Here is a 119083-nt window from a genome sequence, read left to right on the forward strand (position 1 = left end):
TTAGAGCTGAAGCCCCTGGACTACAAGTTTAGAACTCCCAACCTGAGACGTTGTTCTGCACCAGACAGTTTTGGATGGCTTACTTCCTCCAGGATGGATGCCGGGCAGAGACCTGGCAATCCTTGCTGATGACTTATGAAGGGATTCAGAACAGGTGTCCCCAAAATGTGCCACTTTGTCATGTGGACTGTTTTGAACTGAAAGCAATCCAGACCCTGAGGAACTCAAGAGAAACTTTGCCCCTCCTTTAACTGCCTAGAAGTATCTAAATTGGGTGTCTTTTCTAGAATGAGAGTTATTACCAATGATAAATTTTATCTAACATCTGTATAGCAGGGCAAACATCTAATTACCAAACATCTCATTGCCCTGTGAATTGCCCTTCTCCCCTTTGAACTCCACAGCACTTATCCCATTCCTTAGCTTAGGCCGGCATATATACATATCTCATTTGTCTTGATATATGCCAAGAATTTCTCTGTGAAGCCTTGAGCAGCATCAGTCAGATTTACCAGGTACCCAGCCCCAAAGAAGGAATGGATTTGTGTCTCATTTCAAGAAGGAGGCAAGAAAGAAAGAAAATAACCTGTTCTGCCACCTTGGTATATAAATGAGTTATCCAGAGAAGGCAGAAGGGCCCTTTCTAAGACTGACCGCACCTTTAGCTAGGGACCCTCACACAGTTGGCACCCTCACCTCATTCTGGTCTCTGCCTGCTCAGTGGTCTTCCCCACATGCTTAATAAAGTACCCCTGTCCCAATCCTCAGCCTCCCAGTCCCCACCTCATGCCCATCATATCTTATTCTGCTCTAACATCATCTTGTTAAATAACCTGTTTCTTTGTTTATTGCCTGTATTTCCCACTTCAAGAATAGAAACAGAAAACTTGTGTTTCTTGTTCTCTACTGGATGCCTGAATTTACGGAATGAATGAATATAGGGCATCAGCCCTTGGCTCCTCCTTCCCCTCATCCACCAACTCTCCACCCTCACCCCCACTCCACCTCAGGCATGGCACAGAATAATTTCCCGCTTTGATTAGCTTACAAGCAGTTTTAAGAGTTTAAGAACTAGTTTTACTAAGAAACAATGATAAAACAACAGACCCAAATAACTGCATCTCAAATGTTTTTCCTGTCTCTTCAGGAGCTGTTGGCTATGTATGAAGCACAGTGCAGGCATTCCTGATTCTTTTACAGCAACTGTTTCCTTGCCGATTTCCCTGACTCAAGGCCCAGCCACAGCTTAAAGGAAAGGGACTTCAGGTAGAGGCCCCTGGGCCTGGTGGTACCACACCTGGGTAGGGTGCAAGCAGGAGAGGAACAGACCTGAGGTCAGCTGCTTGTGCCCCACCCCCACCCCATTGGAAAAGCAGGATACATCCTGAGTACCATTTAAGTGGCCTGACATAAAGTTCTATTGGTGGGAAAAGAAGCTGTAGGAAATGAGCACTTTTTTTTTTTTAAGTTTATTTATTTTGAGATAGCACGTGTGGAGAAAGAATCCGGGGCTCGAACGCACAAACCATGAAATCATGACTTGAGCCAAAACCAAGTGTCAGATGCTTAACCAACTGAGCCACCCAAGCACACCCATCAGCATGTTTTTCTTAAGTTGGTTAACTCCAGGCTCTCCGAGGCTTCAATTTTTTTCTAAATTATAATCTAAATATTTATTGGGTTTATGGCTCAGATGTTTTGATTATAATATTTTAATAGACTTTGCTTTTTATTTATTTATTTTGAGAGAGAAAACGCGCAGGAGAGGCAGAGAGAGAGAGAGAGAGAGAATCCTGAGCAGCCTCTTCACTGTCAGCGCAGGAGCCAATTCAGGGCTTGAACTCTCGAACCATGAGATCATGACCTGAGCCGAAACCAGTAGTCAGACGCTTAACTGACTGAGCCACCCAGGCACCCCTAGACTCTACTTTTGAAAGCAGTTTTACATTCATAGCAAAATTGAGCAGAAGGTACAGAGATTCCATATATACTGTCTGCCCCCACCTATGCATAGCTTTCCACCGCTATCGACATCCCCCACCAGAGCAATATATTTATTACAGTTGATGAACCTACATTGACCTATCACCCGGAGTCCACAGCGTGCATTATGGGTCACCGTTGGCGTTGGACATTCTCTGGATTTGGACAAATGTATAATAACATGTATCCACCACTGAAGTATCATACAGAGTAGTTTCACTGCCCTAAAAATCCTCTGTGCTCTGTCTGTTCATCTCTCCCTCCCCTTTAATCCCTGGAAACCACTGATCTTTTACTGTCTCCATAGTTTTGCCTTTTTCAGAATGTCACATACTTGGAATCATATACTATGTAGCCTTTTCAGATTGGCTTCTTTCACTTAAAAGTACGCATTTAACTTTCCTCCACATCTTTTCGTGGTTTGATAGCTCACTTCTTTTTAAAACCGAATAATATTCCATTGTCTGAACGTACCACAGTTCATGTATCCATTCGCCTACTGAAGGACATCTTAGTTGCTTCCAGGTTTCGACAATTATGAGTAAAGCTGCCATAAGCAGTGTGCAGATCTAGGTGTGGACATAAGTTTTCAGCTCCTTCGGGTATAGCAAGGAGCACAATTGCTTGATCATATGGTAAGAGGAGGTTTAGTTTTGTAACAAACTGCCCAACTGCCTTCCAAAGTGGCTGTACCATTTTGCATGTTAACTAGGTTAACATAGCACGTTAACCAAGTAAAATTTAAATTCAAAATAACTAAATAAACAAACAAAGTGGGCTATACCATTTTGCATTCCCATCAACAATGAATGATTATTTCTGCTACCCCTCACCCTCACCAGCATTTGGCATTGTCAATATTCTGGATTTAGACCAGTCTAATTGGTGCGTAATGGTATCTCATGGTTATTTTAATTCGCATTTCCTGGTTGATATGTGATGTGGAATATCTTTTCATATGCTTATTTGTCATCTGTGTATCTTCTTTGGTGAGGTGTGTGTTGAGGCATTTGGCCCATTTTTAAATCAGATTATTTGTGTTCTTATTGTTAGGTTTTAAAAGTTCTGTGTATGTTTATACAGCATTCCTTTCTCTGATATGTCTTTTGCAAATATTTTTTCCCAGACTGTGGCTTGTCTCCTAATTCTCTTGAAAGTGCCTTTCACAGAGCAGAACATTTTAATTTTAATGAAATCCAGTTTATCAATTCTTTCTTCCATGGCTCATGCTCTTGGTGTTGCATTTAAAGAATCATTGCCAAACCCACGGTCCTCTGGATTTTCTCCTATGTTATCTCCTAGTTTCATAGTTTTGTATTTTATATTTAGGTCTGTGGTCCATTTTGAGTTAACTTTTGTGACGATTATAAGGTCTGTGTCTAGATTAATTTTTGCATGTTCCAGAACTAACTGTAACAAATTCCCTTAGAGCTCAGGTCCCAAGAAATCTCTGTGTACTCCTCCTGGTTAACAGCAAAAGTTCCTGCTATTAGACAACAAAAGCTATGATCAGACTTTTCAGAAGCTCAAACTTTCTACTTTTCAGTAATGGAACACAGCTGGTGGAATTAAAGAAGTTTTTCCTACTTTTTGCACATTTCCTATTAGTCAAGCATGTTTAAGTTTACCTTGTATTGTCCCCTTATATATTCAGCAGGACCAAAATATAGGCAGTGCTGCACCTTATCTTACATCACCTTATCAGTGCTGCACCTTATCACTTACCCCAGAAGTCTTTGAAAGAAATACATTTATCCCAAAGCCACACTATCCACTAAGGAGAGAAGTCACCACCTATTCTTTCAAATTATGCTCAACTACCTAGACTGGATCATGCAATATGTACCAAATAAGACAGCCACCAGCGACAGAAGGGGCCCCCAATTTGCTAACACCCTACAAAATTTAACACAAATTATCAATTTTTCCCTCTCCTTCAAGAAATCTCCCCTTCTTTGTTTCCATAGACAACATGTCTTCCCTTACCCTTTTTCTTCTCAGCCTACTCAGCCCAAGCAGAAAGTGTCCACTCAGTTGTCTCATATATTCATTCAGCAAATATTTATGGAGCATTTACTCCATGCTAGGCACCAGGACTACAGCAATGGGCCACACAGACAAACACCTGTTGTCCTGAAGCTCACATGGATGTCCAGGTTCCCGCTTCCACTCCGGAGACCAGAGCATCTTCCCATGGAAGTGACCCCATTCCCTTGGCACCTCAAAGGCAGATGATGCTATTAAAAGAGAAGTCTACAAAAAAAAAAAAAAAAAAAAGAGAAGTCTACAAAAATAGGCAAAGCATGACTCTTACACAGGTTAAAAATGAATACATTGTTTACTGTTTCAGGTCGCTTGTGAATGAGGGAAACTAGGAAGGTGTTACAACTAGTTTAAAGTAAAAAAAAATCATATATTTATATGGAGTTGGGATATTGAAATGAACATGCCAGTGGGGGAAAAACAAACTTATTCCACAGTGGGACTGGGATGTCAATTGAACCTCTGCTAGACAGACTTTCCATGACCCTAGAGAAGAATGAATATAGACGAGCAGACTACCATCAAGAACAATTTTGTATTGTTGTTGGTTATCTATAGCTAACAGACCTTTGAAATAGCTTTCATAGAATCAGATAACCCAGAGGAGTGTCCTCTGCCATCTAGACAATGCAGAATTTTCAACCGAAGCACAAAATTTTCCCTACAATGATAATGTTAAGGCTCCCGTGGATGCTATCTCTCTAAAGCTACGGGGAACTGGCACAGGATTTCTCAGACTCAGCACTGTGGACATTTTGAACCACACAATTATTTGTTTTAAGGAACAGCAGCATCCCTGGTCTTTGTTCACTAGAGGTCAGTAGCACTCCCACACTCTGCAGTTGTGACCAATGGTGTCTCCAGACATTCCTACCCTTTGAGCAAAAGCCCTCAGCTTGACTTTAATTAGACCAATTTAGGGAATATGCCCACTCAGAACCAATGGGGGTAGAGGTGGGAGGTGGGGTGGATTTTATTTAGTTCGAACCTCAAATTCCTTAGAAGCTAGAGTCGCCTTGGCCCAAGGACTATGGAAAGGAGGGGTAGAATAAAAATTAGGTACTGTTACTGGGTGGGAGGAAGAAATGGATGCTGGGAAGCTGAAAACAGCACAGGGACACTTGTGCATTGGAGGGCCAAGACTGTCCATCTTCTGCTATCGCGTTCACCCTTACTGTATTTGTGGTTCAAAGTAGACTGTTCTGAGCTCCTCCTGGAAACAGGTGGAGTTATAAATACATTAAACAATCAATACAATATTAAAATGAGTCGGCAGCTACTGTTTACACAACTACCCTCTGCTACTGTCAGGGACACGGTCTGTGAGTGAGTAATGTGGTAAAGGAAAAAAAATAGCTGGAATTAAAATATTTTTGTGGGCAATTTTCATTCTAGATATTTGACACAAAGCAAGGGAAAGTTGACTTACAATGCTATTCTAGTTAAGTACTATCATAACCAACACCAGATCATTGGAAATGTCTCTATTTCCCTGCAGATGATGTATTTAGGCAACTAACAAACAAGAACAATTGTAATGAATGAATGAACAAATTCCAAGCCAGGGTTTTAGGAACAGTCCCCTCTTGCACTATGTCCAATTAACCACTTTCTACCTATGTGTCCTGCCTGCCTTGTAACTGTCGGCCCAGACCTTGTCTTTATGTTCAACAGCCACCCCCCCTCCCCCCACCCAGTTCAGGCTCTTGTCAATTCTAGATCACCACAGAAGCTTCATAACTTCTGTCCTTTTCCCCAGTTTCAACTTCCTTCCGTGACCATCAGAGCAATTTCAAAAAAACAAATCTGATCGCATTATCCCTGCTTAAATCTTACAATGGCCCCTCACTGTGCTCACGTTAAGTTCCAAACTTCCTGACAAGGTGTGCAGGGGCTTTCCATGAGCTGACCTTTGCCTTTTCCTTCAGCACTGTCCTTCCTCACTAGCATCCTCAGTGACCAAGCGCCCATCATAGCCAGCCAACAAAGTTTCCCCAGGGCACCACGTTGTGTCATGCCACGATGCCTCTACAAGACTGGTGTTTCCACCTAGAGTGTCCTCTCCACAGCCCTGTCATCCCCCCAGCCTGCACTGTCATCTGACTAACTCCTACTCATCCCATAAGACCCAGCTCAGGCCTTGCGTCCTGGATAAACTTACCACATCACTACTTTTCACACTGAAACACAGTATATGCCTAGGCCTATTTTTGCCCACTAAGAGGGCAAGCTTCTTGATTCAGAGCCTGGAGACTGCCCTTCTTATGTCCATATCCTCAGGGCTTTATGCTGGCACAAGGTAGACACTCAGTGTATGGTTATTGGATGAGTGAATGGATGAATGGATGGATGTTAACAAAATTAACATGTTAAAATTTTGTACAACCCAGAAATTCTATAATTGCTTACAGTTTATTAAAATATGATTTAACATATATAACATGATTAACATATAACATCATATAGAACTATATGATGTAATGGAAAGAAAAAGGAATTGAGTTAGAAGAACTAATTTTTAGTCCTGTCTTTGTACTCACTGGTAAAGACTGCCTGCATTTCTTGGCTTATGGCTGCTTCCTACATCTTTCCGTCATCTTTTTTTTTTAATGTTTATTTATTTTTGAGAGAGAGAGACAGAGAGTGTAAGCAGGGTAGGGGCAGCGAGAGAGGGGGACAGAGGATCCAAGGTGGGCTCTAGGATCTGTGCTGACAGCAGACAGCCCAATGCAGGACTCAAACTCATGAACCATGAGATCATGACCCAAGCTGAAATCGGACACTTAACCAACTGAGCCACCCAGGTGCCCCTCCAACATCTTGGTCCACAGTCACATCTCCTACTGCTCACTCTAATCTCCTGCTTCCCTTTTGTAGAAGCCTTGTGGATACACCTGGCCCACGTGGATAATCCATGATAATCACCCCCTCTCAAGAACCTTAACTTAATCACATCTACAAAATCCCTGTTGCCATATAAGGTAACATTCACAAGTTCCAGATACTAGGATTTGGACATCTTGGAGGGGCCGCTATTCAGCCTACCACAAATAACCTAAGCAAAACAAACAAACAACAACAACAACAAAAAGACAAAAAAAAAAAGACCCTCAATCTAACCCTCACACATCATACAAAAAATTAATTCACAATGGTTCATAGATTTAAGTGTAAATTATACAACTACAATTGTTTAAAAGATCACTAAAAGGAAAACTCCTTTCACCCCCTCCCCTGCCACCCACCCCATGCAGTCTCGTGTCCCAGGTCAAAACCAGAGCATTCACACCTGCCATCAGGTCTGAGGGGTCAGTATGTGGCCAAGAGAGTGATGCCAGGTGGTTAAGAGTGGGAGGTGAGTGGGGCACCTGGGGGGCTCAGTTGGTTAAGCGTCCGACTTCAGCTCAGGTCACGTTCTCGTGGTTCGTGAGTTCAAACCTCACATCCGGCTCTGTGCTGACAGCTCAGAGCTGGAGCCTGGAGCCTGCTTTGGATTCTGTGTCTCCCTCTCTCTCTGTCCCTCTCCAACTTGCGTTTTCTGTCTCTCTCTCTCTCTCTCTCTCTCTCTCAAAAATAAAGATAAAAAGGAAAACTCCTTTCTCCTCTCTGCTCTACTGCCACTCTCAATACTTTACTTTTGACACCAGATATGTGGGTGTTTTCCTACCCCAACCAGTTCTTTGACTCTATGCAGATACCAACTGGGCATCCCATAATTCAATTCAGTTCTGACACAATCTATCTGGAGTAAGCGCAGACCCTCCAGGTGAACGGCTCGGTCCCAAGAGACAGGCCCCACTTCAGGGGCACTGGGTGGCTCAGCTGGTTAAGCATTTGACTCTTGATTTCGGCTCAGGTCATGATCTCACAGTTTGCGGGATCGAGCCCCACGTTAGGCTCTTGTGCTGACAGTACCTCAGAGCCTGCTTGAGAGTCTTTCTCTCCCTCTCTTTCTGCCCCCTCCCCCCTCATGCCCTCACCCCTCTCAATAAATAAATAATAAACAAACAAATTTAACTAAAAAAAATTACTTAAAAAAAAAGACAGCCCCCACTTCAGTGCCAATCACAAATCCCAGGTTATCACCTAAGCTTCTTACTAATTGGCTATAAATTGGAGGTTCCCACAACCCCCTCTTTGGGTTCAATAATATGCTAGAATAGCTCACAGAACTCACGAAAACAATTTACAAACTAGGTTATTAGGTTTTTTTTATTTTTTTATAATTTTTTTTTTAACATCTATTTATTTTTGAGACAGAGAGAAACAGAGCATGAACGGGAGAGGGTCAGAGAGGGACAGAGACAGAATCTGAAACAGGCTCCAGGCTCTGAGCTGTCAGCACAGAGCCCGACGCGGGGCTCGAACTCACTGACCGCAAGATCATGACCTGAGCCAAAGTCGGACACTTAACCGACTGAGCCACCCAGGCCCTATCAGGCGCCCCTATCAGTTTCTTATAAAGGGATACAATTTAGGAACAGATGGATAGAGGAGATGCAAGGTATGCAGGAAAGGGCTCTGAACTTTCATGCCATCTCCAGGGCACCACCCTCCCAGGATCTGCATTTGTTCACCAACCTGAATGCTCTCCAAACCCCTTATTTTATGGGATTTTTATGGAGGCTTCATTACATAGGCATGATTCATTAAATCACTGGCCATCGGTGATTAAACAGTCTCCAGCTCCTCTCCCCTCCCCTAAGGTGGGAGTGAGGCTGAAAGTTACAACTCTCTAATCACTAGATTGGTTCCCCCCAGCAACCAGCTTCTCCCCAACCCTGCTCCCCCAACCCCATCTTTAAGGGCTTTCTAAAAGTCACCTCATTAACCTGACCTCAGGTGTTGATGAAAGGGGATTGTAATGAATAACACAAGACATTGCTTTCACCTTTATGATCTCAAGCTATTTCAGGAGCTGGGAACAAAAGTTAAATACTATGACAAAGGCTGCTCTTACAGCTCGTATCACTTGGGAAATCACAAGGGTTTTAGGAGTTGCGTGCCAATGGATAAAGACCAAAATATATTTCCTATTGTATTACAATACCACAGTTGCATAGGAGAACACTTTCAGGACCTAGGACTTGGTGAAGAGTTCTTAAACATGATACCAAAGTACGACCCATAAAAGAAAAATCGAAACATTGATTTCCATCAAAATTAAAAACTTTTGCTCTGTGAAGGATGCTGTCAATGATGAAAAGGATGAAAAGACAAGCTACAGACTAGGAGAAAATATTTGCAAGCCACCAGTCTGAAAAAGGACACATATCTAGGATAAAAAAGAATGCCCAAAACTTAACAATAAAAAAGGGGGGGCACCTGGGTGGCTCATTTTGGTTAAGTGTCCAACTTCGGCTCAGGTCATGATCTCACGGTTCATGAGTTCAAGCCCTGCATTGGGCTCTGTGCTGACAGCTCAGAGCCTGGAGCCTGCTTTGGATTGTGTGTCTCATTCTCTCTCTCTCTCTGCCCTTCCCCGGCTGGCACTCTCTCTCTCTCTCTCTCTCTCTCTCTCTCTCTCTCAAAAATAATAAATATTTTTAAAAATTATAAAAAGAGAGAGAGAGAAGAAAAAAACAAACAATCCAATTAGAAAATGAGCAGAAAACATGAAAAGTCATTTAATTGAAGAGGACATACTGAAGACAAATGAGCACACAAAAAGATTTTCAACATCACTAGCCATTAGGGAGATGCAAATTAAGACCCTCCCTAGAGTTATCACTTTACATCTATTAAAACAGCCAAAATAAAAATGGGTGACAATACCCAACGTTGACAAGGATGTGGAGAAAGTGGATCTCTGTTACACTGCTAATAGAAAGATAAAATAGTACATCACTCCGGAAAGGAGTTTGGCAAACTACTTTAGTTAAAAAACTAACCATGTGGGGAGCCTGGGTGGCTCAGTCAGCTAAGTGTCCAACTCTTGATTTTGGCTTGGGTCATGATCTCATGGTTCTTGAGATTGAGCCCTGCATTAGTTTCCACACTGACAGCTCAGAGCCTGCTTGGGATTCTCTAGCTCCCTCTCTCTGTCCCTTCCCCACTCGTGTGTGCTCTCTCTCTCTCTCTCTCTCTCTCAAAATAAATAAATAAACATTAAAAAAAAACTTTAAAAAACCCTAAACATGCAACTATAATATAACCTGGCAATTGCACTCCTAGACTTTTAGTCCAGAAAAATGGAAACGTGTCCACACACAAAAACCTATGCATGAACGTTCACAAAAGCATTCTCTTTTTTTTAATGTTTATTTGTATGTGTAGGGGGTAGGGGGCGGAAGGGGAGAGAGAATGAGCAGGATACGAGCAGAGAGAAAGGGAGACAGAGGATCCAAAGCAGGCTCTATGCTGACAACAGAGATCCCAATGCAGGGCTCTAACTCATGAACCATGAGATCATGACCTGAGCCAAAGTCAGACGCTTAACCTACTGAGCCACCCAGGCACCCAACAAAAGTTTTACGTCTAATAAGAAAAACTGGAAGCAACTAAAATGTCCTTCAGTGGGTGGGTGGTGAAACAAAGTGTGGTACATCCATTCCATGGCACTAGACCCATCAATACAAAAGAACAAACTATTGACACACACAACAACATGGATGGACCTCAGAGCTTTATACTGAGTGAAGAAAAGCCAATCTCAAAAGGTCACATACTGCCTGGTTCCAGTTAAATAACATTGTCAAATGACATTATAGAACAGGTTAATGGTGACAGGCTTTAGGAATGGTGGGCAAGAGAGGTGTGAGGATGTGTGGTGTCGATGCCTAACACCTTTTTTTATTGTAATGTAAGTGCCTGCCATTAAGCTTTTCCACTTCAGAGACGTCCATCTCCAATAAACACATTGCCAACTACACCACTAGATAAAGAGCCAAACTGCCCCACCCATGAAGTTCCCCTTTTAGAAAGCCCTGGTTGACCCAGATAACTGACCATCTGAGTGACCCTGCTTTCCCCTTCTGCGTCTTCATTCTCCCAAAGGGTGATCCTGAGACCCCAGGCACCCCACCCTTGACCTCAATAGAGGCAGAGCCCCAAGTCCATGCTGTTTCTCTCTACCCACAACCTCACTGTGTGGCCCCGGACAAGCAGGGTACCCTCCAGGACTTGGGAGTAACAAACCTTGTTTTTTCAAAGTTCCCTAGTGATTGTTGATGAGGTGTGTCCAATGATCATAATAAAAACCACAAGGGCCAGTCCAGCCACATCATCGGCTCCAAAAGGGGAAATGTCTGTGGGGGCTCACAGTACGGGCGATATGGGCATTTCTAGCCAATAGCATCGCTGTCGACAGGCTGAGACTAGCACAAAACAGTGTGACTATAAAGGGGGTCTTTGTGGTGCTGGAACAGTCGGTCTCTTGAGTGCAGTAGTGGTTACATGAATTTACACATATGCCAAAATAGCACACACAAAGACCGTACCAATATCAATTTTCCAGTTTTGGAATTTTCCTGTAGTTGTAGATGTAAAATGTTTGCAACGTCCTGTTCCTATATTATATGTGTAAATGTTTCAACATAAAATGTTAAAACATACAATTAGATTATATGTAAACTACACAGCAATGAAGTTAATTTTTTAGCAGGTGATCTGTTAAATGTGTGGGAAGATGCAATGTTAAAGCCTGAATTCATCTTTGGAGCCATAAAGAATTGTGCTGTGCCCTTTATTTTCTTGTTTAATCTCAGAGAAATGTCTTCAAGTCCCTGAGTATCCATTTCATGATCTGTAAAACAGATATAAGACTATACCACGAGGTTGTGGTGAAGAGAAGTAATCTATGTGGAATTTCTAGTTAACATATATATTCCATAGACTTTTGTTTCCTTTCTTTCCTTACCCTGTTATGAGATACCTCATATAAAAGAATTCACAAATCATTTAAAGATATTTTGGGGGGTAAAGAGATGGGCAAATGGGTGAAGGGGAGTGGGTGACACAGGCTTCTAATTATGGAATGAATCAGTCACGAGGCTAAAAGGCACAGCATAGGGAATATAGTCAATGATATTGTCATAACGTTGTACAATAGCTACACTCAGGGTGAGCATAGCAATGTATAGAGAAATTGAGTCAGTATGTTGTGCACCTGAAACTCATGTAACATTGTGTGTCAACTATACCGAAATTAAAACTTTTTAAATTCTTTGTCAGGTTTTTCTATTTCAGTGGTTAGAAGTATAGTCGTAACATAGGGACTCTCTCTGCTCTTAACCTTCTATGATACATTGAGCTAACGCAGGAGTTCATGGTGGTTTACGGGGGAGCGATGCTAAAAGGGACCACCAGGTGGCAGACCATCCTCTCTCTTGAAGGGTCAATTTAGTCACTGGAGGCGATGGTAACCAGCTATATTTAGATTATGAAGTCTTTCTCTGTTTCCTGCTGTGAAGAATTTCTGGAGCAGCCCAACTTCCCCAGATTTTCTGGCCCTGGGGTTTTGAATGTTGTCCAATAATGTATTCAATTAAACTTGATTTAACAATATAGCAAATATTTATCCAGGCTCATATGACAGATACCAGTGCAGGGCTGGGGACCAGAACCATGTTAAATGATCACGCTATACAGCACATTTGCTTTTAGGTTGTGTGTGCATGCTTACTGCAAGGTGTTTTTCTTTTTTTTTTTTTTTTTTCAACGTTTTTAATTTATTTTTGGGACAGAGAGAGACAGAGCATGAATGGGGGAGGGGCAGAGAGAGAAGGAGACACAGAATCGGAAACAGGCTCCAGGCTCTGAGCCATCAGCCCAGAGCCTGACGCGGGGCTCGAACTCACGGACCGCGAGATCGTGACCTGGCTGAAGTCGGACGCTTAACCGACTGCGCCACCCAGGCGCCCCTGCAAGGTGTTTTTCTATTAAATCCCCCTGTATAAAGTCCTACAAGGTGGCCTGCCAACCACGGCACCACATCTAGCTCGTCGGTAGACCTAAGCTACACTTTGAATCCTGGGGCAGCGTCCACAAGAAAATCTGAGACAGCAAAGCCCAGGAGAATGCAGTAGGGCCAGAAGAAGGTCACTCTGAGGATGTGGCATTTGAGCTGAGCCCCAAATGAAGCCAAGGAGGCAGCTATCGAAAGTTCTGGGGGAAAGCGTTACAGACAATGTGCTGAGACCCCGACACACGTGTTGGTGAAAGCAAACTCCTCTCAGTGCGGCTGGAGCAGAGTGAAAAGGGAAGTGGAAAAAGAGGTGAGTTTGTCAGGGCAGGCAGGGGCCAGTGCAGGCATGGACTCATGGGTCTTGGGAAGGAGTTTGGATTTTGTCGTTGATAAAGTGAAACCATGGGAGAGTCTTAATGCGGGGGGAGGACATGACCCAGTTTGCATTGTAAAAAGATCTCCCTGGCTGCTGTGGGAAGACTGGACGGTGAGGGAGCTGGAGCACAAGTGGAGAAACCATTCAGTTTGGATTAAACTCACCGTGTTGGACAGGGAAGAACCCCCCCCCCACACACACACACACACACATACACTGCCATGTGAGGCACAGAGCATGGTCCAAGGAAAGAGGACCGCCACCAAGGACATCTCCTCCACCAGAATCTCACCCTGGTTTCCCACTCCCTACTTTGTAGCTAAGAAGCAGCTGAGTCGCCCAGCCTGCGACCTCACCAAGAGTCTGCGGTGCGGCCCCAGGATGGTGCCCCCAGAGATAGATGCCAAGCATGTGGAACATGTCCACACTACTTCACCCTGATGAGAGAGACGAGACAGTGAGGAGCTGTGGCGGAAAAACGAGAGAAACACGAAAGCAATGAACACTTGTAGCGTTCTCAGTCCTGACATGCACAATTGCTGCCCGATCCCACCAGTTTTCCCCTTCTGCCCCATGTGATGCAGGAGCTGAGCAGAAAACCATTGGAAGTTTCTTGTAGAATCTCAGGATGCAACCGCCATAGCCCTTGAAATGAACGGGGGTGGGCACACAGGACCAGCCTTCCCCATCACGGCAGATACTCAGCCCCAATGTGCCATTGGAGGGGTCAGGTTCCAGAGAGCAGCGGAGCCTACGGGGCACCCCCCAGCCGCAGGGCAGCGCTGAGAATCTGGGGAGCAAAGGTGAGAGCTGTAAGAGAGCGAATGAACCGTAGCAGGTTCCCCAAGTGGTCATGCTGCCTATAGGTTTCTGGAAACCCCATTTCACCTTTGGACTGGGCCGAGGCAGACGGACTGTGATTCGGGAATGAAACTCGGGGCAGACCGAGGCGGGTCAGGGGGTGCTAATGAAAACACTCAACTACACGCGGTCAGTCTTCAGCAATGCCCCACCTCCCTCCCCTCCGGGGCCAAGGAGCACGGGAGGCACACAGCTCTGCATTCTGTTGTGAAGAGCATTTGGTCCAGCGTGGTTAAAGCAGCCACGAAAATGAGGGCTTAAAACAAGCGAGGAGGATCGCGCAAAGGCAGACTGCCTGGGCCGGAAAGGCTGTCACCTGGGTGGGCGATACTGGAAACAAAGAGGGACAGTGGGGCAGAGGAACCCAGGCGCCAGCGTGGAGTCCGGCTTGTGGCCTGGGACACGGCCCGTAAATCAATCATGGATACGGGGCGGCGGGTGTGACAAGTGGTCAAGGCAAACAGGGCTCAGGGCTCCGCGGCTAATTGCCTCCGTGGCCAGTGTGTTTGATCTGGCAGGACCAGGGTGGGAGCAGAGACAGACGTCCCGTGGTAATGACTCAGAGCTGTGCTAGTGACCGTGCCTGAGAACGGGGCCACCTGAGAAGGGCAGCAGTGAGGGAGGGCAGGTGAGCATGGGGGTGGGGGTGGGGGGCCCAAACCTCGTCTGAGCCAATCACAAGGCATGGTCAGCCAGTGTTGTTCTGTCCTCCAGCCTTAGGGGGGTAGGCTCTGAGGGGACAGACAGATATCTACAAAGATGAGCTTCCCCTTGCTGACTCTTTGGTAAAGTCTGAGGTGAAGTCTGTATAAAATGAAGGATAGATGACTGACTCTCTGTATTGATAGGCCACCATCACTTTCAGCATGGTCCTGACTGAAAACACCCCATCTTGCCACTTTTACCATTGCATTTGGTCACCCACATATTTGCACGTCTCCCTCACTCAGCTGTGAGCTTCCTGAGGACGGGGCTGGTAGCAAACACCCTCAGAGTCGAATATTTTTCCTGGCACATAATTGAGAGTCAAGACCGTTGAATGAGTGAATAATTGTACGACGGTCCGGAATTTTCTGGCTTTTTTCACGCTGCTACCACAGGCTGCTTCCAAGTGGGACTTCTCTCCCACTGTGACCTTGAATCAGAGAGAGAATGGAGGCTTCTTAATAAAAACAAAACCCAGAGCCCCCAAACTGAACAGCAGACCCAGAATCTCCACGCGAAGTGAGGGCAGAGGGGCTGTGAGGTTTCCCTTTGTTCAGACCCTCTGGGCTTTGTCCTCTGCTTGCCCAGCTATGAACAAACTCTTCTTATGATACCTGTATCACAGCGGGAACATCCAACCTCTACTTCAAGAAGGACCGGGCAGGGATACCCAATCTCTGAGTATGAGCGCCCTTTTTGTTTTGTTTTGTTTAACTTATGTGAGAAAACATCTTGTAGACCTCTACTAGCTAGCAGCTGTTTTTCTAGTATTTGTTGACTGAACAAAACTCATAATTAAAAATCTACTGTAGGGGTGCCTGGGTGGCTCAGTGGGTTAAGCATCTGACTCTTGATTTCAGCTCCGGTCATGATCTCACGGTTCGTGAGTTGGAGCCCTGCATTGGGCCCTGCGAACTGACTGTGCAGAGCCTGCTTAGGACTCTCTCCCTCTCCCTCTCTTTCTGCCCCCCCCCCAAATAAATAAATAAAAGGCCTTTGTGGGTTGTCAGACACCTTACAGTGATTCCTTGGTCCCTAAGGTTGGGATGCAACATGCTACAAAAGAGAAGGCAGCTTGGCCCCCAGGTACAACCTCACCCCAGACTCAGGAAACTCCCATTCAGTGGGGATCCTGGGAAAATAAGGGAGTCTCCCTCTCTTAACCCCTCAACTCTTCCTTCAGTGTCAGCTCTGAGTCCCCCCACCCTTCCAGAAAGGCATTCTTTCAAAGTCCTCCAAATAAGCATTTAATAATTCTAGTAGTTCTTGGAGGTTGGATGCCAGTTCAAAGGTCTTTGGCTTTGGCTAGTAAAAAACAAACCTAAATAAAACAGAACATGGGTTGTTGTTTTTTTTTTCACGTATAACAGAGTTCCGTGTCCTTAAACTTACGGCATCGTGGGAAGGCTTGAAGACACAGAATCTAGAAGGCTGAGCATTCAGGAACAATCCCCAAGCCCATACTGAGGACATAGTCTACCAGGAGCTCTGCTGCACTGGGAGGTGCCGCCCCAATCCATCCAGCTCTAGAACTTTCGCTACAATCCACACAGAAAAATGGGGACCTCGTATTCTGCCACCACCCTCACTTAGTCCTGAATTCAAATATCACCTGAGTGTTTACAACTCGTGGGATGGGAATCAGATTCAGAGCCCTAGATGCAATGGGAAATGAAGTTTTTTAGTTTCTTGCGTCTATAGTGCAGGAAGGCACATTAGAAGAGGCTGGAACAGACACGGAGGGACACAATCCACAGCATCCACTGTACCTGGTCGCACTTCATCTTGACTCTACCCCCAGTGGAAGTCTTGGTATCCTACTCAGAGTTTCTGGTACCTCGTTAATCCAGTGAGTTATGGACCAATAGCATCCGCACCACCTGAGAGCTTTGAGAAATGCAGAATCTCAAGCCTTATTCGTACTTAATTAGAAGCTGCACTTTAACAAAATCCCCGAGTAATTTGTATGAATATTAAAGTTTGAGCAGTACTGGCCAGACACTGGTTCTCAAACTTGGCCATACATTGGAATCACTGGGGGAGATTTTTAAATTACTGATGCCTCCTTCCCACTCCCAGAGATTCAGATTGTGTTGATCTAGGGTATAGTCTGAGCGTTAGGATTTTAAAAATCAAATATACAGTAAAGTTAGAAAACTACCAACCCCCCAAAAGAGAAACATTCGTTTTGTGCTTTGTGCTTTGGCCAGTGCTGAGCATTTGCACTGGCCTCACTGAGATTACATGCTAATTCCCACTCTCTTACCCTGCTAAGGGTCTCAAGCGATCACAGACCTATGATACTATTTCAAGGACTTGCTCTTTAGTTGGAGAGACCATGAAAATCAGGATGGTGCTAAATACTAACGTTTCCAAATTACCATGAGGATTATATTCCAAGACAAGGGAGTTGCAGGTTGGACTACACCCTTTTATTTTTAATTTAATTAAATTAATTAATTAATTTATTTATTTATTTATTTTGAGAGAGAGAGAGAGAGAGAGAGAGAGAGAGAGAGAATGCAAGCAGTGGAGGGGCAAAGAGAAAGGGAGAGAGAGAATCCCTCGATCTCTCGAACCGTGCTGGGCTCGATCTGTCGAACTGTGAGATCACGACCTGAGTGGAAATTATGAGTCAGATGCTTAACTGACTGAGCCACCCAGGTTCCTCTACACCCTTTTCTTAAAGTCTCCTTCTTACATACTTGACACAATAGCCACCATGTTACACATGTTCATTAAGTGGTCACAGAAATGAATTGGATATAGATGACATCCTGTTTCATCATGGATGCGAATGCTTTCAGACCAGTCATATTCCTAAGAATATGCATTGTACACGCAATTGTACTTTTGGATTAGAGCAATGTTCATTACGATGATACTCTCGGGCTCCACATCTTGGGGCCTAGTGTGGTCCACTGTATTCTATAGCAGATAAATCCTTGGTTTAGTTCCGAGATGGACCCATATTATAACAAAGAAATTTAAACATAATGGCATTCAAGGATATGTGGTGTTATATGTTATAGGATATGTATATGAATAGAGGGTCTTATCTAGGCTATATGCCAAAAATATTTTCTAGCTTTAGGTACATATGCTTTTTCATTCAGAGCTGGATATATCCCACCTACAAAGACTGAAAAATTAGCTACAGGCATGAACAGCAGCGTTGTTCATTTCCCAAAGTGTATATGCATTCTCCTTCCACCTTCTGGCATTCGCATTGCCATGGCTTCCACAGTCCATAATGAGGCCATCTTGGATTAGATACAGTTTCTCATTTTTGACAAGACTTAAGTGGCCCCACCCACCCAGACCCCTCTTCTACACTGTTAGTATTAGAAAAGTTGACGTTTCTCAATGCTATGACCCTAGAGCTAGTTTATTGTGTAAAATGAACACAAAGTTTCAAAGTCTATTTGCATGGCTAGTCACCAGGTACCGTCTGGGCACAGAAGCCTAGCTTCCAAAAGAGTCCCAGTATTGACATCTCTAAAAAGGAAAGATGAAAACAAAAAAAAAGGCAAGGGTAAGATTTCAGAATGGGAAGAGAGGAGAAGAGTGAAATTTAGAAGCTATTTAGTAGACGAAACCATAAAATCGCAAAAACAAAGACAAGTCTTAATGAATCTGAGGCTGGGTCTAGGTAGGCCTAACCAAATCACTATGGCTGCAAATATTCTCTGCCTTCATCTGGACCCATAGAGCATGACACAAGTTCCCTGACTGTGTGCAACCCATCTTTCCCCACCACACATCAACATCCGCAAATCTCTTCCCTGGCTCCATTCTAGTCCTTTGACCATCAAAGTATTGAATGGCATGGTCGCCTTCCCTCTGTTGTCTGGTAGCTAGCAACTCTCCATTTCCATGCTGTCATTCTGTTCGGTGTTTAAATAATTGTACTTAAGGGGCGTCTGGGTGGCTCAGTCGGTTAAGCGTCTGACTTCGGCTCAGGTCATGATCTCGCGGTCCGTGAGTTCGAGCCCCGCGTCGGGCTCTGTGCTGACAGCTCAGAGCCTAGAGCCTGCTTCGGATTGTGTCTCCCTCTCTCTCTGACCCTCCCCCGTTCATGCTCTGTCTCTGTCTCAAAAATAAATAAACGTTAAAAAAAAATTTTAAATAATTGTACTTAAAGCTTTTAGTATTTGAAGGATGGAGAAACTCTTTGGCAAGGGGACTTTAAAGACAAAACTATAGAATGCCATGTAAACTAAAGCTGATTTGATACGTTTAAGAGAAGGGCTCTGTCCACATTACACACTAATGTGACTGTACGTGAGTTAAGTGTTTAGTTAGGGCCCGGCCCCAGGGACCCAGACTGCACAGAGAGACAAGCAGCTTGAGAGGAAAGGCATTGCAAGTGACCCCGGAGCCTGACAGAGTAAGCCTAACTCCACAGCACACCTGGGTGTAATGGTTAATTTCATGTGTCAACTTGGCTACACCATTGTACTCAGTTTTTCGTCAAACGCCAGCTAAGATGTCATGGTGAGGTATATTTTAGATGAGATTAATATCTAAAGCAATAGACTTTGAGTAAAGTAGATTATCCTTCATAACGTGGGTGGGCCTCATCCAATCAGTTGAAGGCCTTAAGAGAAAAGGCCGAGGTCTCCCGAGGAAGAAGGAATTCTGCCTGTCTTGCGACCAGAACATCAACTCTTCCCTGAGTCTCCAGCCTGCCAGCCTGCCTTAAAATTTTCAGACTGGCCAGTCCCTGCCATCACATGAGCCAGTTCCTTAAAATAAGTCTCTTTCTTACTCTCTGTCTCTACACACACACACACACACACACACACACACACACACGCATACGCTCACTTCCTATTGGTTCTGTTTCTCTGGAGAACCCTGGCTAATCCAGGAGGTGACTTACCCACCGGGTCCAGTTTTCCCCATGACACACATCCAGCGAGCTAGCGGGTTTTGGGCTTTGAGAAAAGGAGAAGTGTAACATCAAAGGGAAAACCACGGCACAGAGGCCCCGCAGCTCTTTGAGGAGCAACCCTTCTGAAATGAGTTTCCTTGCTGGCCAGAGAGGAGACAAACCTGATGAAGAGACGTGTAGAAGGCCTCCATGAATGCTGGCAGGCAGTGAGTGAGCAGCTGGGAGCAGCAGCAGCCCACAAAACAGGACCACGTGAGCAGGGTGTGGGTCTGAGCAAGGCAGCCCCTTCGTTCTTCAAACTATAGAGGAAAGAAACTTAACCAGAACTGCAGACTGGCCAAGCCTAGGGAGCATGGGGACTATACCTGTGAGCATCCCAGGAATTTTTGTGCAAGACTGTGTTAGAAGCACTGACTGTTGAGCGTTGTAACATTACCATCAGTGGGGCTTTACTTTGAGGTCACTTGCTAGTGGGGTTTGCCTGGTACTAAATTTGGTACTATATTTGTCTGGTACTAAATTGATGGATAGTATTCTGGTACAAAGAAGCTACTTACAAATTCATTGTCGTGAGATTGGCTAGAAAAATGGAATCAGGTTCTCAGCAATACAATCTCCTCCCGGGTTAAGCAGAGTCAAGTCAGTTTCTTGTGACTTCTCAGAGACTTTAAAACAAATGTGCTTGGGGTGCCTGGTTGGCTCAGTGGGTTAAGCATCCAACTTTGGCTCAGGTCATGGTGGCTCGTGGGTTCCAGCCCCACGTCTGCTCCGTGTTGACATCTCAGACCCTGGAGCCTGCTTCAGATTTTGTGTCTCCCTCTCCCTCTGCCCCTTCCCTACTCACGTGCATGCTCTCTCTCTCTCTTCCTCTCTCTCTCTCTCTCTCTCTCTCAAAAATAAATAAGCATTAGCACAAGCAGAGCAGAGAGAGAGGGAGACACAGAATCCGAAGCAGGCTCCAGGCTCTGAGCTGTCAGCACAGAGCCCGTCATGGGGCTGGAACTCACGAACTTCAAGATCATGACCTGAGCCAAAGTCCATCCCTTAACTGACTGAGCCACCCAGGCACTTCCCACCCCACAAAAATTTAAACATGCTTTTCCTGGGGCGCCTGGGTGGCTCAGTCGGTTAAGCGGCCGACTTCGGCTCAGGTCATGATCTCGCGGTCCATGGTCATGATCTCGCAGTCCATGAGTCCGAGCCCTGCGTCGGGCTCTGTGCTGACAGCTCAGAGCCTGGAGCCTGCTTCCCATTCTGTGTCTCCCTCTCGCTGACCCTCCCCTGTTCATGCTCTGTCTCTCTCTGTCTCAAAAATAAATAAAATGTTAAAAAAAAATTTTTTTTAAACATGCTTTTCCTATTACTCCCCACCTTTCTGCTTCTTTTGTTTGCAGAACAAATCCCTTAGTCTGATGTGGAAGGCTCTTTTCTTTGCAGTCTGGCCCCCTCCTCTCTAGGCATGTCCCTCACACTTTCTGTACAGTAATGGGCTTCTTCAGCCAAACTCCCCCTTCCTGAACCCATCAAGTCCCAGCCCATCTTTCATTCACTGAAAAGGCTTTGTTGTGTTGTTATGACAATAAAGGCCTATGTCCACAGGTCTCTTCCTAGCATGTGCACAAAGGGCCTTCTGGATTTAAATAAGAAAAGTGAGGAGCTACTAAGTTCTTTGAGGCCCTTACACCTCTGAGAAACTGAATCCAAACTAAGAACCAGTCATAACAGCCAGGGTTTATATTGAAAGGGCTTTTCTGAAAGTTTCCTTTCTGTATGATTTTGGTTATTTATAGGCTTTGGTTATGCAGAGGACCAATTAGAGTTTCCTCCTTTAGCCACACAGCAAAGCAAAGCAAAGCAAAACAAAACAAAACAAAACAAAACAAACCAAAACAAAACAACAAAACGAGTCTCTGGTATTTCCATAAGCTGAGAAATAGACTCAAATGCCTGTGCAGAATGGTGGTACCATGTGGTTAGGCTGGCTGGGAGTTAAGTAGATACATTGGTGACCTGTTACAGTACTACAGTTCAAGAGTTTCCTTTCAGAGAGAACATTCTCTCTCTGCCATCCTCCAAGAACCCTTAGCTGGGGGTTGTCTCTTCTCCTCCCTGCTGAGCTCAGCAGTTTATGGCTACCTATTGCACATTCAAGTCCATGGTGTACTTGGCCTTTAAAGTTAAAAAAAAAAATTCTGAGGAATGTGGGAGACCAGAGCTATATATAAAAACTGCCTTGGAGCTCCTGGGTGGCTCAGTCCGTTAAGCCTCCGACTTCAGCTCAGGTCATGATCTCACGGTTTGAGAGTTCGGACCCCACGTCAGGCTCTGTGCTGACAGCTTGGAGCCCGGAGCCTGCTTTGGATTCTATGTCTCCCTCTCTCTCTGCTCCTCCCCTGCTCACCTTCTGTCTGTCTGTCTGTCTCTCTCTCTCTCAAAAATAAACATTAAAAAAATGTTTTTAAACGCCTCTCTGCCTACCTTCTTTTCAGAACCAAGATCAAGATTCTTCTATTAAACAACACTTTTGGGGCGTCTGGGTGGCTCAGTTGGTTAAGGGTCCAGCTTCAGCTCAGGTCACGATCTCACGGTTTGTGAGTTCAAGCCCTGTGTCAGGCTCTGTGCTGACAGCCCAGAGCCCGATTTCTGCTTTGGATTCTGTGTCTCCCTCTCTCTCTGCCCTTCCCCCCGTTCACGCTCTCTCTCAAAACTGAATAAACGTTAAAAAAAAATAAATTTAAACAGCACTTTTGCCCCCTAATTTAGCAATGAGGGGGAGGGTCATCAGTGAGGTGGCCGAAGGGCCACTCCTCCACCTCACAGTCTGGCTTTTCCAGGTCCTGCCCGTTCTCCCAGAACAAACTGGTAAATAAAGGCACGGCTCCTCCAGGCCCCACCCACTAGCAGCCAGGCCACAGCCGCTTCTGCCTTTGGGGTTTCAGAAAAGCAGATACAGATCAGAGCCACTCTTGGCCTCTCTGAGTGAAACTGGGGGGCTGGGCTCCAAGGTCAGGTGATTGTCACCCCACTGGAAACACAATTACCAAGCCAACAGGAAGAGCTTATCATCAGCACACACTAACTGCTTCTCGAATTCAGGCCCTGCCAGGAAGCTGCTTTCAAAGAGAAATAAGGGAGCTGTGGAGTGCCGGCAAGGGGAAAGTATGGAAACATCTCACCTCCAAGTGCAGCCTCGGGAGAGGAAGCCTGTGTCCCAAGGACAGAGCAGAGGGGCAGACTTAGTGGGCAGACAGCGGAACGCGGCTGGTGGAGGAAGGGTGAGGCATGGGCTGGCACTGGCCTTTACCCAGCAGCTCCCTTCCCTCCAAGTCGTCCAGACTCGGCACTCAGAGGAGGGCGGAGAGCCCTACGGTCCCAGCCAGAGAACAAGTCCAGGCAAACACTGCTCGTTCAACCATTCACTTATTCACTTGTCATTTAGCTGATATTTACTGAGATCCTATCATGTGCCTGCTCGGGCACAGGTGCTGTGGGATGGCAGTCAGCCAGAGGGCCCCCACGCCGGTGGGGGCAGCAGGAGACCGGACAGCACCACCCAGTCACCAGCCTGTCAGGATTACCTCTTGCCTTCTTCATTTTCCAGCGACCGGTGCTATTTCTATTCCACCCAGGAAAATGGCACTGACTGACTCATGATCAAGAGTGTGAACGCTGAATTATTTTTCTGGTCCTGGATCAGCACTGATTCAAACTCTTTTCACCAGCCAACTGCACTCGCTTCAATTTTTTTTTTATGTTTATTTATTTTTGAGGGGGGGAGGGGCAGAGAGAGAGGGAGACAGAGAATCCCAAGCAGGCTCTGTGCTGTCAGCGCAAAGCCTGATGCGGGGCTCGAACCCATTAACCACGAGATCATGACCTGAGCCAAAGTCGGACGCTCAACCGACTGAGCCCCCAGGTGCCCCCCGACTGCATTCATTTGAGAGAAAATTAGTGGGAATTATTCTATAACCAATAGAATAGAGGCAGGGAGGGTAAGTGGTTATTTTCCCTGCGGTGCACATTCAAAAGATAACCAAGAATTAAATAATGTCCCTAATACCATCAGTGCCTTGGCTTGATCAAAATAAATGTACAAGTGATAGGAAGCAAAAAGGCAGGGAGGAAGAGGGGACAGTAGTGGAGCTTACTAAGAAAGAAGTCAGGAACCTGCCAGAGAGACTCAGTGCCACTGTGAGTGAAGCAAGATTAGAATTTAATAATGCTACCTCCTGGGCCTCTCGTAACCACTGTGCCAAAGGTTATATAGATCTTTCTGAAAACTGGTGAGTAGAGATAACAGCCGCTCGTTCTCCAAATCTCAGCTACCAAGCTTCAGAACGTGGAAGCCAGCAATTATGCAATGTGCCCAAAGAGGCATCAGAATGATAATAGAAAGACACACCGTATTTTCTTTTTTTCCTAATTTTTGTTTTTAATCTTTATTTTTGAGAGAGAGAGAGAGACAGAGTGTGAGCAGGGGAGGAACAGAGAGAGGAGGAGACACAGAATCCGAAGCAGGCTCCAGGCTCCGAGCTGTCAGCACAGAGCCCGACGCGGGGCTCGAACCCACGAACTGCGAGATCATGCCCTGACCTGAGCCGAAGTCGGACGCTCAACCGACTGAGCCACCCAGGCGCCCCAAGACACATTATATTTTTTATTTTTACATTTTGGCTCTCGAGAGAATAAAACTTTAGAACCGGAAGCACCCAGAAAAGCCATCTTTAAATTGGTATTTAGCTACAAATGTATTTTATTGTGTATTTAAAGACATCTCAGGAAGGGAATTCCACAGCTTCCTGGATAAATCACTCCACTGTTTAATAACTTCTTTAACTTTCCCTAAATCCACTCTCCTGGGTTTATTTATATGCTCTGGTTTTGTGATCAGGAGTGTTACTATTCTCTGCTTTCACAATTCAGCATCCCCAGTGAGACAACCCTCAGTGGGCAATACAAGACTCTCAAGCAGTGGGATCTGTGGGAGATGGTGGTACAGGTGAATTGGGAAGGAACTAAACACAAGGCTGGCTGACTGGACCGACAAATGGAAACTTCTCTGTCAACAGCACATAGCAGAACTCTTGCCTTGAGATACAGCGAGTCCTCCTGCTCAGGAATCTTTTGTGTTGTTTCTTCTCTTTGGTTCATTTGAACTATATATTTTTTACATTTATTTATTTATTTTGAGAGAGAGAGAGAGAGAGAGAGAGAGAGAGAGAGAGAGACTGCAAGTGGGGAAGGGGCAGAGAGAGGAAGAGAGCAGGAGCCCAAGCAGGCTCCGCACAGTCAGCGTGGAGCCTGAGGCAGGGTTCAAACTCTCAAACTGCAAGATTATGACCTGAGCCGGAATCCGACGCTCAACCCAGTGAGCCACCCAGGCGCCCCTGAACTATATTTTTTAATGTCCAGGGTGTTTAAAACCTGTTTATTTTTTTATTTTTTTTTTTTTAAATTTTTTTTCATCATTTTTTAATTTATTTTTGGGACAGAGAGAGACAGAGCATGAACGGGGGAGGGGCAGAGAGAGAGGGAGACACGGAATCGGAAACAGGCTCCAGGCTCCGAGCCATCAGCCCAGAGCCTGACGCGGGGCTCGAACTCACGGACCCCGAGATCGTGACCTGGCTGAAGTCGGACGCTTAACCGACTGCGCCACCCAGGCGCCCCTTAAAACCTGTTTAAACGTCATTGGTCCCCTGCCTCTCTAGTGCAGCCCTTGTTTCTCAGGCTACGCCAATGAAAAGAAAATCAAGGGTATGGGTTATAGCCCAAGAGATTGACCTGTTACCGCCTACCCAATCTTCTGGTAACTCCAGCTCCCTAGTTGGCCATGCGAAGGCCCCACCCAGAGTTCTTCCTCTCCTCAGTATCAGACGTTTGTTGTTTTGTTCAGCCAGCATCCATCCCCCCCCATCTGCTGATAGAGGAACTCTGATTTCCCGGTAGGAACGCACCCCTCTCCCACCCACTGAATGCTGTCTTGAGGGGCTTGCTGACCAAGGGGCCCTGCCCTTCTCCAGCTGAGAAGGGACTCATAATCCAAGCTCGGTCAAAGATCCCTCTCTCCAAGGAAGGTGAACTTTGACAGGGTGACTCCGTGGAAAAAAATGACTGAGGTGCTGTCTCCTGATGACTTATGTCTAAGAGCCTGTCCATGGGGATCTCCTTTCTTGAGTCCCCCCAAACTGCCACAGTTCCTGTACTTTCAGAGACTTGGTTGTTCATTCAGCCTTTCCTTTAATTCCGTGAGCTACCCAATATCCAACATCCTTCTTGCGTGTGACCTGAGGGTCAGGTCCTAAAGACAGTGGCAAGGCAAATCACATAGAACTGAGACCACCCTATATAAGGAGATATTCTGCAGCAGTGAAAAAAACAAACAAACAAGGAAGCTGTCTTTGAGCTGAAATTAAAAGATCCCCAAGATATATATCTTTTAAACTTCTTATTGCATAAAATTTCAAACATATACAAAGGTAGACAAAATAGCACAATGAAATGCCATAGACATACTTCCAGCTTCAAGACCCTTAAACTCATGGCCAATCTTTTTCCATCTATACGCTTACCTACTTCCAACCCTTCCCTCCACATTATTTTGAAGCAAATCTCAGACTTCATATCGTTTGACCCACAAATATTTTAACATACGTATCTCTTAAACAGAACTATGATACTATTACATCATCTAAAAATTAATTCTTCAGTGTCATTATATTGAGTTCAGATTTTCCTCATTTCTCATTTCCCATCCTCTGCACCCCCCCCCACTGTTTGTTTTTTAGTTTGTTTATTTGTTTGTTTTTGTATGTTTTATCAGCCTCCAAATAAGGTACTATGTCTAGAGTCCCCAAGACCACTCCTAGGTTCGGTGATTCATTAGGAGGACTCACAGGACTCAGCATATGGTCATACTCATAGCTGTAATTTATTACAAAGAAAGGACACAAGCAACATCAGCAAAGGGAAAAGGCATACAGAATGAATTCCAGAGGAAATTAGAAGGGAGCTTCCAAAAGTCCTTTCCCAAAGGAGCCACACACGATGCACTTAACTCCTCCAGCATCGAATTAGGACAACACATGTGAAATGTCTGCCAGAGAAACTCACTAGAGACTCAGTGACTGTGGATTTTACTCAGAGCTGATCATATATGGGTACCCACTGCTTGGCATGTACCAAAATTCCAGACTCCCAGTAGGAAAGCAGGTATTCAGCACAAATTACATTGTTTTTATAGTTTATGCAAAGTGAGACATTCTTATTAGGGAATGGTGAGAACCCACCCCAATCTAAGTTCCCAGATGCCAGCCAAGGGCCATCCTTGCAAGCAGGCGTTTTTAGGGTAGCAGGCTCAGGCCCGCTGTGTTAACTCTTTTCTGCACAGGTGCACACACTGCAACTGATTGACATCTCTTAAATCTCTTTTATTTTATTTTTTTAAGTTTATTTATTTTGAGAGAGAGAGAGAGAGAGAGCGAGCATGTGTGCATGCACCAGCAGGGGAGGAGCAGAAAGAAAAGAGAAGGAAAGAGAGAATCCCAAGCAGACCCCACATGATGAGCACGGAGCCTCATGGGGAGTTTTCAACGCAGGGCTCAAACTCACAAAAGGTGAGATCACAACCTGAGCCGAAATCAAGAGTTGGGCACTCAACTGACTGAGCCACCCAGGCGCCCCTCTTAATCTCTTTTAATCTACAGGATCACCCCCATCTCTTTTTACCCCTTGTAATTTGTTTGCTGTTTCTCATAGTTCAGATTTTGCTTATTGCATCCCCGTGGAGTTAGTTGAAATATTCCTCTGTCCCTTGTCTTTCCCATGAACGGGTAGTTATATCTATAGGCTTGATGCAATTTAGGATTGGTTTTTAACATTTCTTTGGTAGCAAGATGACTTCATAAGTAGTACCATATACTTTTATCCGGTGGTATATTACATATGGTTGTCTATCTATTGTGATGCCACTGCCTGGCTCTAGGGTCTACACCCGTTAATTCATCAGAGGTACAAAACGGCAGAATTCTAATTCTATCCTTACTTCTTCATTAGTAGAATACTTCTATAAAGAGAAGCCTCCCTCATCATGTTTCATTACTCAGTGGTATAGTTTGTACTGAAATGCTTGATTCACACCCTCCCCCCACCTTTTCTGGTTAAAAAAATTTTTTTTTAATGTTTATTTATTTTTGAGAGAAAGAGAGAGAGAGAGAGAGAGAGAGAGCGGGGGAAGGGCAGAGAGAGAGGGAGACACAGAATCCAAAGCAGGCTCCGGGCTCTGAGCTGTCAGCACAAAGCCCCACGCGGGGCTCGGACCCAGGAACTGTGAGATCATGACCTGAGCCAAAGTAGGATGCTTAACTGACTGAGCCACCCAGGCACCCTAAATTTTTTTTAATGTTTATTTGTTTTTGAGAGAGAGACAGAGCACAAGCAGGGGAGAAGAGGCAGAGAGAAAGGGGGACACAGAATCCAAAGCAGGCTCCAGGCTCGGAGCTGTCAGCACAGAGCCCGACATGGAGCTCGAACTCATGAACTGTGAGATCATGACCTAAGCCGAAGTCAGATGCTCAACTGACTGAGCCACCCAGGTGCCCCCATTTGATGATTTATTCAACAGAATAAAAAGGCAACCCACAGAATGGGAGAAAATATGTGTAAATCACGTATCTGATAAGGGATCTGGATTAATATCCAGAATATACAGAGGCCTTCTAAGATTTAACAGCCAAAAAATTGAACAACCTGACTCAAAAACAAGGAAAGGACTTGAATAGATATTTTTCATAAAACGGTATATGAATCCCCATTAAGCACATCATAAGACGCTTAAAATCACTATCGTTAGGGAAATGCAAACCAAAACTACGAGAGGACACCACCCCACACCCATTAGTATGACCGCTACCAAAAACCCAGAAAATAACAAGTGTTGACAAGCATGGGGAGAAATTAGAACCCTTATGCACTGTCAGTGGAAATGTAAATTGGTGCAGCCATTATGGAAAACAGTGTGGAGGTTCCTCCAACACTTGAAATAGAATGACCAAAAAAAAAAAAAAAAAGAAAGAAAAGAAATAGAATGACCATATGATCCAGCAATTCCACTTCTGGGTATATACACAGAAGAACTGAAAGCAGGGTCTCAAAGAGATATCTGTGCACCCATGTTCATAGAAGCATTATTCACAATAGTTACAATGTGAAATGGATAAGCAAAATGTGTTATATACACACAGTGGAGTATTATTCAGCCTTAAAAAGGAAGGGGATTCCAGGGTGCCTGGGTGGCTCAGTTAAGCGTCTGACTTCAGCTCAGGTCATGATCTCGTGGCACGTGAGTTCGAGCCCCGTGTTGGACTCTGTGCTGACAGCTCAGAGCCTGGAGCCTGCTTCGGATTCTGTGTCTCCCTCTCTCTCTGTCCCTCCCCTGCTCACTGTCTCAAAAATAAATAAACATTTTTTAAAAAATATTTTTAAAAAAGGAAGGGAATTCTGACACATGCTAACAACATGGATGAACCTTGACAATATCATGCTAGTTGAACTAAGCCAGACACAAAAGACAAGTACTGTATGATTCCACATCTATGAGGTACTTAAATAGCCAAAATCATATAGACAGAAAGTAGAATGATGATTTCCTGGGGCTGAGGTGAGGGGTGCGAGTTATTGTTCCATGGGTATAGAGTTTTAGTTTTACAGATGAAAAGAGTTTTGGAGATGGATGGTGGTGATGGTTGCCTAACATTATGAGTATATTTAAACCCCACTGAACCATAGCCTTAAAAATGGTTAAGATGTGGGGCGCCTGGGTGGCTCAGTCGGTTAAGCGGCTGACTTCGGCTCAGGTCATGATCTCACGGTCCGTGAGTTCAAGCCCCACGTCAGGCTCTGTGCTGACAGCTCAGAGCCTGGAGCCTGTTTCGGATTCTGTGTCTCCCTCTCTCTGACCCTCCCCAGTTCATGCTCTGTCTCTCTCTGTCTCAAAAATAAATAAACGTTAAAAAAAAATTTTAAAATGGTTAAGATGTTAAATTTTATGTTCTGTGCATTTTACCACAATTTTTAAAATTGCTAAAGAAAATTACTTGGGAGTTCTTAACCAGTCTGAAACCCAGGCTGCACCTCTGACCAATTAATTACATCAGATTTTTGCGGGTGGGATGCAGGCATTTGTGTTTTGTTTTGTTTTGTTTTTTAAAGCTCCCCTAATAATCCCCAGGCTGCCTGGGTGGCTCGGTCGGTTAAGTGACCGACTCTTGATTTCGGCTCAACCCGTGATCTCACGGTTTCATGGATTAGAGCCCCACATCGGGCTCTGTGTGCTGACTGCGCAAATGGAACCTGCTTGGGATTCTCTCTCTCCCTCTCTGCCCCTCCCCCACTCGTGCTCTGTCTCTCTCAAAATAAATAAACTTAAAAAAAAAAAACCTTTTCTAATAATCCAAGTGGTCAAAACTGAATCCCTACACACCAGTGGAAAATAGATGTCACGTCTTCCTTCTCAAGCTCTTTAGAAACAACTGTGTGAAATGTTATATAGGATCTCTGGTATGTTAAAAAAAATTATAAAAGCTTGTATCATCTAAATATTTATTCATCTTGTATCTTTTTTCCACCCTTTCCCCCTTTTCTTCTTTCCCTTTTCCTCCCTTCCTTTCTTCCAAGTATACCTAATTGAATTTGTGTAAGTTCAGTGTTTGTATGATGCTCTGTCCCTCCTCCAACAGTTTGTTTTCCAAAGCAGAGATTTGTGCCTTCCCTGTCCTTCCTCCCTCCAATTTTTATCTTGTCTCAAGATCTAGTTCCAGCCCCTAACTCACCACCCTCTTCCCTTCCTTTAACTTTCATTCCAGAGGTATGAACATATGAATGAATATAGTTCCCACCTAAATAACATGCCTGGGACTCGCCTTAATTTCTAGCATTCCTAAGATGGGTGTGTTCAAGTCCCTCTGGAATCCTCACTTTCTCGTATTATTGCATACAGTTGGGTACTCAGGGCTTAGTAAGATATGCCAGCCGAATGAAGAAAAGAAGTCTTCCTTGGGTTCTTTGAGAATCGGTGTGGTAAGGTTAGTTGTTGACAGAGCTGGGTGTGAAAAGCGGGACACTTTAGGGGAGGTGGAAAGATGAAGGCTCAGTGCACCAGTCTCCATGCAAGACCCTAGAGACCCAGTTATGAAAGGCACAGCACCTGCCCTAAGGAAATCACAGTCTAAAGGGGACCCAGGTAATTAAACAGGTGATTAAAATGCCTTAGAATAATCTCTGTGCTAGAGGTGAGCTAGAGGTTGATTTTATGGAAACTAAAGGAACCAAAACTATCATGAGGAAATGAGGGAGGAGTCAGGAAGGCTTCCTGTAGGAGGCCTTAAATTTTAACTTATTTTTAACTTAAAAAATACACGGGTAACATAGATTCACTGTTGCAAATCAGAGTGAATTTAGAAAGAACACTTAAGATAAACATAAACACCTTTTTGAAGATGTTCTAACTTGTGCCGTGTTGGAGAGAGTTGTGAGACCAAATGTATGATCACCCCCTTGTACACGGTGCTATCCCAGGAAGCCATGCTTGGTGACAAGTACCTGAAAATCCTGACCTAGTGCTATGCTAAAATCAGTGCTCTGCAAAGAAGCAGGTCCCTGGAGATGCAAGAGGGGGAAGACTGGATCCCAGTCATAGGAGGAGCTCCCCTCGGTTCTCTGATGGTTGGCAACAAAAGTTACCCAACCAATGAAAACACTGAGGGGTCTTGCTGTTTGGGGTGTGGCTTGCGCCCCATGTGACTTTTCATCGCATGTATCCCGGAAGCATCAAAGCCCCGTGTCAGGCTCCGCCCTAGGTGTGGAGCCTGCTTAAGATTCTCTCTCTCTCTTTCTCTCTCTCCCTCTGCCCCTCCCCCACTCATTCTCTCTCCCTCTCCCTCTCTATCTCTCTCTCTTTCAAAATAAATATATTTTTAAAAAGTCTCCTTCCTGGTGGCACAGATCTGTCAAAAATTAGAAAATACTGAATTGTCCACTTAAAATAGGTGAATAGGTGAATGTGAATTATATCTCAATAAAGCTACTAAAAAAGGGAAAAGCCTCCCTCCTAATCTCTTACCCTTGTGCCTTGGCCACCTTGTTTGTTTTCCCAGAAACAAAAACTGTGACCAGTTTTCTTCTTCCAGAGATATAGAGATACAGAAATAGAGGCATAGAAATATATACATATATTTCTTTCCTTTTTTTTTTTTTTTTTTTTTTTTTTTTAGCAGGAAAAGGCTGTACCTTCTCCCTCTTTTGAATACAAAACCCTTGAGAGACAGATGGAGTCCAGCTCCATCTGCAGATGTACCGGCCGTGTGGCCATTGAAGGGAGGGGCAGGCAGGCACCAGAGCTGTAAGCTGGGTTACTAGGCAGGGTGAGCGGAGTTGAGGCTGTATTGATGTAAGGATGGAAGACAGAGGAAACCAGAGACTGCAAGGAAGCCTTTGCTTAGCTTGGAACCCAGGTTCCCTGGTCTTTTGCCACCATAAAAGGTGACCAACATATCCCAGTTTGCACAGGACTTTCTATTTTATTTTATTTTATTATTTTTAAAAAAATTGTAAATGTTTATTTTTAAGAGAGAGACAGACAGACAGACAGACAGACAGAACATGAGCAGGAGAGGGGCAGAGAGAGAGGGAGACAGAATCTGAAGCAGGCTCCAGGCTCTGAGCCATCAGCATAGAGCCCGATGTGGGGCTCAAACCCACGAACCCAGGTCATGATCTGAGCCGAAGTCAACGCTAAACTGACTGAGCCACCCAGGTGCCCCTTATTTTATTATTTTTTAAAAAAATGTTTGTTTGTTCTGAGAGAGAGAGAGGGAGGGAGGGAGGGAGGGAGGGAGGGAGGAGGCAAGTGGGGGAGGGGCAGAGAGAGAGGGTGAAAGAGAGAATCCCAAGCAGGCTCCACACTGTCAGCACAGAGCCCAATGTGGGGCTCGATCTCATGAATCGTGAGATCATGATCTGAGCCAAGATCAAGAGTCAGATGCTTAACCAACAAAGTCACCCAGGCACCCCAGGACTTTCTATGTTAAAACAGGAAGTCCCAACTCCCAAAAAATCCCCCAGTCCCAGAATATGAAATCATCCTGGTAAGTTGATCCCCCTTCTTTTCTCCCCAGGAAATGGTGAGTTTTATTTTGTCTTTTCTAGGTAGAGGCTTGATTTGTTCTTGAATGTCCCAGGGTGGAGAAAGGGTAGGAGGAAGCACAGAATGTAGAGGTCTATTCCGTGTAATCTTCTCCCTCATTCTCATCTCCACCATCAACAGAGACAGCAGCAACAGAGACAACAGAGACAGCAGAACTGAACTTGGAGGCCAGATTTTCTTCAAGTTTCTTTGGCTCAGGTGCAGATCGGGGAACTTGACCCATTTTGCCGTCTTTCCTATGTGACTCCTTCCAGTGGTCTTTCTTCCCTCATCTCCTGAACCACAGCTGGAGTTCCCACTTTGACCTTTTGGGACATTCATCCCACGTGCTTCAAGTTCATCCTTCCATGGTGATCTTTTCTCAGATGGTTGAGCAGGAACCCCCCACCCCCAGTAGGGGATTGCTGCGGCATCTGAGCTCTGAGATGGAGCAGGAGGGCTAGAACTTCGCTGCACTGGAACATTCTGCTTCCAGAGGCTGTTCAGGTTTGGGAGGTTTCGAAGTTGGAGAGTGACAATCTTCCTCTTGATTGTTTTCTAGAGACTTCTCATGCTCTGTTCTTTGTGCGTGTCTGCCAAATGGGGCTAAGCTCCCAGTCCATGATGACTCACTTCCTGTCCTCAACCGTTCCCCTTCTTGAGCTTCTTCACCTTGCCATCTTGGAATCTCTCCCAAGGCTAACATTCTAGTTTTGCTTCTTCCAGCTGACATTCCTCTGTTCCTTCTCTCTCCTGCCCCTTCTGTAGCCACTCTTCCACTTCTCCAGCACCTATGTCGACAGGCTTTGCCATCCCATAGGCTGTTCAAATGGACTGTGTGCTGCTGGCAGAGGAATTAGCCTCCTTGGAAGTACCCCACGGCCGTTGACTCAGATTGTTGGGGGGGCCTGTGTGCCTAAAGGCATCATGCTTATAACCATCCTGAGAGCAATAATCTCTGGAGCCCCATGACCCATCATCTCCTCTGTCATATCTGTGTTCATAGCGGTCCCTTCTTCCTCAGTGGATATCATCCCTATGGTACCAACTACCAAATGCTCTTCTGTCCTGCCTATCCTGGAATCATAGCTTCCGTCATAGTCTCCGGTGCTTCCGTCATCATAGTGATACAGTGATGCCAGCCCCCATATCAATCCATATCCTGGTGCAGGCCGTGACGGTACCACATCCCAATGCCCATCACAATACTGGCCTGCATCATAACAGTCCTGACATTTGTCTCCAAGCTATCATCACCTCTTCTAGGCAGATTGTCATCAAAGCTGTCTGTTGCAAGATGGGCCCTCCAATGTGTATCTGTTTTGTCAGAATTCTGATTTCTGTCTCCACCCCAAAAATGGCCATTCCTGTTTTTAGCCTGCGTTTGAGCAGCAACATCCCCTCAGATTCTCCTGTTACATAGAGACTCTTCATTTGAGGCTCAGGGCACTGAGCAAGGAATTCAAATTCAGGTTCTCAAACTTTGCATAACCAAAATCTCTGAACCTGTCTGGGTTGCTGGGTTCACATGGTAAAGGTACAGCAGCAGTGATATCGAATCCTCCAAAGAATTCCTTAATGGAGTCTTCTGTCACAGCACAGGGCAAGTTCCCTAGAAAAACAGTGCAGGTGGAAATTTGGGAAGATGGGCCTGCTTGATATTGGGTTCCTGAGCAGCCCTTGGAGCAGTGGGCAGATAGAATGGTCAATTGGAGGAATCCTATACATATGGTCATCATGACTGTGTCGAGTGGTTGAAATATCTCCTTCCAGGTTATCTGTCTCCTCAGCCCAGCCAACTGGTCTGGGGATATAGGTGCTTCCTCCACCAGTTCCCCATCTTCGGCCAGAAAGTCTGTTAAGGAGACAGTCTTCCCCTTCTTACTCTTTTTTTGCTGGGGCTGTCACATTGGGAGAGGGAGAGCGATTGGCCCATTTATGATTATGAAATGCCCCCCTTTCTTTTTTAGTAATCTTTCGTGCCTTAAACTTGTCATTACCATAGGCTGGGAGAAAACACTTGCAAAAGATATACCTAAGAAATGACTGTTATCCAAAATATACAGAGAACTCTTAAACTCGACAAAGAGAAAAAGAATAACCCAATAAAAAAATAGGCAAAAGACCTGAACAAACACCTCACTAAAGAAGATATACAGGGGCGCCTGGGTGGCTCAGTTGGCTGAGTATCCAACTTTGGCTCAGGTCATGATCTCACGGTTCATGGGTTGGAGCCTCGCATCGGTTCTCTGCTGTCAGTGTGGATCCTGCTTTTGGATCCTCTGTCCCCCTTCTCTCTGCACCTCCCACGCTTGTGCTCTCTCTCAAAAATAAATAAACATTAAAAAAAAGAAGATATATAGATGGCAAAGTAAGGATTTAAAGTAAAGTGCTCAAATTATGTGTCATTAGGGAAACGCAAATTAAAATGAGATACCATTATATACCTATTAGAACAGCTAAAATCCAAAACAATGACAATACCAAATTCTGGCAAAGGTGAGGAAGCAGAACAACAGAAACCTCTAAATCGTTGCTGTTGGGAATATAAAACGGTACAGCCACTTTGGAAGACAGTTTGTTGGTTTCTTACAAAACTAAATAAACTCTTACCTTTTACCCAGTGGAGTTGAAAACTTATGCCCACACAAGAACTTGCACATGGATGTTAACAGCACCTTTGTTAATGATTGCCAAAACCTACATGCAACCAAGATGTCCTTTGGTAGGTGAATGGATAAATAAACTGTGGTCCATCCAGACAATGGAATATTATTCAGCACGAAAAAATAAACGAACTATTTATCGAACCATGAAATGACATGGAGGAAACAACAGCATGTAGGATATTAATCATAATTATTTTCATAGCTGATAGATTTTTTTTGTTCAAATGCTAACCACTGTGTATGAATAATTGTAGGAGCTCTATATGTTTTCCTTCTCCAAAGATCATTTAACTTTCTCCTGGCAGAAAGAATAGGGGTAGGTCACCCTAATCCAGTAAGGGTATATAGTATTTTGAGGCTACTTTTTAAAGGCAAGTTATTTCCACTTTATCTTTATTTCCATCTGCAGATTGTCCAGAGTCTCTGCTGGAGGTGTTTTTCAGAGTTCCCACTTCTTGCTGGGCCGTGGCTTCTGTTTTTTGACTCCCTAAGCCTGATGAGACCATTTCACTTGTCAGCCTATTATCTCCTTCTTTCTGCTCAGGCTTTTGATACCTTACCTGCATGGTGCATGGCTAAGGAACCAGCAAATGCCTTGGTGGGAAAAGGGGGTGGAATATTAACTCACTTTTCAATAATTCTCTTTTCTCTGAAATCTGAGCCCTTCCAGTCCTGGCTCTCTTGTTAGCCCTGAACTCCACGTTGTGTTCTGCCTTGAGACTCCTAAAAGCTCCCTAAGATGCGCCTCTCTGCTTAGGTCTAGGTCCTGCACTTTTTGCTTATAATTTCAGCAAATGTCTCAGGGGGGAATGATGGAGAATGTCACTCCTCTGATCTCATATTTTCTTTCTTTCCTATTCTTAGCCCTTTGAGTCCTAGATGCCTTGGTTGCTTTCTGATACCTTCAAAGGTTTTTTTTTTTTTTTAATCTAATTTACCATCATTCTCAGTGAGAGATGTGGTCTAAAACCAGCTCTTAGATCAGAGCTGGAAGCATTTGACCAAATACTGATAGCTAAGATACAGTTTTCAGTCTGGCCCACTCATAAAATTATATGTGGTATGAGGATTTGATTCTCCCATCATTTTTCTTTATTTGAACCATGTAGAACACTTGCTTTTAGAGGATACTATGTTTTTTTGGGTTTTATTTGACAGGAATGAATCATATATATACACATATATATATATACATATGTATATATATATGTATATATATACATATGTATATATATACATATACATATGTATATATATATACATATGTATATATATACACGTATATATATATGTAAGAGCAACTTACTTTTTCTCTGTTGCTTATAACAATTAAAATAGTATTACTTTGGTGCCAATTCAATAAACACAAATGTGGGGTGCCTGGGCGGCTCAGGTGGTTAAGTGTCTGCCTCTTGAATTCAGCTCAGAGAGAATTCCAAACAGGCTCTGCACTGTCAGCATGGAGCCCAACGTGGGACTGGATCCCACAAACCATGAGATCATGACCCGAAGCCAAAGTTAAGAGCTCGACGCTTTACCGACTAAGCCACTCAGGCGTCCCTCCTTTTTCTCCTTAAGAGTTTAGCCTCTGAAAATCTGAGACTCACCTTTTTTTAGAGGAAAGGCATGTATAACTGGACACTGGACATATATACACACACACAGCCCATATACATTTGCATGTGTGGGTATATACGTAGGGATTTGTTTCTGCGTTTATGTGCACATGCCTGCAGATCCCACTTTTGGAAAGATCTCCAAGGGGACCAGAAACGATCGTTTATATCTGTCCAGGACTGGACTGAACTGTATAAATTCAGGAGTTGATAATTATCAGTTACTATCCCGCTGAAGCCTCAACGCATTTCTTTAGACTCAGTCACTCAGATAAGGGAACTCATGGTGGGTGTGGTAGAATAAAGCACGGTCACAAATCTTCTCTGCCTTGCGGTAGTAATATACATCTCCACTCTAGTGGTGGCCTCTTGGTATATGGCTATGCTGCTTCTCTGCCCTTTGACTTTGCACTTGGTAGTGTGGCATACTTTGGCTCCAGGGATGTTAGCAGACATATAAAAGCAGAGGTCTGAAATATACATGTGTGGTGTTCTTCTTTACTGCTAAGTAGCATTTCATCACAAGGCGGGAACTGCAACTTGTTTATCCATTCACTAGTTGATAGACACTTTCAGTGTTTCCAGTTTGGGAAATTAATGAGGAACCCAGCTAAACACTCACATAGAGGTCTTTGTGTGAACAAATGTTTTCATTTCTCTTGGGTAAAAACCTAGGAATGGACCCTTAAGTCTTTTGGTGAGTGTATGTCTAATTGTATAAAAAGTGGCCAAAGTGTTTCCAAAACAGTTTACCATTTTTGCCTTCAGACCAGCCGAGATGAGGGCTTCAGTTCCTCTACACCATCACCAGCACTTGATACTTTTTTTCCAAATAGTATTTTTCCTAATAGATATGGAGTGATATCTACATTGTGTGTATTGCTTTGAAGCAACTGTTCATGCTAGATTCAGGCACAGATCTAATCGATGACTCTCATGCACAGCACTTGTGGTAGACTGGATTTTTGCTCTCTGAAATCTTGTACCCATGCCCTTTGTCAGTGACTTTGCAGTTTCTCTCACAAGAGGCATATTTTCCTGCCTCATTGATACTGGGCCTGGCCATATGCTTGCCGTAGCCAATGGAATGCGAGTGGAAGTGCCAGTACTGCAGTCCTATTTTTTGTTTTTGAGAGGTGCAGGGGGTGGGGGAGAATGCAAGCAGGGGAGAAGGGCAGAGGGAGAGAGAGAGAGAGAGAGGGAGAGAGAATCCCACGCAGGCTCCATGCTCAGTGTGGAGCCTAATGTAGGACTCGATCCCATGACCCTGGGATTATAACCTGAGTTGAAATCAAGAGTTGTGTATTCAACCAACTAAGCCACCCACGTGCCCAACAGTACTGCAGTTCTGACTCCAGTTTTTTTTTTTTTAAGTTCACTTATTTATTTTGAGAGAGAGAAAGCATGAGTGGGGTTGGGGCAGAGAGAGAGAGAGAGAGAGAGAGAGAGAGAGAGAGAGAGAGAGAGAGAGAATTCTGACACAGCACAGAGCTTGAGGTGGGTCTCGAACCCACAAACCCTGAGATCATGACCTGAGCCAAAATCAAACGTTGGACACTCAACGAACTGAGCCACCAAAGCGCCCCCTGACTCCAGTTTTAAGAGGCCCTGTAATGTCCACTCATCTTTCTTGTGTTTCTGCCATGGCCAGAAGAAAAATGTGTTCTGGCTAGATCAAACCCCCAGGTGAAGGGCATGAGTTCCACATGAGTATAAATGTTTCACAAGCACAAAATCAAAAGACGCTCAAAATCATTAGTCATCAGGGAAATGCAAACCAAAAACACAATGAAATATCACAGCATACTCACAAGAAAAGCAAAAATTAAAAGACTGACAACATCAAGTGTTGTTAAGGATATGGAACAACTTGGGAGTCTCGTATGCCACCGGTAGGAGTATAGAGTGAAACCACGGTGGAACACAGTTTGGCTTATTGGACATTTACATATCTTCTTTGCTTTTAAGTTTATTTATTTATTTTGAGAGAGAGAGAGTGAGAGCGGGAGAGGAGCAGAGAGAAAGGGGGGGAGAGAATCCCAAGCAGACTCCGCATTGTCAACACAGAGCCCGACGCTGGGCTAGATCTCACGAATTGCAAGCAGAAACCAAGAGTCGGTCGCTTAACCAAATGAGCCACCCAGGCAGCCCTGGACATTGACACATCTTCTCTAGTGAAATTGCTAGTCAAAGCATTTGCAAAGAGAAGAATTTATATGGGTAGGCACCCAACAGAGTTTGCCACACAGTGAACTACACAGTGCCATATCAGTTGACTATTGCCATAATAATGCTGTGTAAGAAACCATCCCAAAATGCAATGGCTTAAAACAAAAATTTATGCTCTCACATCCTTCACTCGGGGATTGATTGATCTAGCCAGAGCACGAATACTGTTTGGCAGATTCTTACCAACTTCACATACATCAACGACATGAGCCAATATTCCATTTCTAGGCATTTACTAAAGAGAAATAAAAACTACACCTATGTACACAGAGACTTCTACATGCATGTTCATAGCAGTTTTATTTTCAGTAGCCCCAAATTGGAAATCTCCCAATGTTACAACAATATGCAATGGAATACTACTCAGCAATAAAAATGAATACAATGTTGCTACATGCAAGAGCATGCCTGACTTTTAAAACATTATGCTGAGTGAAAGAAGCCAGACACAAAAAGAGTATATACTGTACAATTACATTAAAAATTGTAGAAAGTCTACTGTGACAGAAGACAGATCATTGATTACCTGCAGCCTGGGGTGGAAGAAGGACCCTGTGAGGAGACACGAAGAAGTTCTCAGGCAAGGTGGGAAGGTTTGGTTATCTTGACTGGCGTATACACCTGTTGAAACTTACCCAAGCAGGCACTTTCCATAGGTACACATATTATACTTTGATGAAGTGGGTTACCAATTCTCTCCTTCATCCTCACTAGCAGAACCCCAGTTTTGTTCAGAGTGCCAGTAGGATTCCTTTGTGGCTCCAGATGACGATTTGACATGGTCCTGGCCTGGGAAAGGTAAGCAGAAGTCCCTCAGTGGGGCTTTTAGGAAAGCTCTGGACAGAGGGCAAATTCAGGCAGCACCAGATACAGGCTTCTCTGCTAACAGACTGAGCCTCGGATTCTAAATCGTTGGCCTGCCTTGCTCACCTTCTGGACCATGCTCAGTTTTAGAATGTCAGTTCTAAACTGGGCAACCCCAGGCTACGATACTTAAGCACACCAGCTTCCTTTTGTGGCTCAGACTTATTGATCAGCTATCCTTCCTGGTCCCAAATATTCTTACACTTCCCTGAGGAACTCACACTTATAGGCCAAGGTTCCCAGGCAGCTACCATGACTCTCCATGCTGTCCCTCAACTGGCAGCTATTCTCTTCCCTCCTTCAAGTGATTTTCCTAGTCAGCTGACCATGACTCATGATCATGACTCTTCTTTTTCCAAAATGGAAATATTTGCATGGTTTTTTTTTTTTTTTTTTTTTTTTTCTGAGTATAAAGCTTGACCCTCCTTCCTGGCATTTTCCACCACTGTGCTCTTCTGTCTGTGCCTTTTCATCTTGGCACTTATCTTGTTTTCATCATATAAATATATGTGTGATTATTAAAATAGTGGCTGTCTCCCTAACCAGATAAATTGTAAGCTTCAGAAGGGCAGGGACCATGCCTATTTTGCTCACACCCTTACTCCCATGGTACTCCCTGAATAGTAATGAAGAAGTGAAGGAACAAAACTTCCACATCAATTGCAGGTGGCAAGCAGACTCCTAACTCATTAGCTTGAATTACTGTTCGTGCCATGATCATTTTTTGAAAAAGTTAAAAAACCATGAAGATAAGGTTCACTAACATATATACACTAGCTAATTTCAAATGGGCCATTACAAGTAGTCAACCATCATTTTTCATCTCAAGTTAATTTTCTCACACCTTCCTCACTTTGGCAAGAGATTTTATTTCCTGTTTTGTTGAATAAACCATGGTCAGCTAGTTTGAACTCTCTCATGTATTTTCTTTTTTCAAAATAAGTTATTCTTTAGGGGTATTTCTTCACCTTTCACCATGGAAGGCATACCTTTGCTTCCCCTGATACTCTGGGATCTTGCTTCCTTAATGACTCCCTTCTATCTACAGCAACTACAATCTCTTCCTGTCCATTTGTTTCTTTCCCTTCTATTGAATGAATTCATTCATTCATTCAATAAATATTTTTTAAACATTTACTAAACACCTTGCATTGTTTTAGGCTCTATTTAGGAATATATCAAAGAGCAAATCCTCATTAGAACTTACAGAGAAGTGGAAGGAGACCGATGATAAGCAAAACAGATATATCAATGATAGTCCTGGGGTGCCTGGGTGGCTCAGTCAGTTAAGTGTCCAACTCTTTGTTCCCACTCAGGTCATGATCTCTCAGTTTCATGAGTTCGAGCCCCACATCGGGCTCTGTGCTGATGGCATGAAGCCTGCTTGGGATTCTCTCTCTCCCTCTTTCTCTCTGCCCCTCAACCACCCATGCTGTCTCTGTCTCTCTCAAAAATAAATAAACCTTAAAAAAAAAATGACAGTATTTAAGGTCTAAGGAGAGAAATAAATCAGGGGAGGAATTTAGGAAGTGACCTGTAGGAGGGGTTTCAATATTTAAAAGGGTGGTCCAGAGAGGCTTCACTGGCAAGGTAACAGAGCCTTGAAAGAAGTGAAGGAACAAGTCTTTTGAGCATCCAAGTGTTAGGGGCTGAAGTGTGTACCTTCCCCCATTTCCAAATTCCTATGATGCCCTTGCCCCCAGTACCTCTGAACGTAACTGTATTTGGAGATATGGCCTTTAATGAGGTGATTCAGATAAAATGAGGCCTAATGAGGGTCATAACCTGGCCTGTGGGGCAGGAAAACCAGTGAAAAGTGTTTTACACAGGAAACACTGAGTTACTGGGTTAAATACAGATGATGAGATGAAGACAGAGTTGTCCTTTTAAGTTAGCAATGATGGCTTCAGTGAGAGCAGTTTTGGTGGACTTGAGCTTGAAAGCCTGACTGTAGTGTGTTTGGGAGGAAGAGAAGAATTGAAGACAAGATGTTTAGAATGCTGGAGAGTTTTGCTGTATTGAAGAGCAAGGAAGTGTGGCAGGAGGTGGAAGAGGAAGTGGGGTTTTTTGTTTGTTTTGCTTTAGGACGGAAGAAATTAGAGAATGTTTGTATGCCAATATTTTTCAAAAAAACTTCAGAGTTTTGATGAGGCAATAGCCTCCCAGCTACAGCCTCCCAGCTACCTTCCTCGTCTTTGATGTTATTCTTTTGAATACACTGCTGATGGACGCATCTTACCGTTTCATCAATCTCCTCAAAAATTTTCAGGGTCTCTTTAACTGCCGTATGAAAAGGTCCATCGCCTGAGATGAACATTAAAATTTTCTCCAGTTTGACCTTTTGCAGTCTTATCTTTCTTCGTCAGAGCCCTATAAGCGAGGTACAAAGCGTGCCAGACCAGGGTCAGAAGGCTTGGATTAAAGTCATCGTTTCGCAAGTAGTAGGTGTGTGACTTTAGAGAAATTAGTCGACGCATAGGGCCTGGACTCCTTCTCCTTTATAACAGGGAAGGGGGCGTGTCAGGGAGACTGGATCCTCTATAGGCCGGCATCTCTAGCAGGCAGTAATTCTCAGCACCATCACGACCACAAGCAGGATACTCTGCTGAGCCCGTCCTGCCCCTTCCACTTCTGGGGACCACACGTCTTGTACCGCCACTCATTTTCCCTACTTCGCTTTTGCTTTTCCAAACAGACCAGGCTTTAGAAGAGCCACAGTGGCAGCTCCTTTAAGGTCGGCCGCCTCCCGGCCACCAGGGACTCGCTTCCCACTCTTCCTTTCACTTGGGACCATCCTCTCCACAGTCAGAATCCGCCACGTATTAAGTGCCGCTTCCAACCAATCAAGAAGAAGTTATCTCAGACCTTTGAGGAGCATCCACTTCTACCAATGATCTTCAAGTCTGCTCTAGCGCCTCATTTTGAGGGGCAAGGCCAACCACAGCGATGGCCAATCTGCTCCGGGGAAATGTATTCCGGGTACTGAGAGGCCTACCAATCAGGTAAGAAGATTGAGGGAAGGGCCGTTTCTCATTGGTAACCGCGTCCGGGAGGGGGCCGGGCGCCGGAAGACGGCAATACGATTTGATTGGTAGGCGTGATGTTGACATCCGGGAAAAGCCCACCTTCTCCAACAGGACCAACCTAGGTCTCCAGAGTGGCGGTGGCCGCAGCCAATCAGAGAAGAGACGCGCTGAAAGTTTGTTCAATGGGCGATGACTGAGGGAGGTTGTCACTCGGGTGGCGGTGGCGGAGGCCGGGCTAAGACGTGGCCGGGCCAGCTCCACTCGGCAGCCCAGACGGTCGGGGAGGCGGCGGGGTCCCTAGCGCGTCCTCGTCCTGGTCAGGGGCTTTTAGCAGCGGGAGAAGCAGGCGCCGGCGGCTGCACCTCCATGTCCCCGCGCGGGGTGGGACGCTGATGGAGCGCGCCACCCGCCCGGGGCCGCTCGTACGGGCGCTGCTGCTGCTGCAGCTGCTGCTGGGGCTCGCGGCTGGCACGGTGGCCGCAGGGCGCGCCCCCGACCTCCCCGCGCCGAAGGTGGAGGCGGCGTTCGGCCTGGGCGCCGCGGCCGCTCCCACTTCAGCAGCGCGGGTGCCGGCTGCGGGGGCCGTGGCTGCGGCCGAGGTGACGGTGGAGGACGCCGAGGCAGTGCCGGCGGCCGCGGTCGAGCAGGAGCCGCGGGAGCCGGAGCCTGACGACGAGGCCGAGCTACAGCCGCGAGGCAGGTGAGCGGCGCGGGCTGAGCGCCCCGGCCGGCGACCCGGGAGTCCACTTGTTTACGCATGCGCTTCGCGGAGGCTATGGGGTCCGTGGTTTCCCCCTCGGCAGTGGCCTCTAGCACACGGAGACGTGCGGTGACCCGGGGAGGAGGGGTGAGCGCAGAGCCACGTTCCCATCCCCCAGGCCAGCGACTGGCCTCTCCCCCGTCCTCGCTTGCGGGCAAATGCAGCATCCTCGAAGGTGTCTGGGGGATGCTCAGGGAATGGAGCGCAAAGGTGGGAAAGAAACAGCATTCTCCCTCTTTCATGGTTTTCGAACTTGATTCATGTTGCAGGGACTCCCTCCCCTTTTTTGTCTTCTGTGGATCACCCCAGTATCCCTGCTTGGGTGATACCAGTTCGGGGAAAGGACTTTACAAAGAGGTTTCTGTAATTCCCTTTAAACACACCCCTGTAGTGGCTGGCCCCTGGACCAGGGGTGAGGTTAGTGTTGCTCTAATTGAGATCTGCAGAACATCTGCATCAGATCACCTGGGATGCTGCTTAACTGTACAGATTTCTAGGCCCCACCCCAGTTGTACCAAATTAGACTTTCTTGGGCTAAGAACCTGGAATCTGCAGGTTTAACAAGCACTCCAGGCAACTCTTGTACACACCAAAGTTTAAGAGCTGTGGGTAGGTCTTGAATTTTGGCAGTTCTTTGATATTTAGAGGGTTTAAGAGATGTAAACATTTAAGATACGGTCTTGGTTGATTTGCTTAGCCTCCTTAAAAATGTTACGTTAGGCTACATCTTTTTAAACACTTTTCAAAGACTGTATACAAATGTAAGACATTTTAATAGTAAAGTATTTTGCAGGCAGCTAATGTCAGCACAAGTGGGGGAAAAAGTGATGTCCCCTCTAACAAACCGAGTGATAGGAGGAGCATTAGGTAAATTAAACCAGAGAGGGCGAGGAACTGTATTAGAAAGTATTGTAAGCTTGTAATATACCAATTACTAGATCCTAACAAGTTAGATTTCATTTTCAGTTAAATATCAGAACCTCAATCTATACGCCTGGGATAATACCAAAATTTTCTGGGCACTATTGCAACATTTGTATGTAGATTTTTTTCTTTTTAAATAGCAAACATTTGACAAAATTTTCATAGATTTTGCTAATGAAGTAACTTTCCTGGAAGAGTGTTTTTGTTTTCCTTAAACTTCTGAGGCATCTGTTCGAAGTAAGTTATATGAAGTAAAGTAGATGTTTCATTTTTCTTAGGTACAGGTCCACTGCAGCAGGTGCTTACTGGCACTGACAGCCCCCAGGATGCCCTGGGGTTAACAGAGGTCAGAGGCAGATAGTCCCTGTCTTCCAGGAGGTGCGTGTCGTCTAGCAGTGAGGATTAGATGAGGAGACCCGTAATGACATTACAGAACAGAAGGAGTGCCCCGAGTGTCCCACGGTTTTTGTGATGTTCAGTGGGTGGAGTTTTGGGGGTGAAGTAGGTAAAAAGCTCAGAAAAGGCCATGGCAGAGTGAATTGGTTTGTGAAATGTGAGTAGGATCATGGTGAACAAACACTGGACTTGAGGAAACAGGAAGAGGCACAGAAGCCGGAAAGGATGTTTAGGGAACATTTTTGTCTGTATATCTCTGTGTGTGTGTGTGTGTGTGTGTGTGTGTGTGTGTGTGTGTCCTGTGTGTATGAGGGAGATACAGACATGCACATATGATATGTGCTGGGTGGAGAGTTGTGGAAGATGAGGCTAGAACGATAGGTTGGGACCAGATTGTGTATGTAGAGTCTAACACTAGTAGCTTCGTCATGCCCTGGGAGCATGTTAGAAATACGAATCAGGCACCATCCGGATCCACTGAAGGAGGATCTGGGTTTTGACATGATCGCCATATGGTCCCCATGCACATTACAGTTGGAGAAGCGTGTAGAGTATCTTGAATGCCAGGTCTGTTTAAGTTTGTTGTTAAGTGGATATAGAACAGAGGGGAGAGATTTGAGAGATTTGAGACAGAATCTTGGTTCCTGGCAAATGAATTGATTTCCTCCTCCCTGGGCACCCCTGTCCACAGATTGAGTTGAGACGGGGTGGTCAGAAGATGGGGGTACACGTGGGGAAGTGGGGAAATTGAGAGCAGGGAAGAAAAGGTAAGGGGCACGGTGTTGGGGCATGGTGACTTGGAGGTACAGGCAGGCCACCCAGAAGGAGTAATTTGGGAAGCAGCTAAAAATGATGGCCTGTAGTTGGAGAGAAATCAGAGTACAGAGTTGAAGCTGTAAGAAAGAGGAGGCTCGTGATAGACCTCAAGACATGCCTTACATCTGGGGCACCTGAGTGGTTCAGTTGGTTATGGGTCCAACCTCAGCTCAGGTCATGATCTCACAGTTTGTGAGTTCAAGCCCCACGTCGGGCCCTGTGTTGACAGCTCAGAGTCTGGAGCCTGCTTCGGAATCCGTGTCTCCCTCTCTCTCTCTGCCCCTCCCCCTGCTTGCTCTCTCTCTCTCTCAAATAAATAAACATTGAAAAAAAAAAAAAAGAAATGCCTTATATTTTAGAGAAGATGAGCCAGCAGAGGAGACAAATCCCACAGGTTGGGTTGGAGGTGTAGGGTGAGGACTGAGAAGAATGAGGGATTTGGTGGTAAGCACAGGTAAAGAATTTAAGTCAAGCAACAGAGTGCTCAGATTGCAAGATGGTAAGGATTCATCTATGGTGTTCAGCCCCACTCCCTCCTTCCTGCACTGCTCAGCTTGACCGCAGGCAAGTTCTAGGAGTGGTTATCCGTTCAGAGGAGGGAGCCTGTAGAGACAGGTTGGAGGAGAAAAGAATAGAGGAGGAGATGGAAGTCGTTGGAGAGGATCTACTTGGCAAACAGGAGGACCACTTCCTTCTCAGACACAAGGAGAGTGAAAATAGAGGAGTTTTGCCTGGCAGAGAGTAAGTGATCTTGGGCAAACAGAATCTTCTAGGAAGAGATAGGCCCGTGGTTAGGAGTCTTCCTGGTAGCTTGAGATAGTATGGAAAGTTGGAGAAGCCTTGGATAAGTAAATTGATAGAGTCAACAAAAGAGACATATGCCAGGTTTATAAAACTTCTTCCTAAGTGCTCTTTAAAAAAGTGAAAAACCAGACAATATCGGCGTTGCATAATAATAGACCAATATCCTGTTTATTTAAAGGAGGAGGAACAGATTTGAATTAACCAAGCGTTTATTACAAACAGCTGTGAAGAAGAAGTATGGTACTTGCAAAACTGTTTTAAAAAGAGGGAGGTGGGGAATTAAGGTTGTTATTTTTGCTTGTTGTCTTTTGATGCCCAAGAAGCAATATGAGACCCACAGGTTCATTTTTTTTTCTCTTGGTGGAGTTTTCATTGGTTTTATCCAAACTGCTTACTCTACATCTCAAGAGCATGTAGATGAGTAAATAAACTTTTTTGTCTTTAAAAAGTAGCCAAAACATTTTTAATGTTTTATTTATTTTTTGATAGAGCCTAAGCAGGGGAGGGGCAGGGAGAGAGGGGGATAGAGGATCCAAATCGACCTCTAAACTGACAGGCTGACAGCAGTGAGCCCAATGGGGGGTTCAAACTCACAAACTGCAAGATCATGACCTGAGCCGAAGTCCCGAAGTCAGATGCTCAACCCACTGAGCCACCCAGGCGCTCTGAGGATACTCTTCTTTATTTGAACTCAGAAGCCTTTACACACTGAGGCATTTTGCAGAAAGGGGCTGGGTTTTCATCAGCTGCTGTGAGCTGTGACTCCAGCATGCTTCTTCTTTTCCTAAATACTGCCTGGGAACTTCATCTGTTTTTTTCCCCCTTTTTGTAAGAGAGGAGCTGCTGCTGGACATTTTTATTACAAAATATTATAAAATACAAAGAGGAGAACTTGTAGGTTACAGAACTAAATGTAAGGGGGGGAATTAATTTTATTTCTTTATATTTCAACCTTTTCCATTTGTAAATGGCCATTTTGATTAAAAATGGCTCCTAGAACAAAGCAGAAAGAGTGTGTCCAAAAATGTTCTAATCTCATAGAGAAAGGATATCCGGTACTCATGTTGTCTATAACATTGAAAACTTAAATGGTATTCTTTAAGGTTTAGCTGATGTGGCAAAGCTATGAAGTATAGCAGGTGATTTTTGACATCGTTTGTTTTGATTTGGGGCAGGGCTAGTCCTGTGGTATGTTTAAATAAAGGAGGTTTGATTTGAAGATTTACTTAGTAGGTGAGGACTAAGAAGTACAGTCTAATTAGTACTAGTTTGTGTTTGGACAAGAACCTATGCTTTCTTGAATAGGAGCATATGTTTAGGTGAAGATTCCTGGCTACATTAAAGCAGATTTAACCAAATTGCATTTTTATTTATTTATTTATTTATTTATTTATTTATTTATTTATTTATTTATTTATTTTTAATGTTTATTTATTTATTTTTGAGAGAGAGAGAGAGAGTGTGAGTGGGGAAGGGGCAGAAAGAGAGCGGGAAACACAGAATCCGAAGCAGGCTCCCGGCTCTGAGTTGTTAGCACAGAGCCCGATGTGGGGCTCGAACTCACAAACTGAGATCATGACCTAAGCCAAAGTCGGATGCTTAACTGACTGAGCCACCCAGGTGCCACTTTGTTTTTTTGGTTTTTTTTAAAAATTGTTTTTAATGTTTATTTATTTTTGAGAGAGAGAGAGACAGACAGACAGAGCGTGAGTGGGGAAGGGGCAGAAAGAGAGAGCCAAATTGCATTTTTAATTTTGTAGAGTTTTTTTCCCCTCTCCCTTCCCTCAAAGAAAGGAAATGTGCAATTTAAAAATAAGCAGTTGTTAATGTAGAAACTATTCACTCAATATAATGTTCTCCTGTCACCTGCTTCTCTTTCACATGGGAAATGTCTACAGGTAGTAAGCCTCCTTTAAAATTATTGTATGAAAGAATTTAGCATCTACTTACCAGACTCTGATAAACTTAATTGTAAATAGGCAGGTATTCTGGGTGTCTGAAGTCAGAGCAAACGGTTTTTCAAAATTGGATATTCATTGTGGCGTAAGGTCATTTCTGCTCAGTTGAGGGCAAATCAGAGCAATAACAGGATAGACGGCATCTTGATGAAATTTCTGGAATGAGTAAAAGCTGCACATTATAGTAATACAGTAGTTGCTATTTATGAAAACTTATCGTTAACAGAACGATAGAGTTTAAAAACCTAAATTCATGCTTCTGTCCAAAACCTCTTGTTTGGTGCACGACCTTACGCAAGTCACATCTTTCTCAGCTTCTGTTTTGTTTTTCTTTTATATGTATAACAGTGGCTGCCCTGCGAAGATGTTTCATTCAACAAACATTGCATTTCATGTAGGGGCCAGGCACTGTTAGGGCCCACGGGTGGATGCATGAGCAGCTCAGCTTGCCTGTAAGCCCCAGCTGTGACGGGGGTCATTGTGTTGAAGAATTAACTACACTAGAATGGATAGTGAGTGATATAAGAGTAGTTTGAGAATAAAGCCGATGGGGATATCGAGTGTGTGAGTCCTTGAATGTGAAGTGTCAAGGCCGCTCTAGGCTGCAAAGCCCAGAGCAGTGATTCCCAAGCCAGGGCTCCTGGATCTCCAAGGCAAAAGTGGAGATCCATGAAATTATCAGTATTTTTAAATAACTAAATGGGAAATGGATATCCAGTGAGGAGAAGCCTAATTAAACAGTCAAGTTTCTTGGCTTTGAACTAGAATTGTATCAAACTTAATATAGTAATCTTAGCTATGACTTTTAAGAAATGTTCAGTATTTTGTAATTTTTTTTTAACGTTTATTTATTTTTGAGATGGAGAGAGACAGAGCATGAACGGGGGAGGGGCAGAAAGAGAGGGAGACACAGAATCGGAAGCAGGCTCCAGGCTCTGAGCCATCAGCCCAGAGCCCGACGCGGGGCTCGAACTCACGGACCGCGAGATTGTGACCTGAGCTGAAGTCGGACGCTTAACCGACTGAGCCACCCAGGCGCCCCAAGAAATGTTCAGTATTTTGCTTGGTACTTAAGTATTTCCTCTACAAATGGGGGAGTTTATTAGAAATGATGTTTATTGTGTCAATGAAATCATTTAAGATGCAAGATAAAGAATAAAAGGGAACTTTGTTGAAAAGTTTAGAAACCTGCGTACGCCTGCGTGTGTGTGTTGCATGCACGTGGCAGTGGGATGGGGGGTTATGCCTGATTATGAAAGGCTGTATGTGCCATACGAAGCAGTGTGGCCTTTATTTGGTGAGCACAGGGAGCTTCAGGACTTTATCAGATCTCTATTATAGAAACAAAACTGTTGGAACTGCACAGGGGAGAGAGACCTGAGGCAGGAAAATACGTCAGAAAGGCTTTTGAAGGTGTTCTGATGACAAGTGAGAAACGGTTGTGGGACAAGGGCATCGGTAATGAAGAAGAAGAAGACGATTTAAAAGCTTCAGAAATAGAATCAATAGTACCTGACTGTTGTCTAAATGTAGAACGTGAGGGAGAAGGTAGACATGATGTCTCATGTAAGTGTTAAGTGACAAGGCAAATGGAGAAGGATGTGGGAGAGTAGATTCATCTGAACGCTTTGTGGCGATAACGGGTGCACCCTGCTGGAAATGGAACTAGAGCAGGTAGAGAGACGGTGGATGGTAAATACCATACAGGTTTGGGAGCCGTCATGTTCCACGTGAAGTCAAAGCCACGGGCATTGGCTAAAGCTAGAACTCCATGGCCTGCTTGCTGGAGATTGAGAGCACCAGGAATGATGGGGTGAAGGGAAGTGGCCTTGTGGAAGCCAGGGAAAGAGAAGGTCCAGAATCAAGACCCGGCCTTCAGCTGCTGCTGCAGGACAGACTTGATGAGGAGAATGGGTCTGGCATTAGGAGGAGATTGTTGAAAACCTCTCTTAAGAGTACCTTCCAAGTGGGACGCCTGGGTGGCTTAGTCGGTTGAGCATCCGACTTTGGCTCAGGTCATGATATCACGGTTCGTGAGTTCGAGCCCTGAGTCGGGCTCTGTGCTGACAGCTCAGGGCCTGGAGCCTGCTTCGGATTCTGTGTCTCCCTCTTTCTCTGCTCCTCCCCTGCTCACACTCTGTCTCTCTCTCTCTCAAAAAGAAATAAAGATTTAAAAAAAAAAAGAGTGGCTTCCAAGGATTGGGTGATGTATAAGAGAACAGTGCTCGCTGTTGAATCCTCCAAACAAATGCCTTTGTAAACTAAAGCAAGGTGTAAGTGAGGGATAGAAGTTTCAAGAGAATTAATTGACAGAGTTGATCAATAGACCTTCTTCATCCATGTCATAGATTAGTTTTTTATGCTAAGGAAATAGCCCTTTGAGGGAAGTCAGTGTTTGCCAAACTGGCCTTATAGCAAGACTCAACCTGGGGTGCTTGTCAAGTTATAGCTCCCAAGCCCTCTGGGGGTGGGACCCATGAATGTTTAATGGCTTTTAACAAGCACCCCCAGATTATTTTTATGACAGGCAAGTCTGAGTTATTCTGAACTGGTGAAATAGCTGTATCTTACCTGTGAAAAAGCAAGTGGAATGAAGCTGAGAGCAGAAGAGCAGAGCCATGGGGATGTGCACAAAGCTCCCGTTCCTAAAAAGAAGAAGAAGAAAACGCTCCAGTTCTTTCCACAGGAAATGCTGCGTCTGCAGTTCCCTTCAATTCTTGAATAAGTTAAGGGGTTATCATTCTTGTTCATAGAAACCTGAAAGTAGCATGAGTGAATTGTGGGGAGATAAAATGGCTTTATATTCTCCCTATTTGGGGAGGATATTCATTTTGCAGCTCTGATTGATGTTTGTTCTAAATGCTTACTGCTGTTCTCTGATTATCGTGCGTTCAACATTATCTGTCTACTGGATGCTTTTCTCAATCGATAGCATATGGATGAGCATCTCTCTCTTAGAATGTGATTAGATACAATAGTCCAAAGGATAGCATCTCTTTTTTGCCCCGTAGCGCTGCTCAATTTCAGCCACAGCAGAAGGGATACTTGCTTCCAGAGACATGCTTGGGAAGGAGCCCATAGTTAATGTTATGGCTAGCGGGTTGCAGACGAGCGGATGAAGGACTGTGTGTGTGTGTGTGTGTGTTGACACTTAACAGAGTTGGTAGGGGATTTACTGTTATTTCTATCAAGCAGGTTAAAATAATTAAGGGTACTGCATTCACATAGAAGAAACAGATTACATTAAATATAAAAAGGCAGTTAAGAAAGTGATATACTTATTTGTTCCTGCCCACAGGTTTGTAGTTCTTCTGATTATTGCCCAAATTTATACTTCTTCTCTGGATACAGTATATAATCTGAAAATATCTTGTTTTAAAAAAAAAACAGAATCAGGGCGCCTGGGTGGCTCAGTCAGTTTAGCGTCTGACTTAGTGCAGGCCATGATCTCGCCATTCCCAAGTTCGAGCCCCACGTCCGGCTCTGTGCTGACAGCTCAGAGCCTGGAACCTGTTTCGGATTCTGTGTCTCCCTCTCTCTCTCCCCCTCCCCTGCTCCATCTCCATCTCTCTCTCTCTCTCTCTCTCTCTCTCTCTCTCTCTCTCTCTCTCTTTCTCAAAAATAAATAAACAAAAAAATTAAAAAAATTTTTAAAAACAGAATCTTTGACTCAGTTAAAATGCACCTCATATGATAGGTTTTCAGTGAAAGAACAGTTAGATGTTAAACTTCAAGTGACTTCTTAAAGTGTATTTTTATATCCACCTAAGATACACATATCCATATCTTATTGTTGGGTTTTTCTTTGTTTTGAAGATGAGACCTAGAATTTTACCATTCTTCTCTATATACCTCTAGCCCAAATACCTACATACTCAAAAAATAAAGGTTTTTGTTGCTGTTGTTAAAGTAGAATGTCAGGGGTGATAAACAATGTTGGTTCTGAACTTTAAAAATAGTGTCTGAAGTGTTCCAGTGGTCTCCTTAATTTTTCATGGGTTAACACTGTTTGCTTATACTAAGTTTTGTTTAAATTAGAGTGGCTTTCATTCCGCTATTTATTTGTGTTTAATGATTACTGAACAGAATTAGACATTTCTACAATGGCACTAGGAACGAGGTAACTTGGCTGTGAACCTTGGAATGCTGGCTTAATTATAGATTCTCTTGCTTTTATTTGTAAATTGGCACATCTAAGGTATGGGTTTTTTTATACCCTTCATTATAAAATAATATTCTTCCTCGTAGTATCCATCTCTCCCCCAGTTCCCAACAGATCTCTTTCAAAAGCAGGGTAATGTGTGGGGAGGGGAGTTAAGTTGTTCTTTTTCTTTTGGTTAGTTATCTAAAGTCACTAGCGTTCGTAATGCAGCAAAAATCTTTATTTTCATAAATTAGATGATGAGTTACCATTTGGAAAATTCAAAATGAGAATTGGTGTATAGTTTGGGAAATAAATTAACAATTTTATTTATCCACTTGATACATTTATTCATTTGATGAACAATTAAGTGCTTTGAAAGGTTTCCAACGAGTTTATTGAGCTCTTTTGTCATGGTCAACTTCTAGCTTCACTTTGATTTTGTATGCTTTGTACTTCAAGTGAAATAGAAAAGAAGAAGTTTGTATTTATAGTCCTAAAGTGGAACATAACTATCTGTAGGTGGAATTTGCATGGCCTTTGAAGCAGAGAAACATACCTAACAAATTCCTAAAACAAGTGTACAACACAGTCTTTCATTCGACAAATATTTATTGAAGACCAGTTCTGGATCTGGGAGTGTATGTTCCAGATGGAAGGCACAGTAGCTGCAAAGGCCCTGAGGGAAAATCAGGATGAGTTTGAGGAATTGGGGTAGTCATTCCGGGGGTGCCGATTTTGGATGTGCGAACTTTGAGAAGCCTGTAAGACCACCTGAATCTGGCAGGCAGTTAGACATGTAAGTCCAGAGTTCAGGGACAGATACAAATTTGGGAATTGCCGGCATATAGTTGGTATTTTAAGCTATGAGGCTGGATGAGACCATCAGATGAAGTACATGGGGGTAGAGAACACTTTAAGAGCTAGAAGAGATGAGAAAGAACCAGAACACGAAACCGAGGAAGAGTAGCGTACAACTAAGAAAAAAAATCAGATCTTAGAACCGCATGAAGAGTGCGTTTCACGAAGGGCAAGGAGAAGGCACTGGTCGGGTGCTGCTAGAGGGTCAAGTGAACGGAGACCTGACCATGGGGTTTTTCAGTATGAAGGTTTTTAATGACCCCAACAAGAATCTTTGAAGTGGAGCGGCAGAGGCAAAATGTTGATTAGGAATAATTTAAGACAGAAAAAGGGGAGAGGATTTGGAGAGAGAATATAGAAGAACTCTTTCAAGGAGTTTTGTTCCAGAGGCAGGCAAGGAGTGGATGGAAGCTAGAGAGGAGAAAGGGTTCATTTGGTTTAACTGGTTTCATTTTTAAGTTGGGGGAAATAATACCAGGTTTGAATGCTGACAAGGATGCTCTGGGAGAGGGGGAATGATTGATGTAAGAGCAAGACAGGAGATGTGAGGACTGGCAAATAGAGATCTGTGTTCTAAACAGAAACGTCGGTAGTGGGTGGAACCATGAATGAACAGTTCACCTGCAGTGATAGCAGGGTAGGTAGAATTCTTGGGTCCCTTGCTGATAAACTGAGAGGTGTGATGGTGGGATTTCTTTTGATTATATCTGTCCCTGAGATGCCTGAGCTTAGAAGAGCTAGTGTTAGAAGTTGAGGAGAAAGGAGAAATGACATTGTCAACCTAGGACAGTGCGTGAGTATACAGACCAGAGTAGTGTGCTGTGATGGCAGAGCATCATTAATAGCCCCTTCCCCTTTGGTGGTCGTGATTAAAGTGAGCCCAGTCAGCATGGTTATGTTTTTCTTTGGCCACATTCAACTGCGCGGAAGCAAGTGAGAAAATGCAAAACGTTGGATTTAACCAGGGTCGAAGTTCTGCCAGTCAAGTGTGACAAGTGAGAGGGGACAGGGAGTAGAGGTGGAGGGAGCTAGGAAGCTACGAAGTGCTTAAAATGAAGGCCTATGGAATTTACACTGGGTAAGAAAGAGGTGAGGGCATAATGGTAGTGAAGCTCAAGGTCAAAGTGACAGGATCCCTGGTGGGGCCAGAGATTTGTGGGAATTGGGGAAGTAGAGGAAATAAGCGGGAAAGAGGGGTTGGTGGCAGAGGATGGAATGCTTGAAATTTCAGTGGGGCAGGGGAGATGCGGTGATTGGTAATGCCAAGGGCTAGGGTCTCACCTTGGCAGTGGTTGAGGCAAGGTAAACAGATAATGAAAACCCAAAGAACCTGTTAACAGTGACAGTTAAACCAGGAGCTAAAATCCTCAAAGAGTGAGGCTAGTGGCCCAAGGGTCAGTGGACAATTACTAGGAGGGGTAACGGGTGGGGCAGTCTGATCCTGAGGAGTTTTCGAGAGGAGAGAAATAGTGTGGAAATGGCAATGAGGCGCAAGGAGTGCGCCTACCCTGTCACAGGGCCCAAGGGTCAAGGGTTTTGGAAAAAAGAATTCTCTTTGCTCCGGAAACAATGTCCTCAGGAAGAGCTGGCTTTCTACTCCAGCAAGAAGGCAAGTGAACATTCAGGGAGAACTGTGTTTCAGGGTTAAGGCTTTCAGGGCTCAGGGAAGGGAAAAAGACGGCAGAACCGGGAATGTTGAGTTCCATGTGGGGATTACAGTGTGGGGACGAGGGGTGACCTGGGAGTCTGGAGCTCTTCACAAGGGATAGAAACCGATAGAGGACATACTGCAGGGTGCCTGGTGGGCTTTAGACAGATAGTAGTAGCAAGACTGTGTTTGTAAGGAGGTGGACCCTCCTCCCCCAGGCCTTGAGACGGCCTGGTGTTCTTTCCAGCGTATGCAGTCAGTGCCCAATATTGTACATATCTTTTAAACTTTGTCTTATTATTTTTTTACATTTATAGATCATTAGTGATTATCAGCACTTTAGATGGGCGGATTGCTGCCTTGGATCCTGAGAATCGTGGTAAAAAACAGTGGGATTTGGACGTGGGATCCGGCTCCTTGGTTTCATCCAGCCTCAGCAAACCAGAGGTAAGGATTTTCTATTACATATTGATTGGAAACAGTTAATAATGATTGCTGACACTTGTAGTCTGCATTTGCTTAGAGAGCTGGGGCTCAGGGCCTGATGGCCTGGGTGTGAGGTCTACCTGCCTTTTGCGAGCTGTGTCCCCTTGGGGCAATTACCTAACTTTGCTGTTCCTCAGTTCCCCTCCTGTAAAATGAGTGGGTAATGTCTTCTGCTTCTTAGGATTGTTTTGAACATTAAAGGAGTTAATCATATAAATGAGTAACTGAGAATACTGTCTGCTGTATCAATATAGCTCTTTATCTGAGCTATAACATGATCACCGTTTCTTCCACCTTATTATTGTCACAAGGTGCCTAGGAATAATAACAAATATAAGTATCTTAACTGCATCTTAATAGTTAGAAATACATGCGGCAAAATCCCATAAATTATTCCCTACATTTTCCCTCAAGTGTATACCCTAATGGTAAGCATGACATTTTCTTTGAATGTAATTTTAGACAAATTTGATTACTTGCAAAAACAAAAAAGAAACCATGCTTCTGAAACTCCTATGGCACATGACTCCAAGACTTGAGCAGGCGACACAGCTCCGCAGAGCTTCAGTGTCCTCGTCAATAAGTGAGGACACTGCTTACTTTGATGAGGTTGGGTGCGGTGCGGGTTAAATGAGGGAAATTTCTTTTTCTCACCTTTTGTCTTGACTCTGATAGATTAAGTCTCTGTCCTTTTCTAGAGCTTTCTTCTCTTGTTTAAGTCATTTAAAATAAGCCCCTCTCTTGAGTTGTGACTGCCAACACGAAAGCAGTCACCTCTGTTTTCCAGAATACTCTCAAGCCTCCTATCTTACCCGGCTGCTCCTCTGGGACACTCCCTGTGGGTGTTCTTTTTTCTCTTTCGTCACCAACTGTTCCCTTTCAAAAAGCTTTCCAGTTGGTATCAAATTTGGAAAGGACAAAACCTAACATGAGGGGCTTAAGAATGACCTGATTAGTGTTGATGGAATTTTCTGATGAAAAAACTGCTACCAGTGACCCAGCTACACTCTAATAGACCCAGCCTGGATTCCTTCCTGGAGCACCCAGGCAGGTGCTTTGGGAAATTGCCCCGCCTCCACATTTGTGTGTGCCGAGCCCTCACTGGGTTTTCATAGTGCTTACCATTTATCAGACGGTACAGTGTGCTGAAAAAAATCTGAGAATACTGAACTTCTGTTGTATTGTGAATTATTAATATAAATAGCAATTTTATTATAAATTACAATAACGTGAATCAGGTATAACATTCAGATGAATTACTACTCAAGCGAAACATTCATTGATTTGTGTTCTGCTGGGATTATGCTTGGGTATGCATGTTTTGCTTTATTTTTAAACTAGACATAAAAAGATGATCAGCAAAATCAGAAGATTGTAAGCTGTTTACATCTGAGGTAATATTACAGTGTGTTGTGGTGGTACAAAGCATGTGTGTGTTTGCAAACTAAAATATACTCACGAACGAAAGATAAATTGCATGGTATGACAAAGTAGAATGCAAATAGTTATGATGCCCTGAGTGTTATTGAGTGGGTTTAAGTTATGTTAGCTGTTTTCTTAGGTACAGTTCAACTTTCTCATTTCCTGTGGTTTATCAGGGCTCTCTTGTTTTAAGTGCTTTCCTCCCCACGTACCCCAAACCCTAGACCCTTTGGATAAAATACTTTGAAATGTTGAATCTCAAGCATATTCCCAAAGTTTCACTGTGTCACCCTGAAACAGTAAATCAAAAGCTCACTGGCCACCTTCCATGCAGGGGAAGAAGCCTGAGGCCTCTTTTCAGACCTAGATTTTCATTTTCTATTTTGTGGGGAAAAAAACAGAAAATCGAAAGATACTGCCCATCTGGGATAACATAATAGGTTTTCTAGACTTTACGGCTGCCCCAGGTTCTTGAGACCATTTCTTGAGACTATGTGTTCTCTATGTAGATAACGCTAATGACAACAACACCGTTACCGGCATTGTAACATACACGTAAGGTACTTTACACACAGTGCGATCCCCACAAAGATCCTCCTGTGGCGGATGTGTTAGGGTCATTTTGTAGAAGAGGAAACTGAAGCTCAGAGAAGTTATTTGCTTGAAATTGCAGACCAACTAGACGATAAAGCTGGGATTAAACCGAGCCTTGCCTGACCATACTCCATTCTTCAGGCTTTGGAGCCATTTCTCTATCCTGTGTGCACCTCCCCTTTACAAACTCAGGCTACTCAAAGAAATTTTAAAAAGAGTTGTTATTAAATCATTTTAAAAAATGAACCCATTGGATGAGAGCATAAATAACATTTTTATAAAGAATATTTTCCAGTTTAAAAATATTTTAGTAAGAAGCATGGCTTTGTTTTGTATTTTTATAAGTCTCTTTACTTTCCGGTTTGGTAGAAGATAACTGGATTTTCATATCTGCTTCTGCGCTCAATGTGTTGCATTGTTGTTTTGGCTGAACTATATGAAGAAAATCCAGGCACATATATATACATGGCTAGAAAAGGGAGATGTATTTTAGAAGCCTCTTCAGGTGATTGGGTCATTCTTTTTTGATACTCTACCAAAACACATGGAAGTTTCTTAAAGGTTAGTTGCACTGTAGAATCTGAAACCATATCAATGAACATTTTGTACTCTTTTACATTAACATCCATTTGTCTGTCTTGCCTTTTACTCATGCATGATGTTCTAACATCATCTGGCAAATATTGATTCAGTGAGTTATACAGATCTTCCAGATGTTGACACATTTCTTTATAGAATATTTAAAGATCAAATTCGTTATTATCCTTGGATGTAAATTTAAGAAAAAATTTTTTAAATGTGTTACTGTCACCACTGATCTCATCAGAAAAATAGTTAAGTACTGGGAAAGTATTGAGCTTACATTGGTAGATACAGGTTTTCCAAAATTCGAATTTTCATTTGAAAACTGTTTTTTTTTTTTTTTTTTTCCCCTCACAAATATGGTCGGTTGTTCTCTTTGCAGTGAGAGGTTCACTTTGTGTATTTTTGAGAAAACGTCTGACAGGTACCCAGCTCTCATAACCATCACATCCCCTCAATTTTTCGAGTAGAAATGGTGCCCTGTGAACAAACAGCCCCCAAAGTCCGTCACACAAGCGCTTTTTCCTCAAGACGTGTTTCATTCAGCGTGTGGCTAAAGTGCTAGTGTGTCCTCGACAGTCACGCCAGAAGAGTGAAAACGTGTACTCAGGTCCCAAATGAATGAAATCAACTTTTTATCGCTTCACCGGAACATTCCTGAGTGAAACTTTTCTCTCTCTCTCTCTCTCTCTCTTTTTGCCGCAAGTGTGTGCTGGTGAGAAACGCAGTGACCAGTAGTTGGGTGCTCGATGGCGTGCTAAGGCGCTGCCAGTGTTAGTCACCATTGCTTTTATACCTTCAGTGCGGATATCACCCCGGTGAGAAAGCAAGTAACACCTTCGCAGCAGAACTCTTTGACTCTCTGCACTTGTAAAAGCATCCACGGGCCACAGTCTGAGAATTGCTGAGCTAGTGTATGATAGAAATAGTATAAGAAGATTCGGAAGGCAAACAGGAATGTAGCGTGAGCTTGAGTCCTCTGGTACTCAGTAGGGTGTGCATTGCTCAACAGCTACAAGTCGTGTTCACAAGTTGGACAAAATGCCACAAAAAGAGGCTCAAAAGCTGCTATTTGAAATGCCCTAAATATGACACATAGAGTTACTATACCTTTTTAAATACATCTGATAAAATATTTTACGAAGGTCCCTAACTTTTTGTGAGCAATAGTTAATTTTCTCTTTCTGAAGCTCAGCGTTTGGTAGGGAACGGTAGTGTAGGGAGGAGGGGTAGATACAGCAGGCGAAAGGAACTGGCCTGGAGATAGAGCCAAAGCCACCCAGGTGACAATAGATAGATCCATGACTCCATGTGGGGACTCCTGTATTAGAATGGCAGTCTCTCTAAGCTTTCATCAAGAGTGGTATGAAGGAGGGGCGAGGAGTGGTATGAAGTTGGTTGAGCGTCTGACTTCAGCTCGGGTCACGATCTCACGGTCCATGGGTTCGAGCCCCGCATGGGCTCTGTGCTGACAGCTCAGAGCCTGGAGCCTGCTTCGGATTCTGTGTCTCCCTCTCTCTCTGCCCCTCCCCTGTTCACGCTCTGTCTCTCTCTGTCTCTCAAAAATACATAAATGTAAAAAAAAAAAAAAAAAAAAAAAAAGAGTGGTATGAAGAAGAAACAGATGAAACCCAGAAGGCCGGGGAAGGTGTATTCCCTGTACAGCAATTGGTAAAGCTACTTATGAATCTAATGAAGAGAATTTGATAGACTGTATAATAATTTTTGTTAACTTTTATGTGTTAAGTAATCTCTACTCCCAACGTGAAGCTCAAACTCGTGACCCCAAGATCAAAAGTCGCACACTCTACCGACCGAGTGAGCCAGGTGCCCTGACTGTTTAAATAATTTTAAAGTTATTAATGATAGAGCAGTCAGTGATGAATCACATGCAGTTTTGCTGGAATAATAAAATAAAGCCACACAGGAACTTCTCATGCTGTGTGGGATTGTGGAGGAGGGGCTGGGATTCAGGGACCTGAGTTCTCCTTTGGATTCTTCAGTTCACTGCCTATGTGGCCTGGCTAAATTCTTCAGTTCAGCAGAGTTTTAATTTCCTTCTCTGTAAAATTATGGGACTACACTAAATCCTAAAGATTGTTGTAACTTCAGGAATTAGGTAGCATCAGATACATGAAACTCCCAAATTATCGAGTGGAAGTTTTCAACTCCCCCCCCCCCTTTTTTTTTTTTTAACCACATTTAAGGCTTTAAAAAATAAAGCACAAATTCATTAGAAATTGCCATTAGGTACATATCTCATTGCCTCCTGGCCTGCTCTGATGATATTGTCCTTAAACTTTTCTAATGTAAAGGGCATATAAAATAGTATATTACGTTCTTTTAGTGGAGTTTTTATTATGTCAATGAAAAAATTGACATAGAGGATAGGAGAGATTGACAGTTCCATTAAAAACAATATTATATAATATTTAGGATCACCTGTGTGCTGCAGGGTGGTTGAGATGCCTGATCTGATTTACCATTATTTCCTCTTGACTAGGTAATTTACAAACTTTCTCAAAAGAATACTGATAATAAACCAAGCTAAAACTGGTGTGTGTGTGTGTGTGTGTGTGTGTGTGTGTGTGTGTGTGTGAGAGAGAGAGAGAGAGAGAGAGAGAGAGAGAGAGAATAAATGGTAAACCTAAGTTCACTCCATCAGCTTTAACAGTTGTGCCCTAGGTTCTAAGCCTAATGCTTATGATAATAGCTAAGAATTTTGTTTTTAATTTTTCAAAGGACCACCTGAAGTGAAGTCTGATTTGCTTTCCTCTGGTTATTTATATGCAGATTAAACCTTGAAAAAGCACTAAAGAGATTTCGCTGTGGTTCCTCACTGGTTGTCTTAAATTTTGTTTTGTAGCGTATTAGCATAGTTTTGCTTTGGGGTATCTGGGTGACACTTGGATCACACTTCACCAGATCTAAGTAGATATAATATCCTTGAACTATCTATTTGTCTACCTCTTGGAACATATTCCTAATTACAAAGACCTTCCTTATCTTTATTTAGGATGCATAATTGTATACATGTAACTCGTTTCTCCTTAGATAATACCTTTACCTTTTCTTTATTTAGAGATACCATATTTGTTTTTTTGTTTCAGTTTTCTGTTAAAATGCCTTTTTTCTTCCCCCTCTTACAAAGAACAAACAACCCTATTATAAGTCTATACTTAGAGTTTGGGGTTTTATCTTATTTTTGGCATGTTTCTCCCCAAGGGACACCGCCTTTCTGTTTCAGACAGGTGCAGAAACAGACAGCTATGATACTGGAGCTTTCCAGCCTCCTCCCCACCCCTCATCAGAATGCATTCATTGAGAAAGGCCTTGGTAGGTAGGGGGATCCTTTAGAAAAGGCATACTTTTAATAGTTAACTTGATTTGTTCACAAAGAATTCATCAGTAGACCCTTTGAGTGGTGCTTTATTAAAAGAGGATCGGTGATCTCTTTTAAAGGTTCTCTAATTTACAATGAAAGATGTCTGGTCATTTTGCAGTTTTTCATTTGTACACAAACTAGCATATTTTGAGCCTGACTGTGTCATTGAAGATTGCGGTTTATTTGGAAAAGTCACTGTTCAGTCATGTAGCAAGCCAATATGTAAATAATTGCTTAGGTTAATTGCTTTTCTTTTAATTATAGAAATAAAACCATGCTTTGATTCAATTTTGTTTTATTAATCCCTTCGCACGGCTGAAAGCATTGCTGTGAAGTAAACTAGTTTACTCTAACATGCATGTTGCCGAGTGAGAAATTGATTTGACCCTATTTTTTAGGAAATTGACTTTGCGTGCACATTATCTACTTCATGAATGTATAATGATCTAAATGAAGGCAGAGATAGTTACTGAAATCTGTGTTTTTCATCATGAATGCAAAAAGTACACTTACAAAGTGAGTCTGATAGTTTTCCTTGAGGTATTTTGTTCTATAGGTTCACTATAGGTTGAGGAAAGAAAGAATGAATGAATTAAATAATTATCTATGTAGTGTCTCAATGCTCTTGGGCATTAATTCACAATTGTTGATGATAACTAATAACACATTGCTTCGGGATTTGTTTTTTTCTCCATTTCCTTTTTTTTTTTTTAAAGCAAAAAACAAAACAAAACATTTCCTCTTAAGCATGTCACGTGGGATGCCTTCTCTGACTAATACCCAGATCTGCTGAAAGTTCTCATAATCCCTCGTGTTAGATCATCTAATTAGTTGTTAACCATGCCCCCTTCCTTAGTCTGTGAGGTACGATGCCCAGGAACACTTTCAGCAAAAAAGATTCCTTCATTCTCCCCATCACAGCAATTTCAGTATTTTCAGGGGGAAAAAAAAAGGGTTTCCTTAGCACAATGCTTCAACATTTTTTTTCTCTTAAAGTCACAAATACTTAATTCTGGTACCTAGTCATTTGGTAGGTTGCTCATTTTGGTTTATTAAAAGTTATCATTTTATGTTCCATATATAGTGTATCATTTTTGAAGAATTAAAATATACAAAAATATGCCTGTTAACTTTAATATTGTTCATCTTTGTGATCAATAAAGTACTTTACAGTCCTTCAGAATGTCTATGTGATAAAAGAGAATTTTAGGGTTGATAGAGATTTCTGGTAAATTTAAGACTGGTAAGAGTTTGATATATTTAATTCTTATATTGAATTCATCTTTAGTTAGTTTTGAGGTTTTGGTTTTTTGGTTTTGTTTTTTTTATTTGAGAGAGAGAGCAGGGAAGAGGGGTAGAGGTAGAGAGAATCTTATTTTTTTAATGTTTATTTACTTTTGAGAGAGAGAGAGAGAGAGAAAGAACACAGAGAAGCAGAGAGGGGGAGAGGGAGAATCCCAAGCAGACTCTGTGCTGTCAACGCAGAGCCCAACATGGAGCTCGGACCTGTGAACTGTGAGATCATGACCTGAGCTGAAATCAAGAATTGGATGCTTAACTGACTGAGCCACCCAGACGCCCAGAGAGAGAAAGAATCTTAAGCAGGCTCCGTGCTTAGCATGGAGCCTGACGGGAGGCTCTATCCCAAGACCCCCGGGATCAGGAACTGAGCTGAAGTCAAAAGTCTGACGTTCAACTGACTGAGCCACCCAGGCGCCCCCCAAGGCTTTGTTTTTAAATGGGGGTTGTAAATCCAGGATTGGGAAAGAAATAATTGACATGGCATAATTAAGCTCTCTACTTTCTCCGTGAATTTACTTTTGGAGCAGCTATTTAAATTCTAAAAGCTTTTTTGAAACTTTTGAAATCTGGTGTTCATGAACCTTAGTTATTTCTGAAGTTTATTTATAGAGAATAAAAGAAGGTTCAGGATGAATTTACAAGTATTCAGATTAAGAGTTTATATTTTTGTTTTAAACACTTTTAATAAGTATACGTATATACGCATACACACATGAATTACATTAGAGGTTCAAAATAACATTACGTTTACATAACAAGTCTTGTTTGATTAGTACTTCGTAGTTTGCAAAGTGATGCCAAACCCATTCATATTTCAGCCTTACATAGCCTTGTAAAATAAATACTCTTACTAGCCTCTGTTTTTCAGATTAGAAAATTAGGGCTCACAATGGGTCAGAGATGTGTCTGATGTAGTAAGTAAAGCTGAGACTCAACCCTAGATCTTTGGACTTCTCCTTGCCCTCTTTCCGATGCTTCATGCTTTTTGAAATATTTCAGTACTTACCAATGTATTTGTGTTTTGTGTACTAATAATCATAATTCTTAATGTGCTTTATCCAGAATAATTGCTGAAAGACATCATGTACGTAGCAGACTTTGCATGCTGCTCAGCATATTGTGAGCGCTTAACTGCCTCTTAGACATCCCTAGTGGAAAAGTCAAAGGTACCTGAACTTAACACATCCAAAACAGAACTCATCGTTAGTGCCATGGGAGCCTGACAGGGTGTGCACTGGGGTACAGCAGTGCCCAGGATAGATGAGACCCTTGCCCTTGTGGAACTCATGTGGTACTTTGTGGAGCCAGCTGGGGAGACAGATATGAAATAATCACAGCATAAGTAATGTAATTGAGTTGTGGTAACTGCCACATGGAAGGGTGGAACCTAGAGAGCCTTCGCAAAGGTGCCCGACCTACCTGGATAGGAGGCCGGAGAAGTCTCCCTGGAAGGGATCTCAATTTACAGCTGAGATCTAAGAGGACAAGGAGCTGTCCAGGCAAGAGATGGGCAGAGGGGTGGGGAGAGACTGCTCTGGGAGAGGCAGTAGCCTGTGTGGTGGCCTTGCTGTGGGAATTATCACAGTGTGCTCAAGGAGCTGAGAGAAGGAGAGGAAAGGCAGCAAAGACAAGGGTTGGGGGCAGTCGCAGATATGAGTCTGCTGAGCGGGGCCAGGGCCAGGTCATACTGGGTCTAGTAAGCTGTGTTGAACATTTTGGATTTTATCCTGAGCCATCAGAAGCCCTTGACGGATTTTAAGTGGGAGAGATTCCTCCATAGTCAAAACGGAAAGCATTTCTTTTTTTTTTTTTTATAGTTTTTTTTTTTTTTTAACGTTTATTTATTTTTGAGACAGAGAGAGACAGAGCATGAACGGGGGAGGGTCAGCGAGAGGGAGACACAGAATCTGAAACAGGCTCCAGGCTCTGAGCTGTCAGCACAGAGCCCGACGCGGGGCTCGAACTCACGGACCGCGAGATCATGCCCTGAGCCGAAGTCGACTGCTTAACCGACTGAGCCACCCAGGCACCGCCGGAAAGCATTTCTTGACATTCTTTTTTGCTTTGAGACTTTCAGTGAGACTCTGATGAATCAAAAGGTTGTCTCAGTGAGGCATTTGTATTTCAATCCAGTCATCTCAAACTGGGGAAGTATTTATATATATAAACATTCGTAAAGTATTCACACCAACTAACAGAACCTGGAAGAAAACAGGAGAGTGCCTAAAATCCTACTAAAGCCAGTAGACTTGAGGCACCTTTTTCTCTCAGTCTCCCCTGACTCATCACTCTGCCGGGATTTTTAAATGTTAGAATTCTAGAAGTTTGGGTGTGGGTCATCTTCTCACCCTACTCTCTTTCAAGGGGGTTGTGCCTCTGTTCCCATGACAGCAGCAGTTCTAAGTTTTCTCTTCAGCTCAGACCTCTCCTCTGAGCTGAAGACCGACTCAGGCAAATGCCTCCTTAACATCTCTACCTGGAGAGCCCTCTCAGTCTCTGGGAACTCACCACATGTCAACGCGCTCCTGCTCTTCCTCTTTGTACCTGTTCCTCGTTGACCACGACATCCTCCTTTGGTCTTAATTGAATTCTAGAGAGTGTCCAAATCCCTTTCTGTTTTGACTGTAGAGGAACTGGGGGGAACAGGGACAGGAGTGGGGAAAAGCAGGAGGCCTGTAGATCCCCAAAGCAGTAGAAACATCAGTGGTCTGGGAACCAAAAGGCACACCTTTTAAAACAGCTGGGGATACTGAATTTGCAGATCAAGTGCAGTAAGTTAACGTGAGAAGTTTTGTAAAATGGTGCAGTGTTAATTTTTGTCCAAGGTCACGTAGCAAGCAGTAGGTGAAGGCAGGGACCCAGGAATGAGGCTGGAGGAGGTGCATTCATCACCCCGAGGACCCGGCTCCATTTCATATGTTGGATGCCTGCTGTTGTCTCCCTACGTAGGTTAGCAAAACAGCTAGCATGGCCAGGAAAGGAATTGTTCAGGGAAAAAGGGGTTTCCATATAACAAAAAAAGTCAACAAGTTAACGCTTCCAAAGGAGTGTTTTTCATGTATTTTACATCTTCCCAGTCTTCGTGAATTTTATCTTTTTAGTCCTTGAGGTCATCATTAGAAGCATCAGCTGTTGTATTATTCTGGACATGCTTGGAGTTCTTGAGGTGGGAGAGAGATGTGTGCCCTTTTAGTGAATATTCTAGAATCTTTTTTCCTTTTCCTTTTCCCTTACAGGCTGTGTTCATTCTTCCTTATCTCTACTGTTGATAAACCTGAGTCTTACCACTTGCTTCTTATCACCCCTTTTGCTTACCCTCTCCTCCCTTTTCACTTTATTGCTTCTTAAACTTGTACTTGGGACTTGGCTTTTGTAGCTCTCAGGGCCAGCATGTTCTTTTTCCCTCTTTCTGAGTTAGGGAACACACTGGATGCAACTTTTTAGATTTGAAAGTGTTTAATGTTTTCTACTTGAAAAAGTAATAGTGCATGTAAATCCCATTTCCAAAACTACACGAGGGAAAGTTCTTGCTAATAAATTCAGAAAGAATATAAAATTAGAAATCATTCTTTTAGGGGCGCCTGGGTGGCGCAGTCGGTTAAGCGTCCGACTTCAGCCAGGTCACGATCTCGCGGTCCGTGAGTTCGAGCCCCGCGTCAGGCTCTGGGCTGATGGCTCGGAGCCTGGAGCCTGTTTCCGATTCTGTGTCTCCCTCTCTCTCTGCCCCTCCCCTGTTCATGCTCTGTCTCTCTCTGTCCCAAAAATAAATAAAAAACGTTGAAAAAAAAAAAAATTAAAAAAAAAAAAAAAAAAGAAATCATTCTTTTATTCCCTTTATTGAAATAATAGGTCATCAGTCGATACTAAAATGGTGAAAAGTTGATTGAACACTTTAAAATGGAGGGGTCAGGCTGACTCCTCCAAATCTACTGATGAATAATAGTAACAAATAGGACACAACACAGGGGTTGGCAAATTTTTTTGTAAAGGGCTAGAGAGTAAATATCTTGGGCTTTGTGGACCAGATGGTCTATGTAGTTGTAGTAAGAAAGCAGTACATAAATGAATAGGTGTGACTGTGTTCCCATCAGGCTTTACTGATAAAAACAGGCAGTGGGTCAGATTTGGTTTATAAGCTGGAGTTTGCTGGCCTTCAATATAATAGGAAGTATGCAGCACCACCTATGAAGTACTCTTATCGAAAAAATCCAACCTGCATCAGATCAAAGCGCCAGGTCTAATCACACACTTTTCAGAAAATGGGACAAAAGAACAAATTAAATGACATGCAAACTCCAGGCTGTGGGACATTCTATAGGATGAATAATAGTCTGGTGTCTCAAGTAAATCAGTGCGTGAAAAAGGGAGTTAAAGGGTTCTTGTGGGGAAAAAAAAAGAATCAAATGTAATATGTGGAGTTTGAATTCCTTGTTGGAGCAGACCAATTGTATAGTACATCTTTGAGACAGTCAAGGAGATTTAAATATTAGACGATTTTAAGGGATTACTCTCAATTCTGTTAAATGTGATATCGGCAGGGTAGTTACTTCTCAGCAATAAATACTGAAATATTTGTAGGTGAAATGGCATGATGTCTGGGATTTACTTTAAAACATTCTGGTAAACAAGTATATGTAGTGGGTGGGTGGGGAACAGACGAAACAATTGGCAAAATTTGGTAATTGTTGAAACTGGGTGATAGATACATGGGGGGTTATTAGTCTCTTTCTATTTTACATGTTTCAAAATGTTCAGAATAAGTTAAAGTTGAATGTACCCCAGAAAATAGATGTGTCCATGGCGGTGGTGGGTGCGTGGTACCTAGAAAAAGAAGGAAGAACCAAATTAAAAAATATATTTTATATAATTAGAAGAATTTTTGTTTTTATTTCTGGTTATATTCGTTGGAGTAGTAGCACTTCCTACATTTTTCTCTGTTGAAGTTCCTCCTGTCACTTGGAAACGGAATTCTTATTTTCACATTCTGATTTCAAATAGCACTCCCTGATTACATGTGCCACTGGTATTCATTATGCCATTTAGGTTTTGTTCAGAAATAGAAATTGAATTATTTCACTATACTGCTTTGCGATTGCATGGATAAAGATCTTGATTGGCTCTTTGGTACTGAGTTTGCCCACCAGTGTGACAACCTTTCATTTTAAAATTATGCACAGGAAAAAACAAATGGGGGGGGGGGGTTGGAAACCATAAAACAACAAGAATTTATATTTTTAAAAAGTGACTGATGGAGGAAGCAAGTCACGCAATTAGTGTGAGAAGCAGAGCAGCGAATCAGAACAAATAGCTGCTTGCAGAGACGAATCAGTGGGATGTAAAAATGCATCACCGTAACCTACATTTTTTTCTACCAAGAGATTTGCAGCTGACTATCGAGTGACTCATTCCTATGCTGGGAGGGTGAGGTAATGCTCTTGTGAGGGGTGATGTCATCTCACTACCTGAACCGCATGCATACATCATTTCTTGTGGCTCTCAAGGAAAAGCACCATCTGCTTTCACATATGCAGCCTGAAAGACTCTACAAAGATCAGTGCCAAGGTTAGCGGCCATGGGGATGACTCATCAGCAGCCAATTAGTGAAGAGCAGCTTTTTCAAAGTGAGCTTTTAAAATCACGATCTAGAAATATGACATGATGTCCTGAATCATAGAATGCTTTTTGTTGTTGTTTTGGGTTTTGCACTTTTCTCACTGAGTTAACGCTGTTGAACGTCTAACTTTTAAAATAAGGCAGTTCTTCTCAATATGGTCAATCACCTCAAATCTTCTTGGTTGTTTAAACCATATATATATGTATATATGTGTATAATTTTTTTAGTATATGTGCTGCCAAAGCGAGCACTAAACCATATTTTTTTAAGATTTTTTTATGTTTATTTATTTTTGAGAGAGCGAGAGTGCACACGATCAGGGGAGGGGCAGAGAGAGAGAGAGAGGGAGACACAGAATCCGAAGCAGGCTCCAGGCTCTGAACTGTCAGCACAGAGCTGGATGCAGGGTTCAAACTCATAAGCTGTGAGATCATGACCTGAGCCGAAGTCAGACACAACCCACTGAACCACCCAGCGCCCCTAAAACGTATTTTTAATAGCAGGATGTTTGTTTTCTTTTACATTTGGAGGCATATATATAGATCATCTTTAAAACAGAAACGAATTTTAATCTGTATTAGTTGGACAGTTTTTTGTTAGCGGTTTTTTAGTTTTTGATTTTTTTGCACTGAGGAGCCATTGTGTTTCTTAAGGATCTGCTAGTGTTTTAGGAGAAAAGAGGTTGTTAATGAAAGACGAAACAAGTCAAAATAAGTGTTATCTGTTTACTACAGACCTTCTAGCCCCTCTTCCTCTTTCTTGTAGTGATGCACACCTGCTTTCCCTGTTTGTCCTTAACTAGTGCTGCTGTTGACTTGACCAGACAACCGAACTACCCATTTTTTAACTTTATCATAATTTGAATTTACTATCTAGTAAATAGGATAGAGAATACCTAACATAATACGAAAGGGAGACGACAGTGAATACTTGATTTTCTAACTGATAGGTAATTCAAAATCGGAGAATGGGAGATCATATTGCCTACATATTGTTTTTATAGGGTATGTATACTAATGACCTAAATCCGCTCTTAATGACAACTTCAAGTTGGACATTCTACAAAAGATAAAAAGGAAAGTTTTAATTTTTAAGAAGTAAAATAAGAAAGCAAAGAATAGGGGTGCCTGGGTGGCTTGGTCGGTTAAGCATCTGACTCTTGATTTTGGGTCGGGTCATGATCTCACGGTTTTGGGTTAGAGCCCCATGTCAGGGTCTGTGCTGGCAGGGAGTGAGGAGCCTGCTTGGGATTCTCTCTCCCTCTTTCTCTGCCCCTCCCCTAGTCACACGCACACCCGTGTCTTTGCTCTCTCTCAAAATAAACACACTTAAAAAAAAAAAAAAGGATAAAATAGTAATGTGAAAACTCTGAGGTCATATGAGGTGGTATACAATACTGGTGCCATTCAAGAATTTATTTAAAATCAAATGTTTGTCAATAAAGAGTAAGAGTTGGAGATCTTTAAATACCCAGAATCAAGATGAACCTTTGCTAATGGTATCGCCTTCTGAGTTTAATTATAGAGCTCCTGCAAGACTTTTATTACCTTTCTTTTCTTTTTGACCTCTTCTTTAGAAATAATTTCCAACTACAAAAAGTTGCACGAATAAAAATGATAACAATAAAAAGAAAGGGCCAACCTTTATATACCCAGATTTACTTACCCCAAATCTTGTTTGCTTTATCATTTGAGTTGTCTCTCTTTCTCTCTTTTTTCCTCCCCCTACCCCTCCTATACACTTTTCCCCCCCTAAAACGTGTAGAGATAAATCAGCTATCCATGATGGCCTTTTGTTCTAAATGCTTCACTTGTATTCCTGATAGAGATATTCTCTTACATAATCACAGCATAGTTATCAACTTCGTAAAGTTATGTCGATACTTTAATCTAATGTCTGTATTTTTCAATTTTATCAGTTGACCTGGTACAGGCATACCTCATTTACTGTGTTTTACAGATACTGTTTTTACACATCGCAGGTTTGCGGCAACCCCGCATTGAGCAAGTCTGTCGGCACCGTTTTTCCAACAGCATTTGCTCACTTCGTGTCTCTGTGTCACCACTGGTAATTCTTGCAATATTTCAAACGTTGCCATGTATTTGTTATGGTGTTCTGTGATCAGTGACTGTGACTAGCTGAAAGCTTATATGATGGTTAGCATTTTTTAGCAAGTATTTTTTAATTAAGGTATTATGTTATTTTTTAGACATAATACTATTGCATACCTAGTAAACTACAGTACAATGTGAACATAGCTTTTATAGGCACTGAAAGACCAAAAGTTCATTTGACTTGTTTTATTGAGGTGGTGTCGAATCAAACCCACAATATCTCCGAAAGATACCTGTGATGCCTTTTATAGTGTCCTTTACCTCTAGGGTAGCCTCTGGTCTAGGGTCAGGTAGTTCATTTATTTGTCCCATTAGGCTTTCTTAATCTAGATTTTTCTACAGACTTTGTCTTTTCTGACATTGATATTTTTGAAGAATACAGTCTCTCTGCCCTTTTATTTAAAAAAAATAGACATTTCTTCATTTTGTGCTTATCCAGTGCTTCCTGGTTATTTAGATTGTACATTCTTGGCTTAGAATACTGAGTAGGTGATGTGTCCTCTCCTAGGGAATCACATCTGTCACTTATTGATGATGTTAATGTTGATCATCTGGTCAAGGTATTATCTAAATTCTCCACTCTATAATTATTGGAGTTTTTTTGCTTTTGTTTCTATGTTTAGTTTCTTGTAACTAATAAGCAGTCCGTGGGGAGACACTTTAAGACCGTGCAAATCTCCTACTCCTCATCAAAATTTCCACCTTCTTAGACTTAACACCATTGCTGAATTTTGCTTGATGCAGTCTTTACTGTGATGGTTGCGAAATGCTAAATTTTTCTAACTTCACCCCTCCCTTCATATTTGCCAGTAGACACTTAGCATTTTATTGCAGTAACAGCCCTCCCTTCTCCCCCATGTATGATTTATCTATTTGCTATCAGTATGGACTCACGAATTCTTTTTGTTTTCTTCTTCAGTACATTATAATTCAGTACTCAATTATTTTGGTCCTTAAATTGCTCAGTGACCAGATTTGGTGAATGGTATACTTCTGTTTTGAACACATCCTTACTCTCTAGAATAATAAGATTCTAAAGTCTCATCTTGTGCCTACCCTGCCCCAGCCCTTGGAATCAGACATTTCTCTGAGGAGCCTTGATTCCTTTGGTGGGAAGTAGAATTGGATAACACAACCCAGGCACTGGGTTTGGGTGTATTGCTTTCACAGCCACTGTATACACATTGTAAACATAAATGTAGAAGCATTAGCATATGGGGTAAGTATTTCTTAGAGGTACAATAAACAGTTCTTGAGAATGTAGTGCTGTCTCAGCTCATAGTTACAGCGGAAAGCAAGGTACAGTACTAAGGAATGGGCAGTTTTTTGTCAGTGATCTTACACTGCTAAAATTTTCTTGGTTTTCAAAGCAAAAACATAAGTGAAGCTAACTTGAAGGCCAGATAGGATTTCAGTGGGCATTTGTGGCACAGGAAGGTGTTCCAGGAAGAAGAAATGACATTGACAATGACATAACTGAAACAGTAACAGTAACAAATATACTTAAGTGGTGATGCCCAATTTCTGCCCATGTAGGGAATAGTAGAAGACAAGGAAGAAGAAAAGGTTGTTTGAGGTCATGTTTAGAGAACTTTGAATATCAGATTTAGGATTTGGGGTCTTTATAAGATAATAGAGAACTGTTGAAGATTTTTGAATAATGTCATAACAAGCTTAACTCTGACTCAGAAATTAATCTAGAAGATAGGTAGTGTTTGGATTGAGGAAATTGCCAGTTAAGAACTGTAAAGAGGCTGTTATAATAGTTCAGGCAGGAGGTACAAGGATTTGAACTAGGAAACGAAAGAGAGAAGTAGATTAGAATAGTGGTTTTCTACCAGCCCTTTATTTTTTTTATTTTTTATTTTTTGTATATATTTAATATGAAATTTATTGTCAAATTGGTTTCCATACAACACCCAGTGCTCATCCCAACAGGTGCCCTCCTCAGTGGGCTTTTAATATATTTTATTCAAACTTTTGGAGCTGCAAATTTAAGGATTAGAAAAGGCAGCTCTTTTTGTCAAAGCGTGCAACTAAATCAGACATATTTACTTCCTGTCAGAGAAAATCTGACTTCTTTTTATTTATTTTTTCTTTTTCTTTTTCTTTTTTTTATTTTATTTTATTTATTTATTTTTTTAAAACAAAAATTTATTTTTTATTTTTATTTTTATTTTTTTTAATTTTTATTTATTTATTTATTTTTTTTTAATATATGAAATTTACTGTCAAATTGGTTTCCATACAACACCCAGTGCTCATCCCAAAAGGTGCCCTCCTCAATACCCATCACCCACCCTGCCCTCCCTCCCACCCCCCATCAACCCTCAGTTTGTTCTCAGTTTTTAACAGTCTCTTATGCTTTGGCTCTCTCCCACTCTAACCTCTTTTTTTTTTTTTTTTTCCCTTCCCCTCCCCCATGGGTTTCTGTTACGTTTCTCAGGATCCACATAAGAGTGAAACCATATGGTATCTGTCTTTCTCTGTATGGCTTATTTCACTTAGCATCACACTCTCCACTTCCATCCACGTTGCTACAAAAGGCCATATTTCATTTTTTCTCATTGCCACGTAGTATTCCATTGTGTATATAAACCACAATTTCTTTATCCATTCATCAGTTGATGGACATTTAGGCTCTTTCCATAATTTGGCTATTGTTGAGAGTGCTGCTATAAACATTGGGGTACAAGTGCCCCTATGCATCAGTACTCCTGTATCCCTTGGATAAATTCCTAGCAGTGCTATTGCTGGGTCATAGGTCTACCAGCCCTTTAGAATCCCAGAGTGTGGGGCCGAGCTAGAGGGAGGGAGGACGTGTGAGCACTTTTAGTGACAGTATGGGCATTTTCAAATAAGTATCTCTTTAATGATAGGATTGAGGAACAAAGAAATACAAAGAGAAATTTTGTTAGAAAAAAGTTAAGGTCAACATTTTATTTGCAATTTTTTGTTGTTGTTGTTGTTGATTAAACCCATACTTCTTTTATATTCTCTTTTTCTCAAGTTTTGGGCCTGGATGATCAGGAAAACAGTGTTGTCCTTAGCTGAAGTTAAGTCAAATTGTATATATTTTAAATACCAAAAGGTCAGTGTCACAAAGCCATGCACTAATACCCATTCTCAAGAAACAAGGTGTTCATAGCCAAAACCTTTAAGAGTTACCCTGAACTCTTTTCTTTTGCTTATACTATACAGGGAATCCCCCATGAGCTCCTCTGGGCTTGGCCTTCCAGATCTGACACCCTGCCGTACCTCTGGTGCTATCAACCTAATTGGAGCCATCACATCTCTTGCCTTCGGCCTGCTCTCCATGCCTCGGCCCTTCCCGCTATAGCCCGTCCATCTTCCTTGTGCTTCCTCCAAAGTGGAGGGCGTGCTTCCACCTTATGGCCTTTGCAAAGGCTATTCCCCAGATGTCAGCATGGTTAACTGGCCCAAGTTTAGATTTTGCTCACATGTTACTTTCTCAGTAGGGTCTACCCTGTGCTCCCTGTTGACAGTCCCCCTCCCCTCCCGCACACATTTCTAGTCTCCCTTTATCTTGTTCTATTTTTTCCTGTGTTATTTATCACCTCATATACTGTGACTATTCATTATGTCGTTTGTCTCCTGACACCAGAGTTTGAACTCCACAGGGCAGTGATTTTTTTTTTTTTTTTTTAATTTGTTTTGCTCAGCGGTCTCTCCCCAAGCAACATACTCATGCCCAGCTCATAGTAGCCTCTCAATACACATTGTTAAAAGAAGGAAGGACAACTAAGAGCATAAAATCAGTAAGCTTTGTTACCAGGGTTCCGGCTCATAGCAGATTTGAGAACATAAATAAAAGATGGGATACTGCTTGAATTGACCTGTGTTTCGTGGATCTGAGCCTATGATAGTAATTGCCCTGGATGAAACAGGTCTGGAAAATACTGCATATACTATCTGTTTGCTAGAAAAACGTATTGTATATTAGCATATGGATTGCTGTAACCTCTCCTTGAATTCACTTGATCACAAAACTCTCTTTTGGTAGCTCATGTATCATTATGGGACACCCATCACAAGCAAAGTTTGAGAAAACCGTGCTAGAGTATCACGCGTAGACCCCAGGAGAGATTGGCAGCTCTTTTTACGTTGCTCTTGGTTGATAAATTGTGCCTCTCCACATGCTGCTCAGAAGGAGGCTAGAGAACATCAGGCTCAAGACTCCAGCTCTTTGTCACTACTTGTAAAGTTATGATCCCTTTTAAAATTTACCTTCTGTTTTGGGGGCGCCTGGGTGGCTCAGTCGGTTAAGTGGCCGACATCGGCTCAGGTCATGATCTCGCAGTTCGTGCATTCGAGCCCCATATTGGGCTCCGTGCTGACAGCTCAGAGCCTGGAGCCTGCTTCAGATTCTGTGTCTCCCTCTCTTTGCCCCTCCCTCGCTTGCACTCTCTCTCTCTCAAAAATAAATAAACATTAAAATAAAAAATATTTTTTTAAATTTTGCCTTCTGTTTTAGGTATTTGGGAATAAGATGATCATTCCTTCCCTGGATGGAGACCTCTTTCAGTGGGACCGGGACCGTGAGAGCATGGAAACTGTTCCTTTTACAGTTGAATCACTTCTTGAATCTTCTTATAAATTTGGAGACGACGTTGTTTTGGTTGGAGGAAAGTCTCTCACTACATACGGACTCAGTGCATATAGTGGAAAGGTGAGTGAAAATGTTGGATTATTTGGGGAGGAATCAGAATAAATAGGGCGAGAGGAAATAACTTAATAAGCTATACTATTACTGGCTGAGGTTTATTATTTTTCCCTGAGGATATTATTTGTTTGAATAAATGAATTACAAAGTAGAAAGGGCAAAATATTATTAAGAAAACTAAATGTATCCGAGACAACAGAATAAACAGAGCCAGGAAAAGCAGGAGGAAGAGAACGAATCAATGAGGTCTAGTGTGTGTCAGTTGTGTTTTTCATACATTATATTGAAATCTTCATGATGTTCCTAGAGGTCACACATTCTTGTTTCCATTTGGACAGATGAAGAACCCTCCAAATATTAATAATAATCCCAATAAGAATAATTGCTACTTATTTATCTAGTTTGATCCTGTAATCCAAGAGGAAAGTTGTGTTTATTTTACAGATGAGAAAACTTGAAACTTTACAAGTTGAGAAATTTCCAAGGTTCAATTTGACTTAGGTCTGTGTGCAGATAAAGTTATACCATTAAGACCTAGACTCTCTCTGATGTTAGGTTTCAGGATATAACCATCATCTGCTTCTAAGATTGGTCTTACAATATAAATCTCTTATTAGGAGTAACTAATTAAATACATCCTTTTTAGAAAGGTAAAAGTCTTGGGATGCCTGGGAGGCTCAGTCAGTTAAGCGTCTGACTTCCAGCTCAGGTCATGATCTCACAGTTAGTGAGTTCGAGCCCCGTGTCGGGCTCTGTGCTGACAGCTCAGAGCCTAGAGCCTGTTTCGCATTCTGCGTCTCCCTCTCTCTCTGCCCCTTACGGGCTTATGCTCTGTCTCTCTTTCCTTCAAAAATAAATAAACATTAAAAAAATTTATTTTTTAAAGAAAGGTAAAAATCTTTTTTTTAACTCTTAACCTTGATATGTGAATATTTTGTATACAGACTTAAGACTAGAACAAGGAAGAATAGAAAAATGATCTTTTGCCCCTTGACTTTTTCACACGTTAACGATTCCTTATTTAAGTGTTAGGCCCATAGCCCCCTCTTGCTCTTGCAGATGCTTTTCTGCCTTCTCCACTACCCACATCTGCTTTGTACCTAGGAGGCCTTGTGACCCTCTATCTCCTTCAGTGTTCTCATCTCTAAGACAGTGGAATTGACCCCTATCATCTGGTTCTCTATTTGATGTGCTGCTGCAAAATTCGGGTATTCTAGCACGTATGCTTCTTTCTGTGAAGATTTTAGCTCAGGTCATACAAGAGTCCTTCTTTGTTTTTCTAATGAAGGTTTGAAGGAGGTACTTTTAAATAGTATAGCTACTAAAAGAGATTTACGTCTTTAAAAACCAAATTCTTCCATCATATGGGAACTCTGAGGCCAATTTTTTTAATACACCTGGACTTTTATTAATGAAATTCTTGCTAAGAGATCACAACTGTGTATGTCTTCTCGTGTATCATCCTTGAAAATCCCCCAAATAAAACTAAGATTATCTAAATCCTTAAAATAAGGATTTTCCCTTAATAATTCCAGAAATATTTATTGTTTCTTTTGTAGTTCTAAGTAACTCATCTTTGGAATTGGTAGTCTAACCGATGTTTCTTAATACTTGGGTATTACAGATCCCCACAATTTTTTAATAAATTATATAGATTCTTTTAATATCTCCGATCTCCTGTAACTTATGTATTCTTTACAAAATTTCTATCTGTCTTTTCAGGTGAGGTATATCTGTTCAGCTTTGGGTTGTCGCCAGTGGGATAATGATGAAATGGAACAAGAAGACATCCTGCTTCTGCAGCGCTCCCAGAAAACTGTTAGAGCTGTTGGACCTCGCAGTGGCAATGAGAAGTACGTATTCAGATGATGTGGCTGTTGATCATTAGTTCAGCAAAACCCAAATTTATCAGATTTTTTTCTTTATGGAAATTTCCTGAACTATTTTCTTGCCCGAAAAACATACAGCTCTTTTAAGAGAAATGTAGGCCCTAAATTAAAAATGGCCTCATGGGGGCCACCTGGGTGGCTTGGTCGGTTAAGCATCTGACTCCGGCTCAGGCATGATCTCACGGTTTGTGGGTTCGAGCCCCACATCGGGCTCTCTGCTGTCAGCATAGAACCTGCTTCCAATCCTCTGTTCCCCTCTCTCTCTCTGGCCCTCCCCTGTGCGCAAAACACGTGCCCCCTCTCTCAAAAATAAACATTTAAAAATAAATAAATAAATAAATAAATAAATGAAAATGGTCTCATGGTTTTTAACAAATCCTGAATCGAGACTCCCACCATATGCTTCTGGAGATGATAACCAGAGGAAGGCCCATACAATGAATGTAGCAACCTCACTGATCATACAGATCAGTGAAAAGCTCTTAAGACAAAGTTAATGCACTTCATTTCAACTTGGGCCTCTTTGACCCTGTAGTTCTCTCTAGTCAGTAGTTTCATAGTGTGTTTGACAACCCAATTTTAAAATAACATTTTTGTCTATTTTCTTAAAGCGTTGAAGTATATATAATTCATTTGGTCAAATGCCTTTTTGTTTCCCTTTTCAAATAATGAGTTCCTTATGTAATTTTTACATTTAAATATGGGATTAAAAACCAAGATGGTTGGATTACTTATGTTGGTCCTAAATCACATGCTTGATTTTTTTCTAACCTACCTAATATTTAAATTTTAACTTGCCTCTGTAGTAAAAATAATTTGAGATCTCATCTTTATCTTTTGAAAGTGAACCAGACTTTCAGATATTATCTAATGTGATGCAGTATAATTCAGCTTCCTTTCCTGTTTTCTTAAAATCAGTTAAGAATGTATTTCTATGTTCACTGGACTGTGAGTAGGGCTTTGCATCTGCTGGCAATCTGACCTTCTTTTTCCTGATGGGATTTTGTTTCCTTTTTTTTAAAAATGTTTTTAATGTTTATTTATTTTTGAGGGAGAGAGAGAGCAGGCAAGGGAGGGGTAGGGAGAGGGAGACAGAGGATCCAAAGCGGACTGTGCTGACAGCCACCCAGGCGCCCCTGGGATTTCGTTTCCTTAAGTGTTTGAGTGCTTGCTGGGTGTCCAGCCACCAATAGGAACAGATGTCCATCTCAACAGAATTTTGAGTTCCCAAAATAAGAAGAGTCTGGGGTCTAAGATCCATGTTCCTTAAGTTTATTTTTTAATAGATGTCAGGATTGTTAGGTCATTTTCTATCTCAGTGACAAGTCATTATACTGTCAAAAGTTAAGTGATCTGTGTATTAATTGTAGAAGAAACATTGTTACTGCCACTTTATGGATGAGGACACTGAAATTCAGGAAAGGTTCAATGACTTGACAGATCTCGGGAGAGATTTGAGATTGGAGCTGAGGTGGTATGACCTTCAGTCTTGGTACACTGAATTACATTGCCTTTTGGGGCTATGTTTTCATATAAATACAAAACCGATGCATTTATCTTGCTGTGTACATTGATTTATTGGGACGAATTAATTTCTCTGCACTTGAATGAAATGTGCCCAGGCTTTAATTTAATTGACAAAGCACAGTGCTGCTGGCCTCATTTGAAGGTAACTTTGGTGTGTGTTGAGAAAATCGCTCTGATTTGGAAATGTGAGCATTTGTTAATTTTTGAGAGAAAATCTGTCCCGTAGCCATTGTCAGTTTACAACTCAGATCCCAGGTTTCTAACAGATCAGGACAAGGTGATGCCCTCTTGTGGCATAAGTCAGCAAAGCACTCCCAGAAAATTGTGTTGAGTTACTCGTTGTCTCCTCACAAAATTTTAGTGTTTGCTTCTTGAATCTGGAACAGTTCTTTATGATTTGATCCCTTTCCTTAAGTGTAAATTTCTAAAACAAACCTTTGTAAATTTAAGGTGGAATTTCAGTGTTGGCCACTTTGAACTTCGGTATATTCCAGACATGGAAACTAGAGCCGGATTTATTGAAAGCACCTTAAAGCCCAGTGGGAACAAAGAAGGGTCTAAAATTATTTCAGATGTGGAAGAACAGGAAGCTGCCATGATGGACACAGTGATAAAGGTGTCGGTTGCAGACTGGAAGGTTATGGCGTTTAATAAGAAGGGAGGACATCTGGAATGGGAATACCAGGTACCTAAACCCACCAAGAATTGATAAATACGTTGTTTTCCTTTCCCAGTTTGACCAAACTTATTGGGTAGAGGGAAATATCTCTCATTTTAGATTCTCAGCCTGTTCTCTATGCCCTAAGAAATGTGCGGCTCTACACCCGTTAGGATGGCTACTCTGAAAAAGGCTACAGAAAACAAGTGCTGGTGAGGGTGTTTGCAGTCTCGTGTGCCGCTGCTGAGAGCGTAAACGGGCACAGCCGTATGGAAGACAGCACGGAGGTGCTTTGAAAAATTAAAAACTACCATATGATCCAACAATCCTATTTCTCAATCTATTCAAAGGAAGTGAAGTCAATATCTCGAAGAGATATCTGCACTGCTATGTTCAGCGCACCATTATTCACAATAACCAAGATAGAGACGCAGTCTAAGTGTCCATAGTAAGGCATGGGTAAGGAAAATGGGGTGCGTGTATATACGCAGTGAACTACCATTCAGCCTTAAGGAGGGGAGATCCTGTCACTTGTGAAATCGTGGATGAACCTGGGGGACATTATGCCAAGTGAAATAAGCCAGGCCCAGAAAGGTAAACAGTGCATGATCTCTTGCATGTGGAATTTTAAAAGCTGAACACACAGAGCAGAGAGTAGAATGGTAGTTGCCAGGGGCTGGGGAGCAGGAGAAATCGAGAGATGTTGGTCAAAGAGTACAAAGTTTCGGTTATGCAGGATGAGTAAGTTCTGTGGATGTAATGTACAGTGTGGTGACTATAGTTAATGGTACTATATACTTGAAATGTGCTGAGGGTAGATTAAGAAAAATTTTTTCTTTGTTGAGGTATAATCGATGAATAAAAACTATGTACATTTGAGCTATACAGTGTGATGGTTTGATATATGTATATGTTGTGAAACGAGGGTAGATTTCAAACGTTGACACGAAAATAATGATGTGAGGCGATGGATATGTTAATTAGCTTGATTGTGCTAATCGTCTCACAGTGTATATACTGTATCAAAATATGGCATTGTATACTGTAAATATATACATTTTTTATTTGTCAATTATACCTCATTAAGCTGGAAAACTTTTTACAATTGTGATTTTTAAATGTCCTTTTAGGAGTTGAATTATGGAAATACTGCTTGAAATTCTATAAAATTTCTTGTCCATTTTTGTTTAGTTTTGTACTCCCATTGCATCTGCCTGGTTGGTTAAGGACGGAAAAGTCATTCCCATCAGTCTTTTTGATGATACAAGTTATGCATCTAATGATGAAGTTTTAGAAGATGAAGAAGACATTGTAGAAGCTGCTCGAGGAGCCACAGAAAACAGCGTTTACTTGGGTGAGTAGATGTCTCTTATCTAGTGACAGGACATACTGACATTTAGGTTTTATTCCTACATCATTCCTTTCTACTTTAGCGGTGCCTAGAGTAGTTGTAATTCCTAAATACAGTCTCTGGCTTAGGTTGCCCTTAAGATTTATACTTTGATTTACACTCCTGTTTTTTTCCATTTATCCACTTCTTTTTTTTTTTTTTTAATTTTTTAATGTTTATTTATTCTTGGGGGAGAGAGAGAGAGCGAGTGAGCATGAGTGGGGAAGGGGCAGAGAGAGAGGGAGACAGATGATCCAAGCAGGCTCCGCACTATCAGCACAGAGCCCAATGTGGGACTCAAATTCACGAACCGTGAGATCATGACCTGAATCGAAGTTAGACGTTGGACTGACCGAGCCACAGGTGCCCCATCCATTAATCCAATTCTGAAACTTTCAATTGCCATGGCATATTCTTTTCCTCTGAGACCTATATCAGAAAGGCTTAGAAGGGCACCTGGGCAGCTCAGTCAGTTAAGCGTCTGACTTAGGCTCAGGTCATGATCTCGCAGTCCGGTCTGTGAGTTTGAGCCCCATGTTGAGTTCTGTGCTGACAGCTCAGAGCCCAGAGCCTACTTCAGATTCTGTGTCTCCCTGTCTCTCTTCCCCTCCCCTGCTCGCACTCTGTCTCTCTCTCTCAAAAATAAATAAACATTAAAAAAAAAAAAAAAAAAAAAGGCTTAGAAATGTTGCTGGGGCTCCTGGGTGGTCAGTTGGTTAAGTGTCTGACTTTGACTCAGGTCATGATCTCATGGTTCGTGGGTTCAAGCCCCGGCTTGGGCTCTCTGCTGTCAGCACAGACCCTGCTTTGGATCCTCTGTCCCTCTCTTTCTCTGCCTCTCCCCCGTTCGAGTGCACGTGTGTGTGCATATGTGCTCGCTCTCTCAAAGATAAACATTAAAAAAAAGAGAGAAAAAAACTTTAAAAAAAGAAAGAAATGTTGCCATCATACAGTATGTTGTGAATTACTCATATATCCTCAGAGTCTAAAACTTTCTACATTTGTATTTGCATCTGGATTCATTGCTTTGAACTTCCCTACTAGAAGAGTTTTCCAGTAATTGCTGAAAATTATTATTCAGTGAGAAACATTGTAACTTATATATAACTTTCCGCCCCTATTTTTGTTTGGGTCACATTTGAGTGCTTCGGGCTTGATTCTTCTTTGAAAAGCATTTTGTAGCACATAAAGAAATACCTGGAATTAATCTAATTTTATTAAATCAAAATGACCCTTTTTGAAAAAAATCCTTGGTGCTTGATTCTAAACATAATTGATACTGTTTTCATTGACTCAGGAATGTACAGAGGTCAGCTGTATCTGCAGTCATCAGTCAGAATTTCAGAAAAGTTTCCTACAAGTCCCAAGGCCTTGGAATCTGTCAATAATGAATATGCAATTGTTCCTTTGCCAACAATCAAATGGAAGCCCTTAATTCGTAAGTGAATTAGGAACTTTTGTAATATTAGTGAGGTGTTCAGAGGCCTAATCATGACTGTCTTTGTCCTGGTATTGAATAGCACAGAGATTACAACTCATAGGTACTCTTTATTTTCTGACAAACTAGGAAGGCATTTGAGATGTCAGTGAATTTTAATTATCTTTTACATGATTTCATTGAAATAACAGCTGCTTCTAGAGAAATCAGTTGTTACTAAGATATTTCTCCAGACAACAGAGAAATATTCTTAACCGTTCACTGACTGTGACTGAGTATCATTTAGCTTTTAACATATTTATGTAAAGAATATTTATGAAAAATTGCTTCTCGGCCTTTTGGCTAAGATCAAGTGAAGAATACTTATGAGACATTACTGGTTATTACAGCATATTCTATGAGACACTTAAATGAGTTGAATGCAGATATTAGACCACCTACTTCCTTCAGTTATCTTTCCGTAGCCTGTGTAGTTTTTTATCACATACATCACGTCCTATTTTAATTACTTGTTCAAATGACTCAGCTTCTCTACAAGGCTCTGCTTTTCGGGGGGAAAGACCTTTGAGCCATTTGTGTGACTTAACATATTTGAACAGAACTGTGGCTGAATATCTGTGTTTGGAATGAATGAGGTTCATGCAATTGCCCTGAAGCCTTAACATGTAAGATTTTACCATTTTCTTTTAGATTCCCCGTCCAGAACTCCTGTCTTGGTAGGGTCTGATGAATTCGACAAATGTCTTAGCAACGATAAGTTTTCTCATGAAGAGTACAGCAACGGTGCGCTTTCAATCTTGCAATACCCGTATGGTGAGTGTGAGGAAGCTTGCATTGAAAATGCTGAGGTGTTTCTTTGCATTTATTTATTCCTTTGAAATGAATGGTTGCAATTCAAATGAAAGGTAGTCATTGGAAAGTAGAAAATAAGATATCTTGGGAGGCATAGTGTGAATGGTGGCCAAGGGTGCGGGTTCCGTAGTTAGACTGTTAGGGTTCAAATCCCAGTTTTGCCCCTGACACCAGGTTGGGCACACCCAGCTTATCTGCATCTTCGTTCCTTCATCTGTAAAGCGAGGATAGTAATCCTAGTATTTATCTACTGGGCTGTTAGAGGCCTAAATGAGATAGATAATACACATACAGTCTTAGCTAGCACAGTGTCCTGCAAATAGTATTCAATAAGCATTCATTCTGGTGATTAGCTCTCATTTAGTTAAAATCTTGTTTAATATAAACTACATAATATCAGCCTGGATAATGAAGAAAACAGGCGTTTCCCATAATACTGTGTGAAATGCTATAAAACGAGGTGATGTTAATTTTGTCCTTCGACGGGAAATTAGCGCAAAAGTAAGAGGAGGTAAAATTTGACATGAAATACATTCCTGGGTATTTAAAGTTAGGATGTATTTAGATATGAAAGTATTCCCAACAGTTATATGTTAAGAAAAACTCTCAAATCTGCATTAGGCCAAAGCATAGATTCCTCATCAGTCACCCCAGATGCTGGAACTGGGAAGTTATTGTAGAATTTAAATTGACAAAAACAGAAGGCTCTGACCTAGAAACATCAGTCTTTATCTGATGCTGATCAGAACACAAGGTAAGAGAGAATTGTGTAGTCTGTCCACGTGGTACAAAATAGAAGCCAAAAAGACAGGTTGCTTCCCAGGGCAACCTCATTCTGACAGCGTGAAAGGAACCAATGAGCGCGTTGGAGATGTTTTCTTTTCAGTTTGCGAAGAATGACTGATGGTATTTCATTGATGTCTAAATGGAAGTAAAGTTTAAAATCCTTGGAGGAAGACTGAGTACTGTCTAACTCTTTCCCGAATTTAAAGAATTGAATTATTTAATGAGGTAATGAATGGGGTGGCCCTTACGTTTTCTTTCTAGTCTTATTATTCAGTACAAAGAAGGTCTGTGATGCTTATGGAATAAAGGAAAATAGGTTTGTATAAGAAAAAAGAAAAAGTAGGGTAAGGAGGCTATTGAGATGTGTTAAAGAAGAGATGAAACTTTAATAAAAGGAATTGGTAGTAGAAGTGACAGGAAAATAGAGGATTTTTTAGCAATTAAAGGTGGCTCTATATTGGTTTATCTTTAAAAAAAAAAAACTTTTTAACATTTGTTTTTGAAGATAATGGTTATTACCTACCATACTACAAGAGGGAGAGGAGCAAACGGAGCACACAGATCACAGTCCGATTTCTCGATAACCCAAATTACAACAAGAACATTCGCAAAAAGGATCCTGTTCTCCTCTTACACTGGTGGAAAGAAATAGTCGGAACTATTCTATTTTGTATCATAGCAACAACTTTTATCGTGCGTAGGCTTTTCCATCCTCATCCTCACAGAGTAAGACCTTTTTTAGAATTCTAATGTGTCTCAAAGTGTGGGGTAAATAATGTGTGGGGGTGGGGAAGAGGGTACTACATTTACTTGGGTTTACCATGAAATCATTATTGCCCATCCCTTCCTGTCCACTGACCTACGACCCCTTCGCTCCTCAACCCATTGCGATCTGTCTTGCACCCCTACCATTTCACTTCCCACTGACCAAGGAAATGCTGTATTTTGTGTTCTCACAATACGCTTATTTTTGTCCATATCGTTTATTTTTTTAATGTTACTTATAGTTTAAGATAGTCAGCTAACCTCAGTTCAGCTTTGACAGTGATTTTCTCCCCACCTTATCAGCAAAGGAAGGAATCGGAAACTCAGTGTCAAACTGAAAGTAAATACGATTCTGTAAGTGGAGACGCCAAGGACAGTAGCTGGAATGACATAAAAAATTCTGGATATATATCGCGGTAAGTCTTACCATAAAGTATATGTGTGTGTGGTGCAGCTTCTGGTGGCAACTGTTGGAATCAAAGAAGAAATGACCTCTAAACTAAGATCCTGTTGAACTTTTTTTTAGTTTATTTATTTTGAGAGGGAGAGAGAGAAAATGAGAACAAGCGAGGGAGGGGCAGAGAGAGAGGGGAACAGAGGATCTGAAGCAGGCTCTGCATTGACAGCACAGAGCCTGATGCGGGGCTCAGACTCACAAACGGTGAGATCATGACCTGAGCCGAAGTCAGCCACTTAACCCACTGAGCCACCCAGGTGCCCCTCACTTTTTTTTTTTTAATGCACAAATGTCCAGGTAAGTAAAACATAGATTTAACCCTCAAGTAACTTAAACTTATTCAAAGTGGTATGTACCCTAAGAAAGATAAAAATAGAGTGTTATAGAAGTTCAGAATTTCAGCCGCCAAATTAAGTTCTTACCGGAACTTAACTTAGCTATTGAGGATCTACCATGTACTGGGCTCGTCATTAATAGTACCAAATTGTTATTGTGTTATTAGAGTATGGTATAAATCTCTATATGTTACTTAATCCTCAATTATTTTTTTCATCCTTATTCTGTCTAGAATAAGAAATAGAAAAATGGGGGGGAAACACCAATAGGTCATTTTTAAAAATAGAAGAGGGAGGTGAGTCACCTAAAAAGTAGGCAATTCAAATAATTTGAAAGTAAAATAAAAGAGAGAATCTGTTAGCATCTATCAGGTATATAGTTTTTTATGCTTTGTGGTACAGGGAATGGTACTGTGGTTCATTTTTCAATTACATGGTTTATTTCTATGTTTTCCCTTTGTTTTGATATCATACTTAACACTTGGTAATATGGAAACAAGGAAGAGATACAGAACCTCACTGTTCAATACCTAGGGTAATGATTTGATGACAGAAAGATTGAAAATTACAGCTAAAATATGTGATACTTTATCTGTGGACCTAATTGATCTACAGTACATTCATACTGTATTATGACAAATGGCGAATTGACTGTAATCAATGTGTTTTAGCTACAGGTTTCCCAAAGGAGAATTTACTAGGTGACTAAGAAATGGCAAAGGCTTTAGTACCCTTCTAATAAAGATGCTAACCAATATGTCAGCGGACAGCAACACCAGCAGGTAGAGAGAGGGAGCGAACTAGGGACCCAACAGCTCTTCATCGGGTAGAGTCCACTACTGAAGCCATTCGTTGTTCATTCAACATTTACTCTAAACAACCAAGCACAGGAAAAGTATTCCAGGCCTTGGGAAAAACAAAAAGACTAGTCCTATCCTGAAGGGGCTTAAAATCTATGAGAGAAGATAATACGGGGCAAAACGGAAACATACAAGAAAAAAGCCGTGAACTATAAGTGACTCAGTCTGGTTGTGATGATTCTGTAAGTGGAGAAGAGGTTGTCATAAACGACCATTTTCATTGGCCAAATGTCATATGGTCACATTTTCATTGAACCTTAGATTGTGAGTAAGGAAGAATTAGGTAAACACAGGGAGGAATGGGGATTAGTGAATAAGCATATATCCGTAAGGCTGTTGTGAAGAGAATTAGAATAATGTACTCTGAAATTGAATTAGACTTTATTTTCCTTTAACTTTATTCAATATGGAGAGTACAGCTGATTGTTTTTCAAATACATAAGCTCTATAATAATACCTAATGTTTATTGAATGCCTACTATATTGTAGGCATTATAAAGAACCTGAGCTCTGGGTCCAGTCATGAGTTCAAGACCCAACTTTGTGATTTATCAGTTGGGACCTTAGGCATGATGATACTTACCTTTACAGAGTCTATAATCTTAAATAAGATGTCTCTGATTTCAGATGATATATTTATTTTCATATGGATGTTTTCTTTAATATAGGGCAAAATTCAATTGGCCCTTCAGAAGTAGGGTATGGATTTCATGGGCTTTGTAGCTGGGGAGATGGATTTGTACCAAAGTGCCTTGACTAGCTATTTTTAGGGATACAGAGTATTGTTCTTCATTCTCTGTGAAGGTAATTGGCCCATGGAGGATTTGGATCAATTGCCTCTCCTCCTTAACTCCATGCTCTAGCCAGCTGAGCCAGCTACTAAATTAATAGGAGTGTGCAAATCATAAAGTAATAAACTTAGCCTTATGAGAGACACTAAAGATAATCTAATCTAATTCAACTACTCCCCATCTGCCTGGAGAACAACTTCATAGCAGGCATGCATGCATTCATTTATTTTTTCATATATTGTCCGATAGATATTTGTTAGAGCTTCTGTTTGCCAGGTAAGCTCAGCCTCTGGAAATACAAAGAGAAACAAGAATGCTTTTCTGCATTCAAGGCTGCCACAGTTCAGCGGCAGTGGGGAGAGTGAGCTGAGTACGAATAACTGCAAAATATCGAGATTACGTTTAAGTAGTTCAGAGTACTGTGTGAACAGTGCTATGAGAACATTAAGACAGGGGTGTAGGAAGGCCCTACGGCAATGGCGAGATGAGAAGAATGAAGGAAAAACAAGAGTTTCATTAAGTACAAAGAAGTAGGCCATCTCAGCAGAGCAAACAGCAGAAGCAGAAGTGCCGAAGTTGTTGAGACCTCGTGCAGGCTGGCTGGAACACAGCACAGAGCGGTGAGGTCGGGCGCGGAAGGGAGACCAGATTACAGTGTGCAGCCCGGCCTTTAAGTCACAGATGCTGAGTTAGCCGGTGATGAGCACACTGACTCAGGAGGCATCCCAGCCAATTGCAGACATCTTTGGTTCCTAGAAAGATTTCTGGCAAAAAAAACCCCAAAAAACAAAAAAAACACTTAAATATAATAGGATTGATTACATTTTTGCCATAAAAATGCACTGACACAGGATTAAACTGTGTTTTTCTCATTGAGTGCAGAATGCCACAGGAGGCAGAAGTTTAGAGAATTAAGGATGGAATATTTTGGTAGGTGATGGAAAGTATCAGACGGGTTAGATCAGTAGTGTGGTTGCTATAAAAACAAGTGATTAACAGGTGATTCCCAACTAAACAGGAGCTTTTTTATTTTTTATACATTTTCTTGGAAAAAATTAGAATGGGTTTGCTTCATTTATATAAACAGAAGAACAAAGACTGCTAGTAGTAGAATTTAAACTACACTCTGAGGGCACCTGGCTGAGTCAGTTGGTGGATCACGTGACTCTTGATCTTAGGGTCATGAGTTCAAGCCCCACGTTGGAGTTAGCATTTACTCAAATAAATAATTAAAAATTAAAAAAAAAAAAAACCCTACACTTTCTATTAAAATAAGTTCTATAAGACTTACAGAGTTTAGACACTTTTTATACATCATAAAATAAGATTGAACTATTACCTTATTAAAATTTCTTTTTTTTTTTTTTAAAGATATCTAACAGATTTTGAGCCGGTTCAGTGCCTGGGACGCGGTGGGTTTGGAGTTGTCTTTGAAGCCAGAAATAAAGTTGATGACTGCAATTATGCTATCAAGAGAATCCGTCTCCCCAACAGGTAAGGGAGGGGCACTGATAGTGAACCTGGAGCTAGGACCATATTACTCATCCCACAGGCAATACATCCTTCCTATACTCGATAGATCCTATAGGAAACATAGTTTCTGACCTTCTGAATCTTAGCTTCTGAGGGCTACCAGGTAACCAGCTGTCTAAAAGGGGTGATCTAGGGGCGCCTGGGTGGCTCAGTCGGTTGAGCATCCGACTTCGGCTCAGGTCATGATCTCACAGTCGTGAGTTCGAGCCCCACGTCGGGCTCTGTGCTGACAGCTCAGAGTCTGGAGCCTGCTTCCGATTCTGTGTCTCCCTCTCTCTCTGCCCCTCCCCTGCTCATGCTCTGTCTCTCTCTGTCTCAAAAAAAATAAATAAGACATTAAAAAAAATTTTTTTTTAAATAAATAAAAGGGGTGATCTATTTATTTTTTTAATGTTTGTTTATTTTGAGAGAGAGAGAGCATGAGCAAGGGAGAGGAAGAGAGAGAGGGAGAGAAAGAGAAAGGATCCCAAGCAGGCTTCTCACCTTCAGCACAGAGACCAGTGTGGGTCTCGATCCCCCAAACTGTGAGATAATGACCTGAACCAAAACCAAGAGTTGGACATTCAATCAGCTGAGCCACCCAGACGCCCTGGGGTGATCTATTGAGATTGCTTTGTCTCTACTTGGAAAATCTGCCCTTGTTTTTGATTCTTAACCACTCAGGGCTTTCCCACAGTGAATTATGATGACTATAGACTTTACTACATAGCACCATTTAGAAATAATCTATTTATTGTGGGAAATAGAGAAAGTATTAAAACTCGTCTGTGTCTTTTCTCCCCAGAAATATTATTACCATTTTAGGGTGTTTCCTTTTGATTTTTTTGTCTGATCATAAATTTACTTTCTTAGTAGCATAGTTATCAGTACAGTACAGTTTTATCTGTTGCTTCCTTCATTTAATTCTTGGTGTTTTCCATGTTATTAAGAGTATTTTATTAAAATGCTAAAATACACTAAAAGTATCTTAGGGCTGGATGATAGTCCAACTGATACATGTGAAATATTTTAACTGTTCCTTTTTTTGTTTTTTTTTTTTTTAAACATTTGGGTTTCAAATTTGTTGCAGTTAAAAACAGCTTTGCAGTGTTCATCTTTATTTATTTATTTCTTTTTAAATGTTTATTTGTTTAATGTTTATTTATTTTTGAGAGAAAGAAAGAGAAAGAGACAGTGTGAGTGGGGGAGGGACAGAGAGAGAGGGAGACACAGAATCCAAAGCAGGCTCCAGGCTCTGAGCTGTCAGCACAGAGCCCGACAATAGGGCTTGAACTCACGAACTGCAAGATCATGACCTGAGCCGAAGCCGGACGCTTAACCGACTGAGCCACCCAGGCACCCCATGTTCATCCTTAATATAAATGTTTTACCACATCTGCTTCCTTAGGATAGATTCCTGGAAGTAGGATTTCTGACTCAGAACAGTGTCATGCTTAAGATGATTGCCTTTGAGTAATGCCTTCTTTTCCATCTATTTTAGCAGGCTCCTATTGGTTCTTGATTAAATGTGCACTGATTGCTCAGTGTCTTTGTAACTGGTAGTTAAACATTCTGTCCAACAGATGGGGACACAGGACTAGGATGGATTTGTGTACTATGTGACTAATTCTTCTCTTTGATATATAATTTTTGAGTAGTTTGCATATTCATATGTGTAAGTTACCACGTAGGATATGAAATTAAGCAAAACTTCTGTCCCCGAGAACCAATAACTCTTTGAAGCTTTTGTGTACATACAAAATAATTTTGTGTATATACAGATAATTACAATACAAGGAAGACTGTCACCTGGTGGCCTAGATTAGTAAATAGCTTCCCATGACAAAAGTGCAGATGTAGCTGAAATCAAGGAAGGCCAGCTTTATGGAGGTGGTGACATCTGGGCTGGGTGTTCAAGAGTAGCCTGTCTCTCAGTAGACGGATGTGTGAGGGAGGGATGTCTCACTACACAGATGGCCCGAGAAGGGCTCTAGGGAAAGCACTTGGAGGTGGCACAGAGAACAGTGAGCATTCTGGCATGGGTGGAGTAAAGGGTAAGGATGGGGGAGTGTGGAGGAGATGTAAGATGTGGGTTTCAGGACCTTACATGCCAAGCAAGGGGGGTTAGACTTTGTTTCGTAGACAGTTGGGTCTTTGAGCAGAGAGGTGACGCGATCAAAGTGGAGGTGGCTCTGGAGGTGGTACGTATAAGTGGCTGACATGAGGAAAAGGTCAGAGATAAATGTTTGTTAGGTTTTTGGTTTGGGTGTTTTGGGTTTTTTTTTTTGTAAGTTTAGTCCTAAGATGTGGAACATTTGTGCGCAGTAGTGGGGACGGGTGAGAAACGAGTGAGTGTAATGAATTGAAAAGGAAGAGCTGATAGGACTTGGTAACTGAAGGTGGGGACCTAGAAGTTGAAGAATTCAAAAATGTAGCAGGATTCTCAGATTGGGAGCGTAGGACAACAGCCAAGCACAGAGGGCAGAGTGGGAGTGGCCATCCATCTCCTGGGGAGGGAGGAGGACGTCACTTGCATTCATTATGTTGTTTCAGGTGATAGTGGGATCCCTAGATATGTGAGATTAGATCCATCAGAAAAGCTGTCACAGCAGAAAATCGAATCCAGATGCTTTTCTTTTTAAAAATTTTTTTTACACTTTTATTTATTTATTTTGAGAGAGACAGAGACAGCGTGAGCTGGGGAGGGGTAGAGAGAGAGGGAGAGGGAGAATCCCAAGCAGGCTGTGCACTGTCAGCACAGAGCCTGATGTGGAGCTTGAACTCCTGAACCTTGAGATCATGACCTGAGCCAAGATAAGAGTCAGACACTTAACCAACTGAGCCATCCAGGCGACCCACCAGACGCTTTTCTAATACACTTCATTGCCTGTGATACTCAGTATGTGAGACTTGCCTCAAACAAACATGCTAATACAGGTTTTTTGCATTATAATATGTGCTGTGCCAATTATGTATGTACCAGTGTGTTTGTTCTCCATCCTCCTGAGCTGCCATTCTGAGCTCCCTTTTCTGAATACTTAACACCTATTCCTCTTTTTATTGATTTAACAAGCATTAAACATTAATCTTTAACGGTCTGTAGTCATTCATTTTTAGTCATCCAAGAGACAATAGATATGTCTGTAGCATTTATTTTTAGAAGAAAAAAACCTAAAAACATGTATTTTTAAAATTTTTTTAAATGTTTATTTATTTTTGAGAGACAAAGACAGGGCATGAGCAGGGGTAGGGGCAGAGAGAGAGGGAGACACAGAATCTGAAACTGGGTCCAGCCTCCAAGCTCTGAGCTGTCAGCGCAGAGCCCGACGTGGGGCTCGAACTCACAAACTGTGAGATCGTGACCTGAGATGAAGTCAGACACTTAACCGACTGAGCCACCCAGGTGCCCATAAAATACATGGATTTTTTAAAATACAAAACCTAGCACGTGGATTTTTAGAATTGTGCCACTAGGCTAACTCATTTCTTTCTTTCTTTCTTTTTCTTTTTCTTTTTTTTTTTTTTAAGAGAAAGAGTGCATGAATGGGGTAGAGGGGCAGAGGGTGAGACACGGAGAGAGAGAATCTTTAAGCAGCCTCCATGCTGAGCATGGAGCTCCATCCCATGACCCTGGGATTGTGACCTGAGCCGAAATAGTGTCAGACTTTTAACTGACGAGCTACACAGGAGCCCCTAACTCCTCTGTTTCTAATTTTACATTCAAGAGAGATTTTTATTTTCTTATTTTTTACTATTAGATATGATTACTTTTTCAGATAAGAGCAACCTTCAGTGTTGTCTTTTTTCTATATTTCAGGGAATTGGCTCGGGAAAAGGTAATGCGAGAAGTTAAAGCCTTAGCCAAGCTTGACCATCCAGGAATTGTGAGATATTTCAATGCTTGGTTGGAGGCACCACCAGAGAAGTGGCAAGAAAAAATGGATGAAATCTGGCTGAAAGATGAAAGGTAACTTGGTTAGACAGAGACTTAAAAACTTCTTTTAGGCTAGTTTTAGGCTAGTTTTTCCTTCTGTGAACAAAATATCATTTCTGTAACTAGAGATGTGTCTTGTTTGTTTGTTTTAGGAAAAACTGCTGTTCTCTGTCATGTTTTAGAACGTTCTCTAGCCACTTGTTAATTGAAAAGTTTATTTTTTAGAACCTGAATTTTTGAAATTATTTGTAGATAGGGCTCTACAAATTGTAAATCACTGAGGGATTTACAGTGGCTTTTCTCATCAAGAGAGATTGTCTGCTTTTGTCTCCATTTTTTTTTTTAATTTTAGATGTTTAGTTTCTCAGTAGTTAACAATTCACAACTCTTTTTCAAGGTAGGTTACAAGTATTTGCAGCTAAAAATACTTAAACTTACTGAAGATAATTCCTATATCTTGGGAAAGAAGGCTCTTGTAGAAAGGATTAAATGAGAACGAAGAAGAGGCAGGCTGCAGACAGACTGTTTACCAAATAGCTGAGATTAAATCCCAGCCTACGTGTGCCAAACACAACCCCAGATCCACATGAAGCCATTTGTTCAGGTGGCACTTGTTATAGACGCAGTCAGTAGCCAAACCATGGAAGGACCCAGTGAGGTGATCCTCAGCTCAAGGCCCTGGGAGCTGCTGCCCCAGTGTGGACGACGGATTCAGAATCACGGCCGCTGAGGAATCCTGTCTTTGGTGGGCCCTCAGTGCCTTGTGTTTTGCATAAAGGCCTTGGCTGCTCTGGCACAACAGATAATGGCTTCGAGTATAAAACGAAGCTTTCCAATTTAAATTTCTTAGAAGAAATGATGGAATATGACTGTTCTTTGTCACATATAGCATGTTTTTATTTAATCTGTGTGTTGTTTGTCATTTGGTAACTGGCTTTCTTACAGACGAAGCTTTTAGAATAAAGGGTATAGTTCACATAATTTAATCAGCACATACTCCCTCTCTTCCCTTTGTATCTCTCCCACTTTTAGCACAGACTGGCCACTCAGCTCTCCTAGTCCAGTGGATGGACCATCCGTTAAAATATGCAGAATGGACCCTTTCTCTACAAAGGAACATATTGAGATCATAGCTCCTTCTTCACAAAGGAGGTCTTTTTCAGTAGGGATTTCCTGTGGCCAGACAAGTTCATCTGAGAGCCAGTTCTCTCCACTGGAATTATCAGGAACGAACCACAGAGATACCAGTGAGTCAGTGGATGCAGCCTACAACCTCCAGGACAGTTGCCTTACAGAGTGTGATGTGGAAGACGGTACCATGGACGGCAATGAGGAGGGGCACTCCTTTGAACTTTGTCCTTCTGAAGCTTCTCTTTATGGAAGGTCAAGGGAGCGAACATCCTCTTCTATAGTGTTTGAAGATTCTGGCTGCGATAATGCATCCAGGAAAGAAGAGCACAAAACTAACCGCCTGCATATTGGCAACCATTGTGCTAATAAACTGACTCCTTTCAAGCATTCCAGTAGCAAATCTTCTTCCGAACCTACCCTGTCTATTTCTCCTCCAAGACCGACCACTTTGAGTTTAGATCTCACTAAAAACACTGCAGAGAAGCTCCAGCCCAGTTCACCGAAGGTATATCTTTACATTCAGATGCAGCTGTGCAGAAAGGAAAACCTCAAAGACTGGATGAACAGTCGGTGCACCATAGAGGAGAGAGAGAGGAGCGTGTGTCTGCACATCTTCCTGCAGATCGCAGAGGCGGTAGAGTTTCTGCACGGTAAAGGGCTCATGCACAGGGACCTCAAGGTCTGTATTCGGGGAACACCGCCCAGGGGTTTCAGTCTGACATTCTGTGATTGAGAGCAGTTCTTCCGATATTTGTCGGTCTCTAACTGAAGTGCCCTCGGGCAAAGGAGAGTAAAGGCATCAGAGAAGGGAGCAGAGGTCAGGGGAAATAGCCTGAAGGAACGTCTGCAAAAAGAAGTCTTGTGTTTTGAAAACTTCGGGCAGAGCATACCCTGTCCTCTATAATGTGCTTATGTTCATTTTACAGTAAAAAGTATTCCCGGTCCTCCTGATGAAAAGGACCAATCCACCCTGAGCAGATATACCCTGTTTTTCCTATGGCTTTGGGTAACCCTGACATAAGTTCCAGAGAGGCCCAGAGTAGCATGGTGAAAGGACCCACGAAGGAAGGGCAGACATAGGTTCCGCATTAGCCATTTGGGGAAGGGTGTGAGAAGCTGGATGGGGAAAGAAAGGAAATAGCCACATGATTGTTTCTAGCTCTAAAACTTTTGATTCTATTTTTGGTATATATGGTATTGAATATTGTGGCAATATGATATGCTAAATTATATAAGATTCTTGCTAAAATACTCAATATTTCTTCAACGTGTGTCTCTGAAATAAGTATATGGAACTTTTACCTGGCTAATTTCGGCCGTATTCCATACGCTCATGGCGATCATCAGCACATGTGTAGGGAATATATAAATACTCTCCTGATGACGAAGTAGCTGAAATTATTGATTGCAGGCATTTTCAGTTTTGTTGCACGTGACCACACACTTTTGTTTCAGGCACCAAAGTAGCTACTTGGACAAGTTATTTTCTTCTCAAATCACCAGTAGTTTTTTTAATCCTTGAATATGTTTTAAGAGTTTGGAATAACAGGGATAAGAGTTAGGAATAGTTCCTATTTTCCAAAGTAATCCTTATTGAGGTATATATAATCACTGTGCTTCAGTGATTTTTAGGGTGGGCCCAAACTGATGAGCAGGAGTTGTTTTGCACTGTAGGAAAAGTTCAGAGATGATTTCTTTTGGTTGGAAGGGAGAAGACAACTTCCAGGAAGCCAGATCCCCTTAACCAAAGGGTGCTGGCTATTTGAATACGGTAAACGTTTATCATCTGGTTAGACACACATTCTTCTTGTACTTAGCACTTACTATACACACAAGATTCCAAGTTGAAAGGCAATGTAATTGTGCTTTCACTGATGATGTATCCTTCTGCCGATTTTATAATGTTAATGAGATATTAGTGAATATTTGTTTAATGCCACAGTGTTGTCTAAAGGTTTTTTCTGCGTTTGTCTATCCACCAAAAAAATTCCAATTTCCCCTTAGTTTTTCTAGAAATCAAAAAGTTTGTTCCTTTGTAAAGACCTATTGTTTTTAAAGACTTCCAGTGTGCCAGAAAAATTACTCCCACGATTTTTATTCCCAGTTTAAAAAGGTCTGCATTCTGTTCATTCTGACCCAAGGCTCTGAGCCATGTTAAACCTTGCGGCCCTTCCACTCCCCAGCTTTTGTTCCTTGCCCAGTTTTTGTCATTGGCGCTCCCCATCCCCCAGTTCTCCAGGCTTCTAGTCTCTTCTCTCTAGCTGGGGCTTCACACTGGGCTTTTCGCAGTTCCTCAGGTATACTGTGTCCTCATAGAACCTGGTATTTCTCCTTTAAATTCTCATCACACTTGTATTATTTATCCTTTGGTTTCCATGTCTGTTTTGTTCACTTGTTAGTTCCTTAGTACAATGTCTGGCACATTCTGTATGCTCATACCATTTTATTTTTAATATTCTTTTGTTTATGGGAAAAACGGATTTGTACCGATTTAACCAAAAAGGAAATGTATTGGCCATATAACTGAACTATCCAAGATTCAGGTAAAGCTTGATCTAGGATCAAGAGATGTATAGCCAGAACCTGGCCCTACCCCATCGCCATTTCGTGTTTCCATTTTCAGGCATGGTCTCCCTTCACGGTCTCAGGATAGGTATCAGCAGTCCTCAGGGCTTCATGTTGTAAGTCTTTGAGGGTCGTTGGATAGGGCATGGGAACAAAAGTATCTCTTTCCCCCAATATTGATCAGAAATCCTGGGTTTCTTTCTAATTGATAAGCCAAGGACACATATCCACCCCTAACCCAGTCTCCTAGCCAGGGGATGGAACCATGCTGACTGGCTTGTATAACCTCTGGGGTAGTAGCCTCAGGACAACTTCCACATGAACCACGGGGTTGCTGCGCGCTTGGGAAGAAGGGAGTTCCCTAGGGCAAGTCAGGATATTTCTGGTGGAAGCACAGGGGGAGATGCTGGAAGACCAAAAAAAAAAAAAAAAGTCCATTACAGTGTTTAGTAAATAACAACTGACCCCAGAAAAGAAGCAGGGAGGGAGAAAGATGAAACGAATGGCAGCACGGTCTATTGTTGTCTCTCACATGGGGTCATTTGGGGGAGAGCAGGATGCCATTCCTGTAGACTTTGGGTTTTGTGCAATAACTTACTGCTTCAGAGTCGAAACTGTAGAAGCGTATTTTGCAGTTCAGGAGTAAAATGTTATTTAGCAGTATTGGAGGCCCAGTGACATTCAATGTCATGAGCTAAATGACTTCCTTTCTCCTTATTTCAAGGGCTACGACAGTGTTTATGTTAGCCAGGGTTAGCACAGGTGCTGAAGGAACGATGATGTATTTCACGCGGGCAGTTGGAGGAACCCACAAGAAATCTGGTTGGATATATCCCACAAATAGTTGTATGTGAGGGTTTAGAACTCAGGACAGTGGTCTGGGAGTATATGGGAGCCTAGGGTATTAGAAGAGGCAGCACAAGGTAGTAGTGAAGAGCTCTTATTCTCCTTGGTAGCCTACTTCCCCCTCTCAGACACAAACCCAAAGGTCAGTCTGTTTTATTCATTCATCAAATAGAAGTGATGAGCTACCGTAGGGCAATGATTGTCCTGAATGCTGGCCATGTGGCAGTGAGCCAGAAGTCTTTTTCTTAGGGAAACTTGAACTCGAATTTCCTGGGTTTGAATCCCTGCTCCACCACTTGCTAGATGGGTAACCTTGGGCAATTTACTTAATTGTTCTGGGCCTCAGTTTTCATATCTGTAAAATGGGGGTCTAAAAGGACTAATACGGTTGTAAGTATTACATGAGTTAATAGTGGTAGACTGCTTTATTTTTTAAAATTTTTGTTTATTTTTGAGAGAGAGAAAGCATGAGCAGGGTGGGTGGGCAGAGAGAGGGGGGACAGAGGATCCAAAGCAGGCTCTGGACAGCAGAGAGCGCTGCGCTGAGAGCAGAGAGCCCAATGCGGGGCTCGAACTCACAAACTGTGAGATCATGACCTGAGCTGAAGTCGGACGCTTAACTGACTGAGCCACCCAGGCGCCCCAGTAGTGGTGAACTGCTTTAGAACTGGTGCATTACCAGTGTTATGTATGCCTTTGCTGTTATTATTACTGTTAACTATCATGGCTTAAGTCATAAACATAAAAAGCCTGCCCAAGGAGAGTCTAGAATACTGAGATTGAGGACTGGGTCCTGGAGAATGTGAATCTCTAAGAGTTTAAATAGATGTTCAATCAATGCCAGCTCCCTTTGTCACCCCTCCCTTTTCCTTACTCAACATTGGATGATTGCTTTTATTTTTATATTAGTCCATTTTAAAGAGAAACATGTTTGAGACTATCTAGTTTCTTGTATATATCTTCTACAGTCATTTAAATAATTCTCTTCATTTCTCTTCTTCTCCATATACACCCACCATGCCTTTGTCTGTCTTATTTTTTCCAGCCTTCCAACATATTCTTTACAGTGGACGATGTGGTCAAGGTCGGAGACTTTGGACTAGTGACTGCAATGGACCAGGATGAGGAAGAGCAGATGGTTCTGACCCCAATGCCAGCGTGTGCCAGACACACAGGACAAGTAGGGACCAAACTGTATATGAGCCCAGAGCAGGCAAGTTTTTTGTTTTCTTTCCGAATTGAAAATGGATTTTCAGTTAGAATGGCCACAAACTAGATGAGCCCCAGGAATCTCCATCCACATTCTCCTTAAAATACCCAATACAATAAAATCTGAAAATCATGGAAACTGGTAGTCGTATTCACAGACAGCACTGCTAGGGTGCCATTTCTACAACCTGAGTTGGGGATGAATTAAGAAAAATACAGCACATAAAACACACTCACCCCTGCACCAAAACCTGACAGTAGCCGGAAATTTAGAAAAAGACTTGGAATGCCCCTCTCCCAAACGTAACTCCAGTTCGTCTTGTGTAAACTATGTAGAAACTGGTTTCAGAGCCAGCCAGAGCCAGAGTACTGTACTGGGCTGCTCATTCCAGTAATTCACAAGCAACTTCTAGAATGTACCAGGGCAGGAACTAGTGGTAGATGGGCTAGGATGTGTTGCCTTGTGGTATGCTTAGTCTCCCAAGGACACGCACTGAGAACGGGCAGGGCCTAGAAGAGTAGTGGGAGCAGGGCATCCCGAGAGCATCAGAGAAGCATGCACAGCCACCACCAGGCTAACCATACTCACAGGCTTACAGATGCTTCTGCGACAGCCGATCTAGGACTTTGTGGTCTTGATACCTGTTTATACTTGTAAACGTGATTGAGAACCCAAGAGTTTTTCTTATGGGATCTTACCTATCAATATTTGCCAAGTTAGAGGTTAATATTGAGAAATTCATAAAAATCTTACTAGCTAAAAATAGCAATATTGAACCCATCGCATCTCAAAGACATTTCTGTGAGAAATAAGTATTTTCCAAAACAAAAACAAGTTAGCAAGAAGAGTGGCATTTGTGTACATTTTTTGCAAATCTTATCGGACATAAAACAGCCAGATTCTCACATCTGCTTTTGCATTTAATCTGTTGCACTGTGTTATTTTGGCTGAAGGAAATGAAAATCAGACCTCACACGGATACATAGTTGGAAAGGGAGGAGTATTTAATAGCATTTTCAGGTAATTGTGAGGGTTTGTCTTTGGTAGTGCATCAAAACTTAGTAAGTAATAGTTTCTTAAAAGTCATCTGCCCTGTGGAGTCTAAAACCATGTCACTAAACGTTTGTATTCTGTTACTGTAACATCCTTGGTCCTTTTTGTACTTTGAAAGGATCTTTCGCTGTTGCATGATTTTGTCACATTGTGTGTTGGTAACTTGAAAACTGTCGGTTCCCTAAGTTATGCAACTTTTCCAAAAGTTGTCACAAGTCATTATCTAGTATTTTAAAAAATCACTTGGATTAATATCTCTACCAGTCTCACTAGAAAAGGCTTTAGACATTAAGAAGCCCCCATGGTGAATATGAATTTTCCCAAACTCTGATTTCATGTCAAAGCTCAGTTTTTATCATTAGCCACAAACACTGTCAGTTTTCCTTGAAGTGCCAATCTCACTTTGTTCACCTGTAAGAAAATGTCTCTGGCGTCTGGGTGGCTCAGCCGGTTAAGCATCAGACTTCAGCTCACGTCATGATCTCACCATTTGTGAGTTCGAGCCCCGTGTCGGGCTCTGTGCTGACAGTTCAGAGCCTGGAGCCTGCTTTGGATTCTGTGTCTCCTTCTCTCTCTGCTCCTCCCCCACTCTCACTCTGTCTCTCTCTCTCAAAAATAAACATTTTTTTTTTAATTAAAAAAAAAAAAGAAAGAAAATGCCTGTCAGGTAACCAAGTTGGAATAACCATAGTTTGTCGACCAGTTGTTGCTTCAAGTCAAAATGGTGAAAAAATGGGAAAAGCAACCAGTTTATGAGGCTGACGTGCTGCCTGCTGTGCTAAGGAGGCAGGTGAAAGCAACCAGTTTATATTATAACTCCAACAACTGCACAGTCGCTTTCTCTTGAGACAACCACTAGGCCTGGGTGTGGAGCAGAAATGCTTTATGAATATTTCCCATTTTGTCATGCAGACCATTATAAAGATAGGTACCTAAGGGTCGAGATGTAATAAAATTAAGGATTTTTAGGGGCGCCTGGGTGGCACAGTCGGTTAAGCATCCGACTTCAGCCAGGTCACGATCTCGCGGTCTGTGAGTTCGAGCCCCGCGTCGGGCTCTGGGCTGATGGGTCGGAGCCTGGAGCCGGTTTCCGATTCTGTGTCTCCCTCTCTCTCTGCCCCTCCCCCGTTCATGCTCTGTCTCTCTCTGTCCCAAAAAAAAAAAAAAAAGTTGAAAAAAAAAATTAAGGATTTTTACTGCTTCAGCAAAGACATTCTAAGGGAAACTGCCTTTTTTGTTGTTGTTTAACTGTATGTGGCACCGAAGAATATCATTACCACTGGTACAGCTCGGTGTGGCTGCCTTGATTCACGCTAAGCTTCCCACAGTGCAGATGTCAACATAGAGAGGAGACAAATCATGCCTTAGTAGGAGTATGGAAGTAGTCCTGACCTTGCAGGCCTCCTGAAAGGATGTTGGGATCCTCAGGGATCCGTAGGCCAAACTTTGAGAATCTGTGGATTAGATGATCTTTGGAAGGTTGTATCAGAGACCAGTCATAGGAATTGCCTTTGAGAAGGAAGACTTTATTTAACTGTTGTACAATATCCCATTCCACCCCTGCCCCCGGACACCCTTTGAAATAGATGACTGTCCCTCCACTCCTTGTCAGGATCTATCCCATTGTACTGTTTATGCTTCTCACAGCATTTCTAACTCTCTGAAATTTTTTCCTCCCCTCTAAAATACGAGCTATCAGAAGAGAGACCTAATTTTTCTCTTGTTTTACTTTATCCCGGACACCTACAACCATGATAGAATGAGTGAGTGTGAATGTCAGTGGAAACATAGACACTAGATGGACTCAGCTAACCCCACACTGCTGTGCTGTGACTGGATTGTGGCTTGCGGCTGATGTGTGTGCTCACGTGCGCACATGTGGGTGTGTGTTTGCTGGAGGAAAGGGTTGCCATCTAAGAAAGGAAGAGATCAACCATAAATGATACCATATTTGTTGTTGTTGAAGATACTAGAAATCAAGGATAGCCAGAGAAATTTTGCCATTGACACTGCAGTGAAAATATGGTAGTTAAAAACAGTCTTAATTCTCTTAACAATTACCTTGTTATTCTATATTATACACTCTTCAATATAGACACTGTCACTTTATAAAATGTCCCTTTATTTTTTTTAAACATGTTCATTTACTTGTTGTGAGAGAGAGTTGAGAGAGAGAGCAGGGGAGGGGCAGAGAGAGGGAGCAGGAAAGAGAATCCCAAGCAGGCTCCACACTGTCAGTACAGAGCCCCGTGTGGGGCTCAAACTCACAAACTGCAAGATCATGACCTGAGCCAAACAAGAGGCAGATGCTTAACCCATGGAACCACCCAGGTGCTCCTAAAATGTCCCTTTATATATATATATAAAAACAAAAAACAAAAAAAAAAAAACAGTTAACTGTCTGACTTCGGCTCAGGTCATGATCTCACAGTTTGTGGGTTTTAGCCCCGCGTCGGGCTCTGTGCTGACAGCTCAGAGCCTGGAACCTGCTTCGGATTCTGTGTCTCCCTCTCTCTGCCCCTCCCCTGCTCATGCTCTGTCTCTCAAAAAATAAATGTTACCAAAAAAATTTAAAAACAAAAAATGTCCCTTTTAAAAGTCTCTCAGAATACTTTGTATGAATTGTCTTAACCAAGTTTCAGAAGCTGTGTTAAGAAATTGTTTTAAAATATATTTTATCAAAGCTTTCGATTTTTTTTGCCCTTCTAGGAGAAAATAAGTGAGCAGAGACCAGCTACTTTTTTCTTGGTTGTAATTACCAAGAAATATGGTCCAAGTTCTAATATTGCACAGTGATAAAAACAATCAACTTAAACTCTCAAAGGGTATATTTATATTATATTCTCCCCCTCTTGAGATTTTACACTTAATTCCTTAATTTTTAGATATTTTGTAGAGATCACTTTGTATGATCACTTTTTGTAGAGATCACGAAGCTACATTGTTTTTTAAATGTACGTAATCGTACTTTTTCCCCCTCCTTTTATATCGATCTATTCTGTATGTAGGAAATATAGAAATGTATAAAGGAAAATTTAAAATAACTTACTAAAAAATCTCTAAAACATTAACGGTGGTTCTTATTTCTTTTTTCTGTATATGTATACACCCTTTACAACACGTATTTATACATACTTTATTTTGGAAAAGAAACTTGGGATTCTAGTCCATAAGATTTTGGATAAAATATTAAAATTAAGCATCTCCCACATTATTGAATGTTTTTAGAAAATAGCTTTGGGTATATAGTATTCTCTCTGTGAAGCAATTTATTCAATGTTCGTTTTGGGCATTTTAGTTACTTACTTACAAGTTTTGCTATTAGGAGTATTACTTAAATAACTATCCCTGCGTACAAATCTCCCCATTTCCACTTACCTTTGGGTGGATGAAATAAAATAGGACTATTAAATGGAAGTCAGTGTTTACTGCAAGTTGCTTTTCACGAAGGTGTGTTATTTTCCAAATAGTGTGTGAGGGCGTCCTTTTCACTGTAGCCCTATAAGCTCTGTTTTTGAAGAGTTTGGGGAGTTTGGAATACTTCCCAACCCCCAAAGATAAGAGGGAAGGGAAGAGGGAAAGGTAATGTCACCAGTGTTGGCACTGACACTCTCCCGAGCTGATACTCTTTACACACAGAGGCAGGCTGGCTGGTAGAAGGAGCCTGGGAGGCTGGTGTCAGCTGCCACTTAGGAGGTGGGAGAGGGCTTCGAGTCCCCCATTAAGAAATGCCACCATGGGGGCGCCTGGGTGGCTCAGTCGGTTAAGCGTCCAACTTCAGCCAGGTCACGATCTCGCGGTCTGTGAGTTCGAGCCCCGCGTCAGGCTCTGGGCTGATGGCTCAGAGCCTGGAGCCTGTTTCCGATTCTGTGTCTCCCTCTCTCTCTGCCCCTCCCCCGTTCATGCTTTGTCTCTCTCTGTCCCAAAAATAAATTAAAAACGTTGAAAAAAAAATTTTTTTTTAAATAAATAAAATAAAAAAATTTAAAAAATGCCACCATGGAGTGCTTTCAGAGTAACGCCCTTCTCTAATGTTTGCCAAACGTGAAGTTCTCTGCCTAGAGTAATTTTCACACATAAAAGGGTTCTTCTAAGTCCGGGGAGGTCACTTTTAATTTGAATGAGGCTTTGTTTTATAGAGCAGTTGGGCTGTAATTCGTCTGTTCATTTTAACAAATAAGTTTTTATTGAGGGCCTTCTCTATACTTAGCCCAGTGCCTGATGGTGAGAACACAAAAGCACACAAAAGCGGCAGTTTCCTTCCCTCCAGGACTTTATAATCTAGTCGTGAACAATAAGAAATACACGCATGTAAAACACAACTAAGAATGCAAAGTAGTCCACAATTAAGTACCATAATGAGGGCTAACCACAGTTGATTAGTGGTTTGGAGTAATGAAGATTTTCTCATAAAAATGGGTGAGGTCTAAGATGATTAGAAATGAGAGATCTGCTTTAGATAGTGTTGGCTTTGAAAATCTTCACCTCGAGGGTAGTTGAGCAGCTCTTACTGGCTCCCACCAACTTTTTTAGCACCGCAAGGCTCCAGGTTTCTTCGGGGCCTATTTTACTGATGCATATCTCAGAGCTGTACCTGGGCTTTCCTTCTGTAATGCTGAGTAGTTTAATTACTCTTGCTGTGGTGAGTCGAAGAAAAGAGGCTGGGAGTGATTATTAACTCTTTGCTGACGTTTTTACCCATACGATTACATTGAAACCAAGAAGTGACTAGGTCAACCTTGGGATTCACTAAGGCTATATTAATTTTGTACGACCTCTGTTAATTTTTTTCTAATATTTCTTCTTTATATGGGATTTCAGATTCATGGAAGCAACTACTCTCATAAAGTGGACATCTTTTCTTTAGGCCTCATTCTGTTTGAACTGCTGTACCCATTCGGCACTCAGATGGAGAGAGTCCGGGTAAGTTCCCCCTACTCAGAAAAGATGCAAAAAGAAAATACTCAAGTTTACAAAAGAAAGGATTTTAAAAGGAGAGTAACTTATTCTGGATACCATCAGACTAGTTGACTGTAAGTGGAAAAGGTCACATGAGCTTTTACAGGGATGATTTGTAGACTGTTTACTTCCATTTAAAGCTCAGTTTTCAAAAATTATTTGATTAGTCCTTGTTGCTTAAATTCATCATTAACAATATCCTACACTCAGTCAATTTGTAATAAGTGCAAAGCTAGGGGGACCGTGAGTAATGGGGGCAGAGAGGGAGTGACGGTGGTCTTTGGTCAGAAAAGAGTTTTTCTGAGGGCAACTCATACACTTAAAAACTGGCAAATTAAGCATAATTAATGTTTTTTTTCTCTGAAAATAAGCCATGACCATGGCTTTTAAGGAAGACTACTGAAAGTCTTTAAAATTTTTTTAAGCTTTAGATTGAGAGCAGGCAAGCACGAGTGGGGGAGGGGCAGTGAGAGAGGGAGAGAGAGAGAGAGAGAGAGAGAGAGAGAGAGAGAGAGAGAGAGAGAAGAGAAAGAGAAAGAAAGAGAGAAAGAGGGAGAGAAAATCCCAAGCAGTCTCCACGCTCAGCGCGGAGCCGTACGAGGGGCTCCATCCCACGACCCTGGGATCATGACCTGACCCGAAATCAAGAGTCAGATGCTTAACCAGCTGAGCCACCAGGTGCCCCAACTACTGAAAGTCTTTTAAAAGGAGGCCATTGTCACATTTTTGCCCATTGTTCATAAGTGGTCACCCTCAACTTTTCTAACTGCTATCCCCAGTACTTACCTCCGTATTTCTAAAGTTTGTTCTTATCACCATTTCTATATCAGTTTTAGATCTTATTTATTGACTCCTGTCCATGGTAGGAGAGGATATAGTTCTCACATAGTATCAAAGGGCTCATGTTTTCTAACCAAAAGGACCTACCAAGTACTCTGTATAACAAATGGGAAAAAAAGAAGAAAATTAAAAAACCGGAATGACTAAATTTCAGAACACTCTAAAAACTTCTAGAAAGATATGAAACAGGTCCAACATATGTAAAGAATCAGAATCATACGGCATCAAAATTTATGTTGTTACAAGTATATCAAAGAACTCTGTCAAGAAAGTGAAAATCCCCTACAGAATGGGAGAAAATATTTGTGAACCATAGATCTGATAAGGTCTAGTGTTCAGAATATACAAAGAACTATTACAACTCAAGAACAAAAAGACAACTCAATTAAAAAATGAGCAAAGGACTCAAATAGACATTTTGCCAAAGAAGGGATACAAATAATACAAGTTAATACAAATCAAATGCAACAAACAAGGACAAATCAAAATCACAATGAGATACTACTTCACACCATCTATGACAACTGTAATAAACAAAACAAAACAAAATAACAAATGTTAGAAAGGATATAGAGAAATTAGAAGTCCCATACTTTTGCTGGTAGGAATGAAGAATGGTACAGCCACTGGGGAAAGCAGTTTGTCAGTTACTCAGAAAATTAAGCATAGAGTTACACGTGACTCAACAGTCCCACACCTAGGCATTTCCCCAAAAGCAATGAAAACAGAGGTCCACGTACAGACCTGTATGCAAGTGTTCACAGTAGCATCTTCATAGTAGCCAAAAAGGAGAGACAACCCAAATGTGAGTCAGCTGATGAAAAACAAAATGATGTGGTGTGCCTGTGCTATGGAATGTTATTCAGCCACGAAAGGGAATGAAACACTGACAAATGCTGCAGCACCGATGACCCTCGAAAGTGTTACACTGAGTGAAAAGCCAGACACAAAAGGCCACCTGTTGTAGGATTCCACTGATGTGAAATATCTAGAATGTGTAAATCTATAGAGACAAAGCATATCCGTAGTTGTCAGGACCTGGGGGTAGATGGGGATGGAGAGGGGCTGTTTAACGGGCTGCTTTTTGGGGTGATGGAAACGTTCTCCAATTAGATAGTGGTGATAGTTGTACAACATTGTGGACAGAATAAGAACCACCGAAGGCACTTTTAAGCGGTTAAAACTACATTTTATTTCGATAAGAAATATTTTTTAAATGTAGTTATGTAAAAAAAATTTGAGTTAAATGAAGCCAGAATTTATCTTGACCGTGAAAAATTGTTCTACGGGCTACACCAAATAACATACTCTTTGTTTTCTTTCTGATACATTTTCCCCCCAGAATGGCCTTTTCTCAATTGTTTCGTTTTCTGTGAACCTTTATTGTCATTTTTAACGTGTTCAAAATCTGCACACAGTATTTTGTATATTTATCACACAGTATTTTCTCAGTGCTCAGTATAGCTTATCTGTCTGGTTTTGGGGGTTTTGTTTTGTTTTGTTTGCCTTCTCTTGGAGTCTTTCTTCTCGAAGCTTTTGTCCTCCCATCTGAACTGAATACCCCCTGGACTTTCTATAAGGTGTCACCCAGGGCACACTTGCCCTTCCCCGCCTGGGTCCCTGTCTCCCAGATTCCACGTTTCCCCTCTTCCTTGCACTACTCCCTTATTTTGCTAGAGCACATTCTGCAGCCAATTCCTCAAAAAGAGTGTATGAGAGAGAAATTTTTGAGTCTCCACGTTTCTAAAAAATATTTTTCCCATCTTTAAATGTAATTGATGAATTGGCCAGCTTCTAATCCTGGATTGGAAATAATTTTCCTCAGAACCTTGAGGGCATTGACTCCATCTTACAGTTTCCAGTGCTGCAGAGCTGGTGCCTCTCTGATACCTGATTCTTTTATGTGGAATCTTTGGAACCGTTTTGTTTTCCTTTCTGGAAGCTCTTACGAAATTCAGTCCTTTCATTGATCTCTTTTCCCCTCACTTAATGTACTTAACACCGGTAGGTCCTTTCAGTTAGAAGATGTGACTCCTTCAGTTCTAGAAAATTTCTTGTGCTAGTTCTTTAGAAATTCTTCTCCACTTTTCTGTTTTTCTATAACTCCTGACTTAATCCTATAATTGGCTAATTTTTTCCCTCCTATTTCCCATTTGTTTGTACGGTTCTTTTGTAAGAGTTCCTTAACTCGTTATTCCAATTTCCTAAGTTTTTATTTTGACAATCCAATTTTTAATGTCCAAGATTGTTCCTTTTTAGAACATTCCATTCTTTTTACGTGGATTCACTATCTTCTCTTAAATCTGAGAATCTTATTTTAAAAGTTTTGTTCTCTATTATGTCTTTCTCTGGAACATAAAGAGAGTGATAACATGTATGAAAATTTCCCAATGAACTTTGAAAAGCTTCGTTTTATACTCAGGATTTAGCACAATTAACTGTTTGTTTGTTTTGTTTTGTTTTCACTCAAAAAAAAAAAAATAAGAAGAAGAAAAACAGGGGTACCTGGCTGGCTCAGTCAGCAGAGCCTGAAACTCTTGATCTCAAAAGTCATGAGGTTGAGCTCCCCGTTGGGGATAGAGATAACTAAAAAAAAAGAGAGAGAGGAAGAAAGAATGTACTCTTTCATATCAAATACAAAGGCTAGATACAAATAGAAGAAGTTACCCATGTAAGGTCACAAATATTTATTCATGAATGATTGAGGGTTTTTTTACACAAATCAATGTGTTTTCAGTTAAAATCGAGGTGTCAGGGGTGCCTGGGTGGCGCAGTCGGTTAAGCGTCCGACTTCAGCCGGGTCACGATCTCGCGGTCCGTGAGTTCGAGCCCCGCGTCGGGCTCTGGGCTGATGGCTCAGAGCCTGGAGCCTGTTTCCGATTCTGTGCCTCCCTCTCTCTCTGCCCCTCCCCCGTTCATGCTCTGTCTCTCTCTGTCCCAAAAATAAATTAAAAAAAAAAACAAAAACGTTGAAAAAAGAAAAAAAAATCGAGGTGTCAGTATAATATGTACAATTCAAGCATAATTATATCTGAATTATTTTCTAGATTTTGATGATTTGATGGCATGTAAGATCTGTGCTCTGGAAGCACTTCTTTGTAGATTGTCAGGTCAGGAAAAGCTATTGATAAATTTTCTGTCTGTTTAATACTCAATTTTCTTCTTAGTCACTCTGTGAGAGTATCAAAAAATACGTTTAAACAAATAAATCCATATGTCAAAACCGACTTAAAAACCAGTAACACTTTTCTTTCTTTATAGATCTTAACTGATGTAAGAAATCTCAAATTTCCATCACTGTTTACTCAGAAATATCCTCGTGAGGTTTGTATAATTCTAATCTTTTATTTTCTTGTGAATCAAATTCAGAACTTAAAGGGTCTTGAGCCATTAATTCATCAGTTTCCCATTTTACAGATGAGGAAGCCAGAGGTCTAGAGAAGAAAGGGACCTGATCCCAAGCATACACAACTTGTTAAAATCACAGACTGAACTTGGGTCTGGGGTCCTTGGTGGGGCCCTCAGCCCCGTGTTCTGTGTTCCCTGCTGGGTGATGTCCTATGTGTGCATCCTGTGTGTCCTTTGGCTTGAGTAAGGCTGAACTCCTAGCTCACTCACGGGCATAGAGCTGCTCCTGGGGTCGTGCCATTAATCTCTTTATTTCAGTGAATTTGGGAGGGACCTTAAAAACTGGCTGATTTCTTTAAAAAGCATGGCAGCGGGGGGGGGGTCACTAATTTCCATTGATTATGTGTGTTGGAGTGAAAGCACTCAGAGCAACACTGTAAAATGGTTCAGCAGAGTGGGAGGGAAAATTAAGCTGGTCTTGATGGAAGAAATTGTATGTAATGAACCTTTGAAGTTTGTTTTTGTGACTTTTGTTATTTGTATTTCATAATATATTTGGTCCACACACACATCATTTTATAAATCTTGAATTTTCTTAAATAATTAAACTGAAGTAAATCAGACTGGGTGTTAATTATCAAATTAGAAAAAAGTCCAAATTTATCTGTCAGTGAAGAACTGCATTAAAGAATTATCTTTATAGGGGTGCCTGGGTGGCTTCGTTGAGTGTTCCACTTTGGCTCAGGGCATGATCTCGACGTCTGTGAGTTCAAGCCCCTCTCGGGTGAACTCGAGCCCCACTCTGGGCTCCACACTCTCTCTCCCTCTCTCTCTGCCCTTCACTCACTTGTGCTCTCTCTCTCTCATAAATAATAAGTAAATTAAAAAAAAAATTTTTTTTAATCTCTATTTTTTGAGAGAGAAAGAGAGTGTGAGCAGGGGAGGAACAGAGAGAAAGGGAGACACAGCATCCAAAGCAGACTCCAGGCTCCGAGCTGTCAGCACAGAGCTGGATATGTGCTCAAACTCACAAACCGTGAGATCATGACCTGAGCCGAGTCGGACGCTTAACCGACTGAGCCACCCACGTGCCCCAGTAAGTAAATTTTTAAAAATGACCTTTATAGGTGTGTCTGGGTGGCTCCATCAGTTAAGCAACTGACTACCTCTTGATTTCAGCTTAAGTAGTGATCTCATAATTTGTGGGATCAAGCCCCAGGTCATACTCTCTGCTGGCAATGTGGAGCCTGCTTGGGATTGTCACTCCCTCTCTCTCTGCCCCTTCCTGCTCGTGTGCTCTCTCCCGCTCTCTCTCTCTCTCTCTCTCTCTCTCTCTCAAAATAAACTTAAAAAAAATGATCTTTATAATATAGAGATACACTAAGCTAAAATGAAATATATTTTACTAAAAATTACTTTGTTATATATTTTTCAAAGTTGATGATTCAATTTCCAAGGTGGCTTATAAGAATATATATTACATTGGGGCACCTGGAAAAATACATGTTACATTGGGACACCTGGGTGACTCTGTCGGTTAAGCATCTAACTCTTGGTTTCAGCTCGGGTCATGATCTCCCAGTTCATGAGTTCCAACCCAGCATCGGGCTCTGTACTGACAGTGCAGAGCCTGCTTGGGATTCTCTCTCTTTCCCTCCCTCTCTGCCTCCCCTGCTCGCTCACTTTCTCTCTCTCTCAAAATAAATAAACTTTAGGAAAAAAAGAAAAAGAAAAGGACCCACACTAACAAGTGTTATAAAATATATATATATATCACATTAAGGGAGCTCAAAAAAATCAAGGAAAGGGGTTAGGTACTGATCTCTGGTGTGATTTTTTTTTAATTTTTTTTTTTTAATGTTTTATTTATTTTTGAGAGAGACAGAGACAGAATGTGAGTGGGTTGGGGCAGAGAGAGAGAGGGAGACACAAAATCCAAAGCAGGCTCCAGGCTCCGAGCTGTCAGCACAGAGCCCGACGCGGGGCTCGAACTCCCGAACCACGAGGTCATGACCCGAGCCGAAGTCGGATGCTCAACGGACTGAGCCACCCAGGTGCCCCTCTGGTGTGATTGTTTTTAATTGAAATTTTTATTGAGATAATTGTACATTCATATGCAGTTATAAGATGGAATTATTTTTGTAATGTTTAGCTTGAGAAAGGGAGTGAGCATGAGCAAGGGAGAGGGAGAGAGAATCCCAAGCAGGCTCTGTGCTATCAGCACGGAGCTGTAAGCATGGAGCTCAGTGTGGGGCTCAGTCTCACAAAACCCGACATCATGACCTGAGCTGGAATCAGCAGTTGGTCGCTTAACTGACTAAGCCACCCAGGCACCTCTAGATGGAATTTTTTTTTTTTTTTAATGTTTATTTGAGAGAGAGAGAGAGAAAGAGAGAGAGAGAGAGAGCATGAGCAAGGGAGGGGCAGTGAACAAGGGAGACACAGGATCTGAAGCAGGCTCCAGGCTGTCAGCACGGAGCCCGATGCGGGGCTTGAACTCGTGAACCACGAGATCATGACCTGAAGTCAGTCACTTAACCAACTGAGCCACCCAGACGCCCCAAGATGGAATTATTTTTAAAGACAGGTTATGTCTGTGTTTCAAGGATATGATTTAAGACCCTTTATTATATGTTAGAAAACAATCAATTCAATTACCATGAAATGGTCCGTGTTTATTTGGACCAGGGATTAGCAACCTATGTCCCACAGGCCAAATGCAGCTTTGTGTCTAATTTTGTAATACAGTTTTATTGGGCCACAGCCATGCCCATTTATTTACTTAAGATCTATGGCTGCTTTTGTACTTTCCTGGCAAAGTTGAGAAGTTGCGTCAGAAACTAGCCCACAAACTTAATATATTTACAGAAAAAATTTTCTGATTCCTGATTTAGCAGACTATTTCACGGTCTAAACCTGGCCCTTCGTTACAAGACAATTTTTATATTTCAGTATGTGATGGTTCAAGACATGCTCTCTCCATCCCCCATGGAACGGCCTGAAGCTACCAACATTATTGAAAATGCTGTATTTGAAGACTTGGAATTTCTAGGAAAAACTGTACTCAGACAGAGGTCTCGCTCCATGAGTTCATCAGGAACAAAACATTCAAGACACTGCAGCAGCTCCTGGAGCCCTTTGCCAAGCAATTAGCCTTAACTTATGTTCACACCCCTAACAGGTGACACAGAATGGCCTCTTAGGAATGTGGCTTTCCGAAATTGTGAACTTGAAAATTTTGTTCTTCGCTCAGTCTTATTTTGGACTACTCTTTCTAAGTCATATTTAAACTGGATTTGGGGGCATAACCTAATTTGAGCCAACTCTATACTGCTATACTCCAGAAGAGGGCTCTCACTAAATCACGTGTGGCCCTTGTTCTTCATGGGTCTCTTGAAACTGGCTGGCCAAGCTTTATAGCCCTCATCTTTGTCGGGGGGGGGGGGGGGGGGGGCGGGTAGAAGCAATCCCTAAAATATAAAGAGAGAATTAAAGGGAAATATTTTTATAGTTCAGAAGAATGACAGTTCCTACATGTGGTAATTATATTATTCTAGAAATATGCTTTCTAGAGACACAGTGGTGATTTTGAAACTAATTTCCAAAAAAGCTGACTCCGTTTTTGACCTGGTGGGTGGATGGAGAATCTGCACTATTTTGGAGGACAAGTGGCACAAATTGTATAATAATGGTTTATGTCCATAGCTAGTTTTATAGTGACATTTGTAGTATTGAATAGCTTTATTCCTTAGATGGTTCTAGGGAGAGTTTAAGAGCTTTTTGTACTTTTACCTCCAATAAAGGGAAAATGAAGCTTTTTGTGTAAATTGGCCACAAGTTCTGGTTTGGGGAAGGAAAAAGCTGTAGTGAGACATGAATCGTATGTGACGACTAACTTCTTCAATGATGGACTTTTTAAACCTAATGAAATCTTAAATGTTTTATGTGTAATCCTGTAGGCTGGTACTTTCCCCAAACTGATTATAGATAACAGTTTCATCATCTAACTAGCTAACATGTTTTTATTTTTCACTGTAAATATGTTTATTTTTTATTTATAAAAATTCTGAACTCAATCCATTTGGGTTGGTGGTGTACAGAACGCACTTAAGTGTGTTAAGTATTGTGACTTCTTTCAAGTCTAAATGATTTAATAAAACTTTAAAGACTTATTTACAGTTGGCTCTTCTTCGGGGGAATTGGCTCCCAATGGTAGTTTTGCAAATTTATAAAACAGGATCATAGGTCTAGGAAGGGTCATAACCCTACTCTCAAGAAAACTTTCTCTAGGGGCGCCTGGGTGGCTCAGTTGGTTGAGCGTCCGACTTCAGCCCAGGTCACGATCTCACGGTCCGTGAGTTCGAGCCCTGCGTCGGGCTCTGGGCTGATGGCTCAGAGCCTAGAGCCTGCTTCCCATTCTGTGTCTCCCTCTCTCTCTGCCCCTGCCCCGTTCATGCTCTGTCTCTCTCTGTCTCAAAAATAAATAAATGTTAAAAAAAAAAAAAAGAAAGAAAACTTTCTCTAACCTTTTTCAAACGGTGTTTTCTCTCTTCTTTCCCAAAGACTTGACAAAACCTAGTCTTTTTCAGAAATCACTGGACTCATAACTAGGAGACGTCTGCTCGGGGCCTACCCTGTGCCAGGGACTGGGAACAGAAAGAGGACCCCGCCTTGAAGGGAGCCGTCGCAGAGACCAGGGCCCGGGAGACGCCGGCTGTGCTGGTGGCACAGGATGTCCGTCCGGCACGTTCCGGGGGGAGGCGCCGGCCAGCCAGGCACAACTTTCATGGGCCAAAATGCAGGATTACTTCCGTTTTGCACGCAAATAATGTCTGCCCCACAAAGTTCGGGGCCATCTGTAAGCTGGAAAAGCGCGTCACGGGCATCTGTGTGTCTCCTCAACCCTCTGCGCTTCACGCTGCGGCTCGAGCATCACCGTCCTTCCTGGGTTCTGCTTGGCCCCTGGCCAGCCCGCCGCCCTCTTGCTTCTTCGTCTCTTGGCCGGCCTAGTTGTCCCCTTACCTCTTGCCTCTTCACCCCAGAGAGGGATCCTGTTGAGATCCTCCCAGCACGCCGCTCAGTCCCAGCTGCGGACCCTCCCTCCCTCATAGCCCTGAGAGCTGGCCATGGCGGCTGTCATCGGTGCCCTCTCCTGGTGATGCTCAGGTCCCAGACAGGCGCTGGACCTAGGTGCCCGGGAACCAAACACAGGCATTACAGTTTCTAGTCAGGGTTTTGTCTACTCCCTTGTACCAAGCTGTCTGAGGATTTGCACACTTCTTTTATGATAGAATTAGGCCTTCTTCCATTTTCGTTCTGCGCGTGCCTTCGCTGGCCACCAGCAGGAAAGCAGGCATGGGGGGTTTAGGGGCTGGGCCAGCGGCTCCTGGCAAGTCCTCAGCGTGGCCAGAACAGCGTCTCCCGCGTCCTCACCCAGAGCCCTTTGTCCTGACTCCACACCCTACCTCTCCCTTCAAGTTGTTGCTTCTGGTGTTTTCTGGTGCTTTTCTGGGCCCCGCCCTCCACACTCGCCTCTCCCTCCAGCACTTTGTCGTTGTCAGGCCGCAGATGAGCCAGTTCTCGGGTGCAAATCTGGCTTCTTTGGTAGCTAAGGTCCCCACGGGTAGGGGCGCACCTCCCCGCCACCCCAGCAACATCTGGCACAAAGCTTGGCACTTGATCACACAGTTGTGGCGCTGAATTTGGAGGATGTAAGGGGATGACAGGCATAGCTGCAGCCCTCGGGAAGTGGCCAAATGAGGAGGCAAAGAAACGTACCAGTCACTGCAATAAATACTTGGTAAAAATGGAGACATGATGGTGGAACAATCCTAATGCTAAAGACAGAAGTCTCAGTTGCTGGAAGTTTCTGAAAAGAAGGGGGGCCCTATGCTTTAAATGAGAGGAGAAATGGGCTGGGACACTTGGCACCTTGTGGCTCTGTCCGATGCTGTCCCAGTTGGCTCCTTCCTCAGCTGTCACTAGAGTGCACCCACCACCTCCAGCCAAGCCTGCATGGGACGGATTCTGGTGGGAGAGCCACGCATGCCTACTGACACGGAGCCAGGAGGAAGCTCACGCACATCTTTCAGGCTCTGCCCTCCCCAAAGGCAGCAGTACTCCAGTGAGTGCTGGTCCAGAGGTGGGGAGGATGTGAGAACTTCATCAAAGAGCCGCCTACTCTGCCCTCTGCCTCCCAGTGGTCCACTAAAAAGCAGACATTGATGGTGTTTGGGGTGGTTTGCCTTTTCCCTGTTGTTGCTTACTGATCCCTTCTCCCTGGATGCTTTTGCACCAAAAGCAATTCTATTTCTACAACAAAGTGGAGACAGAACAAGTTTCCAATCCAACCATGGGCCATAGAGTGACTCGGTCTTACTCCTGGAGAAGTCAAGGAGTAAGCAGAAACGCTGGATGTTTTCTAGTCCACCTCTGGGGACATTTGCTCCTTCCACAACTAGATTCGCGAGGCACTGCTTAAGGAGACGTCCTCCTCCAGATTCTACCCATGCAACTACAGTAGCTGCCACTAGGGGGCTCGTTTTCACCTTTTTCCCCCACAGGAAGCAAATTGTTGAGGGTGGGGATAAAACACATTCTTGCACCTGTAAGGGTATCACCCCCCCTCAAAGAGACAACACATTACAAGAACAACATAGCATGCATGTCCACGCATGACCGACAAGAACATACCAGATATGATAAAGTTCAACCACAGCATGTCTCATAATGCTTTTGCCACAAACCGCCTTTAAATTCAAGTGCACGATGACTTAAAACAATAAACGGGACAATATGTGCCGACTGCTTGCAACAGTCCTGGCATCCCTAATCCCTCCATGAGCACCCCCTCTTTGGAGCAGCAGAGTGGCTTCCTCTGGTTGCTCTGCGCCCCGGATTGAACTAAGAAAAGACTGGAGAAGGCAGCAGAAACAGCCCAGGGGAAGAGTTGTGGGGAAGGGGAGGAATAAGAGAGCTCTCAATCATGGTAGTGGAGAAAATAGATGAATTTGAGGACTGTTTTTGAAGCAGGAAGGCCAGGACACTGGAATTAAATGAATACAGACGAAGGAGTAGATGGCTCCCAGATTTCGGGTGCAGGAACTTGGGTAGAATCCAGAAGAACAAGGGCGTGGTTTGGGGACAGATGTGCTCTTTGAAAAATGATGAGTTTCCCAGGAGTCAATGCTAAAAATTTGGGGCTTATTCCGGAGAAAATGTGAAACCGTTGAAAGTTGCTGGGCTGAAAAAGAACCTGCTGAAATTTTAAGATCATCGTGGCAAGTGAGGAAGAGGGTTGACTGGAGGGAGAAGGGGCTGGAGACAGAACCAGGCAGGATGCCTTCATCCAGCAAGAGTCAGAGGCCCTGAGCCAGGTCAGTGGGAGCTGAAAGACATCCCTTGTCCGGCCATTACAGCGGTGCTGGCCCCCAATAGCCCAGGGGAGGACCTCTGCCACTGCTCTGTAATGCTGCCTTCTGAAGGATTTCTCCAAAGGGGGTGCTTCAGTGCCTGGCTTCCTATCTGCCTTCTGCCTTCATCTGAAATGCCATGAGCTTTTTAGAGAGCACCCAGAGAACATCGTCAGGATGACAGCGACTTCAGGATCGACTCCTGTCTTGCTGGCAGGAAGAATGTGGGTAGGAAAAGGTTAAAGAACAACGGAGAGTTTGCAGGCCCAGAGCTCAGGTGCCTGGGGGGGGGGGGGGGGGGAGGGGGGATCCTGGGAAAATTCTCACTATCCAGAAAGGTCACAAACCTGCCTAGAGGCAGGGAGGGGGGTTTGATACTGAGAAGTAATGAAGGTTAAAGGATGTTCTCTCTCCAGTTGAAGAAATCCTCAGGGGGGGCGGCTGAGTGAGAATACATTCAGCCTGTGGACATTATACAAATGAGTCGGCAGCCTAAGTGGAGTTATAAAATGTCTATTCAGCAAATAAACGACAAACCTGCAAGTCGCAGAGGAGTGTGACCGGGACAACTGCAACCAAAAGCAGCAGCCTCTATATCTGTTTAAATGAAATATTTCCGTAGGCATAAAGAAAGTTTAGAAGTATCCACACCCAGGGGCGCCTGGGGAGCTCAGCTGGTTAAGCCTCTGACTTGTTTTCAGCTCTGGTCATGAGTTCGTGAGTTGGAGCCCCGAGTTGGGTTCTGCACTGTCAGCTTGGGATCCTCTCTCTCGCCTTCTCTCTGTCCGCCCCCTGCTCACGTTTTCTCTCTCTTTCTCAAAATAAATAAACTTGGGGCGCCTGGGTGGCTCAGTCGGTTGGGCGTCCGACTTCGGCTCAGGTCATGATCTCGCAGTCCGTGAGCTCGAGCCCCGCATCGGGCTCTGTGCTGACAGCTCAGAGCCTGGAGCCTGTTTCAGATTCTGTGTCTCCCTCTCTCTCTCTGACCCTCCCCCGTTCATGTTCTCTCTCTGTCTCAAAAATCAATAAACGTTAAAAAAATTTTTTTTTAAATCTTTAAAAATAAACTTAAAAAAGAGGAGTATCCACACCCTACCCAAGGCCACACTGGCTACCTCAGGAGAGTGAAGTGGCGGGGGTGGGGGGGGGGGGGTGGGTGGGTGGGGGGGGCAGGGAGCAAGGGGAAGATTATTAACTTCAGTCTCCATTGTATTGTTTGACTTCTTCCAACAGGATACACTGCTTTCAGAATTAATACTATTAAATTAACTAGAGAAAGGAAACCAATAAATAGCATTTACCGTATGTTCGTTGATCTCATTTTGTACCCTGCTCTATCGTTTAGAAAGATTTAACGTGGTCACATTTAATTCTACTAAGGCCTCTGCAACTCAGATGTTTTCACTGCTGTTCTGCACGTGAGGAAGGAACACAAAGATTCAGATAACTACCGGAACACAGCAGGAAGCTTGTAATAATGCCCTCACCAGACCACCGCCCCCTTAGCATAACAATTCTACTTGGCTGAATTCGCTTCAATCCAGAGGGCATTTAGGGGAGTGACAGGTGACAAGACCTCAGCGGGCTCTGGCATCACCTTGGGCCACATTACTATTTACTTGTTTTTGATTTTCCTTGTGCTGTTTCCTCAAGTGCAAGCATTGTGAACATTCAGCAGGAAGAGATACAATGTTTAGCATAGAAACTGGTAAGTAGTAAACAGTATGTAAACGGATAAGTGTAGTCATCACCTCAGTTTCCTGAACTCCAAAATGGGCATAACTGGGCAAGACTTATTGCAAGGACAAAATGACCGAAGTGTGGGTTAGAGCCATACAAATATGTGCATATATGCAACTCTAAAATTGTAAGACCAGAGGGAAAGAAAAAGAACCGCTGGCTACTCCTGTTGGGTACCCAAAGAGCAGAAAGGAAAGAAACAGGAGGTGAAGAAGGAAAGAAAAGCCACCGCACAGTAAAATATGTAGCACTAAAACGAGTCTGCAAAAGTGTAGATACTGAATATGCGTGTGACGAGGGCTAGAGGCTGGCTTTTGATCACGTGAGGATAACGTGTTATGCTGATGTGAAAGTATGCTTATTATTAAAGCAACCAAGGAGAGCCCTTTGTTGTGATCCTAGGCGGTTTGGCGCTGCCTGTAGGGCAAGGGCGAGGGGCTCGCGTTTGCTAATTCCTTCTTTCTTCCCGGACTTTGACCCCAAGCTGCCGGTCAACGGGGCAGCCGGCGAGTCTTCCCTCGATTGCCTCCGCGGGGAGCCGGGGCGCGGTGTGGCCAGAGGGTTTGGAGATCAAAGCCGTGAGGATGCGCCCCGGACTCCCCGGGCCGGGGCCGGACGTCTGGCTCGCTCGCAGCCGGGAGCGGCGCCAGGAAAGGACGGGGAAGAACCCGGCCCCGGGAGGCAGAGGAGCTCACACTGGCCACGTGGGGGCGACAAGACACCGGGGGAAGCCTGGGGCTCCGCGTTCCCGCGCGAAGGCCCGGGGTTTGCGGTCCCTTCGTGGGGTGGGGGGAGGGGCCGCGGCCGGCGGTGCTCGTTGGGGAAGGGGGCGTGCGGCGGGGGAGAGGCTGCGCGGGAGCCGGAGGAGGTGGCAGGAGCCGCGGGTCCTCGCAGGTCCGTAATTGCTGTCCGCCGCCGCCCTCCAGCTGTGCGGCTCCGC

At 42.6% G+C, this 119083-nt stretch overlaps 1 protein-coding gene, 1 long non-coding RNA gene and 1 pseudogene across 3 annotated transcripts; 1 reads left to right on the forward strand and 2 right to left on the reverse strand.

Moving 5' to 3' along the window:
- Positions 1 to 26682: 26682 nt before the first annotated feature.
- LOC131484776 (uncharacterized) lies at positions 26683 to 32360 on the reverse strand. Its single transcript, XR_009248442.1, has 2 exons — positions 29776 to 32360; positions 26683 to 29545 (listed from the first exon to the last, which is right to left on the reverse strand). It is a non-coding gene; the product is annotated as an uncharacterized LOC131484776 (long non-coding RNA).
- Positions 32361 to 32636: 276 nt separating this feature from the next.
- Positions 32637 to 43122, reverse strand: LOC131486302 (eukaryotic translation initiation factor 4B-like; annotated as a pseudogene).
- A 372-nt stretch (positions 43123 to 43494) lies between these two features.
- EIF2AK3 (eukaryotic translation initiation factor 2 alpha kinase 3) lies at positions 43495 to 113163 on the forward strand. 2 transcript variants are annotated; one of them, XM_058683372.1, is made up of 17 exons: positions 43497 to 44054; positions 55980 to 56109; positions 75657 to 75851; positions 77568 to 77698; positions 79712 to 79946; positions 81111 to 81273; positions 82607 to 82747; positions 83438 to 83560; positions 84891 to 85111; positions 85454 to 85566; positions 88965 to 89087; positions 92923 to 93072; positions 94072 to 94849; positions 98627 to 98794; positions 104666 to 104767; positions 108905 to 108967; positions 111944 to 113163. In XM_058683372.1, the coding sequence occupies exons 1-17, from the start codon at positions 43747 to 43749 to the stop codon at positions 112142 to 112144; spliced, it is 3345 nt and encodes a 1114-aa protein (XP_058539355.1). In that variant the 5' UTR covers positions 43497 to 43746; the 3' UTR covers positions 112145 to 113163. The 2 variants fall into 2 exon arrangements, with proteins under 2 accessions (XP_058539356.1, XP_058539355.1); XM_058683373.1 differs by lacking the exon at positions 108905 to 108967 and having other exon boundaries at positions 43495 to 44054.
- The last annotated feature ends 5920 nt before the right edge of the window (positions 113164 to 119083 follow it).

This window comes from Neofelis nebulosa, chromosome 9 (assembly GCF_028018385.1).
Source record: "Neofelis nebulosa isolate mNeoNeb1 chromosome 9, mNeoNeb1.pri, whole genome shotgun sequence".
NCBI lineage: Eukaryota > Metazoa > Chordata > Mammalia > Carnivora > Felidae > Neofelis > Neofelis nebulosa.

Coding starts and splice junctions, on each gene's coding strand:
- EIF2AK3 (XM_058683372.1), top strand. CDS start 43,747: ATGGAGCGCGCCACCCGCCCGGGGCCGCTCGTACGGGCGCTGCTGCTG. Junction 77,699..79,711: donor CCTCGCAGTGGCAATGAGAA/GTACGTATTCAG, acceptor TGTAAATTTAAG/GTGGAATTTCAGTGTTGGCC. Junction 108,968..111,943: donor CTCAGAAATATCCTCGTGAG/GTTTGTATAATT, acceptor TTTATATTTCAG/TATGTGATGGTTCAAGACAT.